Source organism: Juglans regia, chromosome 9 (assembly GCF_001411555.2).
Source record: "Juglans regia cultivar Chandler chromosome 9, Walnut 2.0, whole genome shotgun sequence".
NCBI lineage: Eukaryota > Viridiplantae > Streptophyta > Magnoliopsida > Fagales > Juglandaceae > Juglans > Juglans regia.
The window spans coordinates 19,573,604-19,717,102 of record NC_049909.1 but is presented as its reverse complement, the minus strand read 5'-3'; the positions used below and the strand labels follow the sequence as shown (position 1 = coordinate 19,717,102).

The following is a 143,499-nucleotide window of genomic DNA, read 5'->3' as shown; positions in this document are numbered from 1 at the left end:
ATTATTCATAAGCAGACATTGGAAATTGATTTCCAAAAGTATGAACTTTTCTGGGATGATCGTCTTTCTTTATTTAGAGAGTATTACTGTTTCTGTTTCATCATAGTCATGTTTGTTGTCTCCAATCTCTGAAACAAAAATATATTGTTTTTGTTGCAGAAAGTTGTGTTGAAGCTGGACTTGCACGATAACAGAGAAAAACAGAAGGCCCTGAAAGCAGTTTCCAGCCTTATAGGTATAGACTCTAACAGGTTTCCAGCTGCCTGTGTTTTGTTAATGGCAAAGACAATGAAACATATTGGTCGTGCCATCTGTGTGTCAAGATTTCTCTTAAGATTAATTGAATGCAACTTTTGTGATTCAGATAATTTTATTTCTGTTTTTCCTGCAAATATGTGCGACCAATTGGAGCTATCAATCCTATCTAATTAAACGTCTCGGATTTGATTGAAAAAAGAAAACTTAATCATTCTCTACATAACTTATCTAATTCTGCTCTGTTCAACAACATTTGCAGGCATTGATTCAATTGATATGAACATGGAGGAGAAAAAACTGACAGTCATTGGCATGGTAGACCCGGTGGATGTTGTGAGGAAGGTGAGCAAATTTTGGCACACAGAACTTCTGACCGTTGGGCCTGCAAAAGAGGAGGAGAAAGAAGAGAAGAAGGATGACGCTAATACAACACAACCTCCTCCCGTGCTCACATACTATTATTATCCGCCACATCATGGAGAAGAGTATCAAAATAACTGTGTCATATGCTGATTTTCGAGGCCTGAGGAAAATTGAGTTTGGATAGTGGAAGTGTTTGAGAGAAAAGATAGTGTTTGAGAATAGTAGTGAGAAGAGATTGAGAAAATATGCGGGTCTATTAAAAGTGTTCTGAATTGTTTGGATGTATGAATTATATTGGGTTGTTGACTTTTAAATAGAAATGTAAAAAAGGTGTGGGACCCATCAATTATAGAATTTATTAATAATAATGGTGAAATGATGATTTTATTTATATATTGTTGAAATAAATAGAATTATTATTTATCAAATGTAGTGCAACCATCTTTGAAAAATCTCTTTGCACACAATTTTTTTAAAAAATTTTTATTCGTATTGTAATTAAGCTAAAAATCATTTTTTCGCTATATTTTTTTTAAACGCACAGATACGTTCTTTGGAATTTTTTCGGCACTCCGAGAGTTATTTAATTAAATCCAATCGAAATTATATTAAAAATTAAAAAATAAAAACAACAGTTTGTATCATCCAAAATTATTCGAGAATATTGAAATTATTTAATTCCAAACTTGTTAAAAAAATCAAATTTCTTAATTTTTGTTAACACAAGATCCTCATGTGGCCGTAATATGATTAAATTTTTTATTGCTAGTGTGCTCATATAAGCAATAAAAGTCAATTTTCTTCTTCTACATCTATTTCTATCCAATTTCAACATCAGTTCAATAAAATATGAAACATGTTCGCGAATAAAAAATCTTTTCTTGTAACGGCATAAAGCTAATAATTTTTTACAAAATATCTGGCTTTCACCAATTAGAGTCATAAAATATCATCGACTTTAATACAAAAATCAACTCCCACTCCTATTCGCCCACATGCTAAGTGCGATTGAGTCATTTGTTGCTGTCATGGCCTGTGCAGATGCAGATGACATATCAGGAACACGCAACAGATGATTCAGATGATCTACAACAGTCTGCCCCTGATAGCGATCCAGATTCCTAAATTTATGCAAATATTTATCATTCAGTGTAGTGCTGCGAATAATATTATGCATAACACAACATCCAATGATAATATATCGTTGCCTGCAAAGCTTGAACTCATTCATGTACTGTAATATCTTAAAGCGTTTCTTTAGAACTCCGAATGTCCTCTCAATAACATTCCGTAGGGAAGAATGCCGATAATTGAAATGATCTTGATATCCTTGGAATGAACAATTTTCATGACGTTCAGACCTGTGATATCCGGATACGGCGGTATAAATCCCTGAATACATGGAAAGACAGAATCTACTAAGTAATATCCACCTAAAAAATATAAACATTCCATTAATAATATTTTGTTTAGAGATTACGGAATATCGTTTGTCCATAAATTAATTACGTATAAATACTTACCCTCAGGAGGCCATGGGAAACGTGTGTCTACATGACTCAACGCATCCATAAATAGTTGAGCATCGTGGGTAGTGTCCTCCCACCTAGAATATACGAACGTAAACATTATATTGAAATCACGCACTATGAGGATATTATGGCTAACTCAATGATGCTGAGTTATATACGCATTATATATTTGGACGGGTACCACTGCGTCGATAAAAGTCTCGTCGATTGCACCATAACATTTCTACACATATATAAGCCAATGTTATTTCTGCATGTATAGTCAATGAGTAAAAGCACACTGTGATAGTGTCAACCACATATCTAGAATAGTATTAATTTCGAAGAAGAATTTGTTATCTCGAACCATGGATAATGTTTGGGATTGCCGAGAATATAAGGCGACACCCCATTACCTTGTGTATTGATAATCACTTTAGGAGCTAGGAGACATAGTGCACACATGACTTTGTACATATGTCGATTAACAGTTTCAATCGAATGTTGAAACCCGTCGGCTGTGAACCGTTGAACTGAGCCATGTGCGACGGTGTATGCAAACAAGGCAACGACTTCCTCAACGGAAACCCCTCGGGTCGATTCGAGAATGACATCCGCGCGTAACGTATTGCATAACGTTTGGAATGCATATACTTCCATCCGAAACATGTCCAGACAATTCCCCAGGTGTCCATTGAGAATTGTGATGATATAATCTCGTCCGCATATGCCGATATCATGCTGAGGCATTCGTTCAGCCGCTGGCACAACGGATGCCTATTTTGTAGTGACAATAAAAACGATTAGGTTATCTATATTTGAGGGATTATGCCTTTGCCATTGTTGATATTCCTCCCATGTTGGATAATAGTTGCTACTTGATGCACCCTCATCGAAGGCGTTGTTTGCCTCCATTTGGGGCTCATCATCTGACCCCATTGTTTGCGTCCATCTGATATTCATACCCGTCTGACCCATTTCCTTCGTCCATTCTGTAGTTTGAAAAACAATTAGCCGAAGTACATTCCTCCATTTGCATGAGTAGGACATAAATTCATTTATTGGTTATAACAATTAATATTAACAAAATTGTATCAATTATAGACAACTTATATCGGTCAATTATATCAGTCATATACCAGGTTTCATCCCACATGAATAAAATCCATCCGTAAATTGATATAGTTTATAAGCAACGGATACAACAAATTGCATAATGTAGACTCAAGAGCGAACCTAGATTTTTTAGGAAAGACGTCGATCTTGGCGAACTTTAAAACCTCTTTTCAATGTCACAGTGAGAGAGAGAGATGGAGAGAGAGGTGCTCGCTTCGTTGCTCTTTTTCCTGCTCTCGGTGCGTTGTTGTGACAAGCTGTGTTCTGAGGGATTTTTTCTCTCGCTTTTTTCCTCAAGCAAAAAATTGATGTTTTGGAATTTGGGAACTTGTTATTGGTATGGACGCATCTTGTATTTACATAAGCATCAAATTTATAAAGGAATATATATGGGTGGCATATTTATATTTTTGTTTTGTTTTTCATTTGTCTTTTACCTGGCAATATTTTTCTCTGATTTTTCTTTTCTTTCTTAGCATATATAATGTTGAACATCGACATATCCTAATCTTTGTGTCAGAATGTTCTTGACAAGCTCCTATATGGAATCAACAATATTAAAAAAGAAAATGCAAACATTAATAGTACAGTTTTTCCTGAAAAGCTCCTATATGGAATCAACAATATTAGAAAAGGAATGCAAAAATTAATGGTACAGTTTTTCTTGACAAGCTCCTATATGGAATCAACAATATTGGAAAATGAAATTAAAAAATTAATGGTATATTCTTTCTTGACAAGCTCCTATATGGAATCATCAATAATAGAAAAAGAAATACCCCATTTGCAGGTTCATTGTTGGATCTCCAGAACACAAGCTGATTCACATTACTTGATGGCCATGTCCAGATCTTAAAATGACTGAGCATTCTGGGTCCCTCCGCAGTCCTGGCAAAGAATGGAAACATGTTCAGATAATATCCACCATTTTCCTTTCCAAGTACATAGGGAAAACTGGAAATAAGTGATATGACTATTTATTTTAATTGAATAATAGCAGGTAATATAGATCAACATGAAAAGAGAACAAATGATTATGTAACATATAATAATTAACTCCCCCGTCACCATTCTGAATATTCCTCACAACTGAAAATGTCAAGTCCTCTTTTGGCCTATAAGGAATTGGACCAAAAAAGCAATCCATGAAACACAGGTTCCAGACAAATGATGCATTAAATGCAATTGTCCAGAAAACATTAATCAACCGTCATAAATTAGACATAACCCTCAACAACATGTGCAAAAACATAGAAACAATCCTAGGGAAAATAACAACCAAACTAATAGTGTCCAAACAAGTCTGAAGCCAATCCTCATATGCGACGTCACGGCAACCCCCCAGATCCAATCATGTCTGCACTTCGGGGTGATGTATAAGAACATGTCCTGCATATTTTCTTGAAGAAAATACATTGATGCTTTGTTATATTGTTCTGTAGGCAGCTGCAGGGTCAAGTGCTCCAACAACTTCATACATTGAGGTATCTTGCTAAATGATGCGTTCGATCCACTTGAGCCTTCACTTTTGCTACGCTTTCTACTAGCACCCTCTTCAAACATCTTCAGCTCCAACTCAGTACTAGCGGACGTGCTGGCAGCCATGACTTCAAGAGCTCTACTCAATAATGGGGAAATGGTACCCTGAACAGGCTCCATTGCTTTGCAATGAGTTATCCTTGAAGAACTCCCCAGTCTCACACCTGACTCACTCATGTATGGGCAGTCTATATCAGTGGGTGCATCCGTAGCAATTCCCAGTACAGGATCCTGTGCCTTTGCCTCCTCCTCAAGGCGGCCCTCCTCATTCGACGAGAGGAGTTCTTGCGTGGATGCATAATGGAGGGCCCCTGTTGCAACAGACTGTCTAAAAATGGTGCGGAGGAGATCATAGTCTAGACAACCATCCCTCTTGAATGCCACGCACCTAACCGTAGGTGATTGTTATGTTAGTACAGTAATAATGCACAACAGTACAGAAGTATGGGAAATGTTATATTAATTAATAAATGATGACATTTTATTTAAGATGAAAGAAAAGGATTATCGATATTGCCCTAGCCCAATGCTCCTCCGTGGCAACAACAAGCTTTGTTTGCTGATTCCAACCCATTCTAGTCTGGCTCAGAAAATCAGTGAACAGCCGTAGCCTCTGTATCAGTCGAGTGATTTTCTCTCGAATTTGGTTCGCATCAATTGACTTCCTCCCAACTTGAGTTATCTTTTCTGTAAGTCTAACGTGGTCTCGGTTGGTGATTTTTGACCCCAACCAATTTCCCATCATGTGTCTCTTAGTAGAGAATATCTACCAACATCTACTCCATCCCATCGGTCCATAGTTTGCCGGTATTATGTTCTTCAGGATCCTCCATCAAGTGCTAGTCAATGCAAACATAAGAATCCAAAATCCAATTTTCCAAAGTAGTAATGGTTAGCGGTTAGTGCGGCCACAAGTGTCCTAGATTAGCCAAACGAATGTGTAATAATAACTCACATATTAGCTTTAACAAGTAAGAATGAATTGATTAGAAAGAAAGGCATAAGCAGTCACATAATAATATGATAATATAGTGAATATGATATAAACAAAACATAAGAAAATGGTCTCTTGAAGTAACAGTCATACCTCCCTCGGTGCACGCGTGGAAGATCTCAGCCAATAGCGCTGTAATAAAGATAAAAGAAAAAAATTACCAACTACCATGATTAGTAAAAAAGTTGGGGATAAGAAATGAATTCATGAAAGCTAGCTAGCGGATGCAAGTATTAACATCAAAGTACGTATTTATACAATCTGATAGGTGACATAGATCAAGAATTAAGCTAATTAAGACATCTCAGATTCATATATATATATATGTGTGTGTGTGTGTGCGCGCGCGCGCGCGCGCGACGCGTGTGTGAGTGCAATAATGACATTATTTTATAAGGATTACTAACATATTAATTGAGGTGGCAACTTCAATTGGCCATGTGTAAGCTATGCTACCTTTATATCGATCATATGCATTTATAAATATGATCTCTTTAAATGGAATGTCAAAGCGAACTCCACGTAGTTTGAAATGGTGGGGAAAGACAAAACAAAGGTGCAAGCAACATCGCAAGGATTTGTTCCTTGGCTAACTCGAAATTATAGTATTGCTTTTCACCCAATGCTCTACATTAAACACTATGCATCCAATACCACTCTTCTCAACCATTATGTTTTGAATGTCTCGGTCAACAATACATCATTCATGCCAAAACTATCTTTGTTTTCTGATTACATGCCTCCAAAGGTATTGAAAATGTTGCACTCCAAGTAAGAAAGACATTGTGATCACAAGTAATGGGGACACCATGATGATTACTATTTGTATGCATGATGAATGAAGAAAATAGAGTAATGGAGTGCGAAAGCGAACTTCAAGTAAAATGTTGCACTCCAAGTAATATTTGAATGCATGATGAATGAAGACAATGAAGAATAATCTAACACCTAAATGAACAAAATGATCGTTAAAGTAGGCCATAAATGCATGGTTGAGATAAAAGATGACTATGGATAAAAGCTATGCTTGGTTGAACAAAAAGTGGAGGCCTGGAAAAGAGAACTCTATCTCTTGCTTCCTTCCACAAGCCCCCAAAGTGAACGAGCAGAGAAAATGATGATCTAGATGTTGGAAACGTGAAGGGGATTGTTCGAGCATATTATGATGGAAACATGTTGACTCTAATTTAATAGTTCCTGCAAGCCACATTAATGAATATTCTATATATATATATATTCATCAAATATTTTTATTTATTGATTATTAATAGATATGTTTTAACATACAATTTTTGTGTTAGTTAATAAGCTTATGGATAATTCAGAATAATTGGTTAATAGCAATTTTAAATTAGTGCCAATCATAGTCTACACTTTTGATTAAAAAAAAATGTCTAGGATTTGTATAATCTTAGGGCTGAAGTACAACATCGTAACAAAAACAAAACAATAAGATAATGCTGGAGGGATTTGGGAACTTTTCATGTCATGGGGGTTGGGATAGTCCAACCAGGTAAAGAAACAAATAGTAGTGAAAAAACTAAATAAATCAATGACGGCAGTTTCTGCTAACAAGTAGAAATAAAAAAAAAAAAGAAGTATCATGCTAAATAGCACATGACAAACTAATATCAGTTTGATTTCTTCAAATCATTGTTGGTATTTCTGCTAATGTTCACAGTGCAAGGGATACATGGCCAACAAAAAAAAAAAAAAAATTTGTGGGCAGTCCAACATGTAATCTGCATCTGATAAAAAATATCTTGTTTTAAACAAAATAGGTCTCTCATGTTGGCCTCCTAACAAATATAAAAATAATGGTTGGTATTTCTAAAGTGTTGTTTAACTTAATACACTCAACAAATACATGCAATCACTTCCCACTCCTATTATGTAAATCCTCAGTAATAGGTACATTTCTACCATTATAACAGAACAGAAAGTAAAATGTGAGTTGTTGAATCCAGTGAGTACCTCGAAGGAGCGTGTTCTCGACCCTGTGATGAAGGATCTGCTGAACAATCTTAGGGATTATTGTGATTGATGGGAAATGCAAGACACGCAGCTGCGTATTGTGCTTTTGGCCATGGCTGCCTTATTCGAGAAATTTGGGAAAAACCTAGCTCATGGGTTCAGAGTAGGGCTATGCACATCCAGTAGTAAAGGAATCTTCCATAGCTGTCGAATTTTGTCCGAGATAGGATGCGGCCCTCAGGAGGGTATTTAAACTCATTTCAGTGCCGACATCGAGAGAATGGGAGAAACGGTTTCTTCATATCAATGCTTCAAGATAGAGAGAGGAGTTCAACAGAGAGAGGTATGATTAGGGCTTCAAGATATCTTTCAGTGTCAATGGACTCATCGATTACACACTAGACTTGATTGCTTCGACTGTGATGGGGAAAGGAAGAATTTCAAAAAAGGGGGGAAGGCACTGGTTTTGGGAAGCTTGTCGATAGAAAGGGAGATAGAGATCTGGGTACTTGGCACATGTACGATTGCTGAAGGGTTCAGCTTTCACTTTGGGGTGATTCGATCTTGCTTCTTTGTTGTAAGAACCGTGCTACAGCCCCCGCTCCCTCTCCCGCTCTCAGTCCCGCTCAGTGTAAAATATAGTGTTTTTTTATTTTACTTTTTTATACATGTATTTTTTTAACACTATAAAATATTTTTTAAAAAAATAAAAAAATTATAATATCATTAAAAAATACTTACTTAATCGTTAAGTAAAAAAAAAAATATATTAAAAAAATAAAAAAAAAGGTAGCGGGACCGGAAGCGGGACCGGAAGTGGTGAGAGTAGCATTATTCTTGTTGTAAAACTGAAATTTGTCTGTAAGACCCATTGCAGAAAACCATGAGCATGGGGCCCTCTTGTGTTTAATTCATATCGATTATGTATTATGCAGGTTAGCACTTGCAATTGAAATTCAATGTTGAGAGGACTAGAGGAAGTGGATTTTAGAGTATAGAAAAAATGAATAAAGTAAAGTGGTTTCTTGTTTATATTTGAGAATTGTTTATTTTCATCAACAGGTAATTGTTATTGGAGAATTATTACGTCTTATAAGAAGATTTTATAAAAATAAATTTGCATATTAAAGTGACTTAGTAAGATATGTTAAATTTATTTTACAATAAAAAATACTTTACAATCTAACATACTAGTCAGACCACATCAGTTTGTATTTTTTTTGTAAGATCTTTTTGTAAACCAAATATTTTTCAATTTGGAAATGGGTATGTCAAAGACTTTTTGTATAGGAAAAAAAAATCTCGACCATATGGTGTTTGAGCTGAGTAGTGATAGACATACAACTTTTTTTATAACTTTTTATACAACTATATTTTAAAATGAGGTTATTTATGTAAAGTTATATTACTTTTATAAGTTATTTTTAGGGTGCTACTTGCACTGTATGGGTAGCCCCTCCCCGGCCTCCGCTTTGCATGGGTCGGGGGTGGGGTTTTCACTCCCACCCATTTCAATAATGGACTACAGTCCACTAGGTTAAAAAGTTATTACTGAGTCTAAAAGTGATCAAAAATATATTTTTGAACCTAAATTGTAAATTTAAATTTGTAAATATGATTTAAATTTAAAAACTATATAGCTTTTAAATTTGCTTGTGCATATTTTATGTAAATTGTGCTGTAGTAGGATGACCTTTCTATAAATTCTCAAGGCAATACAAGAGTCTCACAATGCTTAAGTGTGAGACTCTTGTATTACCTTGACAATCTATAAAAGGGTTACCCCACTATACTACACTACAACTTATATAAAATATTAAGTAAAAGTTCTACTTAATACATATTACTATATTTATATATAGTAAAAATAATAAATATTTATAAATATATATAGTTATATAGTAGAAATATATATCTATATATTTATATAATAAAATATATAAGTGCGGGGCGGAGAATATGCGTGGCAGGGAGGGCCTATGTGGGGTGGGGCGAACGGGGGCAGGGTAGCTGGGTGCGAGTGCCCGCTGCCCACCCCTAGTTATCTTATATAAAAATGCACTTCATTTAAAACATAGTTGTATCAAATGTCGTAAAAAGGATTGTATGTCTATCATTTTCTACAAAAAGATGTTATAAAAAAAAACTTACAAATTGATGTGATCTGACTAATACATTAGATTCTAAAGTATTTTTAATTGTAAAATAAATCTGAAAATTTACTATTGTAAGATTTAGAAGCAGATGAAATGGACAAGCTATTTTTCTTTTGCGGTGCCAGTAATTATTGGTATTGGAGCAAAACCTGCCGTCAATCCCTTTGAAAGTGTGCACTTAAATACAACTGTTTGTGCAATACAGTTGAGCCTAATTTTAAATTACACTGGGTAGCGAAAATTAATGCAAATTTGACTTGAAATACTTTGTGCAATCAGAAATCTGATAATAAATTGAATTTCTGTACTCTATAATCAACTTCAGTATGTAAATTTATTTTATAAAGACGTAACAATAAACGGTTGATGAAAATAAACAATTCTCAAATACGGACAAGAAACCACTTTTAATTCCATAACTCACTTTATTCATTTTTTCTATACCCTATAATCCACTTCCAGATCTTGTCCTCTCAACATTGAATTTCAATTGCAAGTGCTAACCTGCATAATTCATAATCGATATGAATTCAACACAAGAGGGCCCCCCTGCTCATGGTTTTCTGCTATGGGTTTTACAGACAGATTTCAATTTTACAACAAAGCATTCAATTTTCCAGTTGTTTCCTCAGGCCTCACCAATCAGCATATGACACAGTTATTTTGATACTCTTCTCCATGATATGGCGGATAATAACAGTATGTGAGCACGGGAGGAGGTTGTGTTTTATTAGCGTCATCCTTCTTCTCATCCTTCTTCTCCTCTTTTGCAGGCCCAACGGTCAGAAGTTCTGTGCGCCAACATTTGCTCACCTTCCTCACAACATCCACCGGGTCTACCGTGCCAATGACTGTCAATTTTTGATCCTTCATGTTCATATCAATTGAATCAATGCCTGCAAATGTTGTTGAACAGAGCAGAATTAGATAAGTTATGAGTAGAGAGTGATTAAGTTTTCTTTTTTCAATCAAATCCGAGACGTTTAATTAGATAGGATTGATAGCTCCAATTGGTAACAGATATTTGCAGGAAAAAGAAGGGAAATAAAATTATCTGAATCACAAAAGTTGCATTCAATTAATCTTAAAAGAAATCTTGAAACAGAGATGGCACGACCAATACGTTTCATTGTCTTTGTCATTAACAAAACACAGGCAGCTGGAAACCTGTTAGAATCTATACCTATAAGGCTGGAAACTGCTTTCAGGGCCTTCTGTTTTTCTTTGTCATCGTGCAAGTTCAGCTTCAACACAATTTTCTGCAACAAAAACAAAATTTTTTTGTTTCAGAGATTGGAGACAACAAACATGACTATGATGATACAGAAACAGTAATACTCTCTAAATAAAGAAAGACGACCATCCCAGAAAAGTTCATACTTTTGAAAATCAATTTCCAAAGTCTGCTTATGAATAATTCAGAGGTCTTCAGAGAAAGGGATAGTTTCAAGAACAATGACAAGTGCAATGAAGAAAACGATAAAAGAAAACAACGAATTCTGGAATATCAATAGTAAAGTTCATCAAGAACTCTACAGTATAAGAATTGCATGCAGTGTACTTCATTAAAAATCGTGAAACAACCAGAAGTTGGACTAGCATGGAGGGAAACCTCACCTTCATTTTCCTGGGTCCAAAGTTCTCACACAGGCGGGAGGGAAAGGGGAAGCAAAAGAAATGTGTTTTAACACACAGCTTAGTTTAACCAATCACATATATATATATATATATATATATATATATATATAAGATGATCGGATGAGCAGAGATTATGTACGTGAAGAAGCTGAACAAGAAGAATGTGCGAAGAAAGAGAGAATCCCAAGACTTTTTCTCTTCGTTGAACAGATTTTGGAAGATGGTAGGACTTTAATAAATTAGTAACGCTAAGGACAATGTATAGTGTGTAACTGTTATACAATTATTTTAAATAAGAATAAAATTTATTATTAAAAAATTAATTTTCTTCTTATAAAGAATCTATATTTATTTATTTATAATATTTATACACTTGTAACTCCAACTATAGAATGCCAAAGTCTAGTCAAGAAAAAGGAAAACTAAATTGAAAAGTAGCAAGTGGACCAAGTCATGGTATTGGTGGTATTTGTATCTACTAATTCTTGAACAGTCTTGGGAGTATCGACACGTGGAATTCTTATCCTATCATAGCAAAACGAACCAAAAGAAGGGCTGAATATTGAACAAGGAAAAATTTTTGCATCTGCCTACACGGGCACACACTGAATGCATTGAGTGTAAAAAAAAAAAAAAAATGTGAAGTGTGTGCCGGGTGTAGGCAGATGCATAGCAAACCCCATTGAACAAATAAACCGATATCAAACACAATCCTCAAACACATTCTTTCTTTGTCTTCTAATTCCTCCCATTATTTTTTTGTTGTTGACTGTTATCTCAAACACATCATGAAAAAGAAGCCTCATTCCCTTCTGAAAGTTCAAGTAAACCGATATCTATCAATTATGTGTAGAAAATTAACACTGGATTAATTAGCCATCTGCCCATCCATAATCTCACTGTCATGGACCACATTTATTGATGCTGATGTGAATCGTTCTTAAGACCATACGTAGAATGAGTATTTTCATTCATAGGGCCCAAATTATAAATATTTAACCAATTTTTTTTTTATGTATCGTTATCGGATGGATGTGCATAATGATTTATTTTTATTTTTTTTAATAGATGAGATGAAATGAGAGTTGAAAGTTAAATAAATATTATTAGATTATTTTTTAATATAATTTTTATTTTAGGACTTGAAAGTTTTGAATTATTTTTTATATTTTATTTTAAAATTTAAAAAATTTGTAATGATTAGATGAAATTAAATAAGATGATTTATGAAAATAAGTGAGACATTATTTTTTTATTTTACGCGTAATTATTTTTCAACCAGAGAGTCTGTCGAGGGAAAAACAAAAACCATATGAAAACAAATCTCCATCAATAATGACCTCACCCAAGAATAGGACTAAAGAATTCTACAGGAAAGCCTCGAGGAAAAGGCGTAAAGACTCGAGTCTTCCAAGTCAACCCAGGCTGCAAAGTCCAGTTTGGCTGTTTGGGCATGATAGGATTTTGAGAAAAGTATTTTTAAATTCTCATTAATATTGAACAAATAAATACAAGATAATATATATAGAAAATACAAAAAAGAATCTTTTCCTCGATATTTTTACAAACAGTGTACGTGTACTACACAATACATTACATGATTACAGTAGAATTTGTTGGTTCTCTCTGCCAAAACGTTACAAGCGTGTCTAGAGGACAAGCACCAATCCAGCTACGTGATTCCTGAAGATTCTGAAACCTTGGCTGATGTGGTAGAGCCTTGTGATGTGGAGGCCAATGTGGATGGCTCAATATGCCCCCTTGAGTCTAACATGGTATCAACAACAATGAGGCTCATTCGGAGAAAGATGAAATCAAGATGATGCAAGGGGCTTTGTAAGGATATTATTTGTCTTTGCATGGAAGGAAGACAACTTGGAAAGGTTTTGGCAGCAACTCTATCACAAATAAAACGAAAATCAATTTCTATATATTTTGTGCGAGTGTGCAAAATTGGATTAACGAACAGATACGTCGCACCGAGATTATCATGCCATAGAATAGGTGTTTTAGGAAGGAAAATCCGCACTTCTTTTAAAAGATTTTGAATCCAAAGTAACTATGCAGTGGTATTGGCAAGGGTCTTATATTCGGCCTCCGTACTTGAGTGAGCAACAGTCCATTGCTTGCGAGAACACCAGGAGATCAAATTATTACCTAGAAAAATACGTAAGCCACTCGTAGAGCGACGATCGTTTGGGCAACCAGCCCAGTCGGCATAGGAAAAGGCTTGAAGTTAAAGGGAGGAAGACTTATGAAGAAAGAGACCAAAGTTTAGTGTCTGAGAAGAGGTATCTGAGAAGAGGTTTAACAGCCTAACAATGTGAGCGTTTCGGGTTCTGCATAAACTGACAGATTTTGTTAACTGTGAATACAATGTGTGGCCGAGTAAGGGATAGGTATTGGAGACTCCCAACAATGTTACGATAAAGAGTAGGGTCCGAAAATGTAGGAGTATCCGAAATGGAGAGACGACTGGAAGCTGCCATTGGAGAATTAACTTCATTGGCATAGAGCATGTTTGCTCGAGAAAGTAGATCATATATGTATTTCCTTTGAGACAATAAAATGCTAGTGTCCAGATAACAAATTTCAATACCAATGAAATATGACAACTTTCCTAAATCTTTGATGGGAAAGATAGACGCTAAAAAGGAAATAAGATGGTCAATTTGAGATGGATTAGAGCTTGTCACAACTATGTCATCGACATAAACTAACACATAGATAAGGATTGACCGACAATTGTAAATGAACAATGATGGATCTGCTTTTGAAGGAAGTACTCACATAGGTGAGAGCTAGGGGTGTAAAATTTAACCAGAAAATCGGACCGGACCAGCCCGAAACGGTGGAACCGGTCCGATTTTGGACCTGTCTAGAACTGGTTTTCGTAATTTTAAAACCGGCCGGTACTGGTCCGGTTCCGTTCTATACTTTTTAGGACCGAACCGGACTGGTTCACTATATTATATATTTTAAATTAATTTTTTAAATATTATATATTATATTTTTTATATTATATAAAATTTATATATATAATAATATAAATTATAATTATATCTAAGATAATGTTATTATAATTTACAATATAAAATTTTAATCTTAAACATGAAAGTTTATTTGATCATATGATTTAAACATAATATATATAAATTAATAACATTTTATGGTCTAATAAATTCTCAACATATTCATTTTAATAAATACATAATATGTAAGTAATACTAATATACATTAGTATATTAATTACATTTCACTTTAATTAATTAGTATACTAATATATATATATTAGTATATTAATTACATTTTATGTCATAATACTAATACTATTAAAATCGAAAAACTGGACCGAACTGGACAGGAACCAGTAAAATCGAAGGTACCAGTTTAGAAGGGTAACTGGTGCGTAATCGGTTTTTGAAAATATAAAATCGGTGCATACCGGTTTGATCCTTAATTTTGTCCAAAACCGGATCGGTTATAGCCATAGTGAGAGTTGAGTTGCACGAACTAAGCATGCAGTGCTTGTTTGAGGCCATAAATGGCCTTGTGCAGACAACACACATACTCAAGGTGTTCAGGATGAACAAAACCAATGGGCTGGGACACGTAAATAGTTTTGGTAAGCTCACCATGGAGAAACGCATTTTGGATATTAAGTTGCCGAAGAGGCCATCTGTGAGACACAGCGAGAGACAGGACCAAACGGATCGTGGTTGGTTTTACAACCGGGCTGAAGGTCTCGAAGTAGTCAACACCTTCTTGTTGGTGGAGTCCCTTAGCGACAAGCTTGACTTTACGTCGTTCAATCGAATTGTCGGTATGATACTTCATCCGGAACACCAACCTGCTAGCAACAACATTAGATGAAGGGGGAGAGGGAGCAAGTGACCAGGTTTTGCTTTGAAGGAGAGCCTGAAATTCGCGGCGCATGGCATCACGCCACTCAGAGAAGTGGGAGGCAATGGTGTATGATGATGGTTCTTCAAGAACTGGAAGGGTGAGAGTAAGGCAGTGACGGGAAGAGGGGTTAGGAATCTGACCATATGTGAAAATTTTTGGACGGGAATTGTTGGTTTTAAAGCGGGTAATGATCGGTGATCTAGGAGGTGGAGGGGGTGGGATGAGAGGAATTGCGAAGGTAGGGTTATGGGGATTCGGGTTGGAGGTAAGAGAAGAGGAAGAATCGATTGGAGAGGTAAGAGTTAAGGATGGGCCGAGTGTAGGTGGGCTGGAAACAGGGGCTGATGAAGTAGAGTTATCTGATGACGTTGGGCCTAAAAGAGATGGAGTTAAGATTGGTAGGGTCGTGTGTGTTGGTGGAGAAGAGTGGAGGCCCGAATTAGAAGAAGAGTTATAGGGGAATAAATTCTCATTAAACAAAACATCACAAGATATGTATAAGCGATTGGAGGGAATGTGGAAACATTTGTATCCTTTGTGGATTGGGCTATATCTGAGAAAGAGACATGAGAGTGAACAAAAATGAATTTTGTGGTTGTTGTAGGGCCTCAAGTTGGGCCAATATTCGGATCCAAAGACTTTGAGAAATGAGTAACCGGATCTTTGTTAAAGAGAAGAAAATGTGGTGATTTGTTGTGGAGAGATGGTGAGGGGAGAAAATTTATAAGATAAGTGTAGTGTGAAAAGCATTGGACCAAAATTTGAAAGGAGGAGATGCCGTTGCTAAAAGACCAAGGCTGGTTTCAACGATATGATGATGCTTTTTCTCCACCACACCATTTTGTTGGTGAGTGTGGGGGCAATAGAGTCGATGTGTGATGCCTTGAGTTTTGAGAATATTGTTTAGAAATAAGAATTCACCGCCCCAATCACTTTGAACAACTTTAATCTTTGTATTGAATAATCGTTCAACATTTTTTTGAAAAAGAACAAATGTAGATGTTGCATCACCCTTGGAAGTCAACGGATAGAACCAAGTATATCGACTATAGTCATCAACAAAAGAGATGTAGTAACAAAAATCATCATGTGAATATAAGGGGATGGACCCCAAACATCTACAAAGATTAAAGTAAAGGTCCTGGGGATCGATTAACATTAAGATGAAATGATAATTGCCTACATTTGGCAAGTGGACAGTTTGAACAGAAAAAAGAAGGTTGAGTGGGGATAAATGGCAGACACTTGGTGCGCAAGATGTGAGACACAAGCCGTAGTGAAGGGTGGCCGAGTCTATGATGCACTCGGCCACCGAGCAATGGTAGGTCTCTCACCAACAAGAGCAGCAGGAGATGGTTTGGAAATGACTGGAGGAGGGAATAGATAAAGCCCATTATGCGTTGTTCCTTGGAGTAGTAATGTCCCAGTTTGCTTGTCCTTCACAGAGAAATGAGAATCATGAAACTAAAAAAAAACACAATTATCTCAGCAGAATTGATTAACAGAGACTAAGTTATTTGCAATATGAGGAACATATAATAAATTATGAAGACCAAATTTAGAAGAGGAAGAAGAAATGTAAGAATCACCAATATGAGAAATGGGGAGATTAGTGCCATCACCAACAGTGATCTGCTCAAGGCCAGTTTACGATTCAGAGGAAATGTTTAAGTTGTTGAGATCAGATGTGATATGGTTTGTTGCTGCGGAATCAAGGTACCACTGTGAGTTGGAAGATGGTTGCGAAGTTGTGTAGTAGGTCGAAAGGGATCTAGAGGGTCATATTGATAAGCTTGGTCAAATCGATGGTAACACTGGAGAGTAATATGGCCAACTTTATTGCAAACCTTTTTTTTTAATAAAAGAGTCAGGACCATATGTCCAAAAGTGGCCCCTTCCCAACTTTTATTAATAAAACCCTCACTTGTGGCGGAGGAATACCGTGGTAAACAATCAATAATCCCTGAAGCCATAACCAAAAAACAAAACAAAAAACCTCTTAGTACAAGCACTATTGTCGTCTCAAATACGGCAAATTATTTTTATCAAGCCTTAAAAGACCTCTAGTCTCCCTAGGAAAGTCAAGCACCGAATGATACGTAGTATTACAACCCATTGCACCACGCTTCGCCAGGCTATCAACAACAACATTACATTCTCTGAAAATATGTCTACAGGTGGAGTTGAAAGTTGACAGGTGGGTTTGTTTGAGGATTAAGACAAAGTTGGAAAGGAGGGGGAGTTCGACCACCACAGGTTCGAGGGCCACCATGTCCTCCAGTTCAACCACCACGAAAATTATTGCATTCGCCACGAGAGAATGAAGGAGTGGTAATGTTAGATGTTGGAGTTGGAAGAAGGCCATGCTGGATTGAGTTTAGAGAAATGCGGCTTTCAAAGGTTAAGAGTAAGTTCAATAGTTCAGTTGAGGTGATTGGGGTGGCTCTTGTGGTGACTGAGGGAACAAACGATTCAAACTCGGAGTTGAGTCCATTGAGGAGATAAGAGACAACCTCATAATCACGAAGAGGTTCGCCAGCAGTTGTCATTGTATCAGATAGAAGACGAACCTTTTGGTAATAATCAATGACAGAGAGGGAGCCTTTTTTGGGGTTAGTGAGTTGATGTCGAATCTGGAAAATTTTGGCTTGAGACTGAGATGTAAACATAGTTTCAAGCAATGTTTTTAATTTCGTACCGTACCGGCCGGTACGGTCGAAATTTTTCGTTTCGGCCATCCGGCCGGTACAGGTACTAGATATATACCGTACCGGCCAAAATATCGGCCGTACCGGCCGTTTCGGCCTGTACCGGCCGATATTTCGGCCTGTGTTTTTTTTTTTTTTTTTTCGTTTTTTCAAACTACAAGTTTATTTTTTGACCCCCAATTTTGGATTAGACTTTTTATAATTTATATGTATGTATGTATTTATATATAATTTATTCATATATAAACTATTATTTTAGAATATAATTGTTATATATATTTATATATATAATTTATTCATATATCGACTATCCCGAAACGGTACACGAAACGGTACCGGTACCGAAATATTTCGTTCCAGTGTCTTGACCGGTACGCCATCCGGTACGGTATTCAAAACATTAGTTTCAAGTGTTACCCATAGCTCACGAGAAGTACGAGATGAGATTACTTGGGCAAGGATTTGTTCGGTAAGGGAGGAGAAGAGGGCACTGAGGAGAAGTTGATCTGTTTAATGCCATTGAAGGTAGGCAATACTAGTTTTAGGAATGGAAGATATGGATGGTGAATAAGAAGCGGATAGAGTAACGGGAGGAGGGGGAGGAGCCGAAGCATCGATGAAGTTGAAAAGCTCTTGTCCATGGAGGTAAGGGATGATTTGAGCTCGCCAAAGAAGATAGTTTGTTAGACTAAAAATAATTCTAGAATGCGGAATAATAATTTAGAAACAAGAATTGATAGGTTTTAATGCCAAGAAAAAATACTTCCAGCCATTGATGCTATTCACTATTTTGCTACGTTTCTCTCTGTGTTTGGCACTTCCAAACTCTTCTCCACTCTATTTAGATGGTGTAATACCGAAGGGAATTGAGTGAGTGAGTCTGGGGACCAAACACTGTATTTATAGTCGAAGCTTCCATCAAGCTTCGGTGTTACGTGTCCCACGTGATCCCATTTACATGGGATCTGTTATTAACGTCATGGAAGAGTGATGGACCACTTCAAGGACTCTTAAGCAATAGACTCGTTCTCACGAACGTCTCCGTGAGAAACGGTCAATATTCTCCTACTTGGTCCACACTCCTAATCTAAGATTTCATCTTAAACCCATTGATAATCTTCATTTAAGTAATAAATACATGAATCATGGCAATGATCCTCTAATGACGAGTATTACCTTCCATGTATTACTATGTATTTATTCTTTAATCATTATAATTTATGTCGAAACAATTTCTTAATAAATAAATCCTATATTTATTCTTGGTCCAACATAGATGAAATTTTCTCAAAATTTAAATTAAGGTGCACATCAATATGAGAAAAAAATCAAAATATTTAAGAATTTCATTAAAATAACATTGTCCATACAATGAAAAATTACATAATGGAACAAAGTCTTATGTTCACTACATAATCCTTGAATTTCAACGGTGGCATGCCCTTAGTCAAAGGATCAGCGATCATTAGTTCAGTGCTTACGTGCTCAATGACCACTTTATTTTTTTTAACATGTTCCCTTATGGCTAAATATTTAATGTCGATGTGTTTACTCCGACTCTCACTTTTGTTATTTTTAGCCATAAAAACAGCAGTTGAATTGTCGCAATACATTCTCAATGGCCTAGAGATCAAATCCATAATTCTAAACTCAGAAATGAAACTCTTAAGCCATACACCATGTGAAATAGCCTCAAAACAAGAGACGAACTCGGCTTCTATAGTGGAAGTGGCAGTCAAGGTCTGTTTGGCACTCCTCCATGATATAGCTCCACCGGCCATAAAAAATATGTATCCTGATGTTGATTTGCGTGAACCAATACAGCCAGCAAAGTCAGAATCTGAGTAGCCAATTACTTCCAGATTGTCCATTCGTCTATACATAAGCATATATTCTTTGGTTCCTTGAATGTACCTTATTACTTTTTTTGCAGCTCTCCAGTGGTCTAAACTTGGATCACTCTGATATCGTCCCAACATTCCTACAGCAAATGCAATGTCAGGTCTTGTACAGACCTGAGCATACATTAGGCTTCCGACAGCAGAAGCATATGGAATGTTCTTCATTTGTTCCATTTCAAGGTCGTAACTTGGGCATTGGTTCAAATTGAACCTATCACCCTTCACAATGGGAGCTACACTTGGTGAACAATCCTTCATCCAGAATCTCTCTAAAACTTATTAATATAGGTTTCCCGAAACAGACTCAAGATACCTCGAAATCTGTTTCTATGAATCTTAATGCCAATGACATAAGATGTCTCACCCATATCCTTCATATCAAAATTTTTAGATAGAAATTGTTTCACCTCATGCAGCCAACCCTTATCATTGGTTACTAGCAAAATGTCATCCACATATAAAACAAGAAAACAGATTTTACTCCCACTGACCTTCTGGTATATACATTGATCCATAACGTTTTCTACAAAACTGAATGAAGAAATTACATTATGGAATTTCAAATACCATTGGCGGGATGCTTGTTTTAAACCGTATATAGATTTCTTGAGCTTGTAAACCAATTGCTCACCATCACTATAGGGGAATCCTTCAGGCTGTTTTATGTAAACCTCCTCCTCTAGATCTCCATTGAGAAATCCTGTTTTCACATCCATTTGTTGCAACTCTAAGTCAAAATGGGCTACTAATGTCAAAATAACATGCAAGGAATATTTCTTAGATACGGGAGAGAAAGTCTCTGTGTGATCGATTCCTTCTTTCTGAATGAATTCCTTAGCAACGAGTCTTGTTTTGTATCTCTCAATGTTATCCAATGAGTCTATTTTAGTTTTAAAGACTCATTTACATCCAATGGCTTTTACACCATTAGGCAACTCAACAAGATCCCATATTTCGTTACTCTTCATAGAATTCATCTATTCCTTCATGGCGTTGTACCATAATTCTGATTCTTTGCAACTTATGGCTTGTGAAAAGAGTTCGAAATCATTTTCGGCTCCAATGTTATAGTTAGATTCTTGCAGATACACAACATAGTCACTAGGAATTATTGATCTCCTTACTCTAACAGATCTTCATAATGTTGCACCATCATCTTTTGAGAAGTATGTGGTTCAACTTGTTGTTCAAAAGTTATTGGTAACTCTTAAACTACCTGATCTACTGGAGTGTCGTCAGCAGCTTGTGGAACATTAATGATTGGTTGTTTAACACCAATTTGTACTTGAGGGGTGTTGTAAACAATAATCAATCTATCACTTGAGGTGGAAGGTTGAGATTTTGAATGATCATTCTTAGAAACTATGTTCCTGGTTTGATCACTCCCACTGATCAAGTCATTTTCAAGAAATTTTACATTTCTTGATTCCACAATCCTAGTACTGTGAGATGGACAATAAAATCTATAACCTTTAGACCTTTCAGCATATCTAATGAAATACCCACTAATGGCCATTAGGTCTAGTTTCTTCTCTTGTGGATTATAAATTCTCACCTCAAATGGGCATCCCCAAATGCGCATATGTCGCAAACTCGATTTTCAACATTTCCATAATTCAAATGGCGTTTTAGGAACAGCCTTGGTTGGAACTCGATTTAATATATACACTGCCGTTTTAAGTGTTTCAGCCCACAATAATTTAGGAAGATTGGAGCTGTTAAGCATACTCCGCACTATATCCAATAATGTTCGGTTTCTTCTTTCTGCTACACCATTCTGATCCGGTGAACTAGGCATGGTGTATTGGGCAACAATCTCATACTCTTGAAGAAACTTTGCACCAGGTGCTTGTCCATTCTCTGTGTATCTACCATAATATTCTCCACTTCTATTTGATCTCACGATCTTAATTTACTTATCGCATTGTTTCTCTAGTTTAGCCTTAAAGATTTTAAAAGCATCTAATGCTTCGTTCTTGTTATGAAGCATGTAGAGATACATATATCGTGAGTAATCATCTATAAAAGAGATGAAGTATTTCTGACCATGTGAGTCCATGTCTAGACTACATATATCAGTATGTATGATCGCTAATATGTCTGAACTCCTATTGGCACATTTCTTTGACTTGTTTGCCTGCTTTCCTTTTATGTAGTCCACACAAGTCTCAAAATCAGTAAAATTCAGAGTATTAAATACCCCTTCATTTACTAATATTTTAATTCTATCTATGGAGACATGACCTAATCTCCGGTGCCATAATTTAGAGGAATCCTCATTAATAACACATCTTTTAGTGCCAGTGTGAACATGCATTGAATCATAAGTGGTATTGTTTTGTAAATTAATGTAGTAAAGACCATTAGACAAAATACCATTCCCAACACAATCATATTTATAAAATAAACTGAATGATGAATTTGAAAAAGTAAAGGAATATTCAAAAGGTACTAGTCTTGAAACTGAAATCAAGTTTATAGAGAAACTTGGAATATAAAAGGTCTTTTCCAACTTTAAAATAAAACCACTAGATAAAATTAAATAGCAAGTTCCTACAGCTTCCACATGCGAGCCCATCTTGTTTCCTGATAAGATGTTTCGCTCACTTTCTACTGGCTTCCTTAGGTTTTGCAAACCCTGTAAGGAATTTGAAATGTGGATTGTTGATCCAGAATCAATCCACCATATGTTAATATTGACATTAACCATATTAGATTCATAACAAAGAAGTGAGGTTGGATTACATTTGTCTGCAAGCCATTTCTAGAATTTGGCGCATTCATTCTTCATGTGTCTCTTCTTTTTACAGAAGAAACACTTGAAATCTTTCTTAATACTACCTTGGAGAGGTATTTTGTCTTTTTCTTTCAGTTTGGCTTGAGATTTGCCCTTTCCATGCATTGCCAGCATTGCACTTTTACCCTGTTCCATCATCAGTCTCATTCCCTCTTGAACACACATAGTCATGAGTTCATTAATTGACCATTTATCCTTATGTGTGTTGTATGAGATTTTGAAGGGTCCATATTGATGCGGGAGGGTGTTCAAAATGTAGTGCACTAGGAAGGACTCCGACATTTCAATCTCGAGTTTCTTCAATTGAGTCACATTGTCCCTCATTTGCATGATGTGCTCACGCACACCTTTCACACTGGTGAGCCTTAGGGATGAGAACTTCATGATTAGGGTGCTTGCTAGTGCCTTGTCTGAAGTGACAAATTGTTCATCAATGGCCTTTAGCAAGTCTCGGACATTTTCATGTTGATTGACAGAACCACGAATACCAGTAGAAATTCTAGTTTTAATGAACATCATGCTGAGGCGATTAGATCGCTCTCATTGCTCATAAAGTGCGATGGTTGCTGCATTGCTGGTATCAGTGAGTGCTAGTAGTTTGTCTTTCTTAATAGCATAATCTATGTCCATCCATCTTAAATGAAGAAGAACTCTCTCATTCCAGACTTTATAATTATCTCCCTTAAGTTCAGAGATATCATAACGAATATCAAAGAAATTTGTAAGTTGTGTAACTGCATATAGATTACATGCTTACGTCAAAATTGAGGGCTAAATAAATATTCATATTTTACCAATGTAAATCATGCTTAAAAATTGAATCTAATGACATAAAATTGCCTGTGGGCTAAATTTTAATTCAAGTATATCCAATTAATCTATATGATAGAATTTTATCAAATTATTTACTTAATTCATAATTCTAAAGGGTATATTATGATTTGATGTATATTCTATCTTAAACTTTTATGATAAAACTATCAAATTATTTACTTAATTCACAATTCATGTAGATAATTTATGAATAACTTGATATTTTATCCTAATTAATAATAAAAATATAATAAAAATTCCTGTGAAATAAAATTTATTATATTTAAGTATAATTAATTACAATTAATGTCTAATATTCTTTATGTGATCCTAATCAATCATAATAATTTTACTTAATTAAAGATGTTGTGGCTATTCTCTAATTAACATAAAATTATATGGATCACTAGACATTTAAATTGCATAAGACTAGCTTAATATTATGAATTACATAATTTTAACTAATACTCACTTGTTATAATTATGCACAAAATATTCATAATATAAGCATAAATATTGCACAATCAAAACTATAATATTATGCATAACATTTAATTTCATGTTTTAAACTATACTCATCAAAAATTGCATGTATAAAGCTAAATTAATCAATTCATGTAAACTAAATATGAGCATAATAAACAGATTTACACTACAATTATCCAAATTACATATAATTAAATTAAATAAAAATTATAAGCACAAATGACATAAGCCCAAAAACTCACTTTTCAAGCCATCTAAAAAAAGTGGGAATTTTTTTTTTTTTATTATTAAAACTATACCATATAAACGACATGTCGTTTTCCTTATTGTTTAAAAAGAAAACAGCCATCTAAATGACATGTCATTTTCTACAAAATTGAAAACTACATGTCATTTATCTTCATACTGGATAAATGGCTTCCGAACAAAACGACATGTTGTTTTCATCAAATTGAAAACGACGTGTCGTTTATCATTATATTGGATAAATGGCTTCAAAATAAAACGACATGTCATTTTCATCAAATTGAAAATGATGTGTCGTTTATCATTATACATGATACAAACTCCTGAGGTAAACGACAATGTCATTTTCATCAAATTGAAAACGACATGTCGTTAATCATTATACGGGATATAAACTCCTGGGGTAAACGAAATGTCGTTTTCATCTGATTGAAAACAACTTGTCGTTTAGCATTACTGAATGAAACGATTCCCTGCTTAAACGACATGTCGTTTGGGTCGTCTTCAACCTCTAGACAGCACGTAGATTCGCGATTTTCTAACCATTTTCACTTCAAAAATCACGTTTTTAATCACAGAAGGTTTAGAAAAATTATTTCTTTATGATTTCTAAACTTCTTTCAAATAAAAAACGTCCAAAAATCAAAACTCAAATTTTTTTTCAAAGTTTCGGCCAAAAAAATATAGATGAACAGAGTATTGAATTTAAACACCAAGGCAGAGATAAACAGTGCTTTGATACCAACTGTTAGACTAAAAACAATTCTAGAATGCAGAATAATACTTTAGAAACAAGAATTGATAGGTTTTAATGCCAAGAAAAATACCTCCAGCCATTGATGTTATTCACTGTTTTGCTACATTTCTCTCTGTGTTTGGCACTTCCAAACTCTTCTCCACTCTATTTAGATGGTGTAATACCGAAGGGAATTGATAGATGGTGTAATACCGAAGGGAATTGAGTGAGTGAGTCTGGAGACCAAACATTGTATTTATAACCGAAGCCTTCATCAAGCTTCAGTGTTACGTGTCCCACGTGATCCTATTTACATGAGATATGTTATTAACGTGATGGATCACTTCAAGAACTCTTAAGCAATAGACTCGTTCTCACGAACGTCTCCGTGAGAAACGGTCAATATAGTTGTTAGAACTAAGCTTAACGGAGACAATATGAGAGAAATTGTTGGGAAGTTGAAAGTTGTGTGGGAGGGAAGCATCTTTTTCGGAGGAAGAAGAACCATCACCAGCCATGGCTTAAAAAAAAAAAAAAAAAAAAAGGAGGAGACGTGAGTCACTTTCTAGCTCTTGATACTATGATAGGATTTGGAGAAAAGTATTTCTGAATTCTCATTAATATTGAACAAATGATTACAATGTGATATATATAGAAAATACAAAAGGAATCTTTTCCTGGATATTTTTACAAACAGAGAACGTGCACTGCACAAAACATTACATTACAGCAGAATTTGTTGATTCTCTCTGCCAAAACTGTTAGAGCATTAGTAGTGGGCTAGCTAAAATCAAATTTTAGCCAAAGAATAACTAAAGTGTAAAATAAAGTGTAGTAATGGGCTAGCTAAATGTACAGTAATTTTAGCTTTAGATGAATGGGCTGGCTAAATTTATTGAGTCAAATAAGACTAGTCAAATATTACTTTTGACTAAAATATTCATTCCCGCTGCTTATCTCTCCCACGCAGTAGAAGAAAAAGAGAAAAGAATTTCAGACAACTCTCTTCCAAAAACGTAGTTTCAAGAAAACCCAAGATTGCAAAAAAAAAAAAAAAAAAAGGCTTGACGCAGAAGCAAGACGTCTTCAACCCAACCCAATCCTGAACCCAATCTTCAACCCAGGTAAGCAAGGAAAAAGTTGTTTTTGGAAAAATAATCTGTTGCCTTTAATCTTTAACCCAATCTTCAACGTTTCTAAACTTTATTTCAATTTTTTTATTTCAGTATTCATCGAAGATTTTTTTTTCCATAGCCAAGATGCAGTACCGCATTTTTTACTCACCCATAGCCAAGTGTAAAATATAGCCGTTGAAAAAATATAGCCGTTAAAAAATATAACCATTGAAAAAATTCAAATTACAATTAGAATTAAAATAAATGAAAAGTTCAAAATTAATATTTTAATAGAATAGTGAAAGATTTGTTGAGCCTGTTATTTGATGTTGTTGAAAAGTGACTAGTTAAATTTGTAAAAGTAGATTTCTTAGTCAAATTTTGGCTAAAGTTTGTTGAGCCCACTACTAGTGCTCTTACAAGCGTGTCCAGAGGACACGCACCAACTTAGCTACTCGATTCCTGAAGATTCTGGATCCTTGGCTGATGTGGTAGAGCCTTGTGATGCGGAGGCCAGCGTTGATGGTTCCATAGGGCATTATATATGAAGTGATAGCATGAGAAATATTTCAACCGAAAATGTAAGAAAGCCACCTTATTAATTATCCCATTAAATTATTTATTGAATGAAAACATTTTATGGTTATAAATGAATCTATATATCTATATATTATGTGATTTTCAAGCTTTCATCGAAAATCAGTCTCTAATGCAAAGTCAAAAAGAGAGAGAGAGAGAATTTAGGGAAGCTGTACATACAGGCGATTTCTTTAATTTTTTGTCTTCCAAGAGGAACTTAATTAACAAACTACAGTCCTAGTTCATGAACACGTTTATTATTGCCATGGAAATGCAGGAAGTCGATCTGCTGCAATTTTGCAGTGGCTTTATCTTTGAATGATTTGGTGCTGACCAGGAGTCGTTATGCAAGATCATCTGTCTTACCAATGCTCTAAATCATTGCACATGCAAGACCAAATAGCAGATACCATGCAGTACTGAAACCACCCGGAGAATGGTGAATGAGTGGATGAAGTGCTTAGTTTCATTTGGGTTCTTTCAAAGAATCTGTTCTCTGTTCTGTTTTTTTTTTTTTTTTTCCTGAATACTGTTGAATAATAATATGATCCAACTTGTCTCATAGAAAGTCCAAATCCGAGTGAAGTTAGATTTTGTGTAAATACTATTACACACTTTTGCAATCAAGAGTCTTTAATCTTGTTCGTTAAAATACAGAAATTAAATGGATGCTTACAGAGCAATTTCTTACAAAATAAATGGAACTTTTTTCACCATCATTTGGTATGTGAAACAAGAAAAAAAATGCACTCAAGAAGGAAGAAGAAGAGGGATGAATGAATCGAACTATCCCCATGAGATGAAGAGCAGCCACTAAATGGTTCCAGGACTAAGGTATCAACATCCCCTTTCAAGGAATAAGTTTTTTATTCCTTGAAAAATGGGTCAACCTAACTTCCTAAGGATAAATTATGATGTTAAAGATTGCGTCAACCTTTATCTTAACAAAAAAATGGTGGAAAGTCACAATCTCTATATCTAAGTCCTGGCTCGAACAAGGGGAGAGGGTATAGGGGAGTGAGGAGACAAAAGGCACTGTGCCATCAATATGTCATCCACTCTTCTAGATGAGAAGCTGAGTCTTAGGTTGTTGCTTCTTTCCCAACACTGTCTTTTGCTGGGAACTCTGACCTTATTAACAAAAGTACGGATTCTTGTTAAAGCCACATCCATTGTGTTGTCATCCATATTAGCAAAGCAAACTCTGAACCACCCTGGCTCTGAGCAATGGAAAGAAGAACCAGGAGAAACATTGAGCTTGACTTCATCTATTATAACTCGCCACAGTTTCATCTCTGCTTCAAATGTCTGCTCTTTGAGGAGCCGACGCAAATCCATCCAGACAAAGAGACCAGCATTGCTGTTCAAACAATCAATGCCTACTGAAGCAAGACCCCGAGTGAAGACCCCATGTCGTTTTTCCAATCTCCCAGCACTTTCTGCAATAAATCTATCAACAAACACATCATCTGAGAGCATCGATGCAATGAGATGTTGGGTTTGCGAGGAAACAAGTCCAAAACTGGACATTTTGCGACTGCAGTGAACTACTGCATCATTGTAGGAATAGACAATGCCAACTCTAAATCCAGGGAACCCCATGTCCTTTGAAAGACTATAAACAATGTGGATGAGATCGCGGTTGCAGGTGATTTCTTCCTCTATTATTTCGGATATGCTTATGAAATCAGGCTGACTGAAGACAGTGGCAGCATAGATTTCATCAGAGATCAAGTGGATGTTCTTTTCATTGATGAAGCTCACTACATTTCTTAGCGTCTCTTTGTCTAACACAGTGCCAAGTGGGTTTGAGGGATTGGTAATGAGCAAGCCCTTTACAGTGATGTTGTTCTCTCTAGCTCTCTCATAGGCACCTTCCAAAGCTTTTCTTGTCACCATGAAATTATTAGAGCTTTCACAGACTACTGGAAGAAGTTGTACTCCTGTTCTCCATCTCAAATCCCGATCAAAACTGCAATATGAATCCAATTTTTGTTAGAATAATCCTGCATATGTAGATGAACTCCTGTGATATAAATATATAGTATTTTTATTTTAAGTCTTATACACCACACTACTTACATGACATAATTTGTTTTGAAAGATAATTTTTAAAATTTGAATATTACAAATAAAATATTATTATTTAATTGATTTAGATAGTATGCTCTATACACCAACTTAGGAATAAAATAATTCAAATGTATATATATAGATTTCTATTGCACCATATTGTTTACGTAACATAATTTGATTTGAAAAATAACTTTTAAAATTTGAATCTTACAAATCAAATCTTATTAATTATATGATATGAATAGCATGCTCTATACACAAACTTGAAAATAGAATAATTTATATATATAAATATATATGATCTGTATATTGCTAGAGGTCTTTCACATATCTTTGTATACTAGCCAAATTACTGATGATCAAAGCTGTAAACCATGTAGCCTGCATCATTGCCTAATGGCTTAATTTCCTAATTACTGCTCTGACAGTTGCAGTAGTTATATGAAATCTAATATGGATATGAAAAATTCGTAACCTTCTGACCTCAAGGCAGAGTACTAGTACTGGAGAATCCTAGCTATTACTTGAAAACTTATTTTATTTTATTTTATTTTTAAAAAGAAAATTTGTTGCACTAGTGCCCCCGCCCCCCTCCGGGCGGGAATCATGCTAGTTGAAAGGAATGCATGTCGCCATAATAGTTAACACCAAAATCTCTATTCATGGGAGCTAGACAGCAAAAGGCACGTGAAAAAACAAAACAAATTTAAATCGAAGCTCAATAACACCAACTTGCATTATTGTGACATTTATAATTTCCTTGACTTTTTGATTAGATAGAAAAGATCTAAAGCCATTAATTAGAGAGGTAGAAAATGAAACGCAGAGATGTTTGTCCGTACCCTGGATAATAAGGAGTAGGTACAAGAAATGCCTCCCCAGGGTCTGCCAAACAAAAGGCGATCATCTCATGTGCCCCCGTTGCTCCCCCACTCATAACAATGCGGTCAGCCTCGAATCTCACTCTGTCTCCTCTTCCTTTTGCCATAAACTTGGCAACAGCCTGAGGATTTACATAAGAATCTTGATTATTATTTCTTCTGACAATTTTAGCACATATATTTTCCTTTTAATGTGCGTGTCTCAAGAATAGAATGAACAAAACTTGAAGAATATATACGAGAGAAAAGAGTGATACTAATTGATAAATGTTCAGAGATTAATTTATAGAAGAAAAATATAAACTGTAACACGTTGGATATAACATCCTGTGATGCTATATCACTTTTATACGAGGGAACATATTTTCCATACCTCTCTGAACTCTCGCAAACCATGATAATCCTGAAAGATGGCTATATCTCTGAAGTCATTTAGACCTTCGGGCGTGCAGATGGAGGCTTCTGGGTTATTCATTATCCACTTTTGAATCAAATCAAAACAAAGCTGCATGCACGCACAAGACATAACAACCATGACTGAGTTTGATCAGTAGTATATATATGCTTCAAACGAGTTACCAAGCTAAAATGAACCGATAACCAAAGCTTAATTATAAGCATTTTTTTACCTGATTTTCTGCAAGACCCATTTGGATAACTCCATGAGGGTTCTCGTTAAAATGAAATGGATTACTGTCAAACGCCTTCCAACCATCAAAGTAGGGAGAATCTTCTCCATGCCCATTGCCGGTTGCTATCTTAGATAACAAGTACTTCTGTTGGTTGGTGTTTTTCAACCCCATTTTTTTCGTGGGATCGATGGACAGAGAAATGTCTAGATGTGTTGTGCAGATCGAACGCAAGAAGGAATTAGTACTTTATAGGGAGAAACGAGTAGGTTTAGACGTTAATGGACAGTCGTACAGCTTTTTTTTCTCTCGCGTTAGAAAGTTGTGCAGCTGTAGACAAACACTAGCATTTGAGGTTAGGATATGCAACTTCAACTGGGTTTATAACTTTATTTATAGTCTGAGGTGACTATGCGTTTCCGGGTTTACCTTTGTTCTTTAAAAAGGGGGAATAACTCGTTCAAAATCAGATGAAGTTTCCATGAAGGACACTTGTTTGAAAACTTGGGGTGAGAATTAATAAGTGCATGTGCAACATTGAAATTCATTGTCCATCTAATTTCAAATGAACTAATATTATTCTTCATCCTAGATTTTATTATCTCCATATATATTGGTTGATGTGACACATTAAAATAGTTTTATAGTCAACCACTTAAATGGAAAGTCATTTAAAATGTGTTATGTCTTGCGTTATAACCGATAAGATTTTAGTTGCATTTAGATAATGAAGTATTCTGTAAATAATAATAAAAAAATATTAATAAAATGATAAAAAATAGATAAAAAATAATAATAAAATAATAAATAATAATAATGTATTTTCTTGATACCCAAACTAGTAATGAGGTATTCTCATATTTTAACTGGAACCAAAACTAATGTCCGATTATGGGTCGAGACCAAATGGATTTGCACCACTATCCCATATCTTCAATCATTGATTGTACATATAACGATAATGTTACAGTCCAATTGAATCCAATAAATTTTAGATGTTGTCATCCCTAATGATGAACCACTTAATATTATGCCACGTAATGGATATAGTCAAAGACAACAAAATTAATTCAAAACGGAGAAAATCATTTCTCAAAAGAGTGGTTTTAATTCATGATCTATTTTGAGCAAGTTGAGAGCTAGCTAGGACTGATCAGGGGGTACCCGATACAATGAGCTAGCAATCCGCTACATTAATTTGGTCCCATATAAATGAAACAGATCAGTCGAAAGCAGCGACAAGTACCCAAGCAAGTCATGCCCACGCTAGACGTATCCTACGAAGACAAAATGCACTATTCAAATTTTTAAATAATATATAAAAAATAATTTAAAATTTTTAAATCTCAAAATAAAAATTATATTTTATCAGTATTTTAATTTTTATAATATTTTTATTCAACTTTCTTTCTCTCCTTTTTTAAAATTCTATAAAACATCATAACTCAAATATTTTTACTATTATTTTTAAATTATTTCAATATTATTTACGATTTTTCATCTCATTTCATTCTTCAAACACCACTTAATCTTAGAAAATATTTCTAGTAATCTACAGCCATGCACATATAATGGGTTGGGTCAAGATATTGAAGGACTGGTGGTTAGTTTTAGGTTATTAATTATATGTCTAAGTTGTCCAAATTAATACCAAATTTCAATTAAAAAACAAAAAAAGTGTTGCAGCCATAATTAATACCAAATTATTGTATAATATTAGTATTTAGTCAAAGTTATCCCATATGTTCTCGCACGTGGTGCGTTGAAACTTCCCTACGTGCTCACTTAATTAGTTTATTCCCATTTCTATCCAAAAATTCTATTCGTTTTTTCTCCTCAATAAATGGTATATTTACTTTCAAGTGTATCACATACTTATTTAGGCTGCGATTATATGTTACGATGGGTTGAGTTGAATTATTTTATAAATTTCATTAAGATGAATTTAATTTTTTTAGATTGAAATATATTTATTTTTTAAATTAAAATGAATATAGAAAGTTGAGATAAATTTAAATTTTTTTATAAAAAATAAAAAAAATAACGAGTTTTATTAATAATTAATTTAAGATGAATTGAATTAGATTTAACGATTGATATAATCTCATTATAAATTTTTTAAATATTTTTAAAAAAATAAACAATTTAATTTTTAAAATTTAAAAATAAAAAATATATATTAAAAAAATAAATTTTAATAATATTTTATTTAACTTTTTATTTCAGTTACCATTATACAAAAACAAAATAACGCCAAGCTCTCGATTTTTTGAACAAATTTTTTTTAAATTGAATTAATTTTTTTAAATTTCTTTTTAATTTTTTATTTCAGTTACCATATTTTTTTAATTTTTTATTAAATATTTAATATATAGATAATAAATAATTAAATTGAATTAATTTAAAAATGATAAATTTAAAAATAAATTTTAAAAAATTTTAAAAATTTTAAAAAAATATAATACATAAAGATTAAAAGATTGTATAACATTGCTCTAACAAAACACAGGCTGACGTGGCTGTGCACCTCAATACATTGATTTATCAACAGTCAAGAAGTTATCATCAACTCATACATTGATTGGTCAACAGTCAAAAAGTTATCGTTAACTCCATGACGTAACAGTTTAGGGACCGCCACATCAGCCCATACGCAGCACATGCATAGGACCCAGCTTTACTACTATGGTTATAAGGCCATTGCACTATTCCACGAGTTAACTCCAACTTTTACAGCCTTACATTTATCTCGTCTTAACAATTTGGTCAGATGATTTGACAGCATCTTTATCATACTTTTATTATTATTATTATTATTATTATTAATTGAAAGATGGATAGGTTTCTCACCAGTAAAGATAATCAAACTTTCTCACCAGAAAATGCAGCCTCTTTTGCATACTTTTCCCTGTATCTTTAAGTACACATTTAAAACGCTGCAACAGCACCGGAAAGGGTTCAAGAATCATGTGCGATCATGTCTAGTCAAGCAATTTAAATGTTTCTCTATGCTATACGCCTCCTCAGTTTTGGGTAAACCCACAATATAATATGGGAAAGATGAAGTTTTACGAGGAAGCGTTCAACAAGTATGAGCAGTGCAAAGCCATCATGTCTGGTCAAAGAAATATATTCAGATTCAAGATACATGTTGAATGGAAAACTAGCCATGGTTTAATTCTTAAACACGAGTAGAACAATCCGTTTGAATTCAAAATTGGCAAATTCTAATCTAAACCTGGTTAAACTAAGAAAATGCGACTCTTTCGGAGTGATCTAAGTCAAAATGTTAACCATGGCCAATATGACACATGCAAAACATAGTTTCATATGGATTGTTTAGACCAAAATTCCCATCGATGCTTTGATAAAGTTTTCTTGACTAATAGATGATAAACATAGAAGATCTGACCAATTTTAGGGAAGAGCTCATGCAAATCTAGAAGACATGTCCGCCAAGTACCACAAAGACCAAACTTAAAAATAAACAGCCATCACCAGATGCTAATAACACCACAAATTTTCTATTCCAACCAATTATGTTAGTTTTGGCAAACAATCCATGGGATGTGTAAGCAGTATTCAACAATAATAATCAGGCACAATTCTTACATTTGAGACACTATCTTTTGGCCAATTTTTATCGCCTCATTAGAAGAACCACAGTATGAGCTGCAATACTCCTATTCTCTCCAAGGCTGTCAACATTCTCATGAGTTTTTGCTTTCAGATTTACAACAGAAGGGTCTGCTCCAAGCAGTGCAGACAAGTTTGCCTTGATTGCCTCCTTGTGCGGGCTCACTTTTGGTCTTTGAAGAATTAAAGTGGCATCTAAGTTTCCAAGCTCATAGCCAGTCTCTTGCATGAGTCTGACCTGAAATGAATCGTATCAAAGAGGATAAGCTTGATAAGAAATTTCAACAACTGCTAAGAAAGACATTTGTTGTATCCACCCATGTTCCCACAAAGATTCATTGACTATCCAAAAGATTATTACTGTGAAGAAAACGGAAATTGATGGATTATTACATTGTTATTTATGAACCATCCTCCAAGGAAACCTCCTGCTATATAAAATCAATGTTACGACAACTACTGCTACAACATTTATTCATTAGTGACTATGCTACAAGCTGCCAGATTACGGGTCAAAGTTAAGAAATGTTATCCAGTCATTTTGATCATGTTTTAAACGCACTAGTTTGCAAGAAAATTTATGCCTTTTTCCCCCTTTCTCACATGTTCATGGTAAACCACATCGCAAGTGGTTCTCTTCCCCATACTCAATACCCTCCTCTCCTCGGGTGAGCCCAAAGACCTCCCCTTTCACAGGGAGTGGCACCACTTGACTACAAAGGCCGGCAGACCCTTAGAGAATATAAGTCACCAGTACGTTAGCCCTATCATAAAAAAAATAGCAGTACCTCACCCATTTTGATGCCACTTATTTTCATGGTGACCAGAATCATGTCCTTTAATTCTCATGCTTGTACAGATGTTAGGAAAACAAGATTCTTATCCTTTCTTTATATCCATTTCCTTTTGCTAGGATATTCTGATATTCAAGGCCAACGGCATTCTGATTGGGTCTATAATTTTCAAATTTAGCAAACAAGGTCTGGCAGCACGATAGCATGTATCCAAATCTTCAGCACATTCTAAATGTAACATAACCCATTAGTGAGGTCGTGTTGTTTTTAGATAATGTAATAACACCATTCTGAGAAAGGAGAAAATATTGGATGGAAAATATATCTGAGCTTATGCAGGGTTGGAAAATAAGTAGTCAATGCTATGAAAAGCTAAACGCTATGAGGTACATTAAATTGTGGTCAAATGAAAACTCACAATACCACTTCATAGAAAGAAATAGGAACTCCAACCCTTAGGAATCATAAAGAAAACAGTTTCCATCATGTTGAACAAAGACTGACGGACCCAACAACTCTGATTAAATTAGTAGCCACCGCCACCCAATCGCCCCAAGTTGGCCAGTCTAGTTCACATGCTGCTTCACCAACAACACAAAATATTCTTGCTCTCTTGCTTTTTCCAAACCATTTCAAATTATCGGAAGATAAAACATTTCAACATTCAAAAGCATAGTAACAATTAAATATCCATAATGACTTTCTACAAATGCGCCATAGCTACTACATTCAGCAATAACTCACAGCTTCCTTGATGAAAACTGAGGATGGTGCCCCCTTCCACTTAGGATCGTTGTCTGGGAATATCTGCCCGATATCAGGAAGCCCCAAAGCACCCAAAATAGCATCAACCACACAATGCAGCAAGACATCCCCTGCAACAAAAACAACAACAATAACAGTTACAACTAAAAAACAACAGCAGCTAAAACAACAGCAATAGGAGCAATAGAAAAAAATCACAAAGAAAATGGCCGCCTTCGCCAGCAGACTTAAATTCAAAGAAAATGAAGGGAAAAATGGAAACTTAAAACTTCTTAATCTCAATTCATCCAAAAATAAATCACGACATAATCCAATAGAACTGGACGAAATTACTACCATCAGAATGAGCCTCACAGCCTCTGTCGTGGGGTATGTTAATCCCACCGATGATCAGTGGGTACCCGGGCTCCAACCGGTGGAGATCGAACCCGTGCCCGACCCGGAAGGGCAAGACTTTGGCGGACGTGGCGGAGAGTGGAGCCTGCCCGCCTTCCAACGCGCTGGTTGTGGCGGCCGACACAGAGTGCCTAGCAACTATTGTTTTCGTGCGTACGGGTTGGATAGACAGTTGTGAGAGAGAAAACGAGTGAGATTTAGTGGACGGAGGGAATACGTTTTGAGGGACTTGGGGGACACGAGGCGGAGGTGCTGCCATGGCCATTGAATTTTCAAGAAACAAAGGGACGCTGATGAGTGACAGAGTGGTTCCGGTTTGTGTGGTTTCTGACTCTGTCGGGACTCGAAAGTGTTAACACTCATCTATTTCAATCGAATATTCCGTTATTTTTTTTTTAACATTTTATCATCCATCAACAATAGAAAATCGATGTAAGAAAATATCTAATATTAATAGAATTAGTTTCCTCTATATTTTCTAATTAACTTTAGGAAAGTTAAAATTTTGTAATTCTAATGTCAATTCCATGTATTAATTCAGATTTTATCATATATTAGAAATTATTTCTAAATAAAATTATCAAAATTTTCAATCTCAAAATTATACCGAGCTAACAAAAGCTGCAGAAGGCATGATGCCAATGGCATGAGAGCACCTGACCTGATGACCACACGAGATTAGAAATTTACGTGAATGGAATAAAAAGGTAAATATCTCTAATCACTTCATTCCTTGTAAACTATAACAGGGATCACCCAACTGTACATATATATATATATATCTAAATAAAATTTGATTTCTACGCACAAAATTATTTACACTTCTCACTTCTAGCTAAGCAGCTTACAACAGTGAACATGGAAATGCCCTTCATTCCTTTGGAAAGAATAGCTCAGTAGGAAGATGCCCTCGGTTGCTTGCATCCATGCTCGGGTATAAGATGTTCAGTCGCAGCTCTCTTCAGTCTCAACTGCAAAAAAGAAAGGCCATGCAAATCAGAAGATTGACAGAAGCTAAAAAAACTGTCCCATGTTTGTTTGCAGACCCACATATCCACTTGGTGGCCACACTAATTGAGTATGTCGTGTGTGTACTTAAGTATGAGATGAAGAACTTGTTGCATCATGTCATGTGTGTGTACTTAAGTATGAGATGAAGAACTTGTTACATCCTTCTCTTCAGCACGCTGATAGATGTGTCTCAAAAGGATATTTTTGGCTTCAGTAGTTATCACTGCAGAATAAGTTTCAGACAAGTCAGTTCCTCATTATCAGATACCGATACTTTTGTTTATTTGATGTCATTAACAGAGAATACTTGACAGCACAACAGCCACAATTGTCATAATACATGTAAAATGAAGGGTGAAGGTCAAAAAAGCCCCATCAACAAATAAATAAGAGAAGCTCCAAGATGAAACAATGAGGAAAATCAGGAGGTACTAATTGTCTTCATTACCTTGATCAGGTGGCGGAAGGGTGCGGCTGTGAGTAGGATGATAAGTTTCAGGCGTCATTCTCTGCGTAAAGATAGAAACATTATTATATATGAAAAGAGAGATCCTATTTTTCTTCATAAACATAACAAAGAATACAAAGTGATAAACTTTTTCACTCTTAAAATCACAGGCAAAATAACATCACGCAAGTTAGTGCAATTTTCCAAAACCCATACACACACGCTTAAGAGCCTACCAGAAGATCTAAATATCACTAATTTTATAAAAGGGATAGATAGTCCAGCACAGGATGTATATAGCAGGAATGGATATTATTATACCATGAGGTTATATATCCAAATGTAGCTTGATTGGAAGAACTAGATCAAATAAAATAGTAGCCTACACTCTGCAGGCAACAAGTTAGCATCTTATGACAAAAAAATAGAGCCTGCAGTGATTTTGTTTATAAACATGGAGAAATTGCTGAATGCCATTTATTTCAACTGGGAACAATTTTACCATAACTTGAATAGCTACAAAACAAACCCTCCTCAAAGAAAGTTGACTAATACAATTGCGAACTTCATTATCCACAGCTGATCACATTTAATCCTGATTAGCAACTTTTTTCTATTGGATATGCTCAAGCGTCCAAAAAATAAATTCAAGCATCTTAAACAAAATCTCACTTGCTTCTTGTGAGAGAAAACATCTAGGTGTGAATGTAGAGGTGAAAGAATAATTGAGACAAAGAAGGATAAAATAGGGAAGTTCTTTCCGATAATTCTTTTTATCAATTTGGCCACCAAACCCAGCTAGAATTTTATTTTCAGATACTTTCATTGACATGAACAACTACGTCGCTCAAAAGGCCAAATTAAGTACGAGAAAGTGCAACTCACATATCTTCCATTTTATCACTCAAAAAAGTGAATTCATGATTCCACAATTATATCTTGGAAAAGCAAGATCTCCTTTTGAGCCCTCTCTAAAATCAATTTGTATATCCACCTTCTCTATGAGTTCTAATACCATGACAAGGCAAAATTTGAACATCATATGAAATTTATCCCGGGTAAACTTCATAGAAATTGAAGAGTCACTGACCACCCAACACATCAAGTTAAACACTTTAATCCTCAAATTTGAAAATATATCAGAATAAATGCCAGCATCTGTTACAATGAAATTTTATTTTTACAGGCACGATGCTGCAAATAAAGTCAGTACCACAACTGGAAGCGACTGATCAACGTCAGCCCAGTGTCTCAAACCTACAATGTCTCATTATGTAAAAACTAAGGCAAGCCAACCAAGCTAAAGTAACAATCAGTTCCCATGAATCGAAGTATTCGTGAAATCAAAACGAAATATTTCAGAAACTATAATTTAAATCTATTTGATTCTAAACTTTAATCTCACCAATAAACATATTTACAAATTTCCATGACCTTCAGTATCCCAAGAAACACAAGTGGGTACATCCAAAAAGCTACTCTGATCACACAAAGTCATTGCTTTTCATGGCTACGATACTCAATAAAGTAAACATTATCAAAATGGGTTAGGTTTAGAAAATAAAATACTTACTGAAGGAATGGAAGGATCGGCCGGTCGAAGTTGGCTGAAGTTGTGAGGGTCAAATGACGGCCAGTCGCCGAGCATAGACCCCATCAAATGCTGATTTCCGCAACCAAATCTTTACGAGGGGAAGAGAGAACACAAGCACAATGCCCGACTCAAGAACCAGCCTCTTATAGAGGGGAAAAAAAGAACTAACCCACTACCCGCGTACGATACTAGGACCAACCGACCAAGAGAGAAGATCCACCCACTCTCACGAATAGAGTCACGATGCTTGCGGTGGATTGATGATCTTACGTATATTATTTATTTATTTATTAATAAGTTATTTTATTTTCACGTCCATACATAGTATATGATATATACATGAGTTGATTTAAAAATTAAGACTCCGTTTAGAATTATTACAATTTTATTAAATTTTTATATAAAATATAATAAACAATTCAACTTTTTTAAATTTTAAAATAATAATAATATTAAAAAATAATATTATAATAATATCTAATTCAATTTTTATCTCTATTCATCTCATCTCAACTCACAATTCAAACGAGACTATTTTAAAATTTAAATTTTATAAATTAAGTCTTATAATTTAAATGATATAAATGACGTGCATTAAACACCAAATTGAATATAGAATAACCATTTATTTTGTTTTTTTCCTTCCACTTGTTAGTTCTTACCAATGCTAATCAATAATGCTTTCTAACAAATTAATTTTTAATTAAATTAATCAACTTATTTAGTTTTAAATAATGATTAAGATTCAAAAATTTTAAACATAAAATAAAAATAAACTTAATACAGAAGAATAATGATCTTATATGAATTGATAAAGCTCGATATACTCTTGGTTTTATAATTAATCTTAAAAGGCTTCATTGAGTAACCTTTTGAATTTTAACGTGAAATCGGAAAATATTGATTGTTTCTCTTTTAAACATTATCATTTTTAATCTTTTTATGTCAATCATTTCAATCAACAATTACTTAAAATTCATAATTTCAATAAATAAAATTAAGTCGATAAGACTGAAACTGAAAAATAATATTTTTCTCTACAATATAAATAGAAATGAATCTCAAATTTTTGTTGGAAGAAAAAGAGATATACTTACAAACACAAATAAATTCTATAAAAATAAATTTAAAAATTAATATGATTTCGTATGATCGATATATTAGATCTATTTTATATGAATAAAAACAATTTTATAATCTAACATATCATATCAAGTCACGTCAATTTGTGAATATATTTTAAAAACATCTTTTTGTGGCCAAGCATTTCCCTAAAACATAACATTCATAGCAACAAAGGTGTACATCAACGTGGGCATCAAAATTGGATGGAACTTGTCAAGGTATGCATTCAAATGTTGAAAGAGCTAAATCCATGTGGTGCATTAAATGCATTAGTGTTGTCTATTAAAATGATTGTGTCTCCCATTTTAATTTTTTATAAGCTCGGATTATAAAATGGTATCATTCTTGGCGGGCACGCTTGTTGGTTTTTACTCGTGCTTACAAAAGTGTATCACTTTAACAACTTTCGAGAATTATTCGAGATTGAGATATTAAAATTAGATTCTCATGAAGTTTTGAACACCGCTACTCTAAATCCTATAAATATATAAATATATATATATATATATATTGTCTCAATTATACTAGTTTATATGACATAATTTAAGCGAATTTATTGCACTGTGTTGATGTTGTAAAAATTACATAACAGGCTAGAGAGAAAGAAATATTCATTCTCGCCCAACAAGGTTGACTGGGCCTTGATTGGTGTTGTTTGAAATCCCAACATTGTTCTAGTATTGTTGTACGGTGGCGATGCGTACATCTGTAACGGTGAATGAAAAATAAGTACTGAAAAAGTAAAGAGACATGGACATCAAGATTTACGTGATTCGACACTAGGCCTACGTCCATGCAGGTTTGGAGAGAGGAGTTTCAATTATAATATATTTGTTTACAATCTCAAGTGGTTTCTCTTATCTCATTGTACAAGGATTGCTAGTGATCTGATGGATGAATAAATTCTTCTTGGAGCTTAATGTAAGTTGAAGAAGAAGTCAAAGATATGATCGAGAGAGCGAGTTGAAGTTTGTCTAGGTATTCCCTTTTATACGATCATCTTCCTACAACTGTTGATAGTTGCATGTCTGACCCTTCAATATGCATGCCAGTCTACCATAAGGTGGTTGGTCTCCTTTACGTGTGTCAACTTTCCTTCTTTTTTTACTTTCCTTTTGACCCATCTGGAACTTGTATGCTCTCATGTATCTCATTGTCTCTTTCTTGTTTGTCTTCTTGTCCTTAGTGGCGGGCAAGGTCTAACTATAGACTATGATATTTTGTCTCTCCACAATATGGTTTGAAACTTGAACTATTTCTTGTGATGTTAGGATCTGGATGTGCCTATGCTTCATCACAAGATCCCGTTTGGTTATATAAATAAGATGATATAAAAGTTGAATAAAATATTATTATAATATAATTTTTTATTTTGAGAATTTAGAAAAGTTTAATTATTGATTTTATTTTTTGTAAGAGTTTAAAAAAAATAATAATAATAAAATAAAATAAACTAAAATGATAACGAGACATTTTAATGTCGTCCAATCTATTCCTTATTACAAACACATGATGGACAGAGCTATGCTCCCGCACTCCATCTTATAATCATAACAATTTATTAGTCCCCACTCCCCCATGCAGTAATTCCTTGAACAATCTAGTACTACTTCTGTACCCATCGGAACTATTATTTGCAGGTCCTGCTGCTTCAATGGAACGACAGCTGGTTCAGATGTCAGCTTTAGATAATCTATATATATACTATAGCTCCTCGAACCCGAACCATTTCATATAGCAAGCTGAAACACGCAAAAAATGAAAAGTGGAGTACTTGGCAATGTTGGCATAGACAATGTTATATTAATATTCAAAAGAATGAGAGAAAGCAGGTACGTATTTTAGGCTAGCAGGTGCGTTAGAGGCCCATCCGTGCACGCAGCTGGATTCCATGAAAGTTGAGTACTGCTTGCGCATATACCTTTTGCAGTGGCAAAGAGAAAAGGGTACCTGCCCATATATACGGCCATATATACCGGTGCATGTCCATTGCCTTCATTGCAGTAGTAGTTTATACTTTAGGCTGTCCCCCTCCTTAAATCCGGTCCTACTGACAAGTATTGCGCCTGTTAACCAAACATCAGACTCCACGTACGTAACATTAGGCCTGTGCAAAAACCCGCCTGACCCAATCTGTCCGCTTGACCCGACCTGACCAGCACCGAGAAATCGGTTTTAATTACATCTCGGGTTCGACCCGTATAACCTGACTCTTAAACACGAAACCCTAGCCACCCACATCCCACTTCTCTCGCCTCCATTCCCCCCCTCCCCACTTCTCTTCGTCACGACGCTATCATCCACAATCCGAGAGTCTAAAATGATTTACTTGGAGTGATGGACGACGCGTGGCGAAAGCTACAAGTTTTACATCATTTTGGAGTGACGGACGACGCAGGAGAGAATCAATGGATCGTTTTGTTTGCTTCGTTCGGTTTGCATCGAATTATCTTCTCTTGTCCTCCTCTCGATGTTCAAGTTTTGGTATTTTCGTCTCTGCTTTTCCTTTTATTTTTTATCTCGTTTCCTTTCTCTGCTTTCATGGGCAATGGGCCTTGCTGGCTATGGCTCAGTGGCTTGTGATTACTAGTATCATCACCTTTGCCTTACGTTTCGAATAAGACGATGATACGTTAATGGGTCTTCCTGCTTTGTTACACATGCTTAATCTGAACATTTTGTCTTGATGTTGTTTAATAAGGATAAAGTTTGTTTCTTTTTTCCTTTTCAATAATTGTATGTTATGGGAATCTCTGATTGATACCGCATCTTGGTGTGAAATCCCGATATTTTCGAAGTACTCGATTCTGGGTATAAGCTTTTCTTCGACACTAGTGGAAAGCAAATACGAGTGCTTGTTTGCCTCGGAGATGCCGATTCTTAGAGGCGAGTCAGTACACCACCAAAGTTCAAACCCAAATTAAAAAAAAAAAAAAAACAAAACAAAACAAAAAACAAAACAAAACAAAACAAAATTGGGTCGAATCCGACTAGAAACCGTTAGTATGCAGGTCGGGTTGGGTCGGTCCAAAAACATGGACGAGTTGCTCAGGTTGCAGGCCTACATAACATATATATAAGTGGTCTTAATCTTATAATACATGCAAAGACATGATGCATCTCACAATATTAACGAAGGCTTTATTAATTAATTGTATTATTGGTTCCAACATACATATATACACGTTCAAAATCATCAGTACCGATTGTCTCATGTTTAAGTCAATAGAAAATTAGTGAATCCAATGATTTAATAAAATCCACGAAATGTAGATAAACACCCCTTTACATGATCATCCCGTCATTTGTAGGCTAGATAGATTTGTCATTCATTAACAAGTTAATATCTTTTTTCATGTAGTTTCAGCAGCTAAATAAGTCTTTTTTTTTTTTTTATATAGAATATGACAGTACCCTAATTTTATTGATAGTTTTCACTTATAGCAGAGGAATACCTTGATTACAACCAAATACCTAGGGGTTACAAATAATTATAAAATCCCAAACCAAGTATTAAAACCATTATTAAAATCAATTTAAACATTATACGAGCAAACTAAGACCAAACAACAACAAATAACAATAAAAATCCCATCCTTCTAAATCAAGTTCTAATATATGGAAGACCAAGTTTATCGGTCCTAATCAATCCCCTTAACAAAGAAGGGACAAAAGCCAAGGACTCCCACGTAGCAGCACAATCATCAGATGCCAGCTTTGCTAAGAAATCTGTTGGGCTATTGCCTTGCCTATAGACATGCCAGATGGTGAAATTGAAGTCCTAAAGCAACTCTATGAGCTCAATCCAATAATCTTCTAGGTACTAAATGGGACAATTAGAGGCAATTATCCAATTTATAACAACCATAGAATCCATCTCTATTTCCACATTAGTAAAACCCAATCTCTTCAAATGTCTAACACCATGTAACAGAGACATGAATTCAGCATAATTATTATAAGTATCGTACTCTAGAGGGACAGAAAAAGCAAGCACCAAATTACCTAATGAATCACGTATTAACCCACCTGCACCTGACTTCTTCAAGCTTTCCCAACTACTTCCATCTATATTTAGTTTCATCCAATGTTCCCTTGGTCAGTTCCAGCACACTATCTAAATTGGCCTGCACTTCTTCAACTTGTATGGAATATTTAAATCAGCCAACAAATTCTCATCACACCGAGGTATAGGCTTCAAAACCTTTAATTTCTCGCTCAGTTTAACAAGCCAAAATTTAATACTTCGCCAAATATCCTCCACCAACTCCCACTTTCCTTCCATATGAGCTCTACACTGGCGAATCCAAAGTCTCCATGTTACAATAGAGAAGGTAATCCTTTGTCGATGATTTGGAGGCTCTAGGAAACCATGCATAAATAATTTGCATCCACGTGCATTGTTGATGTCTACGGAACCCCAGTTGCATAGCACATCTCTTCCAAATAGCCCTTGCCACTTCACCCGTTGTCAACACATGATTTAAATCCTCATATTCTCCTTGTGCACAACAGTTACATTTTGAAACTAAGGGAATGCTAATACTACGAATTTTATCATCCACAATGAGAGCATTATGACTACTTTTTCACATGATAGTTGCCATATTTTCTGGAAGACACAGATGCCAAATCCAGTCAATCCATCTAACCCTTGAAGCTTGTACCCGAATAACCTCCCATACACTCTTGGTAGAAAAAGTATCATCCTCCGTAGCCGTCCATATTAGACGATCAACCCCATCCCTCTGCCTACAGAAATTATAAAAGATTTCTTGCACCTTTTGAACACCCTCTAAATGAACAAGCAAATCCATATCCCAACCCCCTTCCATGCGACAATCTTTCAATTTTAAGTTTGGTAAAATAGTAGGACATGTAGCCGCAAGAGGCTCATCACCTAACCATTTATCCAACCAAAATGAAATATTCTCTCTCTTGGGCGAATGATCAATGACATCCGGTATACTCCTCATCACCATTTTACAAAATCTAGATCCTTTGGTTGGGTTAACAATGGAAATATGATTCTGCTTGATATATTTGACCTTAAAAAATCTGGACCAAAGAGATTTTTCTGATAATAACCTCCAAGCAAATTTCATATGTATAGCTCTCTGTACCTCATCGAAATTTCAAATGCCAATACCACCCTCTTTAACAGGTTTGCACATCAAATCCCAGGATTTCCAATGTTTCTTTGGCTTTCCATCCTTATAACCCCAGAAAAAATTACTACAATTTTTGGAAATAGAGGAAAGGACAGATTTTTGTACTTGCAAAGTCCAAAGAAGATGAATCGGAAAATTGCCAAGCACATGCTTCAAAAGCAGGAGGAGAGCTCTACTAGACAAAAGCCGAGATTGCCATCCTCCAATTTTATCTCTTATCTTACCAAGGAACTCATCAAAATGAATTGCTTTTAACCTCCCGGACACAATAGGAACCCCCAAATATTTGAATGGCAGAGACCCTTCAATGAAGCTAGAAATATGTAAGATGTTTCTTTGCCTAGCGCATGGAATAAAGGTCAAAAAAATAATTGAGGACTTCTGTTTGTTTACTCGTTGCCCAGACCAACTCTCGTATACTGCAAGAACCTCATAAATGGCGCAATTCGACTTTTTATCACCACTAGCAAAAATCACAATATCATCAACATATAGCAGGTGAGATATAGTTGGTGTCCCTCTAGGATGCTGAAAAGGAGAGATATTCCTTTCTTGAAAACTATTTTTCAACAATCTGGAAAGAATTTCTTCCACTAAGATAAAAATGTAATCTCCTTATCGCAAACCTCTTCCTCCTAGAAAAAAAAACCCTTCGGAATACCATTCATGACAACTGAGAACCATGGCGAAGAGACACATTCACGCACCAAAATACAAGCTTCCATAGAAAACCCATAAGCAGCCAAAGAATGAATAAGAAAATCCCATTTAATACTGTCGTAGGCCTTGGCCATGTCTATCTTCAAAACCACATTACCTCTCCGAGCCGGTTTATTAATGTTCAGAATCATCTCCTGTGTCAAGCTCACATTCTCAAAAATGATTCTCCCAGGTATAAAGGATCATTGTTTCTTAGAGATTAATCAAGGTAATAAAGAAGATACCCGACCCACAAGAATTTTTGTACATGCCTTATAAAACATTGAGCAAAGGCTAATAGGACGAAACTTATCAAAACTCTTTGGGTTATCAACATTGGGAATCAAAACTAGAAAAGAGGCCGTGAATTCCCTTGGGATTTTACCACCTCTAAAAAAATCATGTACTTCATCCACCACATCTGAACCAACAATATCCCAACAGGCTTTATAAAAATACGACTCGAATCCATCAGGACTCATAGTACTATCCGTAAGAATCGAAAACATAGCTTGTTTTACTTCTTGGATTGAAGGAAGCTCTAGGAGAGACACATTGCCATCCTCCTAAATGACCCGATCAATAAGCGAAGATAAATCTGGTAATGGTGATTGGTGTTTAGAGGCCAAGAAATTTTGGAAATAAGCCACAGCCCCTGAGTGAACTTCCTCCAGAGTTTTCATCCATTCATTCTCACTAATTTTCATCTGCTCCACCACTTTATGATTTTTGGAAGCCATGAGCATGAAAAATTTCGAGTTTGCTTCTCCCGAATTTAGCCATGCTTGCTTTGCTTGTTGGGCCAGACGACTTTCTTCTCTACTATTCCAAGTAGCCAATTCAACTTTGGAAGTTAATAGATCCAGTTTTTCATCCTCTGAGACACCAACTTGCAATTGTTCCTACAATGCATGCACCTTTTCCTCCAATTGCTTAATGTGAATCCCAGTCCAACCGAAAACCTTCCAATTCCATACATGGAGAGCCCCATTCAAATTTTTTAATTTCCTCACCAAGCGAACCATCCCCTCACCACACTATTCCTCCTCCCATGCATTAGTAACAAAGTCTAAAAACTATTCATGAGTTGTCCACATTTGCTAAAACTTGAACAGAACATGTTTGTATCTCCTATCTTCTGGCATCAATCAACATGTAAAAGAGCATGATCAAAAGATATTTTTGGTAAATAAAAACCTCTCGCTGAAGGATACTCCAATACAAAAGCCGAATTGACAAGAGCTCGTTCCAATCTTGCCCAACTCCGAGACCTCACAATGTGACCATTACACTAAGTCATCTTATTCCCTTGGAAGCTCAATTCAAATAATCTAGCCATATCAATGAAAGAATTAAATTCCTTTATGGCAATACGTGGGTGAGATCGCCCCCCTAATTCGCTCCTCATCCGATCTGATTATATTAAAATCTCTAATAACCATCCATGGAACATTTTGAAGATGTAAACTACATAAATCATCCCACAACATCTGACAATCCCCATATTTACATTTTGCATAAACAAAAGAAATTCACAAACTTTTACTATTCAACTTTATCTTCATCGTAATACTTTGGGAAGAAGAACCCATCATAGAGGTTTTCACATCCTTAGACCATAGCACCCAAAGTTTACCCCTTCCTTTTGATTCGAAGCACTGCCTTCAAAATAAACATATTTCTACAAACGACAAAGTTGTTGCCCATCAACAAAAGGCTCAGCTACGGCAAAGATACACGACTTACTTGATCTCACCATCTTCAACAGTCTTTTTCTAGAAGTCCCAACTCCTCGAATATTCTAATACATAATCCTATTCATCATAAATTAAGACGCAAGGGCTTGCTTTTTGCCCTATTGGAGCTTCTCACCTTAGTTCTCATCATCCCATCAATGTTTCGGGATGACTTATCAGAGTTCAATATAACTTCTTTTTCCTGTTGAATATGAGAATCGTGCTACAAACCTTCCGAATCAGACAGGGTCTGAGGATGCATGCCAATCAGTGCTTCCTCTTGAACCTCTAGTTGAACATCATCAATGTCCATTAGTGGAGGCATGTCTGGATCAATTTCATCATCAACTTGAAGACCAGGGTCTTTTTCCTGAGCATTCTCCCGTTCATACTCCAAGCCAACAACCCCAGATTGACAATGGCCAACCTCCACATTTGCCACGACCAAAGCCGCATGTGGCTCCTGCACAAGGTCTTTGTTAAGTAAAACTTCACCCTCTTCCACCTCCTCAATAAGAACTATTTCTTCAGTCACCAATACTGGTCGTTTCATATGACCCTCCTGCACTACAACGTCTCCTTGAGAAACTGGCTCCAAGTGAATAATAATGTTCTTCTTATGGCTTTGTGGTTCCCCTTCCTTCCTCAGATTTTCTACTTCATTCTCAAGCACCTTATTGCTTTCATCAGTAATTACACCTGCCACATGCACTTCATTGAATTGAACCTTAGTAATGAGATTTGTCTATACCGGCACCGTTTCTCTTCTGATTTATCCTGAAGACCCTTACGCACCCATTTCTTTCTGCCCACTTTCTGAGTTGACATGTCTTCCTCACCTTCAGACTTACAAGTCATCTCATTATGCCCTTGTAATTTACACTTTGTGCATAATGCATGGAGAGTTTCAAAAACAACTTCTTGTAACTAGCTAGCAGGAGATCCAGGGGAACCTATCCAGAAAATTAAACTTAGGGGAGTCTTTGCTGCATCCATCTCCATGCAAACACGGGCGCCATCTGTTCCGGCTGCGCAACGAGTTGTATTGTCGCGACAGATAAATCTTCCAATAGGCGCAGTGAAAATCTTCAGAAATGAGGAATGATAAAAGTGTGGTAGGAGACCTGGTAGGGAGATCCAAATTGGGACCAAAGACGGTTCCTTATTCTCATTAAACTATGTCGACCAACGGAAAGCCCGATAATGCACTCCATCAACGTCAGTGCTTCCTAAGCCAAGACTTTGTTTAAATCATCCTTTGACTGAAATAGAATGAAAACGTTACATAGCTACTCATCGTCGAAACCACAGGGATGCCTGACAAACCCCAACGAGTACAAATGAAAGATCGGATTGCTTCCAGAGAAGGTCGTCGCTGGAGGAATTTCAGAACAAGGGAGAACCGGAAAGGTTCTGCAGATCGTTTAAGTTCATCCTTAGAAAACAAAAAGCAGAGCTCACCGTGAATGATTTTCAGAGCCCTAAATGGCACATCATATTCTGGAATTGACTAAGGGGCTGTTGAGACTAGGTCCGTGAACGTCCAAGGACGACCCTAAGTAGATGCTGGCCCATCGGCGATTGCCATGGAGAGGCACTGGCAAGCTCAGAATGGCAACCCAAAAAACGTTAAACCAATTCGCCAAAAATACCAAATCAATCGCCCGAAAATTATAGAGAATTTTGTTTTAAAAAATTTATTAGGTTGTTAGGCCTCAACAACTAAAGAAGTTGAAATCATATGAATATCATATAGTACCATTAATTAATTAATTAATTAATTACATCAAATTAAGGTGACGCCAAACCCAAATTAATATGAGGTATTGATGCAAACCTGATATAGGGTATCTAAAGTTTCTAGTCGTCAAAGTTTTGAATAATCCACACAACAATTAACGGCGACTTATAATGCACGATTTGACTCGGATTCAGTCCTAGCTCAGTCCTGACCAATCCGCGTGGTACGCACGTAGATGCAGTCCCCTTCATCCGAAGCCAAGACCTTAATTCCAGTCTTTCCAAACCTCCCCCAAGTTGGCCTCTACTCTATTCTCAATAGATTCTCTACGTAAAGCCAAGCTAAGCATAGAAGTTGTCAAATCTTCGGTGGTCACCAAAAGTCCATTCTCGAGCGAGCTTCCCCTGCATCTCACGGAATATAAAAACCATAATTAATTCTTTGAATCGTTATAATTTTCTCTACATATATGATCTCTGGACTATCTGTTAATCCTACTTCAGAACTTTGAGATCATGAATTTAGACTTTCGGAAACCAGGATGTCTATATTGTATGCATTAATTAGAGTTCATGTTATAAAAAGAAAATGATAATTCAGGAGGTACGTACTTAAACAATATATAATCTTTCCATTTTCCCTTTTTTTTGTATTGATAAAGATCAGTCCCAAGGTCCAGGCCATTAAGCTCGTGGCCAGTATTGTGTCGGTAGGGGGTCTATACGTATATCACACGGGCAAGTTGCAAGCAGTAACTTGACTTATGATTCTTTGACTGGGATGTTTCTTGTCTTTGAACGGCGGTTCATGATTTTGTGAACAAAATAATTATGCCATTATGGGCATGCGCTGTGTGTTAGTGTGTGTTTGAAGTAAATTTGACTTTGAGCATATATATCATATCAAAAGTGGCCGGGGGTGACAAAACTGATGGAGTCGATCAGAAAAAGACTGTCTTTTAGGGCTTTAAGGCAACCTTTTTTCATGCAAAGTGCAGAAGGGATGGAGAATCATCGATCAGGGACTAACCAAGATATAATTATATATTGATCTTGGCCTTCTATATTCGAATCAAGGGTGTGTAAGATACCGCGTGACGGCCTGGACACTAGCATAAAGCCCCATAACGGCTGAATGCGACACTGATTAAGCTGGTTTGTGACTATATATGCAGATCTATCACTTTAAAAGTTTAAGAACTTTATACACTGAAAGGAGAATTTTAATGCGTATAGATCATCCCTTTGTGTGTGTTTTTCTTCTTTGGGTTATCCTGAATCATTAATAGTTATCAACCTTAGTTCACGTATTTGTAGATTTGATCACTTTATCTCCAATATCCAATATCTGAAAATTTAATTTATAATAATAAATATAGAAAAATACTTTAACCGGATTATATAAAAATAATATCACAAATTAATACGGGTTAATATCATTCGTCATATTGTAAAGTAAATCTAAAAGATCAAGTGAAACTATATCAGTTCTTGTAATTATAGCTTTTGTATAATCCAGGTTGGCTTCTGATAAATATAATTCAATTCAAATGGTTTGCGAGTGAAAATCTTATGAGCAGGATCCATGTGGTCAACGAACGAAAGAATGAGTACTACTGTATATAAGCGTATCCAAAAATTCCAAATTATTGGTCCTGATCTCTTGTTGCATGATAGACGTACAGAAGTAACCGCGAGAGTTCCTAAAAGAGTAACTGCATGATACGCTCAATTTTCATCGGTACAAGTTAGAGGAACAAGAAGGTACTATCAATACTGTTGCGATTATTGTTTTTTGTTTATGATCGTAACCTTAATTTGACTTTACAAATAGTCAAACGAGTAGAAATTCACAACAAATTAAGGAAGTGATCTTCAAAATGACGGTTTTAGCATACCTCTCTGATCTCTCTCTCTCCCCAATTATATATAACCAAACCCTGACTTCAATATTTTCCTCACAAAGTTCTCTGCAGTTCTCTGACAGTCTATACATAGTCACGTCCTCCGCCGGAGTCCGCTGCTCTCAGCTCTCTGATCTCTCTCTCTCTCTCTCTCTCCAAATATTATAAGGTCTTTGATGAGTGAATTTGCATGCTGCATGGAGGACTGGGATTTGCAAGCTGTTGTAAGAGGGTGCATAAATATTGAAGCCCCTACGGGTATCCTTGGGGACCCAAAATCTTGTTTTCCTCCTATGAATGCTGTAGAAGATGGTGCTTTAAGCTTTCCTGAAAACAGTGAAACTACAACAGTTTCAGATAAACTGGAAATGCTTTACAAGCCCTTCTATCCTGTCTTGAACCCTGTTAATTCCTCACAAACCATCCTTGCAAGCTCCATATCTGCTCCTAAAGAACTCAAAGAACCAGACCAGATCAAGCAAAGTATAAAATCACCAAAATTAAGAAGGTCGGTTATTGGGGGGTAAAAAGTTTGCTCTAGTCTATAGATTTGAAAGTCCACTGATCTCCTAGAAATTTTTGATACAATTATTTTCCATATATATATTGCTGCAGGAAGAATCAGCAGAAAAGGGTGGTGCAATATGTGACAGCAGCCGAGGGATTTTGCTCAGATATGTGGGCATGGCGTAAATACGGTCAGAAACCCATCAAGGGATCGCCATATCCGAGGAGCTACTACAGGTGCAGCAGTTCAAAAGGGTGTCCAGCAAGAAAGCAGGTGGAACGGAGCCCTTTGGACCCGGGAGTTTTCATTGTAACGTACACTTCAGAACATAATCACAGCCGTCCAACTCGCCGAAACTCCCTCGCTGGCAGCACCCGAAGCAACTTAACAACACCCAGAAAGAAAACCAAATCTTCTCAATATTCTTCCAAAGTCCTTTCTCCAACAACCCCTTTGATGGCATCCATTGAGGACGAGTTTGTGCAAAATGCGAGCTTGAAGAAAGAGGAACAGCAAATATTGGTGCAAGAAACTGATAAAGGTAATGGAATTTTTAATATAGATGATATAGTATTGGAAAACGAACTATTTCCAAGCCTAGAGGATTTTGAGGAACTGGCCTCAGAATCGGCGCCCTTGAGTGGATGCTTTTTGGATTCATTATTGGAAAACATTCCTGTACCTTGGTTCGTTGATCGATCCACAGCCACAAATGATGGTCACTGACGCGGAGCACGCATATACAATATACAGGATATATGGGATACTAAAGCATAAAAGTCCTTGACGCAGAGGCAAACTGTAATTTCATTTTCCTTCATTTTCCCCTCATTCATGGTTCTTGTTCTGTAATATATTAACTGAATTAAATAGCCTTTTCAGGCATTGAACAAACGACCCAACCTATTCAATGGCTACTCATGGAGATCATCTATTAATTTTCCACAATCATTAAATAAGGATTTGTAATTAAAATATATATCTTCTTTAATTAACCATTTTAATCGATGTGTAGAGCATATATCATCTATATTATTTAAATGATAATATTTGATTTGTAAAATTTAAAATTTAAAATTTATCTTCTAAATCAAATTATGTTAGGTAAGCAATTTATTATATCATGCATGTGATCTACGAACCACATTAAGAATAGAATTTTTTATTAATGTTTTATTTTAACAGGATAATCAAGACTTCATTACGCAGGATCTTACTTTATTAATGTTCAGTCCTACCTACAAATAGTGAAATTATTTTTTAATCATCATAATTCTTGGCTGATTAGGAGTACTGCTGATCTAATTAATCCAGTATTTGGAACAGAAACAGTTCTACTTCGATTGCGTTCGACTATATATGGAAAAGAAAATCTCGAGGGATTGTTGTTTTAAAGTTTGGAAGCATTCCCCATCATGACATATAGTTTGTGACTCAGGATCGAAAATTGCTTATTTGCTACAAGTAATTTTTTTATAAAAAAAATAGTATATTTTCATTAAAATAATTATATTTATAATAAATAATTTGTCATAAATACTCAATTTCTTATAGTCATGGGACCTGTCTATATGGAGTATCCCACTTAGCTTGATACTTATAAAGTCAGTATAATATGATAAGGAAAACACTATAGACACAAAGGAATCTCACACACTGATATGACAGTGTGCCATGTCTCCTTCCCTATTTTTTTTTTCCTTTCTCCCCCTCCCCCCATGCCCTCTCCCCGCGCCGGCCGTGGTGATCAGGGAGCACCTCATGGTGGGCAGAAAATGCCAGCAGTCTAAGTGGCATCGCTGATGTGGAGTGCCAATAAGAAGGTTACCGAGAGAGAGAAGGGCTCTGATGGTTGCGGAGAAGCTTATGTCGACGATGGGCTGGGTGCGGTGGCGCAATTGGGCTGCGACAGCGACACTAGCAACAGTGAGAGAGAGAAACCATGTGAGAGGGGCTCAATTTCTGGAAGGAGGAGAGAGAGGGGGGCTGCACTATAGGGGCTGGTCCAGTCGAAGGTCACCGATAAGAGAGAACGGCCGCTGGTGGTGACCGGCGACGAGCTTTGGTGGCATTGATGTGGTTGAGAGAGAGAGAAGGACTAGAAAAAATAGACACATGGGACACTGTGCCACATCATTGTCTCTAGCATCGTCCGTATGATAATGTACTTCTTATACTAGCAACTAGGACGTAATTGGAACAGCGGTAGAAAAGTCAAAACAAGTTTGTCACATAGATTACATGCATAATCATCACAATAAGATACTAATTCCCACAACTTATACGGTAGCGCTCATGATCATTAATCTCATTTTCAAGGCAATCCTTTTATATGATCTGCACAGCTTATAATTAGTACTACTTCAGCGTACGTCAATATATATATTAGGTGAAAGCAACGTGCAATTCACGTTTACTTAATTTATATTTAATTATTTTTTTTTATTAAGAACTAATTTTTTTTTATTGATAAAGACGTAATGTTTTCAGTTAATTAAATAACGATGTAATATTTATGTAATTTATAAATAATTACACACTGTAATATTTTACTTTCTACGTCAAATCATAATCAATTTTTAGAAGGAATACTTTTGTAAATATTTTAATTTATTACTAATAAAATAATATTTATTACCATGAGTTGCAAATTTTAATTTATTAATTTAATTTATCTTTGTTTGTAAATTTTTTTTAAAAATATTATTTACAGAATCTTACTACTTCTCATTATGTTAATGAAGGAAATGATTGTTTCAACTGTTGGATACTGTTCTACACAAGCAAGATGAAATAAAGAAATAACAATTATTTCCTACGCTCAATTAAATAAATAATCAAATAATAAAATACTATAAAACTGGAATCTAACAAAAACATATTTCATTATCACATACAAAAACTGTTTTAGAAACTATTTGTCAAACTTAATTCCTCATTCCAAACAACTACCAACTATTTCTCTACTAATTATTTTAAAAAATTTCTCTACTAATTTTTATTTTTTATTTGGATGTTATGATTTTTTAGTTTTTTTTTTAATTGTTGATTTTTGGGGAAAGATCATGGTTTGTGAGTGGACCCAGATCACCTCGAAAGGAATAAGCAACTTGCCTGCCTGTCTACAGGCCTCGAAGTTTAATTAATATATATCCAGACTCTTCAATTCTTAAAAACTTCCATAAATCATGCTCACTTTAAATATATGATTAGATTTATTCATTCGATGTGTTTGAATGTTAAAATTATTGATTACATGTTTACTAATCTTTCTCTTAATTAAATTAAAATTTATGATAAATTATTTACGAAGAAAATAACTATTTATAACATAGAGAATAGATTCATTTTTATAGAAAATAGCTGACAATAAATAAACAGATTTCTTATAGTGAGTTTGTTTCTTAATTGATCAATACATGGTTCCACAAAATTCCTGATTTAATAATATGACTTATGTGAATCATATTTTTGTTGTTTAAATTTGTTTTTCGTTTCTAATTATGGAATTTTATTTTATTTTTCTATATATTATTTCACTCTATTAAACCCTATTTCAATTTTCCATCCTCACAAAGAGATCGATCAATGCATGTGATTTGTTTCATTTGGTTTTCAAAATCAATAGAAAAAATATATAATTGAAACCGGCCCATTAGCAAGCAATTTAATAATCAGCACAAAAATCAATCTACATTATTGGGTCAATTAAATTTAATGGAGAAACAGTAAAAATCATTAAAACAAGAACTCACAAAACTCATTGAGGCACTGAACGGTAGAAGGAGCAAACCATCCTTTACAAATTTGCATGGGTAAACTCGAGAAGCAGAATGGAAGATGAAAAATTACTATTAAAATGACAATAAAAAAAGGCGTGACTAATTTAAAAAAAAGGCGTTAAAGTTAACGGAAAACAATAAAATCTATAAAACAAAAATTTCTGTTAGATAGCCACTTTATATATATAGATAGATATATGTTATAGTCTTGCATCATTTGGCATCTTATATATTAATTGCTAGTTTGTACATGTACAAATTACAATATCAAAGTTTAGGCCTAAACTTTGATCAAGTTTCTTTGAGTAATTGCTGCCTGAAGGTATCAATTAATAGATCAAGAGATCAGGTTGACACGTGATCAAGTGGACCCCACAATATTTATTGTTAACCGTTTAAATATTTCGAGTAACATTAAATAAAAAATAAATTAATGTTGAGAGGATATTTTTTCACAAAGTCTAATATTAAAACTTAAATTGATGGGAAAATATATTGACAGATCATCGTAATTAATCATTTATATTTCATAATTCTTCTTTATGGCAGTCTGTGTGGATTAATCTTAAAATGATTGCCATTAAGATTTTCACACCAATCTAATTATTTGTTATGGATTCACTAGATAGAATTTACTTTTGAAAACTAACTTACAAAGAAATTGTGCCTAAGGTTTATAAACCATTAACCATTTACATATTTAGTCGACGTGGAATTGTAACATATATTCAGCTTGTTATAATTTGGCCTGATAATTTATTATCTAAGGAACCCAAATACGTACGTATAGATCAGCGGGTATAAATAAATTAATAATTAGCTTAATCCACGAGTTGTTTGTATATATATATATACTATATTGTTGGATAAACTAGTTTCGCAGCTATATATATATTTTTCAACGAGCTGGAGATCAGAGGTTTTAATTTGTTCGTATGTTAATATATTATCATGACAAATTAAGAAATTAAAAAAACTGGATTAATAATTAGAAACTTCGATATACATGATGAAAAACATGATTACTTGGAGCTAGCATATATAAGGGGCGCCATGAGATCATCATGATCATCAATGGCTATTCAAAAGTCAGCTTGCGTGCACGATCGCTAGCTTTACCTACATGCATGAGTACGTACGGCTATATATATATATATATATATTGATCTATATATTAAGAATTAATAATATTTACTTTACTTAATTTACGGTTGATAAAATATTAATTCAGCCGCTAAGAAATGTACGCACTTAGGTTGTAGTTGAACTGCTAAATTCACGGCTAGATCGAGCGCAGAATATATAAAAGATAACAACGAGGCCTATAATTTATAGTTATTTTTATATGCACGATGATCCTTAAGTTTTCATTAATTATCAGCTTAGACGTGCGTTCCTTTAATATGGTTTTAAGAGCGCGCGCATACAGTACTGGCATTGCTGGGTATAGATAACTTGTTATACAAGCTAGCACAATACTACTCATGAGGTTTTTCCTAATTAAAAACCATGAACGAAAAAAGTGGCATTAGAATAATATATATATATATATATAATTTTTAATATTATATATTTAAATATATATGATCTATATATATAATAATTGAAGTGGTGAGTTAATTATTTTGCAGCCGGGAGCTTATGATCATGCCCGCTTAGAGGGTTAAATATCAGAGTGGCCGGTCAGCCAATTGATGAACAAATTCTGAACTACCACAACAACATTTGTTCTTAACCCAAAGACGCTGGTCGATCTGATTAGCCGCTTTCAATACCTAAATCCTGTACTTAAAGCCATTTAGAAGCCAATTGTCTTGCACGCATGTGCATGTGTAGATGACAATTACAGACGGTGGAGAGAGAGATAGAGAGAGAGAGAAAACTTCTTGAGGAAACCCTAGCTAGCTTATGCGCATGATAAAGCCAACTATACTTCACCTACTTCTGTTCAACTGTCCTATTGCATAAAGACATGTCCAAATGGATGGAACTCTCTCTCTCTCTCTCTCTCTCTCTCTCTCTGTGAGCATGGAACTCTCTAAACATGAGAGAGTCTATCCTTCCATTACATTCAATGTCCAAATTAACATATATAACCCCTAGCTAGCTAGCTAGCCTCTACGTACTTAATTCCTTAGAAACTAATTCCTTGGGGAGCTGTTGTCATGGACGAACTCCCCCCTCCACTGACTCAAAACATTAACGTTCCGATCTCCTACTCACTTCCATCGCCTCCACATGATCTAATGCAAACTCAAATAGCTTCAGACATCGACTGGGTTAGCCTCCTCTCAGCTGGTCCCAACTTCAAGTTTGGCAACCAAAATCCCTCATCAACAAGCAAACCCCTAACGGCTACGAATGGAGCTGTAGGCCTTGAAAATGGCAGTACTAAACATAAAGGAAGAGTAGGCAGGACAAAGAAAACCATTCCACCGAGGATTGCCTTCCACACGAAAAGCCCAGATGATATTCTAGACGATGGATTCAGGTGGCGGAAGTACGGGCAGAAAGCTGTGAAGAATAGTATCCACCCCAGGTGCTATAATTTCCTGCCTCAGTAGTACTCACTTTGCTAGATCTTTTGTCCCTTAATTGCATTCAGTAATTTCTCTCGTATTCCATTTTCTAACATATTTGCTTCGGGATACCCTACAAATCAAATTAATGTTGTCCTTAAGTACTATGGTTACTAACATAAATTTTTTGGTTGTGCAGTTTTTGGAAAATTTATTTCCTTTGTGTGACTAATAAAAATAATTACGCTCTACTTGGTTCAAATTATCCCTCAATTATTCAAACTATCACTCCATTTATACATATGCAAGATCGATAAGCTACTAAAATTGCCACCACTTTAATCTTTGTACAGTACTATTCATTTTGCAAGTTGGCTCCTTTATAGGCCTGGGCGTACCCCTCGCCTGGGGCAGATGGGTAGGCACCGCCCATGCACAAAGGCGGGGAGCGAGTGCTAGGCTGAACCTTAATCCCACCCTAGTTTCACCCATCCACCCAATCCAAATATATATACATCCTCTCATCCTCTCCTCTATGTTCCTGTCCTCTCCCTTCTCCCATCTTTTCTTTTCTTCTCTTCTCTCCCTTCCTTTCATGTCTCAATAGCCACTCACCGTCCTCTCTTCTTTCTACTTTCCCTTCTCCTCCATCTTATATTCTTCTTCTCCTCCTCCTCTAAGACGGTTTCTCTCTCCACTGTTGTGAGTCACGACTCATGCCCAATGGCCAAGTTGCAATCTTATCGTCAAGCTACAGTACGATGATAAGACCATAGCTTGGTTGTGGGTCTCTATGACTCAAAACCACGGTCACCATCGTGGATCTATAAGTTAAAGAACCATGGCTACGACCGTGGATTTGTGAGTTTTATGACCCATGACCACGATCTTGGGCCATCCCATAGATCTTTACATCTGTGCACATATCTTTATGACCCATGGCCGCGGTCCGTGGCCATTGCCCATCAATCTGTGCACAGATATGAATATATGTGCAATTTGCAACTTTGGTAGAGACTTTTGATTGGATTTGTGCGATTTTTCTTATGTATATACAATTTTGTTGGATTTTTGTGAAAAATGTGTTGTCAAACGGGCTGGCCGAACAGTGGTGGTGTCCATCAACCCACCCGGCAGGCTGATGCAAACGGTCATCCCACCAAACCAAGACGGGGTGCAGAGATAGATCTAGTCACCCTACCCAAATAGGGACAGGGTACTATAGGATGGGTGGCTACCCGCCCGTAAGGGGCTAGCACCCTTGCTCCTTTAAATTCATTCATTGAGACTTATCACATCAATGATTTTTCTTTAATGATCAAAACATGTAAAAAAAAGTTGATTACATATTGTGGATTAAGGCTACTCACTCTTATAGTTTGCTAGTCATAAATTTTCACAAACAAATTGGTGATAATTTCACATAAACATTACTTAGTTTTTTTTTTAGTATTGATATGCATATACAATAGGATTTTTTGTAGGATGCTACCCACCCCCTATTGGGCGGGGCCACCCCTTCCCCTTCCCCGCACCCCGCCCCCGGGATGCAGGGGCGAGGTACCCCACCCCAATAGGTGGGGTGCGAAGCGGATACCCAATCCGCTCCACCTCCGTCCACTTAAAAAAATATGCTACATTTCACCAAGTTTAAAATTTATTCAAGTCCAAAAGTGATTAAAATTACATTTTTAGACCCAAATTGTACATTTAAAATTTGTAAATATGACTATAATTTAAAATTTATGTATTTTTTAAATTTTTAGTGCATATTTTGTATAAATTAGAGTGTATTAATTTTTAAATTTGTTAGTGCATACTTTGTAAAAAAGTCTAACAATTTGTAATATATATTTATATATACACAATTTGTAAAATATAAATATATATTTATGTTTATATATAATATATATAAAAATGTAAGAGGGGGCGGGGCGGGGTTCGACCCCCTGCCTTCGCTAGGGGCTGGGTTCGACCCTCCCGGCCCCCCGCCTCCGCGAGGGGCTCTAGATGCAGGGCGGGAGGCCCACCCCCCATAGGTGGAGCAGGGTTGCCCGCCCCGCCATTCTGGGGCTAGACAGCGGGGTGCGGGGCCCAGCTGTCCACCCCTAGTTTTTTGCATAAGAAGTGTTATAGACACAAAAAGATTTCATAAAAGTAAACTCATAAACTAGTGTAGTTTCATGCAATATGTGTTGGATTTACTTTACAATAAAAATAACTTTATAATCTAACGTACTACATGATCAAACTACGTTAATTTGTAAGTTTACTTTTGTGAAATCCTTTTGTGACTAAAATATTTCTTAGAAAAAGAACCCAAAAAAAAAAAAAAATATCCTGCTAGTTTTATATATGTTTGAGCACCTTCTATTTTAGTACTGAGTTTCCATACTTCTTTGATAATTGATCACTTCTGATAAAAAAAAAACTCTGTTCTTAATGTATTTAAAGATTTCTATATGATAAACATATCATCATGTGTATAGGAGCTACTATCGCTGCACGCATCATACATGCTACGTGAAGAAACAAATCCAGCGACATTCAAAAGATGCAAGCATCGTCGTGACAACATATGAGGGCATTCACAACCATCCTTGCGAACAATTGATGGAGAGCCTAAGCCCACTACTGAGGCAATTGCAATTCCTCTCAAGCTTCTAGACCCAATCTATCGTTTTATAACTTTTATGTTTTGAGACTATACGCAAGTGTACAGAGCATCTCATGAATAACTGCTTTATGGCAATATTGTTTGACAATCAAGAAGACAAAGGAGAAAAAAAGCAAATGATGATGATTTATGTAAACTAAAAACACAACTTTATGATCTTTACGAACTGCATGCCTTCTCTTTATCACCACAAAATCAGCAAATAAAAAGGATTCCAAAATTTCCTCCCAAGCTGACTAAAATTCATAACCCAAAATTTCAGATTGCTTGTTACCGCCATTGCAACCTTCTGAATAGCCTTTAAAATCGTTAAAAAGGAATTGCTTTATACAGAACAGAACCGGAAAAAAGGTTACAACCAGAAAAAACCCAGTGTAGTTCTAAATCCCCAGTGTAGTTCTACATCCAAATTGGTTCGGCAATCTACTGTTAAGAATTACATGGAAATCACCTTTCCCTCATCTTTTCTAGCTAGCTGAATAAAAACAAATATATGAATGCATACATCAAGACCTATATAGCTATCTGCTTTGAGCAAAAAGTGCGTGTTGCATTGTTCATTGAGCAAGTAAACACTTCATAAGACACCGAAATAGAATTGCACCCCCGGAAACTTGATGATGATGATGATGTGATGATGATCAGAAATTAACTAAGAGCACCATATCCTATGCTGGTAAAATCTGAAGGATTTATCAAATGAAAAAGACTTCCTATTTTTATTGGTAACAAAATTGCAACTGAAAATGCAAACTGGTTGAGATTCCCTACTTCAATATACGACAAAAAACTTCAAAGGGCTTGCCCTTGACAATCTGCATGTGAGGTGAGGATGCTTATAACTGGAAAGTGCCCAACTCATGGCCATGCCTTGAAAGAAGTAGTTTCCGTTCACCCCCCCAATCTAGCCGATAAGACAGGTCAAGATTATGAATCAATAGTTTCAGACTGTCCGCATGACTTGAAATGCTGGTATTCTCCTGTGAATTGACCTGTCTATCATTTCCCATTATGCTTGCCATTATGCTTGACCTAGAAGAGTTCGGTGAGAATCCCTCCCATGGAGGAACAAAGATAAGTTTAGTGCATTGCACGGGAACAAAGTTTCTGCTCAATTTTTCCCACCATATGGATCCCAATGACCACCATCTGATCATCAAACCATGCTCAGAAAAAGCAACCAACCCCTGGCATTTAACAGGAATATATTTAGACATTTGTTAAAACGCATACTTTGTGTTTACAGGGTATATCAATGACAAGTACCTCCCCATCTGGCGAAAAGCTCAAAGCAGAAATTGCAGTAGTTACCACCGTTTCTGATGCCGTTGCAAGCAACGTTGGAAGTCCAGGAGGTCCACTTGCATCTAAAACCTTGATCTTTATCACACTGCAGTGAAAAACAAAGACACGAAGCTAATTACGATGTAACCATAAGAAGAATTTCAAAAAAACATTTGTATCGAGATATGCAGAAGCTCATGTTTTCTTTAATTTGATATCATACGCACCAGTATAGAATCTAATTGATAATTGACTACCTAGTAGTATATGCTTGGGTTCTTGCTATAGAGAGTTAATCATGATACTCTCTTTTGGTGTGTGTGTGTATGTGTGCGCGCGCACATTTCTGGTGCATCTGTACATAATCATTTAAATTCATAGGCAATACTCTGTCTACTAGTACCTTTGCATGTCATACACCCGAATGTTAGCACTGTTCATCTCTCCAATCACGTCCCCAACGGCCAATCTGGTCCATGTGTCATTCAAGGTGACCATGGGGAATGCACGCACAACTTCCTTCAAGGCAGTCATTGAACTTTGAAAGCACATTTTACGCATGACAGAATTGCTAGGGTCCATAGTTTGCAAAATGAAGTTAACCACCTGTAAATCTGCCCAAATGTCAAATATAAATTTAAACAGAGACTTGACAAAAAAAAAATGGAGGAAAAAATTTATTTCAATTTAATTAAATATAAAAGATTATTCCGCAATATGAATATTTACTGTTAAACAAACAGGGACAGGCAAGATTGTTACTTTTTGGCGGGGTAGAGAAAAATCTTTTAGCTTGAGGTGAAGTCACCAGACATCAAGCAATAAAAATAATAAAGACCGGTACTCATATAGAGGCTTATCCTGCCATAAGTAGTTATAAGTTACACATCTCAAAACCATAGATAAAGTAAATCTATGTTGCACTGAATGGTGGATCTTCTAAAATTTCTCTTAATTTCATGTGTTTAAGATTTCAATTTTTTATTTTTACCCTCCACATTGAACATGGACCATACTTTTTTTTTATAAGTACATTGAACATGGACCATACGAACCTTATCAAGGTACTGAGCCAAGTTTCTTGGAGAACTGCGCACAACCCTGATGAGAGTCGTAAGAGATACAAGATGAACAGGTGAATCGGATGCAGTAGACCAGATTTGGCTTTCTATAACAGTTAAAAACCCTGGTATATCAGCCATTGCTAAGCTTGGAAGAAGAACACCAACCAAAGTCTCCTGAATGGCAACTGGTACAACTGGATTTTGTGCAGCTAAGTTGGCTGATGGACCACTTACACATTCTATTTGAAAAAATATGTCTCCAACCAAACGAGGTATTTCAGAACCAAGGCATGCTTTCCATGCACTGTCCATACCTTCTGCAAGGAGCTCTGCTGCAGTGGAACTGTATTTCTCATTCACCGCCATAACCAATTTTACTAGGGGATGAACAACCAGCATGGCAAGACCTGGCTTCACAAGGCTGGGATACCAAATAGCCAGTGCTGCTGCAACAATAATATGAGATGTCATGGCATCTTGGCTTGTTCCTCCCACGCAAGAAATCCAGTCTTGCATTTCAAAAGATTCTAGCCAATCATGTATCTTAGATTCCTCAACCTGGGAGATCCCTAGTGTTTCTAGGAGCTGATCAGAATGCAATCTGTTAGCAGATGTTTCTTCTATATTTACATTTTCATGTTCATTTTCTCTGGTGCCAATTAGAGAGCTCATATCTGCTTGGTCAGTTGCTTTTTGACTACGTAGAGGAAGTGGAATTGCCCGTGAAGCAGTGCAGTGGAATAAAGAGCGAGCAGCCATACGTACATGTTCACTTTCATCTTGCCAGAAACTCACCAAAAGCTGTAAAACAGAGAAGCAGAAATAAAAACATAAATTTAATGAAAATGTGACTAATTGGTAAATTCAACCATGCCAGTACGGCTTCCAACACAAGATGCAACCTGGAGTAGAGGTGGCTTTACATCTGGATATTTTTCGGCAAAATTCCGAGTATAGAATGCTGCTAAAGCACTGCAAACAATACCATCAGGTAAAAAGATCAGCAAAAATAATATAACTGATCTACATGACTTTTTTCTATAAGTAATTCAAATTTTATTATTGATAAAAAAACGTGTGTGACCTCAGTAAACAGAGAGCATACCAAAAAAACACGTAAGCAAATGAAGAAATAAGATCTAGAAAATCCTGAAAACTAGTGATAGAAAAATAATTCAATACAAACATTCAGAATGAAAGATTATTAAGAAAGAAAGCCTTGAAAGCCTCCACCTTCTTCTCACAATTTTCAAAACCGGTCTACATTACTGGAAAAGGGATTATACAGTTTATGCTCATTTGTCATGCAAGAATAACATTTAGGAGATAATCTTGGCACGGTAATTACCTAGTAGAGGAAATAAAAGCATACATGGAGAGCAGCAACATGACATTTAAGCTAGTGCAAGAGGAAACCACATATGCAGGAGATTGAAAAGTAACCTTACTATCAGACTAATTTTGTAGTAAAAATTTCTAGGCTTAAGGTAAACTGATTGAAATATCCCTAATCCTTAATTTGAAGTTTTCTTTAAGGAATAAAAATAACATAAAAAATAATGGAAACTCTTGTTTTAAGCATATAAAACAATGTCAGCCTCCATAGAAGATATTAAATTAATATAAAGACAAGAATATCCAGATGACCACCGCAGCAGCAATCATACAGTTTTTAAACCACAAAAAAGTTAATAAATAATATTCTCCACACATCTATTACATTATCACCCAAGACTTAAACAAGTTATTTTTTTTCTCTTCATTATTTCCAGCTCTTACAAGATTTCAATAATCTTACTTTTCCTACAATTTTAAAAAGAATTTTCATATTTTAGTTCTCTGCCGAACACATACTAGATTGGTGCCAATATAAAATTGATAACCTGATGTAGAATTTGAAGAATATTAAATCTGTTAGAGAAGATACAAGTTGGACTCTGAAGTTTTTTTTTGGAACCTTTGCAATACCTGCTGGCAGCCGAACTGGAGTAAGACAAGCTAATCATTCGTTGGGCCAGGGACACCATTGTCAGTGACCTCATTGCACAAAATTCTGATGAGGATTTCCAGAGCTGAAACATTATAACAATGCCTCAGGAAAAAGTGCAAGGAGCCAAACAAGAAAACATGACCCAACATTTAAAAAAATTCATCGAATTACCTCTAGAATAGTACTCAAACCAGGAAACGTCAATGTCAAAGACCCTTTGTCCCCCAGCAATCCAGAAGCTACAACAAGATTCTCTAGCCTCTTTAGCTTCATGTCAGCTATAAGCAAATTATCAAGCTCACAATCTACATTCCACAGGTGTAAATATGACAAGCTAAATCGAAGTAAACATTCTTCAAGTGATCTAATCCACTCAAGCTCTTCTATAGAAGTACTCATGCTCTCATTAACATCACCATCTTCTATATTCATGTGGTGGGGACTTAGTCTGTCATTAGCCTGTTCCTTCACATTGGTATCGTCTAACTTATTACTGTCATTGGCAGTGCGTCCGTGCTTCTGATGAGGAAACATCAATGATCCAAGGTCAAAATTCAGAGCAGCGATTCCAGGGAATGGGCAATAGCATTTGATGGAGGGCTTGCTGCTTTGAAGTATAGATAGAGCGGTTGGAAGTGATTTTGCCGAAATTCCCTTACTAATATGTGCTTGGGAAGTATTGGGCTCAACTATATTTGCAATACTTGGCACCACATTTGATGAAGTGACCAACTTATCTGTACTATTTAAGTTAGAATGAGAAAAGCTTCCATCCTCAATTATTGGAAGACTTAGTAATGAAACTGAGGTATTTCCATTCAGTATAGTGCCCGATATGGAATTCATACTGACACCTTTACAAAACTGATCAAACATTGAATGAGAAGCAGTCCCACGAAGAAACCGCTCCCGAGCACCAGTCTTTACATCCCAAATGTATAAAACATCACTCGCATCATATGTCCTCGAACGGTTTCGGCAAAGGCATGCAATATAACCTCTTACTCCATCCCACACAACTTTAGCAGGATAGCTGGGGTGTCCAGGAAGCATTCTCTCAACTCGCAAAGTCTCCAGAGAAGCAAGAGCAACACACGAGTCCTCACCAACAGAGAGGAAGCAGTCATTCCAAGGACGGTCAGTCCGGGACGGGGGAAGAATTATTTGGTGCACAGGAGCCACATGTTGGTGCATTACAGTAATGAGATTGCTCGTTTCAAGGTCCCATATGCGAACCGTGCAGTCCATGCTTCCAGAAATTAAAACCTGATTGAAACTCCATCCTTTGGCAGTTCCCACCATCCGATGTGCAGCCAAACATAGTACAGCACCTGTGTGCCCTAGAAAATATTGTCTGGATGCATGTGAACCCAGTTCATTGTGTGAACTATTACCATGAGAAGTTATTCCATGAAACAAATCAAATCTCACAACCTCGATTTCTCCATTAAAGAAACCATACACAATAGCATAAGGGGCAAAGAGATTTTCTGAAATAACCATGGAAGAAGATACGATCCGTGCCTTGTTGGACTGATAACATGCATGTATATTATTACCACTTATTGGACTTGGAACAGATGATTCCCAAGAACTTAACTCACTCTTCCCATCACTGGGATCCTCAATTTTATGAATTGAAGTAGGTTTTTCAATCCAGTCAACAGAAAAACTGCCTTCTCCAAGTATTCTGAACATACAGCACAACTTTCCATGGTCATCATGTTCTGTATGTGGTGAATAGATGGTGATGTGGGGTTTCCACAGTAAAGGTTCTTCAGCGTAAATACAATGAGAACAAATGCGAAGAAGATAGCGGTTCAATTGAATGAAACAAACAGATAATCTCGCATCATCAGGATGAGAAGTGGTAGGGATCTCACAAAGAGCCTCACACTTGAATATTTTATTTAAAAATGATACAGAATACACAATTGCATAACCATCATTATTCCATACAATAAAACTGGTTGTAGATAATTCATCAAAATCGTCAGTATTCAGCTTACTTGCAGATTCTTCACTTTCAAGAAACGTCCCCCCTATAACATGTGAGTGAGTAGACCTGCCATTTAGATAGACGATCTTGTCTGAGAAAGAAATCTCTCCAATTGTGGTACCAGTTTCCAATAGCCTAAATATGCAGTGCTTTTTAAAAACAAAAGCAATAACATTCTCACAGATTGCGATTGACACAACCTGTCCACCTTCACTCAACCCATCTGCCCAAACAGTCATCTCCGACTGAGAACTTTTATGCAAACCAGTTGCATCATCCCCAAGCTGGTGAGGATCCTTTAATATCGGAATCAATTGCAGCCTACCAAAAGAATCAGCCATGACTACTGAATGTTTCTCTTTGTGCTCAATGGACGAAACTACAGCCATAAACTTCAATGAACCGATAGATAAATTCCCATGAAAAACGGTTTGGACAATCGTAAGTGTATATGAATCAACAACTACTACAGCACATTTTGATGGTTTTCTGTGCTGAAATTCTCCATACACTGATCCCTCAGCTCCTTCTGAGGAATCAACAGAACCGCGTTCAGACAATTGGACATTATCTATGAAAGAACAGCCAATGCACACATATCTTGCGTTTGAAGGCAATGTTCGAATTATGGATGGACTGCCTACCCAAGGTGGCAATTTCCTCCTCCGTCTGCAATGCCCACTGCTTCTGCTCCACACACACAATACGCCATCAGTGCACGCACTGATTAACGCACCATAATAATCAGTACAGCTTGCCAGAACATTAATTGAAGCGTCTAGCTTTTCATTTCTTGACAAAACTACGGGATAACAAATTCCGAGATCGACTATGGGTGCGGCGTGGCCACATAACATAGCAATTGGTTTAATTTCCTGTCCAGATGAAACCTCATTAGTTTGGTTCATGATCAATTTATCGAGGGAGAAAAATATAATTGTTTTTTCTATTAATAATTAAAGAAGAAAATAACTCGCCCGTCCACTGAGAGCCTGATCGAACTAGAATTGCGTCGTAGGAGCAACTATTTAGTAAGTAAGAAGAAAAGTAGATGACACCCAAACCATTAAATTTCATTACAACATTTTCTCAGCAAGCAAACAGAGCCGCATGTCGAAACAAAGCAAATCCATTTGAATTATACCAGAGCCTAATTCTTGTATTCAGAGGACAGTTTTTGGCTCAGTGGCTCTTTGAAAAATAGATGGTGAGTGAGAACATTGAGTCATCTAAAGAAGGAAGAAGCGAAGAGGAGCGAGTTGCAGTTACCGGATTGGAACCGGAGGAGGAAAGATTCCACCAGATGATGGAGCCATCTGATCCGCCGGTATAGAGAGTTGGAGGTTGTTTCAGCACGGCGGTGGCGGTTACTCTGTGAGACGGATGCACGCCCGACCATATGCACGCTACGGATCGGCACTTCATTCACTCAGTGAGTCGACGCGATCCAGCTAGCGTTCGTAGCGTAGTTGGGTAAGACCGAGAAACTGTACGAACGTAATGAACTTTAACCGGAGAGAGGTGGGTGCTGATTAATGGATTGAGGGATTGTTTGGATGGAAAGGAATTCTCAACTCATTATAATTTTTTTAAATTTTTATTTAAAATATAATAAATAATTTATTTTTTTAAAATTTTAAAATAAAAATAATATTTTATTTAATTTTTAACTTTCCTTTTATCTTATCTTAACTCACTGTATTGAAAATATTGAAAAAAAAAAGTGATTAGTGTAATTAGAAAAAAGAAAAGCTTCTTCTTCCAAAAAAAAAAGGAACACTTTAAATTACGTGGTTTAATTCCGAATATATCAACATTAATAATTTCAATTCACATTTGCATGAGAAAATATATTCGGTGATTTTTTACTTGATAAAAGCTAAATATTTTAAGAAAAATTATATAGACAAGTAATGCATCTTACATGATATAACTAATATATAAGAAAGATTTAAAATTAGTTTTTTTTTTATAAATTAAATTATGGCATATAAGAAAAATTATTACTAGCCTTACTTAATTCTTAATTAATTATTTGTAAATTCTAAAGTAAAGGGACCTCAGCTTTGCAGTGAAAAATGTTACTATTTAAGATGAATTAATCATTCCTATGACAACATTTGATGTGCTACACTCTGCTTTCTTATATCATAAATTTGAATAAAATCTTGAGTATAATTGAGTAGGTCTAGTCTGGTCTGTAATTTGAAAAATCGAACTCATTCGAGTGGGTATATACCGAATTTTACCCTAGCGTATATCTAAATCTTATACCCGCTCGTATTCGGATGTGAGTACAATTATATAATGCTAATTACAGGTTAATATTTGGTATTCATAACCGAATTTATATTTTAAAAAATTACCTTATATATAAAATAACGTTGTTTTGTGTTTGTAGCCCTCCTATTTAAAATTGTTTTTTGACAAATTCGAATATTCAATTACAATCCGAGTATTTGGATATCCAAATTTTATAACCGGGTACCTACTCGGGTTAACTTATACAAATATCCAAACTACATTATAGACTCGAGCAGACTCAAATATAACTAGATATTCGGATTTGCATCTTTACACTCTATAATTGAGGAAGAAGCATTTCAATATAAATAAATAATATTTCTCCATCACAATATCTCATTTAATATAGAATAATTTTGATTAAATGATATTCTATAATAAAGTAAAAATATCACATGGACCACGGTCCATACTAGAGTAGACACCATTTGATGTGGGTTTTTGAATCAACAAAGACGACACGTCGTATCCATGAAACCTGCAAATCGTGAATTTTCCAAATTTGACTACATGTCGTAATATGCTTCTTGTTCCTTGCGTAATTGTCAAGCAATACGTAACAGTCTCCGTTATCCGAAAGTTGGAAGGAAGTTTCCAGAAGAGTACTAATAAATCCAATTTCAACTTCTGGGGTCCCCGCACAGTTTCCCTCCACTTTCTCTTCTCTGCGTCCCGGTCGGATCACTCCCAGAAACTCCTCTCCTCTCTCGGATGGGAACCCAATTAGCGGCGAAAGCGAAGGATGCCTTCTTGGACGACGACTTCCAATTGGCCATTGATCTATACGCTCAGGCCATTGCCTTCAACCCCGACGACGCCGATCTTTACGCCGACCGAGCACAGGCTCGTCTCAAACTCGCCAATTTCACCGGTACTTCATTTTTTTTATTGGTTATGAGTGGTTTTCTTCGTTGCTTTGATTTTGCTAGATTTCTCGGGGGAAGTTACTGATTTTATGTATTTATTTCTTTCTGTTCTTGTTTTTTTGGTATTTGTTCGAGCAGAAGCGGTTGCGGATGCAAACAAGGCAATAGAATTAGATGCTTCGATGGCTAAGGCTTATCTGCGTAAAGGGTGCGTAATGCTTCGCATATTAGTCATGATCGTTGGGTTCAACTATTCTCGTACAGGATGACTGTTCGGAATTTCAAGTTTAAAAGTGGTGGTCATTCAGTTAGACGTTCCCGAATTTATGTTTATGTTGATAATCCCTAATGTGCTCAAGTAGTTCAATAATGATAAATTTTTTTTTTTTTTTTGAAGTTCTCTATTCCTTTCTTTAGATGTTGATTTACAATTACAATGTATAACGGTTTTTTTTTTTTTTTTAAGTATAATACTGATTTCCGATAGGCGAGAGGTATAAGCACCGCGAGGTGTGAAGCGAATCAGTGATCTTGTACTAACTACGGATTGTCCTACTTTTTAAAAACTTCCTCTATTACTTATTTGCCTAGTTTACTTCCGTCCTCGACAGGATTGCGTGTATAAAGTGCGGTGAATATCGTAATGCTAAGGTATCTCTTGAGAAAGGCGCATCTTTGGCACAGAAAGATTCGAGATTCACCAAGTTGATTGAAGAATGCGATCAGCGCATAGCAGGTATATGATTGTTGGCGGTCTTTGAGATATGTGTCTTTAATTTGTTTGGGCTACTCTATAGAGTTTTTAGAAGCAAGCCCGAGTTTTGGTCTTTGGTAGTTATTGCTAAGCTGGTAGCTGAATTTTTATTGGGAGAGTTTTCTATATTTTTTTACGGATGTTTCTTCAAAGGAAGCTAATGATGCAGCGGAGAGCTTGACACCAGATGCGTCACCAACTACGACAACGGCTTCTACTGCATGTGAATTATCTGATGCAGCTATTGGAACTCTTGAAGAAGCTAAGAAAGCATTTGACATGTCCCGTCCGATGAGCACTTCAGTCAGACCAAAATACAGGTTCTTGCACTTTTTCTCGCCAAGTATTTTTGCACCTGTCTGCCCTCAATCTGTACCGCAAAAAGTTGTTGGTATAACTCTTTAACTTTCCAGAGCTTTTCATTATACTCGTTAGTTATCCTAGAAGTCCTTACACTTCCTTTCATCCCATCCATTATGCTCTGATTATGTGAAAGGTAATGTTTGTATGTAGATTATGGGCTAGCAAAAGAGGAGGGCTTCTTGGAGTGGGGTTTGAAGTAGCTATAACCTTTATTCATTCTTTTTTACCTCGCTTGAAGTTTACCTGTAGTGAGAAATGGTGGAAAGCACTTGCAGTTACATGACCCAATGGCCCTGTATAGACAAATTATGATGTGTAGGTGTATGTATGGGGTTAGTTGTTGTGTGCAGTTTCTTGTTTGATGTTTCATTCAGTACTTCTAAGGCAAGGCATAACTGTTGATACATGGAGCACTAATCTAAATCATCAAGCATAATAAGGTTGTTTGTGTCCCCTGTTGGACATTCCCAAGTTAGAACTCTTAAGACTACCACGATTCCCTCTACTATTCTCACCCACTTATGTCATTCAGGTTACACAATCTCATCTTAATTGTTATCTGATGATTGATGATTGATGGTTGAATGGTTGAACAGACATGAATACTACCAGAAGCCAGAGGAAGTCGTCGTTACAATATTTGCAAAGGGCATACCGGCCAACAATGTGGCTGTCGAGTTTGGAGAACAGATCGTACGTAGATCTTCTAGACATTTGTTTTTGACATGAGATAAATTTTGCTTTCGTTTACCCTCTGTAAACTGCTGCTGTTTGGTGATTATTCTTTTCAATATTCATGTAGCTTGAGATGGCCTTTGGTTGTATTTGTTTGCCTAGATGAGCTAATTTAATTTTTCTTGTCTTGCAGCTAAGTGTCACCATTGATGTCCCTGGTGAAGATGCTTATAATTTTCAACCTCGGTTATTTGGGAAGGTATTGCATGAACTTACTGTATGATGCCATTGTTTCTTGCATGGATCATATAGGAATTTCCACTTCATTATCTACCAGCTGAAACATTACAAGGGCATTTCAGAAACCATGTTGTTCAACAATCTCTTCTACTTGAGCTCTGAATGTTTGTTTAACAAGTAGAAAAAAAGTAATAGGACTCTTCATGTCTTTCTTTCAATTGTTTAGCTTGTAAGTGATGAGCAGAAATGGGGCAAAATATTTGTCTTCTGCTTTGTATTTATTTTTCTTCCCTTTTTTTTTTTTTTTTTTTTTTTCCTTGTGGAAAGTGAACTAAATGGAGAATTAGCAAGACTTTTGATGGCATTGCACCACTTTGAACCTCTATATGTCTTGAAACATGGCTATGAACTGGTATTTTCTTTTTTAAATATCAGCCTATCTATAAGTCAGCCAGGTGTTGAATGAACATAAATATTAAGTAATTTTCCCAAACCCAATCCTTACGTTTGACCCAATATAGATGCATAAGTTTTTGGCAGTCTGATTTTGGTTTTTGTATTTGTATGAAAAACAGATAGTACCTGAGAAATGTCGATACGATGTACTGTCAACTAAAGTTGAAATCCGTCTCGTGAAAGCTGAAGGTATCAACTGGTCATCACTTGAATATAGCAAGGAAATTGCAGTAACTCAAAAAGTAAATGTCTCGTCAGGTAAGAGACATGCCATTGTAATTCACACTTAGATACTGTTTGTAGAATTCTGATCTCTGTTATATGGTTAGGTGCTTCATTGTTATTTAATAGTAGGTGCATTATGCCAAAAGCATATGATCTCCATTGTTACAGTGAACCAAGAGATCCTTTTTTTTTTTTTAATTCTAGTGATTTTTTATTAACTTGCTTCCTTTTATTAATTTTCAGTTGGATCTCAAAGGCCTGCATATCCATCTTCAATGCCAAGGAAAAAAGATTGGGATAAGTTGGTGGCGCTGGTGAAGAAAGAGGTTTTTAAGCAACCTGTATTTTTATATTGTACTGGGGGATTTCTGTTTTAGAATACTCCCCCTCCCCGTCAAAAAAAAGAAAAAGAAAAAGAAAAGAAAGGGAAAAACCTAAAAAGGAATTACAAAATTACAATAATATGAAACTCTTGTCTGCCTTTACGTGCTTTAACTCATGTTATTGATATTAACCTTGCGATGATTTGAACTTCAGGAGAAAGAAGAGAAGCTAGATGGTGATGCGGCTGTAAACAAGCTGTTCCGAGAAATTTACCAAAATGCAGACGAGGACATGAGGAGAGCTATGAGCAAATCTTTTGTAAGATTCCCACATATTTGTTATCTTTTATTAACACCTTTGCCTTGACTCAAGTTCTAATATTCTACAATATCTGGCTCTAGCTGATAAATTTGCCAAGTCCATAGTCTCCTCTCAGAGTTTGCCTTTGTTCTGATCAATCAAACATTTGTTGTATTTTTCTTCAATTTTTTCTTCCGTTGAAGTCCTTCCATATAAGGAGCAATGCTCAATTTCTTTGGGGATTTTTCTTTACTTCAAAGATTCATGGAAATGTTGTAATTTGAATTCTGCTTCAATGTTACAGATAGAATCGAATGGGACAGCGCTGTCAACAGACTGGAAAGAAGTGGGTTCAAAAAAGGTTGAAGGCAGCCCACCTGAAGGAATGGAGATGAAGAAATGGGAGTATTAATGCAAGTGGTGCCAACTAAAATTCTAAGCCTACCCTACCCTGCTGAAGTGCTGTATGGAGTAAGAATCCGTAAGCGAGCGTGACTGCAAGATCTTTTTTTTTTTTTTTTTCTTTTTTGGGTTCATAAATCAACCTTTATTTTTTATTTTTGGCCTTCTATCAGCATCTATGAAATTTTTTCAATAGAATCCACTTAGAGCGAGGAACCTTGATTTACATAATTCAGCCATCCTAGCCTTGAGTTATGCATTCAAATTTCAAATTCACACCCATGCTTATATAGGAAGAGATTGTCCGGTCAAAAACCTTAAGAGATGTAAATCCTAATTACAATATAGGTGAGAAATGTGGCAGGTGCCTTTAACCAACTTATATTAGGTGTGTGGATAACCTAACCAACAAATTCACTCTAATTTAAATTTTAAATTGATGAGCAAATTTCATATATTTCGATATCGATTAGAAAAGAAGTGCTGTAGATTTTTTTTTGAAAAAGAGTAAAGCTTATTATTAAAAGATTATTTTTTTTATGTAAATTTTATATTTATATATATATATTTTTTTTTAAAAGGAGTGTGCAACGCATTTTGTGATTACAAATATCATTTTTCTAAAAAAAAAAATGGTTGTTTCTCTCTTACGTCCGAAGGAAAGGAAAAGCTTTTATGAGTGCAGTGGGCACTTGAACCGCACGGTAAAACTATCAAAAGATGATGCCATAACCACTCAGACAATTATCGAAATCAACTTCAGTTCCTGAATACATACAGACATCCAAACTAGCATATAACTCGTCCAAGTTAAAAACTTTACAAGGTGATGGTGGGATACAAAATTGGTTATGGCAAATTATATTTACCAGCTGGGTCTACCTGTGGATGTGAGGACTGCCGGCATTTCTGTGCTATTGGCGACAGATACCTGCTGTTGAGGTGTAACACTGTTTGCTGGAGGAGTCGGATTTGTCGGTGGTCTTGCAGTTTGTGCTGCTTGGGTGGTTGGCTGAATTATAAATTGGCTATAAGCAGAATATGCCGGACCTGACAGACTTCCACGCATTCGACCCCTGGGCCACTGATTCTTCTCCGATGTAGAGTCCACCAAACTAACAGCCCTTGGATGTGACATTGTTCCAGTGTTCTCTCTTTGCTCCCATATTCCCCCTCGGTTACCATTAGCAGTCACTGGCAAAGAGTTTCCAGTTCTTGACGTTTGACTTAGAACTGGCACAGATGGTGCCTCTCTACCCTGCTGAAAAGAAGCTTGATAAGTAAGCCATTGTCTTTGACTGCTGATACCTGCAGCATGACTGGTTCCCACTTGTGCACCCCCTTGCTGGATTAGGGTATGTGGGTGGTGTGAAGATGACCGGATAGCACTTGACGATTGACCCACAGACTGGAGCTTCCTTTGGTTTAAAGCTTGCTGTAAGTGTGAAGTTTGGAAATCAGTTAGAATGTGCTTTAAAGCACTTTGCCATCGACTTAAAGCTGAAACGAAGGAATGATCTTGATAATCACGGTTCTGAAGGTTTAATGAACACAACGCTATTTTTTTCCTTAAAAGAGAGGTAAAAAAATGGGACTACAACACTTATACCAAAGCAGAACAAAGAACACAATACAGAGTTCACGGTAAGTAAATCCCAACCTGCAATGATGAAGAAATATCTGGCACCTGAAGTGGACTCACATGACCCCAAAAGTGATGCTGACTTTCCATAGTACTATATATTGGACTGAAATGATCTGCAGCAGAAGTCGCAGAAAGGAAAACATGAGAAGAAATCGAGGAACCATTTGGAGTCAAAGAATTCAAACTACTTTGTCTTCGTTGCGGATTTGGAGCCTGAGGCTGCGCTGGCAGGGCCTGCACTGCTATTGGAGTCCTGTTCACATGTCTGGGTATTGCTGGCAACCTCACATGTTCATTGTTGGCAAGAGAATTCACATATTGTGACTGTTGCAACTGCAAATTATTGGGAGAGCATTGACTTTGCATTATAGAGGTGGTGAAATCAGATTCTTGATTAATGGCCGGAGAAAAAGCATCAGTCAACACAGGAGACTGCATAAGATTAGCAGTAATGGGCTCAAAGATACTACCAACTCTTTGGGCATTTGACCTAGCACTGGAGTTCATGGGCTTGGAACTCAAATAAATTTCAGGCCAGAAGTCGTTCTCTACTTCAGCGGCAACACTTTGATTAGCCTCATTTATTCTGTTCAATTCTGGAGGCAAATTTAAATGTGTTGCAACTGGAAGACTAGCCTGCAAAGGTTTCTGGTCTTCAGTTTCGCTAGAGTTCACTGCTCCCATCTCATTGTTGTCCTCTGTAAGTTCCAAGACATTAGGAAGAGAATTTGAGACACTGGCAGATTCTTGCCACCCAGTTCTTTCTTTCTGGGAATTGGGGGTCTTAACTACTGCCTCATCTACAGTGCCATCACTTTCCAGTACAGCCTTCCAGGATCCATCAGCAGAGATGATAACTTCATCAACATTCTCTCCCACCTCTCTCAGGACCTGCGTAGAAGCCCAATTTTTATTTAAGGAATAAAAGAAGGCAAGAAAGAAAATAGAAATAAACCAAACGGAAAGTGGAAACCCATAGCTACTTGCCTTGACCATATTTTGATCAATATGAATCTCCTCATAGCAGACATGCTGATTGCAATGTGGGCAGCGCCAAGATGGTCTTCTTGAATTTATATCAACAAAGTTATCAAAGTCGAAACACTACATCAAGCAGAAGTAAGATATAGTAAATCAAAGAACAAGAATTCTTATAGTTGTCATTATGACAGATGATGGTGAGAAAAACAACTGGAAAGAAATTACCCTGCACAAAACAGCAATACAATTTCAACTTCAATGAATTTTTAAGGCAATGGAAGCAGACACACATGCAGGCACAACTTTTAAAATCCAAGAGATCCAAGATCCTGATGTTCTGATCTATTCTCTCCTTTCCCCATGCTGAACTCTCAGCAGTTCTTTTTACCCTTCTTTACTGAAATTCTCACCAACCTTCTAGCAACACAGTCCTTTTAATCCCAAAGTTTGGAAGGCAATTATGCCTCAATTATAAGTATAACGAAAACTAGAGAAATTTTTATGATTGAGAGAATCACAAATTTTTATGATGGGTTATGAGATAGCAATTGGCCAATAGTTACGCGTGGCAAATGTAATTTAATATTTCATGAAGGAAAATTACACCTATTCCCCTCAACTAGCATTGACTCTGCAAGGATGCCTTCAAACCACAAGATCCTGTTCTTAGCACCCTAAATCGCTATTCTAATGTTAAAGCAGTCCTGACGTGGATGATTCTAATTGGCATGAAATGCAGTGGAAGCTGGCCTATTGGCCAAGACAATTCCCATTAAGTTTGGGTGCAAAGAATTCATCGCCATCAACTCAAGACTAGTGAAGCTGTGTCAGTCACAGTTAAATAGAGTTTGAGTTGCACCAGTTGTAGGCTCAGCCAAGAGAAAGCAAGAAAGTAATGTTGATGGTGAAGCAAATGACACTGGAAACCATGATCATGGTAGAGCCGGAAGCAAAACTACAACAGACTGGTTTTGTTGGACCAATTCACATTATTGTCAAACTATTAGCCTACCACTCCACCATGGCCAATTTGCTGGCAGGATCAGTGTGTTGTCAAGACAAAGTGATGTCCAAATTGTACTTGGGGAAGCCTATATGCAACATGATGGCGTGTAAAGGGGGGGGACTCAGTTGAATGGCAGACTTGTTGACACATTGGCGAGCTCAACCAGGTTCCTGCCTATTCATCTCAGGTCATATGCACTCGAGCAAGCATGTTCAACTCAAGCTCCAGAGAATTTGGCATCTTCGAGGATGGGTTTGGAGAGGATGGAGGATAGAGAGAATGAGTGGTACACGTGTTGCACAAACAAAGAGGAAGGATGGTTTTTGGCGGGAATGGCCTAACTGGAAGTTATTTTTGGTCCATTTTAATGCTGAAATCAAACAGAGGGGAAAACCTGACATTTGATATTATTTTAGCGTGCTAAATGGCAAAAGAGGTTTATACACACACACATTGACATATATACATATGTACACATATACACATAATATACACCACAAAAGCATCACTTCTTTGTATTGTGACTTGCAATTGCTCGGAGCACTCACCTGAAGATGTCTACATGAACGTCCTTTGACAGGAGTCTTGATACGTGTATAGCTGTTTGGGATGAAAAGCAAGAGGGTCAATAAGTAAAATATCAATAAATTTGTGTTCGTACCATTATGATGGAAACCTGATCGTGTTATAAATTTCCATAATGGTACCGGATCGTGTAAGTGTCTATCCGGTTTGTCAACAGAAAAAGAGAAGTATGTTGTTTGCTTATTTGTTTGTATCCGTTCATATGCAAAATTAAAGAAAAATAAGATAAAAGAGCTCCAAAAAGAAGTAAAACATCAAGTCCTAAGCAACGAATATGGCAAACCTTATTGGACAATGAAGTGATATTCGTGATGGTCCTTCAATTATGTCAGAATCTGGCATTTAAAAAGTAAATGCGATATTTATGCATCAAACATCAATATAATGGTAAGGGAAGCACTACATATTGCAAATCAATTACTATAGTGAAACTACTAGAAACACAAAATTAGCGAAATTTCTCTATCATCTGCTTAGGCATACCCGGGTCAACTACAGCCACAGCAGGTTGCACATAATCAGGTGGCACCAGGGTGTCAGGTGATGAAATCACACTCATGAAGGCAACAATTATGACATGATGACCTAAAATTGATGACAGTTTCTCTTAGAGCTGGATCAAGATCACACTGCATGCCAGGATGAATTAGACATGAAAGTTTGCATTCAAGCTTACCCTTAAACTGGCCTACAGCTTGAAGAAGATTTGTTCCATATTTAAGAATTGAAGTCACATTTGTTGGTAACTGTGGCCCAGTGTCCTGAAAAAGGAAATGAAGTACAAACAGAGACATCAGATCAATCCTATGCTACAGAGGCAGCACCAACTGCAGTCATACGCGAAAGGTTATCTACAACGTAAATGAATTGCACTAACCATTAGAACATTAGTCCTCCTGTCTACTCCCTTTCCATTCAGAAGAAAACTACAAATGTTAAAAGAAATGTTCTCAGAATAAATTAAATAATTATAGTATATTGTAAAGAAAAAAGAAAAAAGAAAAAGTCATACCTCACTAGGGGAGGACTTATAATACATATAGATGTATCTATATTATCTGTCTGTGCTACAAATAACCACTGCAAGCCAAATAGAAAGTAATGGTTACAATGTGAGATTTTAAAAATAATTTTCATACTTTTGCCGATTCCATGTGTTAAGATTAAAAAAAAACCCAATACACAAAGCGAAATTATGGTCAGAAAGAACTACCCAAATCCTAGATTGAGTCCAAATGAATGGACATTACCAAAGTTTAAGGTAGAACAGTACCCAGAAGGCAAGCTGTCTTACAAGTTGTGAACAGATATTAGACCACACATTGAAATAGATCCAGTTTGATGTCTTACAATTTTTTCTTGGAAAGACTGTGTTGTATTCTTTGAAATATGGAAATCAATCACGTATGCCCCATATCCGGGCTACAATAAAAACAGAAATAGGTTAAAATGTGCTTCAAAATAATAAAAGAGAATCAGCTTTAGAGAAGAGGGGGGGGGCGGAGCCACCTTGATGTCAAGGGAAGCAAGTATCTGCCCCATCCTCATCCGTGGGTAGAACCTTCAGAGAGAGAGCATTTTTTGTAAGTATGTAAAGAGAGATCATTTATCACTCAATTATAATAATCCAGACGAACATGATCATAATTAGTAATGACTCAATCTTGATTTACAACATTATTTTTTTATGATGTGGAATCTCACGAGTCACCAAGGCAGGCCCTTCAGACCCAGCCCTAGGGAGTAGCCCCAAAATACACGACCCACCTGCCAAAAGAATGTGTTAGGTAATCCAGGTGAACTCCTCGTGGGGAATTGAACCCTGGATGGAGTCTATAGTTCATCCCAAGCTCACATTTTGACAATTAGTCCGCACCCTGACAAGTTTCACGACATTCTTAACTACATCATTGGTCCAATTAGGACTCTCCTAACATCAATCCAGATAAAATAATAGTTATTAATATCAATATCAAACACAGAGTAACATGCATGCTACTATTGACAACTCTACAGTTATAGTAAAACCAAAGTTACAATAATATCCTTGCTGACAAAGTTATCGTTTGACTTCGCCTTAGCCCACATAACTGCACTCAGCCCAGTGAAAATAAACTGAAAAGAATATCCATACTAGCACCAGCATGGACACCATTAAGAAGTAAAAAGTTGGGCTGACAAAGTTATCGTTTGACTTCGCCTTAGCCCACATAACTGCACTCAGCCCAGTGAAAATAAACTGAAAAGAATATCCATACTAGCACCGGCATGGACACCATTAAGAAGTAAAAAATAGAATGGATCCAACGCACTACCAGGACCCAAAGTCATCAATTCAAAGGATAAGGTGCACGTACTCCTAGTAAACCCAAATTTCTAACTAGTAATGTTATATGCAGTCATGGAGCGTGCAAGTGTCGTACAATCGTTTTGAAAAAGAGTTATATCCACTATTAAAAAATTAGCTTCACATACTCCTAGTAAACCCAAATTTCTAACTAATAATGTTACATGCAGTCATGGAGCGTGCAAGTGTCATGCAATCGCTTTAAAAAATAGTGATCCGCTATTAAAAAATTAACTTTTTTTCATATAGATTTCATATTTATTTACTTTTTTAAAAGTGATTGCACGGCGCTTGCACAGTCATGACTGCAAGTATCATTTCTCATTTCTAACTCCCTATGGTTCACTTTGGGGCCTGAGCTACAAGCCTGGTACCATTATTTAAAACAAAAGGTTAAATAACTAGTAGCCAGAAACTTTGGTTGCACATTAATATACAGTAAGAAATTCTGCAGCACAAAGCATGTTCCCACCTCTCCATGATTTTTTTAATAGTGGAAGGAGAATCACTAGGTCCCGTGTTAATATCTCCTGGACTGCAGAAGCTGCTTCCTATCTGTTAATAAAAAAATATAACTATTGGCTATAGCCATATCATTCAAAGGCAAATTCTGAATATATACTCTCAAAAAAATATTTCATGACGAACCTCATTTGCAAGCGTGAAAAGTTCTACAGACTCCTTTTCTGAAAACCACCCAATCTTACAGGCATTCTGCCATGAAGAACCATAATTCATTAGAAGAATATAGTACAAAACGACTAATGAAATTATAAAGTATACTGTGTAATTTACAAGACAGATTTTTTCTTCGATAAGTAAGAATCTTGAATGAAATATATTATGATAGAATGCTAGAAATTCTGTATTAAACAGCAAAGGGAAGAAAATGATTTTTCAAAAAAAAAAAAAAAAAACAAAAACATTTAAGTACCGAAGAAGCAAACCACAAGGAAAAGAATAGCCCAGTAATATATGAATGTTTCATTCAATCCCCACAAATACAGTACTTTATTCACTGTTCTTAAAATCCCCATGCCACACAGCACGGAGCAAGACAACTATAGCACCCTTTAAAATAACTAAGCCGAAGCATTTAAAAATAATGTAAAAGGCGCCTCATAAAAAAGAATCCATTCCAGTCATTGAATCTGTTTCCAACAAGCAAATCGTAGCAACGGACTTGAGACATTGAAATCATTGGTCAAATCCCAAACCTACTAAAATAGCAGCAATTAACTCATACCTTCACAGACATCATAAGCACCATGATAGCTGCCAGTAAGGGGAGATCATTTTTATGCTGGCATACCTACACAACATTGCATTAAAAATGGCCTGTCTTGCAAAATAAATAATAATACAAATATGAAGAGAAATGGTATGTAACCAATCCTTAGAGACACGCAAATATTCAAAAAAGAATTATATCATTTGAAAATGGATGGCATCCAGAGAACAAGATTCAAAAGATAGGCCTGAGAAGATATAGCATCAGGGTTGCTCAACAGCTAACATTGATATGTGAGTCAGGAAGCATAACAACAGAGAATAAATCCGGAGAGCGAGATGGAGACAGAGACAAGAAGCATCAATGATTCAGCAATTTAGAATTTATGTACTCAATGATCATGTTGACTTGCAAACTTATATTTATACATGAAAATATGTGTACCACAAATTACCACTTAGGGCCTGTTTGTGGATACTTGGAATATCTCGGTATGTCTATGAATAGTAATGAAACAGTTTGAGTTAAGATGTTTTATTGGGTTCTTATAAATGAGAAAGAAAAAGTTGAATAAAAATATTATAAAGTTAAAAAATGGTTTGAATATAATTTATTAATATTATTTTATTTTGAAATTTGAAAAAGTAGTATTGTTTTTTGTGTTTTGTTTGAGAGTTTGAAAAAGTCGTAATGAATAGATAAAAAAGTTGAAGATTTGAAATTGAAAAGTATTTTATATTTAAGTGATGTTTGGGAAGGAAATATTTAAGAATACTTGAGAATAGTTATGTTGCCAAACGGGCCCTTACTCATCAGTAACTCATGAAATTGCAAACTGCGGAATATATTTTGAATGTCCATAATACAATATGCATCCATAGAAACAATCATTTAGAGATGATATGATTCACTTTCCATTTCCTCTAGGAAAAATTCAGGTATTATGTTTATTCAGGTAGAAACAAAAGCTGTGTGTCATGGTATATATCCTAAAGTACAAGGGAGACCCTATGAGCTAATCCATAAGGCAATTTGTTATATAATATCATTGACATATTTGAAAATGGTATCATTTTCTTCAGACAGGATATTGCAGCAGCTGTGCTTCTTAACAGAGTGATGGGGAGAGAATAAACTAAAAACTAAAACAGATTAACCATGATATCAAGAAAAACTCATTATATGTTAGTAATAAGTTAAATACATGAGAAAGTTAAAACACTAGCATGCTACGATTCTACAAACACCAATGCCTGCAATTTGCTTATACAGTCCTAGGCATAACAGGCATCTAAAGGACCAAAAAATAGGTATAAGACATGGAGAATCAAGAACTCAACATCTATATGGCGAGATAAAAATCACCTGTTTCAACAATGAAGGCAAATCTTGAACTTTGGGTGGAACCTCATTGTTTGCAACTGCATAATCAATACCTCTGTTTTTGTCAAAGAAAATCTAGTCAAGTACAACAATACTAACACTAACATGATAATATTAACAACAACAATGGTGATAATGATGTTTATGATTATACATCACACTTTTGTTTTTGATAAGTAATGATTATACATCAAACTTGATCTCTAATTGGATCAAATGATAAGGGAAGTGCACTTACACACACACACACTGCTAGTAGTGTAGCCCTCAAAGCTCATCGCTCCTATCAAGCACTTCTTGCCAACAAAGCTTCATATTCTTATTTCTTAAAACTCATTTTTTTTCTTTGATAAGTAAAACGAAAATTTGATTGATATGAATGATTTCTTAAACTTTTTTTTTTTTTATAGGGGTAAATATCTAATAATGGCATTTACACAATTACCAAGACAATGGAATTCAAAATAGCAGCATAAACCAACGAAATCACTACAGGAAACCTTATATTCAACCTCGTAGCCAGCAATGTAACTATGTTGAGACCGAAGGGGGGGCCATGGTCCCCCTGGCCTCCCAAAGAAAATGTAAAAAATATTATTTAAATTCAAATAAAAATTGGGAAAAAATAATTTTGATCTAATTTTGATCCCAACAAATTTGAAAGCTTCTAGAAATTTTTCAAAAATATGAAAATTCGTCTAACTCCATCTAAAGTTCCCGAGTCTTCATAAAAGTATGAAAAAGAAGAAGTTTCTCTTTTTTTTATAAAGTCCATAAATTTGGCCTCCAAAATATTAAAACGAATATATATGCTTAAAAAAATCTTTTTTTTTTATAAGTAAACGATTATACTGATATGAATAGGCATAGCCCAAGTACACAAGATGGTATACAAAAGGTCACACCTAGTTAGACAAAAGAAATAGAACTAAGAAAATCATGGAAATTGAGGCCACAACAATCTATAGTTGTGGCCCAAAGAAAAAGAGTGCTAACAAAAAATAAGCTAAGTTCTTCTAGTGAGCGCTCCTTGTCTTCAAATGTCCAGTCATTTCGCTCCTTCCATAGGCACCACATGATACAAATCGGGACCATTTTTCACACCGCTGAGATTTGTGGGAAACCTCATAGATTTATCCAGCCGGCCATGAGCTCCGTCACTGTGGCAGGCATAACCCAAGCTAACTCCATTCTATTAAACACTTCATTTCATAACATTCCAGCCACCTCACAATGCAACAATAAGTAATCCACATTTTCATCATTTTTCCTACACATATAACAACAATCTACTATGATCACCTTACGTCTCCGTAGATTATTTGTCATCAAGATCTTGCTGTTGTCCATACAAAAAATGACATTTTGTGAGGCACCTTGTTTCTCCATATCTTTCTCCAAGGGAATTGCGTATTTTACGGTTGTGTAAACGTCTTATAGAAAGAACAGACCGAGAATTTACCTTTACCTGTGGGTATCCACCACATCTTATCTGCTACTTGGGTTCTCTGCCTCATGGTGTATAGAAGAGCAAAAAATTCCTCGAAGCTGCCAAATTCCCAATCTTGGGGCGGCTCTAGTGAAATTCGCGTTCCATTGGACTAGTTTCCCAAATGACTCCATGCAATTATCCACCGAGGCATCTTTCTCACCTGCAATCCTAAAAAGTGATGGGAATAAATCCTTTAGGGCTTGATCTCCACACCATAGGTCAATCTAGAATTTTATTCTAGATCCATCGCCTAACACCTGTCTAGTGTGCCGATTAAAGATCACCCACCCTCTTTGAATGTGTTTCCAAATTCCCACTCCATATGCCCCATGGACCTCCCTAGTGCACCACATTCCCCACATGCTTCCATATTTGCAATCAATCACTAACTTCCATAGGGCTTCCGGTTCCATACTATATCTCCACAACCATTTTCCAAGCAATGCTTGATTGAAAATCCTCAAATTTCTAATAACCAACCCACCCGAAGAGACTGGAGAACATACCTTATCCCACTTGACTAAATGATATTTGAATTCTTCTCCTATCCCACTCCAAAGAAAGTCACAATTCAGTTTCTCAATACGGTTTGCCACACTTGCTGGAATAGGGAATACAGATAGAAAATACGTTGGTAGATTAGAAAGAGTACTTTTGATAAGGGTGATCCTACCACCTTTCGAGAGATATGATTTCTTCCAACCTGCCAATCTACGTTCAATCTTCTCCACCACTGTATCCCAAATCGATATAGACCTTGTACGTGCCCCCAAAGAAAGACTAAGGTAATTCATGGGAAGAAAGGAAACCTTACATCCAAGGATGCTAGCCCGTTATGATTTATCAAAGTTCACTTTTAACCTGAAAACCGCTTCAAAACAAATTAATAATGCTCTCAGTGTTTGAATTTGGTTTTGTTCTGCCTCACAAAATCAGTGTATCATCTGCAAACAATAAGTAAGATAGGTTAATGGTGCCCCTATTAGGATTACCCGCCGAGAATCCCTCGATAACGCCACTGTTCACCAAGGCTAGAACCATTTTACTAAGTGCCTCCATGACAAAAACAAATAGGAGTGAGGACAAGGGATCTCCTTTTCTTAGATCTTGAGAGCTATTAAAGAAACCATGTGGGCAGCCGTTCACCAATACGAAAAACATCACCGTTGAAATACACCATCTAATCCATGAGCATCATTTCTCCCCAAAACCGCACCTCCCAAGCACATAGAGTAAAAACTCTCAGTTCATATGATTATACGCCTTCTTCATATCTAACTTGCAAAGGATTCCCAACTGGCTAGATCTTAGCCTATTGTCTAGGCATTCATTAGCAATGAGAACCGAATCCAGAATTTACCTATCTTTAACAAAAGCATTTTGGAGTTTTGTAATGATCCTCCCTAAAACCTCTCCTAAACTATTAGCAAGCACTTTAGAAATAATCTTATAAATCTCATTCACAAGGCTAATGGGCCGATAATCCTTCACTTTTGAGGCCTCAATCTTCTTAGGAATGAGTGCAATAAATGTAGCATTGAGGCTTTTCTCAAATTTCCAAACTAAAAAGAATTCTTGGAACACTTTCATTAAATCTGCCCTCACCACATCCCAACAAGATTGAAAAAATCTCATGGAAAAGCCGTCGTGGCCAGGTGCTTTATCTTTAACCATTCTCCTTACCATACTGTGGACCTCTGGGTTCCTCAAAAGGCCGCTTCAGCCACGAAACCTGTTGTGGATCAATGGACTCAAAGGCTAGTCCATCGAGTTTTGGCCGCCATCCCACCTGTTTAAAAAGTAAGAGTTCAAAAATTCCCACAATATGCACCCTAATTACAGGAGGCTCCATACAGTCCACTCCGTCTATTTTCAACATCTCAATGGTGTTAGTTCTCTTTTGGGATTGCGGTGGAAAATATAACTTATAACTTTAGGACTTATAACTTAATTAATAAGTTCTACTATTAAAAAGTTATTTACTGTTTGGTAGCCATATGTTTAAAACACTTTCAAACATGTTACGTTTGTTTGGAAACAAATTTAAAAAGTGCTTTCTAATATATAAATTACGATCATTTAACTTTTTAAAGCTAATGACCATATTCTTAGAAGTTTAAAAATTGTAATTATCTTAAAGTTGTATAGGTATTTTCGTCTATTGACAGTCTTTGTAAAACTGGAACTACATTCTGGATTATCCGGAAAAGCAAGCTTGAGTAAAAGCATCAAAATTATACTTTTTCTCAAACATACTTTTTATCTTACTTGAGATTAAAAAATATTTTAATATGTAATACCCAAACAACCTAATTTTTCCATTAAAGAGCTTTTAAGGCTATTTAATCACTTTTTAACAATCTTAACGCAACCCCAAACAGGTCCTTAATCCACCAGTACGTTTTAAAGCATAAGTGAAAAACTAAAAACAAACAAAACATATTCCGAATCCACCAAATTCTATATTCCCTCTGCAACCAAAAACAGCCTAGACAAGAAAAAGGCACTTCACGTGTCCAATTTTCAACACCAGATTCCCCTAAAGACAAACCATGGATGGAAAGCTAAAATGAGATTCCAAAATAAAACCCAGGTTTAAATATGGACTTCATTATTTAATAAATTATTAAAACAAGTAATATACTATTTTACAATTACTTTACCATTCATTAACTATTCAATAAAATTGTGCTACTCCATTAAAAAATATTTGAATTTTATATAAATATCCCATTTAAAAGATTTTGTAGAATTACTGTAAAAGAGATCATTTTTTTTAAAAAAAATATGGAAACTCAGCTTGGGGCACGCCAATAAAAACCAAAAAAAAAAAAAAATTCAATCCGGGAATATTTCATATTTAAATATGTGTACTCAGATACGTCTACCAAAAGCGAAAATGTACGTATGGTACGTTACCTGGCAAGGGATAAGCAGAGTTCGAAGAACTCCATGGCGTTGCTAGGGTGTCCGAGTCGGACGTTCGAGGCCAATTTCTCTACCATGTCGGAGAAAATGAACGAATTTACAGCCGACTGAAACCTGTTCAACCCGCCGACCACCGGCGAGGGAAAAGTATTTCCCAGCATTCAATCTAGCCTCTCTCTATCTCTCTGGGTTTTTTTCTTTTTAATATTTTAACTAATATAAGGATTAATATAAGGATTAAAGGAAGCGTCTGAGAGAACTAAATAAAAACCCGGGATCTGGAAAAACAAATTGAAAATCTGTCTGCTTCGGGATTTTTGGGCTTCCTTTATATTCCATTTACGGGAATGCCTACGTGGGGACGCGTCATTTCCCCGTTATATATAGGTTGGAACATAGAAGCCAGTGCGTCCGTACTCGTGTCGATTTCCTATTGAGAAGAAAGTCGGCGCTGGTCAATTAAACACGACGAATTTGTTGGAGGGAAATCCGATGCTTACACACACCTTTCTTCTGTAAATTGTAATGGGAAAGATAGTTCAACCGATAAAATCCACCGACAGAAGGTACGACAGTGTATTTTGTATTTTGTATTTGTTTTTTGTCTTTTTATTTTTTTAAGCACATGTTGTGTAATTTTAAAAAATATATATATATTAAAATTGGATCATCTAGCGGGCTGCCAACGTTTATTGCTGACGTGTTTGTTATAAATTTTTTGTTTTTTGTTTTTTAAGTATTTTTTTAACAGTTTTAATCATTAAAAAATATAAAAATATAAAATTTTGCTAATAAATATTTTCTTAACCATTAAATAAAAAAATTAAAAAATTAAAATATATGAACGTTAAAATTAAGCGCTAAGTTTGAGAAATTTCACTAATATTTTTTATTAAAAAAATATAAATGATTGATTTAAAATTAAAAAAAAAAAAACAATAATTGGTATAATATTTCCATTTTGGGAAATCAATGGAAGACATTTGAAAAATCTCCAAATATAGTAGATCAATAAATATGACTAAAAACTTATGTTCTAATTTTTTTATAAAAAATTCGACTCATCATTTATATACTACACATCATATATGATTTTTTATTTTTTTATTTTATTTTTTTCCTTATCAGATATGTATTATATGGATGGTAAGTAGAATAATTCTTTTAGTTTAGTAAAAATAAAAATAAAAAAATCAAGTGTAGTGTATGAATGATGAATAGAATAATTTTTTTTATATCAGGTTGGACAGTATAAAAACTCAGCTCGGGGGCTTCTTCACCTTATGAGGTGGAGTTCATAGTCTCAACATGTTGTCAAATACAATATTTCATTTCTTCTCGGAATTTTTAGGAACTTGGAAGGATGTCATCCATGCTCATCATTGCACCAGCAATATCGAACTCACCACAGTAATTTGGAGCTGAATGTATGGTTACTTGTTGCAGCTTTGCAAAAAACTTATATCCATTTTCTACAACATGATCATAAAAAAATGGAAAACAGCAATACAAGCAGGAGAAAATAAATCCTAGGTCTTAAGTCCAAATATTTTTAGTCATAAAACAATTAGCAAATAATAGTATTTCATTTCAGACCTAGCTTAGGGTCCCTTAAAACCAGCCCTACCTTTCAGGTATCAATGTCAACAACCTAAACCTTAAATCCTAGGGTAACGATTTGAATCCATTTCAACCTTCAGTCTACCTAATAACATGTTTTATTTATTTATTTTTTCTGTTTTCAAGCATGTCCTTGTCCATATCAAGAGTCGTCTTTGTATGAGTTTGTAAAGGAATTTAGCAGCCTTGTCAGTCCCAAAATGTTTATGGCATACCCTAGACATTCCGTCTTTATCAAAATCAGCCCACAATAGGTCATAGAGAATGCCTTGTTCTGGCATATAGGCAAAACAAATAATATTTCTTATATGATCCATTATAAACCTTCAATCACTTGAATAATACTAGTATTTTTTAATAATGTTATTATACTCCTAATTTATATTACTCACTTTGACTCTGACGCCATGCGGTTTATTAAAAATATTTTGAAAAATATATATTCAAAACAAAATGATAGTATGCCACGTGGTTTTGCCACTTAATTTATCAGTATCAGCCCATAATAGGTCATAGAGAAGGCCTCATTCTAGTACATAGGCAGGGCAACTAATATTTCTAAGGAAAATGATAGTATGCCACATGGTTCTGCCCCCTAATTTATTAGGATCAGCCCACAATAGGCCACAGAGAAGGCCCCGTTCTAGCACATAAGTAGGGCAAGTAATATTTTATAAGGAAAATGATAGTATGTCATGTGGTTTTGCCCCCTAATTTATCAGGGTTAGCCCACAATAGGTCACAGAGAAAGTCCTGTTCTAGCACATAGGCAGGGCAAGTAATATTTTTTTAAGGAAAATGATAGTATGTTACGTGGTTTTGCCCCCGGATTTTGACCGCTCATATATTTTATTTTTCATTTGATTTATTTAATAGTTAAAAGAGTGACTATTAGTGCATTGGTGTCATTTTTTAAAAATATTTTAAAATGTTTAAAAAAATAAAAAGTACAATCTACATTAGGGGCATGTCCAGCAATAAACATTGGGCGTCTTATTTGTAATATGATCCTAAGAGCATTGGCAATAGTCTAGCTATTACCAAGTCCAAAATTTGACTAAAAGATGAGGTTTTGGCTAAAGCCAAAGTCATTGAAGATATTAATCCACCTTTGACTATCTATTTCAAATTCAAAATAATAATGTAATATTATGTATTTTAATATTAATTTTTTTATATTTTGCAACTACTCTTAATATATTAATTAATAATTTAATTTTTCCTTCAAATTATTGTTTCTCAACTATTTTTTATAACCTAATTAGCCAACATAATATAGCATTGTTTATAAAAAAAATAAAAATATTTCCTAGAAAATCTAGACATAATATAACCTTGTCTACTAATGAAAGTTTTAAAAATAATTTAATAAAGTCTTGTTGATTATTTGTGAATAACATATTGGTTTAATAGGTGGATAGTGACTCTCCAACTTTAAAAATTCTTTTAGAGTTATTGTATCTCAAAGTCTATATTAAAGGTTTTTAGTCCAATGGCAATCCTCTTATAAACCTCCAATTGCCTCAATAACACTAGTTTTTTTTAGTAATGCTACTATGTCTCTAATTTATATCACTTACTTTACCTTTTGACGTGACAGTACATGGGTTATTAAAAATATTTAAAAATATATATTCAAAACAAAATGGCATCTAAAAATATAAAAATAATAAGACTAAAACTCTAGATTATTTCTACTTTTTTATATTTATGCTTTTAATTTTCTTAATAAGCCATGTGACACCGTATTACAATACCACATCAACATAGCAAGATCAATCGAATAAATTAAAGATATAGTAGCATTATTTTTTTTTCTACGAATGACTTATGGTTAGCAAGTGCCCCTTTCTCAAGTCAAAGACGACTTATTTACAAAAGTAGGCTTCGCTCATATGTCTGAAAGTCACCTTTCCAGAAACCAAAGTTTTTAATCCAATATGATGGCTTCTGAGTGTCCACTCAGAACAAGATCAAATAAATTCGCTCTCATACATGTTTCAATTCAAGATGTGGCATACCTATACTTATCTTACAATATTCAAAGGATGTGACATTCCATCTTCATTTTAATCTGCAGTACTTTTTTTTCTTTTTTTTTTAACAAAATAATCCGATTTTGATTGAACTTATATGCATGAGTATCGTTAGTTTCACTAATGCGAGATGTCAATATTTTAGAACGAAACTATTTGGAGAGCATCTCTCTCTCTCGATTCTTTCATCTTTCTTCACTTTGATATCTTACCAAAAAATGCATTAGTGAACAGGGCTTACAAAATGGGTCATTGATAACAACTAAAAAATATATGTTTTATATAAAAATATCACAATTTTCATGATATGATCACCGGATAATTTTAGTAGTTTTCTAATCCTCAATTTGAAATATAAATTGAGATTTGCCTTATTGTCAAAATATAACTATTAAGATAAATAATAAAAGGTGATGTTGTAAAACTTCTTGAAAGAATAAAAAGATTCATAGGATCTTTTACCTTCAGACATTTGGATTTGAGAACTGAAAGTCTACAAAAGATAGTAGAAGTTAGAAGTTTTTTGTAGAGAAGGGACTACTAGTCTTTTGCCTTATAACTTTATGGGGTGAGTCTAATGGAAAACACGAACCCTTTTATATAGACAATATTAGGGACCCTTACTTTTTACTCCTACAACCTTTGGGTTACCCTCATTATTTAATCCATAAAAAAATAGAAAAGGTTAACCACTTTATTTATTAAGGGCAATTATCCATGTTTGATAGATGAAGTAAATCATGTTAGATAAAGTGAACCACCTTAGGGAAGACAAATAGTTTTATAGGGAAATAGGCTCATACAATCCACATGATTCTGAAGTTATTTTATCGGTAAATCTTTGGTCATTGGATCAGCTAACATCAAATTTGTACTGGTGTGCTCAATATACACCGCATTATTTTTTATGATCTCTTTCACACTTAAATACTTTATGTTGATATGCTTGCTTTTGCTTCTGCTCTTATTGTTCTTTGAGTAGAACATTGCAGCGGCGTTATCACCAAGAATCTTTACTGGTCTTTGAATGTAATCGACAACTTTAAGATCATAAATAAAATTCTTCAACTACATGGCTTGTGTTATTGCTTCATAGCACGCAATAAATTATGCCTCCATAGTAGACATAGCAATTATTGATTGCTTCGTACTCTTCTAATATATAGCTCATTCAGCAAGCAGAAAGATATATCCAGAAGTAGACTTTCTAGTGTCTACACAATCGGCAAAATCTGAATCTTAATAGCCAACCACTTGTAAATTTTCTGTATGCCTGTAGGTTAACATATAGGTCATTGGTTCCTTGCAAATATCGCATCACTTTCTTTGCAACTATCCAGTGTTGAAGACCTGAGTCACTTTGATAGCGACCCAATAATCCAACTACTAGACATATGTCTGGATGGGTGCAAACTTGAGGATACATCAAGCTACTCACTGCAAATGCATAAGGCACATTTTTTATCTGTTATTGTTCCAATATATTTTCAAGTGATTGACCTTTATGAAATTTATCACATTTGATTATGGCAGGGACAAAGGCATTACAATTTTTCATACCGAATCTTTGTAAAAATTTTTCAATGTAGGCCTTTTGAGACAGTCTTAATCATTGTTTCCTGTCTTTGTGAATCTCTATGCCAGTGACATAAGAGGCTTCATCCATATCCTTAATTTCAAAGTTTTGGGAGATAAATTGTTTAGTCTCATGTAATAAGTCCAAATCGATGCTTGCAAGAAGAATATCGTCTACATATAGGACTAGGGAAATGTATTTGCCCCCACTGACCTTAAGGTATATACATTAATCAACAAGATTCTCGATAAAAGCATATGAGATAACAATTTTGTGAAACTTTAAATATCATTCATGGGAAGCATGTTTTAGTCCATAAAGAGACTTCTTCAACTTGCATACTTTCTGAATGTCATCACTGAAACCATCAGGTTGTTTCATGTATACCACTTCATCAAGATCACCACTAAGAAAAGTCGTTTTCACATCCATTTGATGTAGTTCTAAATCAAAATGAGTTACTAAGGCCATGATTATTTTCAACGAATCATTCTTAAAAATCGGAGAGAAGTTTTCATGATAATCTATGCCTTCATTCAGAGTGAATCATTTAGCGATACGTCTAGCCTTATATCATTTGACATTACCAGAAGAATCTCAGCCAACTGTTGTCGCCCCTTATGGTAATTCGACGAGATCCCATACTTGGTTCTTGTAAATGGATTCTAACTCATTCCTCATGACATCCAACCAAAATGTAGACTCATCTCTACTCGTGGATTGTAAAAACGTAATTGGGTCTTCTGGACGTCCAACATCAAAATCAGACTCAGTTAGGTATACAATATAATCATCCAGAATAGCAAGCCTACGCATTCTTGAGGATATTTTTAAAGCCATTACTTCGTCATTTAGAGATGACTCAATTGGCTCAGATTGTAAATGCAGAATAACTTCAAGTTGAACCTCATTTACGAGAACATGCCGTTCTTGAATTTGTATCACCGCATGATTTTGCGATCTATTTTGCCTTAAGATAACCATTCTTCCTTAAGAAGAATACAAAGTAGCATGTTTAGGTATTTCCTTAAAAGTGACCTCGTAAGGATTCACACTCCCACTAGGTTCAACATCCTCAATAAAACCTTGCATTTTTAGATTCAGTAACTATAGGGCCATGACTGGGACAATAAAATCTATATCTTTTGGGGTTATTTGGATACCTAATAAAGAAATCGCTAATTGTCCTTGGGTCTAACTTCTTTATGTTAAAATTATAAATCATAACTTCAGTAGGACAACCACATATGTGTATATGATTTAAGCTAGGTTTCCACCCTTTCTACAACTCGAAAGGTGTTTTAGAGATAGACTTGGATGGAACCCTCTTCAATATATACATTGTAGTTTTAAGAACTTCACTCTACAAGGAAAGTTGCATGTTAGATTTACTAATCATGCTCCTTACCATATCCATTAGCGTAAGGTTCCTTCTTTCTACAACATTATTTTGTTGTGGTGTGCCAGGCATTGAATATTGGGCAACAATGTCTTCCTCCTGAAGGAAATTTACAAATGAACCCTTCATTTGTCTCTGTTCTGTATGCTTACCATAATATTTCCCTCCTCTACCAGATCTTACGATCTTGATTTTCTTTTCACTTTGATTCTCTACTTCTGCTTTATAGGCTTTGAAAGCATCTAATGCTTGAACCTTTTCATTCAGAAGATAGAGTTACATATACCTAAAATAGTCATCAATAAATGAGATAAAATATCTCTGACCATTCAGGCAAGGAGTAGGAAATGGTCGACATATATATGTGTGTATAATCTCAAGAACACTTGAGTTTCTTCTTAAACCTTTATAATTAGTGTTGGTCTGCTTGCCTTTTATGCAATCCATACAATTCTTGAAGTCAGAAAATCAAGATCCTGTAAGACCCATTCTTTTACTAATCGTTTCATCATTTTTATAGAGATGTGCTCCAATTTCTTATGCCATAGTAGAGAATATTTTTCATTCAAAATGTTTCTCTTAATGTCAACTGAATGCAGAGAGAGATAATTCTCCTCAAAATCGGGATGAATATATAATTTAAACAAGTTATCAACCAAAGTTCTAGAACCAATAAGAATTTTATTCTTAAAAACAGTCATAGTATCCTAAAAAAGGAAACTGTAACCTTTGATAATAAGTCTGGAAATATAAATTAAATTTCTACTTAATTTTGGAATATAAAAGGCATTATTTAAATCCAAAACATGTCTCGATTTGAGAATCACTCTAAAAACTTCAACTGCAACAACTTGTGAATGCTTTTTATTTCCGGTAAAAACTCAAAGTTCACTTGTTGTTAGTTTCCTACTGGTGAGAAAACCTTGCAAAGTATTCATAATATGGATTGAAGAACCGAAGTCAATCCACTATGAATTTTTAGGAGCATCAATGAAAAAAGATTCATGACACACAAGAGAGATATATCTACCTTTATTTTCAAGCCACTCTTTGTACTTGATGTAGCTCTTCTTTACATGACATTCTTTCTTGCAAAAGAAGCAGGTCACTTTTTTGCTATTAGATCTATTGGATTTTGATGGCACATTATGCTTGCTTTTCTTTTGAGATCCACCTTGGCCTTTCTCGGTCTTAACTTTATCATTCACGACCATATTTGCACTTTCAGGTTGATCATACTTCATCATTTCCTCTTCTTGCACACATATGGTCAGAAGATCCGTAATTGGCCAGTTTTCCTTATGTGTATTATAATAGATCTTGAAAAGCCTTTACTTAGATGTCGGTGAGTCAATAATGAAATGGACCAAGAACAACTCAGATATTATCTTTAAACCCTTGAGTTGAGAAACAATGTCTCTCATTTCCGTAATGTATGCACACATATTCTTAGAACTGTCAAAAGCTTTAGTAGTGAATTGCTTGATAAGAGTGCCAGCTAAGGTATTCCCAAAGCGAATAAATTGTTCCTCAATTGCCTGCATTAATTCCTTAATTGTAGCGCAGTCACCAATAGAACTTTTAATGCTCTTACTCATATGAGACTTTATGAGTATTAGACTTAGGCGATTAGATTGCTCCCACCATTAGCCATTTTTTATGACTTCCTATAGATTCGTATCTATGGCAGCAGGTGGTTGCTCCATACAGAGTGCATAGTCAAGGTTTATATACCCCAAGATAAAATGAGCCGAATCTTTTTAGTCAAAATAATTAGTGCCATCAAGCATTGGAATAAAATAAACACCATCTTTATTTATAAGACAAATTATTCAAAATATTAACAAATAAAACTATCCACACCTGTAAGCAGAAGATAAATTTAACCGTCAATACTGAAAATCATTTTCTTATACTAATTAAATCACAAAAATTAAAGATTTTCCTATAGGGATAAATTCTTAAAATTTACGATTTAGTTACAATGAGATTTTAAATTTATTTATGTATTCTTTTAAAAAATAAGGATGTTGTAACATTACCTTCATTTTTCAAAATAAATACAACTGGGCATCTACTAAAATAGGTAAAAACCTATTAACTGTAAATTAGTCCAAAGACCCATCAATATGTATAAAGCTTGAAATTAAACTCAAAGTCAAAACATGCATTTGAAATCCATTAATATAGTTATAAGCACATAACCATCCGGATATGAATTCAAAGATAAAAACTTAAAAGCCGAAGTCAAGTCCATCTCTGAAATCATTAAAGACTCATTATATGAACAAAATTGAAATGCTAATAATTTAAACACAAAGTTGAAAGGTTTAGCTCTGATACCAACTGTAAAGTTTATTGAAATAATAAAGAGATCCATAGGATCTTTTACCTCCAGTCATTTGGGTTTGAGAACTGAATAACCTACAAAAGAGAGTAGAGATTTTTTGTAGATAAGAGACTTATACTCTTTTGCCTTAGAACTTTATGAGGTGAGTCTCATGAAAAACACAAACCCCTTTATATAGGCAAGACTGAGGTTCCTTATTTATTACTCCTACAACCTTTGGGCTACCATCATTATTTCATCTATAAAAAAATAGCAAGAGTTAACCACTTTATTTATTAAGGGTAATTACCTATACTTGATAAATAAAGTGAATCATCTTAAATAAAATGAATCGCCTTAAATAAGACAAATGATTTTCTAAGAAAATCAAAAGTCTAATAGATGTGACATAGTATTGATAGTTGGATGTTAGATATTTTTTAAAACAATTTTACGAGAGCCCTTGAAAAAAAAATTCACATAAGTGGTTAACCCTTGATTTTACATACATAATCATATATATATATATATATATATATATATATTATAATAAAACAAATTTGAAAATTTCATATATATATATGTATATGATTTTACATACATAATCATATATATTGATATGTCATTGAAATGATAAAAATTTTAAAATTCAAAATTTGGAATTCAAATTAAAAAAGAAAAAATATTAAAAAATTAGGACAAATGCTCAGTAGATATAATATTATGTGCAAAATTGTCGGTACATGTAATACTAGGCATCACAAGTTACAACACTTGAAAGAGCGATCCAAACTGGCCAAGAGCATGATACCATATGACCAAATTCTCCAAATGAAATACTTGGTTTCGAAACCCTCATCCCCTTTTATAAAAAAAAAATGAAAATAATATTAGCACTCGTGGACGGCTGAACTGGTTCAGGATTTCCTAGCAATCCTATCTCCATCGTCAAACAAATGTCTCACCCCACTCGATCAGCCCACTCTATGCTGCTTATATAATGGATAATGCCACGTCAACCGGATCATAAAGGGACGCTAAACCCACCGGAATTTCCCGACCGACGGACCGTTCCGAAACAAACCTCGTCTTTTCCCGAAAACTATAAATACTCCTCTTACTTACCCCATTCCCAATTTCTGTGCCCTAGAAGCCTTCCTTTTCGCCTCCACTCGCCGCAACACCATGTTCCCCCTATCCAAACACCCATTTCCCCCTCACTTTCCCACACTTTCTCGCGTCCTCTCCGAAACTTCCCCCACGCTTTCTCACCGAAATTTCGACTCGGCCAAGCAGAGACGGTCCCTTGTTGCTCATTTATGATCCGTACCGAAATGTCTCGGATCGTAGGTGATGCTAGTCGGTTCTTGTAAATTGGGTGTCTGTTGTTGGATTGGGTTCCTGTTCGGTGATGGATGCGTTAGAATTACCGTTTCCTCTGGACGTGGCGGCGCCGAAGCTCATGGGGTCGGACGGGTTTGTTAGAGCTGGGGTTACCGTCAAGGAAGCTGAGGCTCGTGAGCAAGGTGGCGTTCCGGTTCTCGTAAGCCCTCCGATCGCCCGGTGCAGCTCTGTTCTCAGAAAGAAAGGTAAATTTTTTTTTTTTTTTTTCTTGTTTCAGCTCGGGCTTTCCTGGATGTTGGCTTTGGTTTAGCAAAATTCGACGCTATATTGGGTTATCGGTCAAAATAATGGTAAATGTACTCAAGAAGAGATTACTTTGGCTCTAATTTTTATGCATCATTCCTATTACTTCAGTTATTTCGCTTACTGATTTTGGGAAATACACGGGGATAAGGGTATTGGATCAGTAAATTTTTCTATGGAACTACATATTGGTGTCTCGACGAGAAATAATTTTTAAAAAGTAGAAGAAATTTAGTTTGAGGTTAGATAATGGAGGAGTGAACGCCCAGACGGTTTTTTTAGAAGTTAGGCTGGAGCTCCACGCGTCATCCACTAAATTAATCCCAGGAATCCTGAACGCTATTATAAAGCTTTTGAAGGGTTAAGCTACTATCAGTGTCCATGTCTATTTCTTGTATTATCTTGAGAACATGGCTCATAAACATCTTACAAGGCCATGACTACTCGCTGCAACTTGAGGGGACCTTGACGACATGGTTTGCAAAACAAGACTGCTTGATCGCAACCAGGAGATTCATTATTCTATTTATACCCCCAAAATTTCAAAACAAGATAGCAGCTGTGCATTTAAACGAAAGAAAGAAACAAAAAATGTTATGGGAATGAACTCTACTAATCTGAATGATGGATGTCATAGGTAAACAGAAAAAATATACATATTCCCTTTCCTACTCTTTCCTCTAGTAGCTTAATCCCTTTTCAAGCTAAAAAAGAAAACATGTTGTCTCCGTGCTTTAAATGTTGACATAATTACTGGTTATTCACATTTGTATTCATAATTCATTCCTTTTTGTCTCTATTTTATTACTTTATTGCTTAATATTATGCACCATATAACATGTGCTATTCGGACGTTACTTTTTGTCGTGGCTTTAGAGTCTGCCTGCTGTGATAAGGTTCCAGATACGGAAATGTGTACGCTTGCTAGTCAGCTGCCCACTTTTCAAGGTGAAGACGTGTCTGAGCACCTTTATGGTATGGGCAAAAATCGTCGTTTAGAGTATCCTAGGTCTGATAGTGTACAGTTACAACGGAAAGCAGCAAAGGCATCAAGAAGTGGTGGTGTTAGTTCAAAGAGGCCACGGCTGGCTCAAATGGAAGATTCTATGAGTCTGGCTGGTGTAGAGGACAAAATGGATATTACTGATAAGCTTGGGCCGTTTCCTACAAGGCGCATATCTCCAGGTAATACAGTTTTCTGCTATAATGTGTTGATTATTTGACATAAACGGTTATCTATCAGCTTCAAACTCTGTTTACTAGAAATTATTATTTTTTCTTAAAAAAGTTGCTTAGTTGTGCAACATGCCATCTTGGGTTCCATAGGAAGAAAATGTTTATATGCCCTTTAATATGTGCTTATTTCCACATTTTGCATAACCTATCAATAAAAAGGAAAAAAATATAGTGTCCAAATCATGCCAATTTCCTTATGTGATGCATGGATATTCCTACATGCACACGCACATGTTATGTGATCCAAGATGGTTATAAAATAGCCCTCTTAAAAATTTAAAAACAACTATAATTTCTAGGTCGAAAGTTAAATTTATACTAATTTAAGCATTTCCGCCACTTCATCCACAACTTCCACTTTTTACCAAATTCTTTGGAGAGAAAAAAAATCTTGGATAGCTAAAGGTAGAAACTCGAAATAATGCAGAGGAAGATCCACTTCAAAACTATATTATGATCTATTTTGACACGTCTTTAATGCCTGAATTAACAAAATTTTTAAAATTTCTTATGTCAGTAATTAAAGCAATTGAAATATGAAAAGTTTCTCGTTAAGATGTGGGCAAACATTCGGAACATTCATATCGGGCTACCTTTTTTTTTGGCAATATTGATTGGTGTGAGTGGTACTCCCACTGCCCAATCAAAAGAGTTTTGATCAAATTTTTTGTTATTTGATAAGCACGCCAGGTGTGTTATATCGATAATATTTACCATTCTTGCCACTGGCCTCAACCCCAGTGATATTCCAGCTTGGATGCTGACATTTTTATTTTATCTTTGTTTGCCTTTGAATTTAAAACTTGGTTTATAAATTACCTTTATCACTCTTCCGCTATGACAGAGTGATTAGTTGGTTCAGTGATTTCTTTTTCCGGGTGTGATCTAGAAAAATATTTTGATCTGATATTCATATAATAAATAGAAATGATATGATATTGATATGGCCTTTTCGCTTAATTAGATGTTTGGGTTCACATTGCAGCTTATGAGAGCTGGACTGATACGCAATTCCTCTTTTTGTTTTTTTCTAACATACATTGTAGAAAATACTCCATTGTTGACACAAAAGAACACCTTCAACAAGCGAAGCGATAAGAGAGGTTTAAAAGTTCCTGCAAAGATCAAATATGATTCTTTTTCTATGAAGGCGGGGTTGTTGAACTTCAGTTCAGCTTCTGGAGGAAACAACTTTTTTGGTATGACATTGTCAAACAAAATAGTTCTACATTATAATTCCCCCATCCCCCCCGCTTACTTGGCTTTGCTTATATTAATAAAAAGAGAAAATACTTTAGCCATAAAGTGATTACACAAAAGTAAATTCACAAACTGACGTGGCTCGACTCGGTACATCAGATTGTAAAGTAGATCTAGCGGATCACATGAAGACACGTCAATTCGTGGTTTACTTTTGTGTAATCCCTTTGTGTTTGTAACACTTCTCATAATAAAATTCTTATTTACTGATCAAACAAATTTTGAAGTTCACTTTTATAATTTGAAGTTTGTCTCTTTGAAGAGGGTTTATTTATTTAATCTTTCGGAATTTAATAAACAAAAGAACAAGCTGTAAGTGCTAACTGCGATACATATCTATATGTTTATTCATATCTGTAACTCTTACATGTCTATTGTAAAATCGGGAAATTTAGATAAGGAATGAAGTTAATTTTTCAGAAGGTTGGGGTGATATCAATTGAGGATGAAATGACAAGCAGTCGTTGGAGATGGGGGGTGTGGGTGTGTACAACAGATGCCTTATATAAACTTTTTTTTATCAGTAAAACAAGGACTTTATTGAGGTCTTATATAAACATAAAATGATTAAACATACAAAAAGAGAGCCAGAATGACTGAAGTTACTAGGGATGATGTGATTGTTACAGATATAATTGGGGACATGACAATTAAGTATAGCTGAGTGTATAGTAGCTTCATTAAATTGACCACAGTTAGTTGGGATTATGGCTTAGTTGAGTTGTCTATTACTATGTCAATGACTGTTCCATTACCATCCTATATCAACATTTTTTTTTCTGATTCTGTATTGATTGATGAGGAGGCTACAATATTACCTGCACAATGTTTCTTTTCTTTTCTTTTTTCCTTTGTCTTTTCTAAATATAAGTTACTATGAAACTTATAAAAAAAAAAAAAGCTCCTATGAATCTCATTCACGAATAATGAGAATTATTATCAGGGTTATATGGTCTGAAGTTAGATACTAATGACATCACGATGCTTGTGGATGAGCTGGCTTTGAACGATCTACTTGATGGCACTTACAAGTGTTCCAGTATGGTTAAAGACAAAGGGAAGAAAGCAGAAAACATGAGTGAAGATATTTTGCATTCAGTTAGAAAAGCTTTCTCGGTCCTGCAGCTCTCCAGGCCTGTCCAGTCCCAAGATATTGCGGATGTAGATAGCTTCTCCAACAAGAAAATATCTACATGCATAGTGAGCTCTGTTTCTGGCAATAAAGGAGAGTCCTGCACACCAGATCTATCTACATGTAACAAGGTTAGTTTTGCTGGAGAATTTAGGATGCTTGCCATTCTGCCTGGATAACATCTTCAGAAGTTTTTTTTTTTTTTTTCGACAGTCTCAATGGACAAACATCAGAACGTTGATTTTTCACTTGGAATTCATTGCAAGGAACCCCAAGGGGTTGGCCCAAGTGGTGAACGCCTTGGTCTTGGGGTATCACTCCCTTTAAGGTCCAAGGTTCAACACCTCATGGGTGCAAACAATCTTTGGGGCCACACCTCTTAGATAAAAGCCAGCGATTTAACTAGTTTCGTATAGGGAAACTTCCGAGGGTACGGTGCACGGTACTGGGGTTTACTCTACAAGGGTGGGTCCAAAGGTGGCCCTGCCTTGGAGAGGTTCTCCGAGAAAAAAAAAAAAAAAAAAAAATCATTGCAAAATCTTCTTATTGAATACCAACTCCTGAACCTTTGATATTAAGGAATCAGGCCAGCAAACAATGGAAATCTGGAAAAAATTATTGGAAAATTACCCGACATGACTATTCACTATAATTATCAGAATTCATAGAAATATATTTTTTCTAGAAAGAAAAGATACATTTTAAAGACCACTTAGACCAGATCTGCTGTTAAGAGAAAGGCGCGTCAGCTGGTTGAGAGTCTTGGACACAAATACATATGCTTTCTTTATTTTATATGTCACCCGCATCCATATTTATAACATCAATGCTGCATCGAAATAGTTCATTTGCAACAGGAATGCTGCAACCCCCATAGTACATGTGCCGCATGAATGCTGCTCCAACTCCATTGTCCATATAAATAAGGAAGATTAATAACTTTTTTTGGTTGCTAAATAAGGTTGGAGGGCTACAATAAATAATGTATTTATCTTATTCCTCCATACAGGACTCTTATAGCAAGCCTGATATGCTTGTTAATCCGCTTGATTTGCCATTGTATCAACCTAAAGATATTTTAAAAAACTTGGTGCTTGCTGAACCCAAGGATTTGGAGTCTCTACTCCTTGATGCGGCCAAGTCTTCTTTAAGGAATACTTCTGATATACGACCGGGCAAGCAAATGTCACGCAGGGTCAGCTTGCCACCTTTTCCATGGTCACATACTTTTAGCGGGCATTGTAGAAATAATTCTGATGCTATTAAATCGGCTACAACTAGGAGCGCGTGCCAAGGTAGATGGGTAATGATAGGGAATGTTTCCAGCTTTCCAAGGACTACCACCGATTTTCTTGCAAGCATAGAGTCACTAACTTATGACCAGAGCCTGGTTCCTCCAGGACTGAGTTCAGAAAATAAAATTTCCCCATTGACATCTGTTAGATTTCCTTGGAGTGATCGGGATTCATTATCTTCTGCAACATATTCAAAAGCTTCTCACATATTTCGAGGTAAGAATCTCACAAGTTTATTCGAGATTCTTCCTTTCATCTGTCTTTACGATTTATAATTGTTGTTGATTTCTGGTTTCATTTGGGATATTTACTTCTCATGAAAATGCAGATCCTGGAGGCCAAGTGAATTATCAAGGAAATGGTATGACTCCCATTATAGTACCTTTTTCGTTATTCTGTTGGTTAAAAATATGCAAGCTGCTTTGCATGTTCATATAACTCTGTTTTTTGGGTGGGTGTGTCATGTTTGTGTGTTTTGGAGCTGTCTCTTTTTTATTTCTTTTTCTTTTTCTTTTGTGGTGTCTTAGAGGAGTTGGAGTGAGGGGATGCATACCTGGTGTGAAGGAAACAGGTGAACGGAAATATGAGGAAAAGAAGGAGAATGATGGATATGATGTCATTTGACATATTTCCTCCCAACTACTTCTGTGATGGTCACTTTTGTTTGGCAAACACCTTCTCATTAGAGATCTAGCTGCCATATATCTGGCTTAAGCTGTTGGTTCCTCTTATTAAACTCGCCATAGTGATGTGTGCTGCATGAAATTTGTTACTAAGATTCAAAAACATATCTTTATGACTAGATGGGATATGGGTCATGTTTGGAGCTGGGTAGTTGGGCACACCTTTGTGCTGTAACATCACTGTCGTGTGCTCTTTTAAGAAATGCGTGATATTAATTGCATTTGATATCTAAGCTATGTCCTACCCATCAAGGTGCAGCCTAGTGGTCAAATGATGGGTTTGGGATGAGTTGAAGAATCAGATTTCCTGAGTTTGTTTCGCACTAGGAGTTCCCTGGATTACATGATACACAATTCTAACAGATGTAGTCATGTATTCAGGATTTACTCCCCTGGGCTCTATCTTGTTGAGATTCTAGGTCATTAAAAAAATTCAAGTCATGTTCTGTAGTCTCTGCTTTATAATTTGTTTTTTGCTTTGACAGCTGGGCAATGTCCAAGATTAATAGCTGCTGCACAAACTCTGTACGACATTGCTAATCACTCAGTCAAGCAAAATCCAGATGGAATGATAAGGTGGCCAAAGAAGCCTCCACAAAAGGCCATGAGAGCTCGCAAGCTGAAATCAAATGGTAAACACGAAGAAATATTTGCAACATCGATTCCTTTGTTCTCATCTAACAATCTGGTAAGAAACGTGGACCCTCTTGTGTCCTCAAAAAAGCCTAAGCTGTCGATGATTGAGAGCAGTAAGGATCTAGACCATTCGAATTGTCTTAGGAAAGGACCATTAAGTTGGTCAACTCCCAGGTCAAGCCGATCATCGCCAGGCAAATCAACTAAGGACACGATTGCAGAAATTAAGCATTCAACTGTCAGCATTTTAAAACAATCATGCACAATGCCCCCACCTACAAGGGTTTTGGACAAGGCTTGCAACAACAGTCTTCAGAAGGTAAGAAAATTGTTGCCCATGGATTGGAACAGAGGACGCGACGGCCTTGAATAATCGATGCTGCTTTCCTTGTCTGTGATTTGTCAGTTAATGCTTCTTCTTTGGCCAAACCATTGGTATGTATATATTATGATGCTAGGTGGAAAGGAATTGTTGTAGGGGTTCAAGCTCTAGCTGGAATGGAATTTGTGGTATGGGTGAATTGGGGTCGGGGGGAGTGTTCCAGTGTTGTAATAGTTCTAAATTTGTACACACGGCAGGGGAATTATTTGCCTTCTGTAGAGCATTTTCATGAGGCAATAGAAATTTACGTTCCTGATCTCTCAAAATGCTTTGATATCCCCTTCTCTATCGTTTCTTCCTGCCGAGACGGAACTACTAGAATGCTTGCAAAATTAGTTTTGTTTGCCCAAGAAAATAGTTTTTCGGATGGAAAAGACTTTCTAAGCTGAGTAACACGCATTTTATAAGCACTGTTTTCTATAAGATTTTAAGAGAAATATAAAAATATAAACGTTACTATGTCCCCTAATTTATACTATTCATTTTATAAGCACCGTTTTCTATAGATTTTAAATGGAATAAGTTAGGGGGCATTAAATAAAGAAGTAACGAAACCACAACGGATGATTAACATTATTGTATGCTGGTTGTCAAGCCAGACGGCTGTGACGTTATTTTTTATTTCCCTTTGTTCATTTTTTTAACTTAGATATAATACTATCATAAAAAAGAATGTCGGGGATGTAGCTCAGATGGTAGAGCGCTCGCTTAGCATGCGAGAGGTACGGGGATCGATACCCCGCATCTCCATTTTTTGCAATCTAATTTGGTCCGGCGGCCAATCGATTGTCATCGTATTATCATCACAACACTTTTGCTCAGCAATTGATATATATAAGCAATTGATTTTCTTTTTGTCCTTTCCAAAATCGGAAATTCCATTAGTTTGCCTAGGTTTAATTCGCATTTTCATTGTGCTTTCCGAAACGTTTGCTACCAGCAATAATATTGTCATGACCTCTTGAGAACTCAGTCATGACATGACATGACATAGCAATAATATTCATCTCATGATCTGGCTTTAACGATTTGATCGGCAACTGACTAAAACTTGTTTTTCTTTATGCAAAAAACATGTTTTTTGTCCAATATTACACGACCTAATGAAAAATTTAGGATCTAGGAAAACATTTGATCTAAAAGCAAAACCAAAGCCATAGCAAGTCCGCGATCAAAGCCAGGATGCACCACCAGAAGAAAAACCTCAAGCCCAAAAGACACCCCTCCTTTAATGGCTTCCTTCCTCTTGATCTCTGCCATAACCCTCCTTGACTGTTCCTCAAACACTTTGCATGATCTATGGGCGTACGAACCTTCAATCACGTAACTATATCTTCTATCTGAGGTCCCAAGAGATGCATATGCAAGCACGTTTCGATTGGCATGTAAAATGTTGACGTGCTTTCTCAGGGAGCAAACGGGCATCTTTAACGATTTAACTGTTCCACAATGGTCAGTACTAGTTGCCTCCCCCTCATACACAAGCCAGCTATCTACTAGCCTAAGCGCCTGCCATTAATCATAATCAAGATCAATAATATTCTTTCAATCTTTACAGAAAATGATATTGAATTTAATCGCCACTATACAATATTCTATCTTCGGCTATGTCTTACTCGTGGAACTAGATATATTGCGAGGAAGGAACATCAAATGAGAGATTAAAGATGATATTCACCTTCCGACGGCGCATCGTGAGGATGGGTTTTCCGGTGCCATCCATAAGAGTGACTTCCTGGGGACGACGTCCCCTGTAATTGTCAACCCGGTAGACCAAATTTCCATTAGAATCGATGACAGTAAAACCATTACAACTCATCAGAAGTGACTTTCTCCACACCGTTAGAGACATGCATGCCCCACCATCACCAATCTTATCCTCCTCATGCGCCTGATCATCATGATGCACTTCTTCATGAACTGTCCTTGACATTGATCTTAAGAAACGAAACATCCCTCTCTCTCTCTGCCCCAAGTTCTTTTAAGCTCTTGAGCTTTGAAGATCTAGGGCGTTGATCAGGAAAAGCAGTAGATATTTATAGATTAAGAATTTTTGACGGGGTTTTCTAATTTTGGATCTTGGAAGAGTGACATGCTTACGTCTTACGTGCGAGAGCTAGCTCTGTTGATGACACCAACATTTACTCCATTGACTGTAACGTACGTATGCATTATAAATTTATATTTGTACTTTTGCTTTTTTTTAAGCCATAATTATCATGTATTTAATTAATAATCAAGTATCTAGAAGTATCTCATAATTGATTTCTCTATGGCAATTATTTAATGAATTTTTTTAATTTTCTTGATAAATAAGACTAGGATTGTTTAGATATAAATGTGAGATGAAACTCACTTTACTACAACATCTTATCTTATCTAATTTTAATTAATAATAATATTATTATTTATAAATTATTTTAATTTATCTTATCTCACTAATTAAAACGTCTCATATCGCCCCATACTTAAAAAGAGAATAGGAGGGGTGACATTAGGTTTTGGTTGATTCTTATACAACACTTTATTGGGTCCATTCAACATGACTTGGGTTAAGCAATATTAGATGACACTTCACAAAATATAATTGGTCCTCGAAGAGAGAGATTTTTGTTGGATCCCTTCATTAATACGTAGCCTTATGTAATTGGCCATTTAAATAGCTAGCGTGCTACGTACATTGGACCTAGCTAGCTACTTGGTGAAACTTGTTTGGGCATTTTACGTGACATGTACAAAATCTTTCCTTGTTTTGCAATAAAGTCCGTGGCTCGTAGACTATGGGGACAAGACATTTCTCCATCTATAATCCTCATCAAAGGGACAACTTTACCTACATCACCATTGTGGGTTTTCAAGAGACATGCTAAGATGTGATTAAACTATTCATGAAGTCCATCTTATTGACCGTATATATAATTCAGACAATTTGCATCGGAAAATGTGACACGTGTTAGCTAGTTTTGGGTAGATGGCCTTTAAGATTCCAAATCTTCTCTTCTTTTGAGCACAAGTTAGGTTTGTAGTTGTTTATAGAGAAAGGGAGAAAGGATACAAAAAAGGGAACCCTAGCTAGTAAGTTAACAAACAGGGGAGAATTATGGTGAAATCTATGAAAATTATTGTTCTTCTTTCCGTCAAGATTTAGGATGAATTCATTATTTTTTCCTCTTTTATTTGTCCTAATAACTCAGAGAACTTAATTGGTTGCAAATTAATAATTAAGAAGAAGAACAAAGTTATAAGCCTGTCGAAGGCTTTATAATTTTAACATTACAATCCTAATACTTGCAGAAAGTAGGATAACTGAAATTTATAAGCAAATTAAATATGTATAACTTAGGCTTCGTTTGTTTTCACAACGGCCATTCTGATATCATTTTATTTAATCATTCTAATTTTTTCAAATTACAACACAAAATAAAATAAAGAATTCAACTTTTTCAAATTTTAAAATAAAAATAATATTAAAAAAATATATTCTAATAATATTTTATTCAATGTTCAACTTTTATCTCAACTCATCTCATCTATAAAAACAAACGAGGTTAAGTTATTCAATAGCTAGGGAATTGCAAAAAACAAAAAGAAATCACCAATATTCCATAGTTCATACATACATATATATATATATATATATATATATATATATATATATACGTACATGCATATTGCTTCTATTTAGTTAACAAGCTTATGATCAATATATATCCTAGCAGAACAATTAAATATCATTTTGAGAAAAAAAGTACTTTATTTTGCAAAAAAGGGCATTAGAGAATAATCATTTTTATCTAATGATATCAACGTGCATATATAAATATAATCGTGATCAAAGTGTATTTATCTGGAACAAGCACTACAAGAAAAATAAACATTTGTGATGAATTATTTATGACGAAAATGACTATTTATGACAAAAATAAACTCATTTTAACAAGAAATAATTATTTTCACAAGAAATAATTGACTACAAATAAAAAGTTTTCTTGTAATGAAGTACGTATATAGTACAACTTCGATTAAGCATATCGATCGTATATACATGATATTTTTAATCGCCAATCTTAATGATCATTGTCATACATGTACGTACTAGTGATTTTTTTTTTTTTTTTTGCGTTTATTAACATCTGTACGTAGTACTTTTCTCTTAGAAAATGGTTTAAGAAGGGTCGCGAGACATCATGACTTTACCTAATAATTAAAAGAGCTAGCAATATGACAGTAATGGAGACAGCAGCCAATAAATCAAAGAAGCGCGCGGCCTCAAGGATATTCGCATGCTCATGATGATCAGATGCATGCCATGTGTCACACAAAACAATCTACAAAGAGCATATCTATCTTAATTGATTTTCAAGGCTAGCTGTATATATATATAGGAAGATATTTCAAGCTTATGTAAGATGCTGATGATGATCCTTTCAAATATTTCTCAAAAACTTTAATATATATATGGACGAAGCAAACTAATTCTGAAAAACATTGCTAGCTCATCATCAATTCCTTTTAAGAAATCTTTCAGAGAATCAGACTTTCTGCGGCGTTGAACTTAATATTCGATTATCATCATATATATATATATATAGAGAGAGAGAGAGAGAGAGAGAGAGAGAGAGCAGGCGCATCGATCAGTAGTACTAGCTAGTCATTTTCGTGTCAAACACATCTTCCATGCATGCTAATCATGTTAGAGAGAAAATTAAGGATCAGATCCGAAATTGTCAATTAAACAAGTCGTAAGGAACCGACCATGGCCGCAATGACAGGAGACAAAGGTGTGATCATGAACGATTATGGGACGGTGTTATTACCATTAATTTTCAGATTATCAACATGAATATTCGTGTCGGATCATTAGCAAAGTATATAGTTGTAACTTAATTAATTAGTCGGTACGTACTCTAGCTATCAAAGTATTTGAAATATTACATATGATCATTAACGTTAAACCACAACTTCCCAAAAACTAACTGAAAAAGATAATCTACTAATTAATTAAAAAGAGTTCATATTTCTTGTCTTTCAAATATATAGCTATTATTCTCACACGTGTGAGAATAATTTACAGACCATTTTTCTTCCATTGAACAGGCCACTAGGACTAGCTGGAGATCAGTACTCCACAAATTAATTCGCTGTCTGATCTCGTCACTGACGGTGAAAGTAGTTTTGTCGGTCCGCTCGATCGAAAGAATTTTCGCATGATATTAATAGTGGGTAGAACAACCTAGCAAGCTAGCTGAGCTCCTTTGATAATTCATGATTGACCACAATATTCATGCAGACTAAGTCATGCCAAAAGAAAAGATAGAAGAACACGTATCCATCCGACCACCATATATATGCACGCACAAAAATTCTTCATTTTTCCTACTGATCTTTATAACTACTGTCATTAAATTCACATGACTTAAAAGATTATTGTATTTAATTATTCATTGATAAATAATTCTACACTTCCCTTATGGCGGCCAAAATTCATTGGTGAGTATTGACGAGCAACTCTCAACAGACGAGCAACTCTCAACAGATTCAACACCTGCTGTTGAAGTAGTTCCTACAACGTAGGAGTAGGATATGATGATCCTGTTTTTGAATTACAAATGTACGTTAGTATTGTAATCACGTAGTTTGAATTTTAAATACTCAACAATAACTACAACAGAAGCAATAGTCTAGGACTTCTGTTATACCAACAGCTTATATATATACGTAACCATGTATACGTTCAATATATGAAAAACAGAGTTTTTCTCAACCTTCTAGTCTTCGTGTTGTTCTATATGGTATCAGATTGAGCCATTTGACCAACGTCCTTTCATATCCTCTCCGTCCTCAACAATGCCAGATACCTCTTCTCCTCCTCTTCCATCCCTTATTACCCCACCCACCATCAATGTCATCAAGCTTTCCCGTGAAAATTATCCTGTGTGGAAAGCTCAACTTTTACCCTTCTTCCGTGGCCAGGGTCTCTTGGGCTACATTGACGGCACCACCACCATCCCCTCTACACAACTTCAAGTTGTCAATTCTGAAACTAATCTCATTTCTACCATTCCTAACCCTCTCTATGAACACTGGCTACGTCAAGATGCAATTATTCTTGCTATTCTTTTCTCCACTATTTCTGAAACCATCTTAACACAGGTAGTTTCCCACACGACTTCTGCAAGTGTATGGCATGCCTTACAAACCTCCTTCTCCTCTCAATCACGAGCCCGCATTATTCAGTTGCGTACTGATCTTGCTATTGCTCGCAAAGGTCCACTCTCTGCTACTGACTCTTTTATGCAGATAAAACGCTACACTGATGAACTGGCCAGTGCTGGTCAACCGCTTGCCTGTGATGAGATAATCACATACCTTCTTGCCGGTCTCGGCCATGACTATGATCCATTTGTAACTACTATTTCTGCTCGCAAGGATCCTGTTACTCTCGAAGAATTTTATTCTCTTCTTCTCACAACGGAGTCTCGATTGTCTCATACTAATCAGCCCTTACCACAGGCTTCTATCAATGTTGCTACTCGACAGGCTCAACAACATTCCTTCCGTGGTCGTGCTAATTATAAAAACAGGGGGCGCGGTTTCCGTGATTCCTCTCAACAGCCTAATTTTTCTGGACGAAGTCAGTCCACTCGCAATACTATTATCTGCCAAGTATGTGGCAAGCCTGGCCACACAGCAAAAAAATGCTTCCATCGGTTTGACATAACCTATGCTGCAAACTCTGATCAACGCAATCCAGTAGCAATGGTGGCTTCAAACTCTTCACTATCTGAAAATGACTGGCACCCTGACACTGGTGCAACTCATCACCTCACCAATGATATAGCCAACCTCAATTTGCGATGTGAAGATTATGATTGTGCTGATCAAATACATGTAGGCAATGGTGCAGGTTTGCAAATTTCTAAAATCGGTTCTACCTCTCTTTCTATTTCTGCCAAACCGTTCATCTTAAATCAAGTTTTGCTTGTTCCTGACATCCAAAAAAACTTAGTTTCCGTCCAACAATTCTGTCATGACAATAATGTTTTCTTTGAGTTTCACCATGATTTTTTTGTTGTTAAGGATTACTTGGGCAGACTCCTTCATCGAGGGGCGTTTAAAGACGGATTATATTCCTTCTCTCGCTCAGCTACCTCTCTTCATCCTCTTTGTTTCTCTGCAATTCGTGCTTCATACAAGTTATGGCATCAACGTCTCGGTCATGCTTCTCCTCCTATCGTTCAACAAGCTGTGTCAACTTTTACTCTTCCAGTTGCAAATAAAAGACAGCCAGTGTGCTTCGATTGCCAAAGTGCTAAGAGTTGTGCTCTCCCTTTTAAATCCCGTCATCAAAGATCCAAGTTTCCTCTTGATTTAGTTTATAGTGATGTATGGGGGCCAGCTCCTACTATCTCTAACTCTGGTTGTCGTTATTACGTTTCATTTTTAGATGACTGCACTAAGTTCTTATGGCTTTTTCCATTGAAATTAAAGTCTGATGTTGCAACTCTTTTTCTTCAATTTCAGTCTTACGTTGAGCGATTCTTTGACTGAAAAATCAAAATGTTCCAATCCGATTGGGGCGGTGAGTTTCGTGCGTTAACGACTCATTTTCAAAAGACTGGTATTCAACATAGAATTGCTTGCCCACACACCCATCAACAGATGGGTGCCATTGAACGGAGACATAAACAAATCGTAGAAGTCGGTCTATCCATGCTATCCCATTCGCGTCTACCCCAACAATTCTGGGAAGACGCTTTTCTTACAGCCGCCTACTTGATAAACCGACTTCCTACGCCTATCTTACAAAATAAGTCACCGTTTGAAATTGTTTTCAAGCAAAAACCAGACTATCATTTTTTAAAAGCCTTTGGGTGTGCCTGCTGGCCTTACTTACGTCCCTTCAATAAACATAAAATCGACTTCCGCTCCAAAACATGCATTTTCATAGGTTATAGTCTAAATCATCATGGCTATAAATGTTTGGACCTTGCAACAGGTAAAATTTATGTCTCCCGTCACGTTATCTTTGATGAAAATTCCTTTCCGTATGAAAAATCACCTACACCCGAATCCAAAGACATCTCTCATACAGTTTCGTTGTCCACTTCTATTACTGCTTCCTCCCCTGTTTCTTCTCCTATCTTACCAACTGCAGGTACATTGCAAGTTGCATCACCACCTATATCAATCTGTGCAGCACCATCAGTATCACTAACTCCCCAAGTTGAGGCTCTTTCATCCAGTCAACTCCATGTTCCACCAGATGCCAGTCAGCAAGTGACCAACGAGACCTTCAGCTCAATGCAACCAAGCTGCCAAAATACACATCCCATGACTACACGGTCCAAAAATAACATCAGGAAACCAAAACAAATTTCAGATGGCAGCATTGTCCATCCTCTTCCCCGAGCGTTGCTCACTGCAGTCAATCCTGCAACTCATGAACCATCCTGCTATACTGAAGCAGCAAAACATCCTCATTGGCGAGCAGCGATGAACCTGGAGTTTGATGCGCTACTTCAAAACCATACATGGGACCTAGTTCCTCCTGATCCTCATGCTAATATCGTCGGATGTAGGTGGATCTTTAAAATAAAGCGCCATGCAGATGGTAGTATCGAGCGCTACAAAGCGCGACTGGTGGCAAAGGGATACCATCAACAACATGGTGTTGACTATAATGACACTTACAGTCCCGTAATCAAACACGCCACTGTCCGTCTCGTGCTATCGATTGCCGTATCTAGAGGTTGGTGCCTTCGCCAAATCGATATACAAAATGCGTTTTTACACGGCTCACTGCATGAAGATGTTTTCATGGTTCAACCTCCCGGATTCCAACACCCGCAATATCCCAATCATCTGTGTAAACTTAAACGATCCTTATATGGTCTACGACAGGCCCCCAGACAGTGGTTTTCTCGGTTGGCAGATGCCCTCTTACAGCTTGGCTTTGTTGACAGTAAGGCAGATTCTTCTTTATTCATCTACCATTCTCAATCTCATGTTATATTTTGTCTCATCTACGTAGATGATATAATTCTTACTGGATTTGATACACAACTTGTCAACAAGCTGATTACTACATTACACAAAGAGTTTGCAGTTAAAGATCTTGGCATTTTATCTTATTTTTTGGGAGTTGAAGCTCTCCACTCTGTGGATGGACTTTATTTAACACAGCGCAAGTATATCGTCGATCTCCTGAAACGATCTAAAATGGATCGCTGCAAGCCATGTGTTACTCCTATCGCAACTACCTCGCATCTGTCAGTAAATGATGCAGGTGATTTTCCGAATCCATTTTTGTATAGGAGTATAGTTGGAGGATTACAATATTTATCTTTCACAAGGCCTGATATAGCTTACTCAGTTCATCGCGTAAGCAAATTCATGCATAACCCGAAAAAATCACATTGGCAGACAGTAAAAAGAATTCTCAGGTTCTTAAAACACACGGTTTCGCATGGTCTCTTCATTTCACGCCAAAATTCACTTCAATTTCAAGCCTTCTCGGATGCCGACTGGGCAGGTGATCGTGATGATCGAAGATCAGTGGGTGCTTATTGCATCCTTCTCGGACAAACTCCAGTTTCTTGGAGCTGCAAACAGCAAAACACAGTAGCAAGAAGCAGTACTGAAGCCGAGTACAAAGCTCTTGCAAACGCTGCTGCCGAACTTCAGTGGTTACAATCTCTCATGCTGGAACTTGGACTTCAGATGGTTAATCCGCCAGTGCTGTGGTGCGACAATATTGGGGCAACTTATTTGACTGCAAACCCTGTATTTCATGCACGGACAAAACATATTGAAATAGATTTTCATTTCGTCCGTGATCTTGTCGCCAATAAAAAAATTCTAGTCCGTTTCATTTCCAGCCAAGATCAACTAGCGGATCTTCTCACCAAACCACTAGCAGCTACTCGGTTCAGATTGTTATCTTCCAATCTCAGTGTCCAAGATATTCCCCTGAGATTGAGGGGGCGTATTGACGAGCAACTCTCAACAGACGAGCAACTCTCAACAGATTCAACACCTGCTGTTGAAGTAGTTCCTACAACGTAGGAGTAGGATATGATGATCCTGTTTTTGAATTACAAATGTACGTTAGTATTGTAATCACGTAGTTTGAATTTTAAATACTCAACAATAACTACAACAGAAGCAATAGTCTAGGACTTCTGTTATACCAACAGCTTATATATATACGTAACCATGTATACGTTCAATATATGAAAAACAGAGTTTTTCTCAACCTTCTAGTCTTCGTGTTGTTCTATAGTGAGTAGTCCAACATGATGCGAAATTTTTTAACTTAAATTATAGCTAGCTAGGGACTGCAGATCATGACTCCAGTAGTAAAAGTTCACATGACCTCGAACCACTAGTATTGCAAAAATTAGTATCTATATATATATATATATATTATATAGTAAGGATTTGAATTCATGATCATATTAATTAAACTATTGATGATTATCTTAAAAACTTAAAATGGTGCCCAAAAAAATATATAATATGCAATCATTGATCGTTAATATTTATAAAGAAATTATACATATAAATTAGCATAATTCCGACTTCAATTTAGAATAAATAGTACTGCTCTAGCTCTCAAGATAGGCTAGCATATATATGTTCACTAAACCAACAATTATAGCTTTATTCTCTCCTAAGAATTATATAAAATCCTACTCATTAGAAAAATGTTCTCATGTATAAATGAAATATATGATCATACAAAAATGAGATTTAAAAGAAATCACTAAAACTATTTGTGTTGAAAATATATATTTTTTTTGGTAAGTTAGAGCATTGGTATTGGTGTAGCCAAATGTAAATGTGAACACATATTTATCTAACAATTCCACTTTTTCTATTGCATTAGATCAACCCAATTTTTTTGCTTATTATGAACAGTATTTCTAAATATTTATAAATTTACTGTTCATCCTTTATTTTACTATTTTTTCTTTCTCTCTCCTCCCACTTGCTCTCTCTCTCACCCAACTACTTTATTTCTCTCTCTCCTCCTACTTTTCCCTTTCCTTTTTTTCTCTACTGTAGATCTTATGTATTGAGTTTTAATTGCAAAATATATAAAAAAATTAATAATAATAAAAAAAAAGATTTTATTATTATTTTGTTTAAAAAATACATAATCTAATGTGAGATTCTTTCTTAAATAGAAAAGTCAACTTTTTTTTTTCTTTTACTCTTTGAATTTGGATTAAAAATTTTAGAACATAAGCACCTTCTTGCATAATCTAGCAGAAAATAAATTAAATCAATCAACATAATCATATAGTTTAATTGAAATAAATTTAATTTTATAAAAACTGACATTTTTTTACTCTTTGAGTCATTTTTTATAAATTTAAATTTATTTTTAATTGAATTACATAATAATATTGATTTATTGAATTTATATTCTTCTAAATTGCACAAAAAGGTAGTTATATTCTGAAAGTTTTAATCCAAATTTAAATAGCAGAATGAACAAAAAATAAGTTGAGTAATAAAATAATAGAAAAAATGTATAAGAGTATTATTACTCTTTTTACATTTACATTTGATTACACTGTTACCAATCTCCACCAACAATAATTCGAAGGAAAAGTCTACTATGCCGGCCAAATGATACCGCTCGGTATTTTTTTTTTGTATTGAATGATAAAGAAAGTGATTTTAAATGTATTGATTATTTTTTTTATTTTTTTAAAATATTTAAATATATTAAAAAAATATGAATAAAAAAAAAAAACTAATTTTATAATTAGCGGTCAAACTGCGGTGCTACTCGGGCGGTAGAGTAGCACCGCTCTAATTCAAAAGAATATGATCCACGCAACAAAAAGTGTGTCGGCTGTCGATTCTTAAATCGTATATATAGTAAAAAAATTTACACAATTTTTTATTATTCACACGATATTTTGTACACAATACATTTTTTTTAATTTTTTTTATCAAATATTTAATATATAAATAATGAATATAAGAAGTGAATTAGTTTAAAAAAAATATTAAAAAATATTAAAAAATATAATATATAAAGATCGAGAAGATTGTGCAGTATTACTCATATAATTCATCAAAGTCACCTAAACGAGCGAGACAAGGACTTTCTTGGAATGAAGAGAAGCAAACAACGGTACGTAAGCCTGTTTTGTAGATGGTTTTTATCTTCAGAGAATCAGGAATGAAGACAAAGCATTGACACGTGGCAACTTTTGCAGCATGTTTGTAACCACTAGAATATGTTTGGATGTTGAAGTGAGTTAAGTTGAGATAATAAAATATTATTTTTTAATATTATTATTATTTTAAAATTTAAAAAAGTTAAATTATTTAATATATTTTGTATTGAGATTTGAAAAAGTTATAATGATGAATTGAGATGAGTTGAGATGAATTTAAGATTTAAACTCACTTTAAAACAAAATTGATGGCTCCCGCTGAGATATGTTTCACTATCGAATATAGGAAGAGTAATGTTATATATAATTGTAGAATATATAAATATTATATAGTCATTTTGAAAAAGAATTAAATTTATTATTAAAAATTAATTTATTTTTATGTAAATTTTATATTTATTTTTTTTAAAGTGATTGTATGATATTTATACACTTATAATTTTAAGGATCATTTCTCACGTAGAAAAAAGGGGAGAGTGGGGACACGTTGAATATGGAGTCAACCACGTGCAGCATGTTGAAGTCCAATTAAGGTCCCACTTACCAACCTCTAATTAGCCCAATGCTGTTTTGGTCCAAATTTAATTGGAATACTTAAAATCAATCCTATACTATTTTTGAAGACTTTTACAGTTAACAGAAATGATATTGTAATTTCGCGTCCTCTTTTTTTAAAAAAATAATAATAATAAATAAATTTAGAATTTATATAAAAAAATAATTTTTTTAATGATAAACCTTATTTTTTTTTAAGAAAAATATGCTAAGCTTGCATACTTAAGACCGTATTTAACATTACTGTCAGTGGCGGACCTGCATAGGGGCGCGCGCGGGGGGCATGGCCCCTCCCAAAGTTTGAAAAAAAAATTAATATATTTTAATTTTTTATGATTTAATAGGATTATATTATTTCATATTGTGTTGATCCCCTCTCTAAAAAATTATTTTGACCCCCTCTACAAAATTATTTTGATCTTATAAATTATTTTGACTGAAAAATAGAATAAAAAATATTTTATTATAGTTTTAACTTTGCTCGGCCTCCCCTATAACAAATTTCTGGTTCCGCTATTGATTACTGTTATATTTAATAATAAAATAGAGAAGGATTTAAAGGGTATGATATATAGGATTTTTGGAAAGTAAAATAGCTAAAAAAAAGAATAAACGAGAATATTTCTTGAGTTGAGAAAATTGTTGAGAGTGCAATGCACCTATATATGAAATTTTTTAAAATGAGTATTTAGTACATGATATGAGCATTTTGATATAAAAGAACCATAGGCAAATCTAAATTAAATAAAATGAAAGTTATTTAGATCTCAAATATTAATAATAACAAAATAAAAGAAAGTTAAAAACACGATGAGCATTTTGTTGCGATTTTTTCTTGTTTGCTTCTTATGCATTGTAAATTGTAATATGAAGTGGACGGGCTCTGGAACCAGAAGAGTGAAGACTATAAAGTAATATTGAGCCGAACCTTTAGGCTCTTTCGGGCAATCGTACGGCCCAATGGCCATTGAGAAAAGACCACAGAAATCGGCTTTTTTATGTGTATGGGCCCATTGATCTTAGGAATGATTTGGATTCAAAGATGAGTTGAGATGATTTGTAAATAGTAGAATAAAAGTTAAATTATTTATTATATTTTGTATGAAAATTTGGAAAAAAAATTTTGAAATTTGAAAAAGTTAAATTATTTATTATACTTTGTGTGAGAATTTAAGAAAGTTGTAATGATGAGATGAAATGAGTTGAGGTGAGTTGAGATGGGTTACGAATACAAATGAGGCCTTTATTGTTTTGTTAAAGAAAAACTCATCTGAGAAAAGTTAAAAATATATTTTAAAGGAATAAATATTGATGTAATAAAACCCGAACAAATTCATTTGAAAATAATGATTAAAATTTCAAAAATATATTATTAAGTATTAATATCACTATTAGTATAGTATATAGTATTAGTAATAATTTAGTATCAATGTATTATTATATAATATATAATATATATTTTATAATGAATAACATATAGTATTAGTACATTGACACACTTTAAGTTAGTAACAAATTAACAATTAACATTATAAATAATTTTCTTTTTATTGTAATTTTTTGTATAACATTTTGTTTTATAGCAGAATTTTTTTACATTGCAGATTTTTTTATAAAGCAGATTTTTTATAGCAGAATTTTTTTATAAATCAGATATTTATAGCATAATTTCTTTTACATTACAGATTTTTTTATAAAACAGATTTTTGTAAATAGTAATAGACTTCTAATAAAACAGATTTTTTTAAAGTAGTTTTTTTTTTTTTTTTGACAAATTTACAAATCATTTAAACCGGACCGGAAACTGATAAAACTGGAGGTACCGATTTAGGAGGGTAACCTATACATAATCAATTTTAAAAAATGTAAAACTAGTGCATACTGATTCGATCTTAAATTTTGTCCACTACCGAACCGGTTACTCCCCTATTCAGTATGCAAAATCCTGAATGAAGTTTGTTATAATCTCTTATCTCTCTTCTCACTCCTCTTCTTCCTCATTCATTGAGGTTCTCACCCTCTAAGTGAGTTAGCAATATTACATTCCTTAGCCAATTCCAGAAAAAATCTTACATCTACACTACCAGAGTATTACATGATCAAAATTAATATAACGTAGGTAAGTAGAACAAAAAAGCAAGAAGCTTGCTTAGTCAAGCTAAAGAATTTCGTACACGGTTACAGCTAAATCTACCAACCCTAAATACCAAAAAGATAATGCTGTATAACATGAGGCGCGAGACAAGGACTGGCCAATGAAATTTCTTTCCGAAGCTTCCTCTGAGATCTCCTCCCAAAATTAATTTTCTTATTCGTTTATTGAATGCTTTCTTAAATAATTATCTATTAATCCTCCTTGATGCAAACTTTCTCGATCTGTTGAAGTACTTTCAGCACTTGTAAATTCAAAAGAATATATAATTTGCAATCCCATGCATGCATTGTGTACGTGTATGAAGAAAGAAACAATTAAATGAATGATTTCTTGATTAAGGATGCTGCAGACTGATGATCTGCAGTTTTAGCAATTTATGTTTATATTTAGAATATTCAAATATTCTTAGAGCTAAGCCGTTCATAAGCTCGCCCATTCAAAAATATGTGACTTGGGCTACAAATTGTTTCAAGAGATCAAATGCGTTCCATAAATTATTTCATAAAATTAAACTTATAAACTGATGTGGTTAGATATGATACATTTTATTATAAATTATTTTTTATTGTAAAATAAATTTAACGTGTTACATGAGGTCATTTTCAATTGGTTGCTACAGACATATATGGTTTTCCTGTTCTTTATCCTTAGCTAGAATATTATTAATAGTTTTGTAAAAAGAATCTTTACAACCAAACGTAATATTAAGAGAATTAGATTCTTCACTAACAGAATGATAGTTCGAATCATTTGTATTGAATTTATCGATAACAGATGATTCGAAAGATTTTGATTCTAAAATACAAATAAGTTCTTTCTTAACATTGTTATCAATATTTAGCTAATTTATCATCTTTTTCATCCTGCCAGTGCCATATACATTTATATGTATGTCGTTACGTTGATCCGTGAGACCCTAAATTTGGGTTAGTAATGCCAAAGAATTTTATGACATAATTTAAGGCCTCGTTTGACCTTGATGAGACTGAAGCTAGGTAAAATGGAAAACCAATAGCTGTAATTAATGACTTTATTAAGCAACCCATCGTTTACGTGTGTTGAAAAGACTAGATCAAGATATAATTGATGAGGGTAAGGGAAAAAAGATTTTCTATAAGTCGTTTTTTTCTTCGATCTCTCTGTTTTTAGCTGAATATCTTAATTTAAAGTCATAAAGGTACTTTTTTCGTAATGATTTTAACCTTTTTTTTTTTTATTATTGGACCCGCCATGGAATTAAAGAAGGGGACCAAAGTAAATGGCCTAGACCAAAGTAAATGGCCTATGTATATTTTTCCTTTCCTTTTAGATGTGTTTAGACGTCTTTCGATCTCAAAAGAACTATTAGAAAAATTCTCTCGTAAGTTATTATTCATCATATCACACTTTATATTATGAAAAATATACTTACATTCTATGAAAGTTATCTTCATAACCTATAAAAAATCTATAAATATAAAATGTAAGAGTAAACAGCGACAATACATAGCATTCTTCTTTATACTTTTATTATTTGCATAATATTTTTTATATGTGCCTAATATTTATTTCTAGAAAAAATAACACTTGTATGCAATTCTAACCGTTGAGGTCTCTTTATGCAACAATATTTTTATTTATTTATTATTGAATGTGAAAACTCTATAATTTATCATCATATCGTTTTGTTGCTATCTTTTTTCTCAATTTTGCAATCTTCAATTAATTCATATTAGGATTTATATGTCGGGGTTAAATTATTTTATTTAAATTTATCTGTATTGTTTTCAAAGCCTTCTATAATTTATTTACTCGGCACATATCGTTTTTTTTATTTTTTGTTTGAGTTATTCTATTCTCAAAATAGTGTATAAAACATATCATTTACATAATTTAAATAGTAAGATTTGATTTGTAAGATGTAAATTTTAGAATTTATATTTAAAATTAAATTAAATTATATAAATACTTTATTATATGTGCTTTATATATATACCGAATTAAGAATAATTTTTTTTTTTATTTTGTAAAACCGAGCAGTATAAGTTTAGCTTTCAATATTTTTTAACATTTATTTAGAGATATGTGTTGTATATATGATATAATCATATTATATGTATAAAATAAATGTTTTTAACAGTAACTTTTATTTATATTTATTATATAGAAATTAGAGGACTGAGGCTGGCAGGAACATCGTTCTTGAGCATTTTTCTATTACAAATCATGGACATTGGGAAATGGAACAAAACGTATTAGCAAGCTTTATATACAGGGATTGATGAACAGAAGGTATTATAAAAGGACAATTAATTTGGATATTCGGACATGGGAGTTGGTGGGCAATTGACTTTAGAAGAGTTGTATGGTATTGGTGGACCCCATAACATCTCTCCAGGCCTTGTTGTACTTGACAACTTCTAGAACCCTAACTATTCTCATCCGGAAAATGCTATCCTTTCAGCTGATAGTTCCCGTAGGGGCTACCGTTTGTTTAAATATATATATATATATATATATATATATATATATATATATTACTTAATAATTAAATAAATATTTTTTAAAAAAATATTTAAAAATATATACAAATACATATAGAGAAATGATAAACTACCAACTAATTTACTACTTTTAAACTACTATTGAATAAAATAATATTTTTTTAAATTTGATTTTATTTTTTAGTTTTGATTTGATGTATCTAAAATTTTAAAAAATTATATTTTATAAAAAAGTAATAGACAAATTATAAATAGATTGTTAATATATCATTACTTATAAAAAAAAATATATATATAAAATGATCTAGGGGGAGCTCCGGCGGTAGCTGTATAGCCAACCATTCCCATCGGGCCAACCCCACTTCTCTTGCGATAACAAGGACATGCACTGCGGAAACACTTGGCCCAGAATTCTCTGTGTTTTCGACAATTTTGCGCTGACAAGAAATGAAAAGCTAGGGAGTAGTAGCTGCATGACTCCTTTACATTTTGTTCGTTTATGGCGCACTCAGCCTTTCATTTTCTGGCTTTCAAACTTGCAGTACGTTTCAATATAGTTTGGCTAATTAATTAGCAGTACTATGCGTTGGAGCTGCGAATTACGTATACCAATTACCAAGAACAAGAAACAAATTCGATCGTGTTGAACAATATTAGTCGTAATGACTTTTATTGACTTGCATTTACATGATCACTGGTATGTGATTCCTTTACATTTTGTTTGTTTCTATCCTATTTATTACGGCGGTCAACTAAGTCAAAAAGAAAAAAAAAATGGGAAAAAAATTCTTATACATCCCATCTTCGCAAAAGTCTAGAAAGGCTAGCTAGCTAATCCAATATCCCAGGCTAATCAGGACGAAAGGAAGATCATTATCCATGTGAAAACCTTTCTAACGTCCCTTGAGCCAAATGGGATTTAAGGATTTTTCTTCACTTGAGTTCCGAATAAATCACATGCAGGACATGAGATCTATCCTTTTTTTATTGCAACTCTCTCTCTAGTTTGGTAATGGATAATTTGGGCCATAGATTTATTAATGATCATACGTGCATTCAAATTTCAAATGGATGGGTAGAGTGGATATTTTAGAGTAATGTTACATGAAGTCGTGGAGTGTGTAAGTATCGTACAGTTATTTTAAAAAAGAATAAGGTTTATTATTAAAAAATTATTATTTTTTCATGTGGATCTCGTATATATATATATATTTTTTTAAAATGATTACACAGTACTTACACACTCATGACTGTAATTATTATTTCTAAATATATATATATATATATATATACTTTGATGATTAGAAGAGGAAGAAAAATTAATGAACAGTTGTGTGGTTCTTATATGAGAAATGATATATTCAAATCTCAAATGTACAAGTAGTCTCGTGCATTCTCTTTAAAAAAAAGTGTAAAAAAACTCAATTTTTTTAGTAGAACCATATTTTTACAAAAAAACTTGCACAAAATTTATGTATTGAGACTTAAACTTACCATTACTCTTCATATGATATGATGTACGTTCCCAACAACGGAGAATGCGATGTTGTAGTACCTATAAAAAACGAAGACAAAAAACAACTGCATGCAAGGGAACGCGGTCATGAACTTTGTTTTAGTTAAGAAAGAGCTTAATTGGTGGTTGATGTTTGCCAAGTGGCATTTCTTTTTCAATATCAGAATTGAATTAGTTGGTAGTTTAATCTTACGGTACAAGTCAGGCGGGAGAAGATCTCATTTCTGAATCGATCCGAAAGAAGAAAAATATTAGATAATCTCAAGGATGATCACTCCGAGATATTTAAAACATGATGAACATATATATATATATATACGTGACCATTTTTTACTTTATATTTTGAGCTAAATATCGGATTTTCATAGCACAAAGTACTCCGAGACTTAATTATAATTTAATAGACGTTCCATCTGATCATTATTGTTATGAATCATGAGCATGCAACATTAAATTTTTAATATTTGGAAGGGTGAAAGGAAGTGGACATTTTTCAACAAGGATCTGCCTGTGCTATTATTAGATCCCGATCATCGAGGTCAATAGGGCTCGTTTGTTTTCGAAAATGAGATGAGATTAAAATTAAAAAGTTAAATAAAATATTGTTAGAGTATATTTTTTAATATTATTTTTATTTTGAAATTTAAAAAAGTTGAATTGTTTATTTTATTTTGTATTGAAAGTTAAAAAAATTGTAATAATTAAATGAGATGAAATAAGATGAGATGAGATATTATCTCAAAACAAACTAGACCTAATTGTTGGTTGGCATGATAATTGGGTTTTGAATGATTTTCATTAATCCTTTTGTGGAGGCCGGTTTTTCATAATAGTCTCCCATTTGATGTAGGGGTGAAAACCGACGTCGTCGGCGCGGTTTTTGGGCAAAACCGACGCCGACCGACGTCTGGAAAAGTGGATGAGATGCCGACCGTAACCGGTCGATGGCGAGGAGGACACCGATCGAGGCAGTTCTCTGCCGGTTCTCAGTCGGCGTCGGTTCTTTGGCAGTTCTAGTGAGATAATTATGAGAGAGAATGAGAGAGGGAGAGATGCATAGGAGAGAGAGAGAGAGTTACAGAAGAGAGAGAGAGAGAGGGTTGCAGAGGAGAGACTTTCGGGAAGAAGAAGATCGGGGAAGAAGAAAGCTCTTAATGAAACGACGCTGTTTCACTTAAGTTTAAGTGGAACGGCGTCGTTTCAGACTTATTATTTTTTTCTTACGTCCTTAATAAAACGACGACGTTTGGTTTAATGCCAAACGGCGTCGTTTCCAGTATCAGTTGCAGTACTTATTAACTAAAACGGTGCCGTTCAACTTAAACTTAAGTGGAACGACGCCGTTTTGATAAGGGTATATTAAAAAAAAAAAGGATTTTATTATATCGGTCGATTCAGCGGTCCGGTCCAGCTTCAAACCGAGACCGAACCGCTGAACATCGGTTTCTAGCTATTTCCACCGCACGCCGACCGGTTCTTCACCGGTTTCGGCCGGTTCCTGACGCGGCCGGTCGGTTCGCGTCGGTGGCGGCCTGTGCTGTCGGTTTCTGTACAGCCCTAATTTGATGTCGGTACCGCAATCAAAATTCCACTTTTTTTTGGCTTCAAAATGACATTATTATTGTGCTAGCTAGTATTCAGGAGTATTTGGACCATGACGTGGCCAATACTTAAGCTTATCAAATTCCATTGGCACATCATGATCATCAGGTTTACGTGGAGATATTTTACAGATACAATTAATGCAGCATGCTAAGGGATATTGGGATGAGAATGAAGTTCGGGGCATGCATGCATGCATTGGTGAGATAATAATTGATCATATGGAAGAAGATCGATCAGTTTCTTTACCTAATTATTAGTGACAATTAAGGGGTTTATAACATTCAAGATTGGTTTGTTCAGACACTGATATATATAAATATATATATATATATATATAATATATATATATGACGTTTCCGCAACGGGCCGCGTTCAACATTTTAGCCTTGTTTGAATAGCAGATAATTTTATCTTATCTCATTTCAATTAATATTTAAATATTTTTTAATTTTTAATTTTTTAATTTAATCATTATCTAGTCATTATAATTTTTTTAAATTTTCAAACAAAAAATAAAAAATAATTCAACTTTTTCAAATTCTAAGATAAAAATAATATTATAATTTTATAATTTTGTTATTCTTTTTTTTTCTTTCTCAATTTTCAAAATCTCATAAACATCTTAATTTAAATTATTTTATTATTATTCATAAATCATCTCATTTCATTTCACTATTTAAACAAATTCTTAACATTCCTTAGTAATATTTAAGCAGCCAAAGGTTCACATTCTCATGAGATGGACCAAGTCCTTTAGAAAAACATGTGAAGCTCGATTTTGACGGAAGTACTTCTGCTGAACCTAAAGCCCTCTTCAGACACCGATGTCTTTGGAGATTCGTATAAAATATATATATATATATATATATATATATATCTATCTCATCAATTTATTATAATTTTTTAATTTTTTATATAAAATATAATAATTTTTTAATTTTTTAAAATTTTAAAATAATATTTTATTTAAATTTCAGTTTCTATTTAAAAATTAAATAAATATAGATAGAAGTTACTATTGGGAGCATTCATTTTGCACACATGATATGATATCATTTAAGTCACACATCTTTTTAAATAACTAGACGATGAATACAAAATATATTCTTTAATATATAATAACTTCAAATATATAATAACTTCTGTCTAAGATTATTCTTACAAATTATCCCATTTCAACGGAGGTACCACCAAACCCTCTCCCAGCAGCCCAGTCCAACCGCGTTTCTTTCACAAAATGTGAAAGCAGAAAAAACAGAGCCTGAGATCAGCTAGAGATATCTAACATTGACGTATTCTTGGGATTGAGACACAGTGGTCACAGACTCAAAAGAGAATAATTTGCACCAATCAGGACATATACATACATATACACCACATTATTTATACAAAAACATTTTCACGACTTCTTAATATTTTACATTCTATATTATTTTTAATTTTTATTATTTTTTTATCAAATATTTATTATATAAATAATGAATAAATAATTTGAAATAATTTTAAAAGAATAAACTCAAAAAAAATTTTAAAAAAAATATTAAAAAAATTAAAAATTTTAAAAAATATTGAATGTGTAGCAAAGCTCAAATTTCTTAATTATATAAATTAACCTGATTTCTCATTTTCCGTCTGACGCGTACGTGTCTTTTCCCAGAGATTCCCAAGTCCCAACGCGTATGACGACTCACCCTTCCTTAAAAAAAAAAAAAAAATACACTCCGTCGCGCCAAGTCATCGTCACCCTCTCTCTCTCTCTCTCTCTCTCTCTCTCTCTCTCTCTCTCTCTCTCTCTCTATCGAGTTAGCAACTACGACCATTAATAATCTGTTATTAAATCCTTCCACGCAAGTACACACACATATAAATATGTATGTAATATGCATTTTTCTTTTTGTTTTTGTTTTTTAAGTTTTATGGGACGATGAAGGCCAGCAATCCTAAGCACGAACGCCGTTGGGCCTCTGACACCGTTCCCCACGGAACGGCGTTGAGCACTGGATCCTCGCCGGCTGGAACTGAATACAGTTCCGCTGAAGAGTTCGTTGAAGTCACGCTCGATCTTCAGAATGATAATACAATTGTGCTTCGAAGTGTTGAGCCGGCCACGGTGATTAGTATTGATGACGGGACAGCCGCTGCTTCGGTGTCGGCGCCTGCATCGAGGTCGGCTTCGATCAAGAGGAGCTCGTCGAGAAACCTTCGGCTGTTATCTCAGGAGCTGCGGGCCGAGCTGGTGAGGCGGTTTTCGTGGAGCCACAGCCGCGCATCACGTACTCCGCTTCCGACTTCTGCTGCGTTGGTAAATGCTGTTCAGAACAGCGCCGGAGCCGAGAGCAGCGGTTTCGCCTCGGTTTTTGCCGCTCGAGCTCTGCGGAGGGAACGAGCTCAGCTCGACCGGAATAGGTCCGGCGCGCAGAAAGCGCTTCGTGGACTCCGATTCATCAGCAACAAAACCAACAGCGTCGATGCATGGAGCCAAGTGGAAAGAAATTTCCATAACCTCGCCAAAAACGGTTCTCTTTACCGCTCCGATTTCGCGCAATGCATAGGTTCAGACTCATGATTCTCATCCGACCTAAGCAGTCCGAAAAATACATATATTCTCTTTTTTTGGCAAGAAAAAATCACTTCCGGAATAACTCTTATCCATTTTTTCTTTACTTTTCGATAAATATTTATTCAGGAATGAGAGATTCGAAGGAGTTTGCTCAGGAGCTGTTCGATGCTCTGGGACGGAGACGAAGGCTCAAGGTTGACAAGATTAGCAGGGAAGAGCTTTACGAGTTCTGGTCCGAGATTACCGATCAAAGTTTCGACTCACGTCTCCAGATCTTCTTCGAAATGTGCGTACGCACGCATACTTAATTAGTTTCAATCATCAGTTTAAGCTTTTGTTTATTTAATTGTTCCACTTCCTCTTTTTTTCAAAAGTTTATATCAGAGTCCCGTGATCAATCAATTACGTGAATGGAAAGGACAAAACTATTTTTCACGCTTATTAAATTATTTTTAAAAAGTAAATTATGCAAACTACTTCACAGTAATTTACTAACTTGATATTATGTTAATTATATTACAGGGTGGACAAGAATGAAGATGGTAGAATTGGTGAAGAAGAAGTTAAAGAGGCAAGGTTTCTGTCCAAACAATTTCTCTGCACGTCTCCCTATTTTCTTTTCGATATTTCAATGGAAATTGCGGGAATATCATACCTGAATTATTTAATTATGTATGATTTTTCCCATGCCAACTAGCCTAGGAACTGAAATTATGGTCAGTTAAAAAAAAAACAGAATGTACGGATGAGTCAAAAGATTTTAGTAATTTCAAATTAATTAGTCTTGCATAATTAATTAGCTTCATGGCTACCACTTAGGGTGATGGCTCAGTAGTCTATAAGTTTGACAGTCCTGGAGTCGAATTTCGCAACGAGAAACACTCAGGATTATCGGTGATTTATTGACTCATAGACCATCGATGCTCTAGTGGGATTGAGATCAGACTATGGCTCAGATCCGACTTGTAGGGAGTGCTTGCGGTTCTCGCCGTCTAGGCCTTCCTATCTAGCTCTCCAGCAGATTGATTGCTATTATAGTCACGTCATGGTAGGAAAGTGATCTCTAATGGACGTGACTATAATTGCCCCCTTCAATCCTTTTTTGACTAGGAAAAAAAAAAAAATTAACTTCATGCCTTGGTGTATGAAACTGCGAAACTCATCAGAGGGTCTCATTAATTTGGGTTATAAATATATATTTTTTTCTTACAACAAAAATCAACGTTAGGCAGGATTCGGTAACCTTAAACCCATGAAATTCAAGAACTAACCACTCCAACGTTATAAATGAGGGATTAGGGTCTTCACATTTCGTACTCCATGACGTTTCCTAATATTGTTCTAAATTAGGCATCTTATTATCTAGTTAGATGGACTTTCCAAGAGTTAGTGAACTATAATGTCGGTTTTTAAGTGCTTGAGAACAAGGTGGACAGTGGCGTCTCGAATTCTCTGTTTTCAAGGGAGATTAGAATTCGTTGATGCAATAATGTCATTTTCAGTGGGGTTGGTAATGGCTTCGCGGTCAATCAGTTTCCTTTTCACGAGTGTCATTGACAATTTCAATCTGTGTTTAATGGTTTTGAATTTCGATTTCGTTTTTATTTGATGGTTTAGATTATTATGCTAAGTGCTTCTGCGAACAAGTTATCGAGACTGAAGGAACAAGCAGAGGAATATGCTGCTCTGATCATGGAGGAGTTGGACCCTGAAAGACTTGGCTATATTGAGGTAAGTTGTTTTTTATATCTCACATCCCCCCCATCTCTATATTACAGTGGTACTACTATCATGAGTTTTAGTAAAAAAAAAGGTACTATAATTATATAAAATTCGTTGTCTTTAATTCTCAAATTATGCCTAGGCATGCATTGGAGAACTAACTACAGTAAACCCGAATTAATTTTGTTTCTTTATTGAATGTTTTCTTGTAATTTCAGGTTAGTTTCGGATTTTATATCCATAATCAACTTCATTGACAATGATTTTTTTTTTGAGTTTCAATCTTGTACTTGACTGTCTTTTTGGTCGAAGACATAATTGAGTTATCATGTGGTCCCTATTTAATATCAGCGTTGATTTTTTTTTTCAAGCACATCACTATCCGATTGAAGTTAAAAAAAAAACTTTAGTACTACAGGCTACATTTTATATACCTAAGCATTATTATATTGGTATGGACAAGGTAATAATATTGTATACATTTAATTGATATTAGAAGATAAATGATATTTACTGTCTTGTTGTTGTTGTGGGGAAGTCTCCCATACTTTTTTTTTAAAAAAAATAGATAAATCTAAAATTTACAAAAAAAAAAAAATAATAATAATAACTTCATTCTTTTAAAAAATAATATACAAGACTCTACTTCCTAGAAACGCAACTAACATTACACATCCTTTTTAAAGCCTGGTGACCTACTACAGTTCCGATTCACCGTATGACATGTATAAAGTAGCGTTCCCATGTGCGAGTCACTTTGTCCAGTTTTGTAATTAATCATTATACCCATAGGCACGCGTGTTGTACTGTCGATCAAAGATGTTGCACTATTTAGCTGACATGTTCTAGATCATAGTGTCCCCCACATGGTTAAACTCGTGATGACTTTTCTGCTTAATTTATACATGTTGCTTGGTGTTGGTGATGATTCGCAGCTATGGCAATTGGAAACGCTTTTGTTACAAAAGGACACGTACCTAAACTACAGCCAAGCTTTGAGCTACACAAGCCAAGCCTTGAGCCAGAACCTACAAGGGCTGAGAAAGAAAGGCCCCATAAGAAGGTGGAGCACAAAATTGCTGTACTATTTGCAAGAGAATTGGAGGAGAATTTGGATCTTGATATTGTGGATAATGATCATGGTTGGACTGTTCACATGGAAGTTCTATCAGTACAAGAATAGAAGGGCCTTTGAAGTCATGGGTTATTGTCTTACTACGGCCAAAGGTGCGGCCGAGACCCTTAAGTTCAACATGGCCCTCATTCTCTTGCCCGTCTGTAGAAACACCATCACTTGGCTCAGGTCCACCAAACTGGCCTACTTTATACCTTTTGACGACAATATCAATTTTCACAAGGTACAATTCTCACCCAGCCGATCCTTCTTGGTCGTTTATTATTGCTTTGTTCATACGTTAAATTCATATCTAGGACCCTTCTAGAGAGACTTTCATATTTAAAGTCAGCATAAAGGTTGATCTCAGTCGTTATAGGACTGCACCCATTCACACGAAATTGAATTAAAATCCCAAAACATGATTGGCTGTTTTAAGACCTTTTCTTTTGTCCAAGAAATGGAAAAAGACGCGAATTGTGCCACCAACCGAAGAGATCAGTGATATTACAGGTTTGTTTAAGTGTCTAGTTCTCATGCACTTAGTTTTTTAGAAAAAAAATATGTTATCCATAATGAGAAAAATGGTATTATTTTTTTTTTTTTTGAGTTTTGTTATGTTAGATAATAGTTCGGAACTTACAAAATCTAAACATGTACAAATAATTTTCTTTTAAAAAATCTTCTAGTTATTTTTTTCCATAGACGTGGCTGCGCTATATTTTATTATTTTACACCAAAAGGTCCAAGGTTGTCGTTGAATAATTCAAAAGATCATATATCTGCCTAAAAACTGTGCATTTCTATATACACACTGATCAGTGGCATATCTAAATAATTAAATTTAATATAACGATGACATATATGGATCATATTGCATCTTAGTAACCTTTTTCGTCTTCAAGGGTTTGGTTTAGAGTCTTTGTTGGGATTAACGGGATATTAATAGCTAATTTGAAATATATAACGGAATTAAATAAAATATCACACAAAGAACACTAAAATTTACGTGGTTTGGCTTAGAACCAAAGTTTTGAATTTCGTACTGTATCGACCAGTAAGGCCGAAATATACCATTTTTGTGGTGTAGTTGATACATAAAAAAGGTATATATAGTTTCATATCGATCAGAATTTCGATCGTTTCGGTCTGTACCAGCAAATACTTCGGCCTTTACTCTTTTTTTTTTTAATTATTATTATTATTATTTCTTCAAATTGTAAGCTCATTTTTTTACCATCCAATTCAGATTAGACTATTTATAATTTATATATATATATAATTTATTCATATATAGACTATTCCGAAATGGTATCCAAAACGGTACCGGCACATAAATATCTCGTTTTAATACCTTGACCGAAATGGTCACCGGTACGGTATGCAAAACATTGCTTAGAACAAGCTCCACTGGCGGAGTCGATTTCAAGGAATTCGTTGTCACAAGATGGAGTACGAGAGATGTATCATAAATCGCTCATCAATCTCAAAAGTTCCAATACAGTCAATGAGCTCTCAAAATCTTACAAAATGAGTTTTCTCTCTGTTCTGTCTGCTCAAAGACACAATATAAAGAAAAATAACATGTATTTATACTGTACAGCGCAATGCGGAAGTCCTAAAATAGAACTTTTGCTCGAGTGGCGTGTTGAGCGGTGCTCGAGCGAACATTAGGGCTGGCATTTTGCTCAAGTTGAGTGTCGAGCAATTGATGAATGAACTCTCTGGTTGGTTCTGTGTCGAGTGAGTGACGAGCGAACTCACGGGTTGGCATCCAACTCGAGTTGACTATTGAGCAACTGTCGATCTAACAATCTGTAGGAAACTTCGTTCGAGCGAACAATCTATAAAAATGTTTTTTTTTAATAGAAACAAGCCACATCTCAATAGTCTTCATATCAAGTACGTACCATTACTTGCTGCAGTGGAGTACTGTTAACTGCAAGGAGGAAAAAGTTAGGTTGTAGAGGTCCTGAATTCAATATAGGGTAGTGCTACGACCACCGCTCCCAGCGGTAGCTGGGAGCTACCGTTAGATATAATTGTTCTTCTTATTTTTGTTATCTTTTTTTACATATATTTTTTTATACTTGAAAATATTTTTTAAAAAAATAAAAAAAATATAATATTATTAAATAATATTTTCTTAATCATTAAGTAAAAAGAAGAATTAAAAATAAAATAAAAAATTTCAATAGTAATATCAAGTTGTAAGAATCAGTTGTGAGAATATCATTTTTCTTATTCTTGCTATTTATTTTCATGTGTTTTTTTTACATGTATTGTTTGAACACTTTTAAATATATTTAAAAAAATAATTATAACATCATTAAAAAAATAATTTTTTAATTACGAAGTAAAAAAACAAAAAAACAAAATCAATGCTAGCGGTAGCTCCAGCGGGAGCCGGTAGCGGGACGCTTACATTTTCCTTCAATATATATGTTGGAAACCTCGGCCGACCAAACTCAAAAGCTATTAGAATACTTGATGTATGACTACCTGTCTACCTCTGAATACATTCGTTTTGATTTTTGTTTTTGTTAACTGCTCCTTGCAGACCATCGCTGCAGCCATTGTAATTGGTATCATTCTCCATGCCGGTGACCACCTTGCATGTGATTTTCCAAGACTGGTACACCTGTCTGAGGGAACCTATACGGACACTTTTCAGCTTCATCATGACTTTGGGGTGCACAAACCCGATTACATAGACCTGGTTAAAGGGGTAGAAGGTGTGACTGGAATTCTAATGGTGATCTTGATGGTGATTGCATTTACACTGGCAACAAGATGGTTCAGGCGGAATCATATCAAGCTACCCAAGCCCTTCAATAGGCTCACTGGTTTCAATGCCTTCTGGTATTCACACCACCTATTTGTCATTGTCTATGTGTTGCTCATCATCCATGGTTTATTCGTCTATCTTGTGCACAAGTGGTACCTTAAGACGGTATACTTTTGATATCTTTGACTAGTGATATTCATATATATCTTCAGATGTAGCCGAACGTTGCTTTTGCTTAGAAGAGTTGGATAACATATTGAGTTCCTGCGTGCAGACTTGGATGTATCTTGCTGTTCCGGTTTTACTATATGCTGGAGAAAGGACCCTTAGGTACTTCCGGTCTGGTTCCTGTAGTGTCCGTCTTCTGAAGGTGAGAAGATCAGTTTACTAACCGCCTCTGCCATTTACTTAACAACAAACTCAAGCTGCATATATCCGCTTGATTGAAGCATTACTGTGCAAACTGTTTGCTTTTGGAAGGCATCTGGAGCTCAACCAACTGGAGCCAATGCCTTCCACTTGGATTGCATAGATATTCTCGTGGTGTTTTTCTATTTATTTCAAGGCTGACAGAGCTAAAAATTCCCCCCTTGAATTGTCTAATTTTTAGGTTGCCATCTATCCTGGAAATGTTCTTACGTTGCAAATGTCTAAGTCACCCCAGTTCAAGTACAAGAGTGGACAGTACATGTTTGTCCAATGCCCTGCCGTTTCTCCTTTTGAGTGGTAAGTTATTGCAGCTTTTGCTGATCACTTATCGTATATTTTGGGGAAAATCTCATATATTTACCACTTCCGCTGTTAACTTATATTTAATGACATTCTTGTAGTCAGTTTAAGTGCTGTGTGTGAGAATATATGCTGGATGCTTTAACAGTTCTTTAAAATAAAAAACTTCTGGTGAGTATCTAAATCACCATGCTGCCTGCAGTGCTAAATTCCTGGCATCTTGGCAAGAAAGGAAAAGGAAAATTAGAAAGTTGAGACAAAGTTAGATTTCTTTTTAATGCCTCAGGCTTATTTTTAGACCATGATATTTGAACTCTGAAGAATTGAATTAGAAAAACTCAAGAAGACCTCCCTTCTTGGTGTTCGACTTCACTTGGCTCTTTATGTTAGAAGACCTCCCTCTGTATCTGACTTCTCTTGATTCTTGATGATGTTAATATGATATGGTTTGTGTATTGCAGGCATCCATTTTCCATTACCTCTGCTCCTGGAGACGACTACCTCAGTATTCACATTCGGCAGCTAGGTGATTGGACACAAGAGCTTAAGAGGCTATTTTCTGAATCCTGTGAGCCTCCTGGGGCTGGAAAGAGTGGACTTCTCCGGGCTGACGAAACAACCAAGAAAAGGTACATTTCGTATCTCTTTCTAATGTCTTCCCTTCTTTAGTTTGCACTTCATAATACATCATTTAATATGCAAAATTCCTCTCTGGAGATAACAGTCTACCGAAGCTCTTAATAGATGGACCTTATGGGGCTCCAGCACAAGACTATAGCAAATATGATGTCCTGCTACTTGTTGGTCTGGGGATTGGTGCAACACCTTTTATCAGCATTCTAAAAGATCTGCTCAACAACATTGTCAAAATGGAGGAGGAGGCAGTGAGTATCTGCTTTATTTTGCAACATCACTAGTGAAGGCATTCTCTTAATTTTAAACCTGCAAATATTGTACATACTAGTTAATCAGTCCTATATTATATTATATAGAATCATCACAATGCCTTGGAATAATGTTTTTATCTTAAAACTAACAGTTCAGTTTCTTTCTGTTCAGGATTCAATCTCAGATGTCAGTAGAATATCAGACCTGAATTCTGGAAGTACAGACCCTGAGATGGTCAATGCAGCAGGTCCAAAGAGGAAAAAAACTCTGAAGACCACTAACGCTTACTTCTACTGGGTAACTAGGGAGCAAGGCTCGTTTGATTGGTTTAAAGGAGTCATGAATGAAGTAGCCGAGCTTGATCAAAGGGTAAAGAAAACTCTGAACAACCCACCACCAATGCCTGTGCTTAAATTTGTCGTTGGTTGCATTTTTTTGTTGAATATCTAGTTTGGCGACTCTAACTTGGTCAAATATCGATTTTATTTAGGGTGTTATTGAGATGCACAACTATCTGACTAGTGTTTACGAGGAAGGAGACGCCCGATCGGCTCTCATTACCATGGTGCAAGCTCTCAACCATGCCAAGAATGGAGTCGACATTGTTTCCGGCACTAGGGTATACACTTCGATCAACGCTTACCATTTCACATAATCTTTATTATTCCAGACACCATCAATATTGCCATCTTTATACCAAGGAGTATGCTTCTATAATTTAATCACACAACCACTACAATATCGTTACATATGCAAACAATCCTGCATGTGTTTACTAAACATTTCTGGTCCCTAATATTAGGTGCGAACCCACTTCGCGAGGCCTAACTGGAAGAAAGTTTTCTCCAAATTATGTTCCAAGCACTGTTCTGCAAGAATTGGTGAGTGAAGCCACCATATATATACTACTAGCGAATTTATATAGCTTTCTTCTTATGGTGTAATTATGGTTTTGTTGGTATGGATTAGGGGTATTCTATTGCGGGGCACCGATTCTGGCCAAAGAACTTAACAAGCTCTGCTACGAATTCAATCAAAAAGGTCCTACCAAGTTTGATTTCCACAAGGAGCATTTCTAGAAGAACGCGTGGGTCACTCTATTATTTACACCCTCACTTCACGAATCCATCTCTAACACTCCCATCTATTACAGATTTTTTTTTTTTTTTTGTACCAATGTACACAGAAAGAAAAACAAGAAAAAAGGGAAAAAAAAAAAACAAATTGAAGCAATATACAAAAGAAATATGAGAAATGATATTTGTAGTTATAGAGTATGTAAGTAGCAGAAATAAGGGATCTATATGAAAAAATTAATTTTTTAATGATAGATTTCACTCTTTTTCAAAATGAGTATGCGGCGCTTGTATAACTTATAATTGTATCTAACATTACTCTATAAATATAGCATATAGAAATAGAATTTTCCATTTTAGACCCGCTCTGGATTTCTACACATGGCATAGCAGCCACAAAAGGAGTAATTGATATGGCCAAGCATGATTATTGATTGACTATCCAGACGATTGGAAATAGTCATAGAAGGTAGGTTTATGGAGTGGTGGGAACCGATTGGATCGGCCTTTTGTTTCCAAAACTTTTCAACATTTTCTTAGTTGGGGGGAGTCCTTTCTGATCGAGAGTGTCGATGCTGACAAAGATGTCCACATGTTTGGTTCTTAGAATAAGGAACATCATCTGTAAATCAACTTCGTATTGTTATACGCAATCATATTATCGTCAAATAGTTTAAATTATGTCCAATATGTAACATATAAGATGTATATCGGTTGCCTCATGTTCTGCTTTATAAGAAAATTGGGGCTAGGCGATTCGATTTCTAGGCAATAGGATGTACATTCTCTACTAGAGAAGAAAATATATATATATATATATATATATATTTTCAAAAGAGTATAAGCAAGAATATAAGAAAGCCAAATAACGACATACCTGGTACGAACCTTACCGGAGAGAAGGGAATTATAAGTATCATTAGACAATAACATAATTAACTTCATACTCTTTAATAAAATTGGCTTCCTATCTCAATACTCGATTGATTGACATTCGGTTTTATCAGTTAAGATATCTTTTAAAATAATGAATGACTCTTTTTTATTTTTTTATTTCAGTTTTAACCTATTATTAAATGAAATTTTATAAATATAATCAACTCATTTATTTTTCAAACGAATTTAAATTTATTCTCAAATGATTTAATTTTGAAAAAAATTTATTGCAGCCACGGGGCTGCCTGGAAATCCAATCGACTTCAATGTGCATGATTTTTTTCATCAAGAGCAGTCTTCGAAGGTATGGGGCTGAGGAAATCAGCAGATCAATGAATATATGGGCTGATCTACGGGCTTTGAAACGGGCCGAGCAGAAGGCCGAATCTTTAGTGAGCAAGAGAGAGAGAGAAAAGAGAAACGCGCTAATACAGAACTTGAGAAATATATGGGCTGCTTTGTGGGTTTTACAATTGGACTTTCTTGTAAATTAATTATAAAGAAATTGAGCTTTCTAAAATATTAGAAAGAGTAATCACTTAAAATTAAAATGATTTAAAATGATGTGGTATAATTATATTGATTTATTAAATTAAATTATAAAAAATTGTAAATATATCATTACCTTTTTAATAAATTAATCCGTAAGATGGTGGGGGGAAAAAAGAGAAAAAAATATTACCAAAGCCCAAATTGCGGTTGGTGATGGAAATGACATACACGAGCAATTTAAAATCACAAAAATCTTTTATTTTAAGGTTACTGAACATCATCAAGTCAACAGAACGAGGCAATAATAAAATAAAGACTAATTCTATACACCACTCCCTCATTCTATCTTATTTTGATTATATTAAATGGTATGTGATACATTCATCACCATTAGATGATAAAAAAATATGTAATAAATAATTATTTAATGATGATAAATGTATCACATTTCATTAGATGTGTCACGTCATATTTAGTGGAATGTGATACATTTAAATAGCTTAATTTATAGCACTATTAATCTTTCTAATTATGGGGTTGCTAAAATTATAAACTAACTTTATGCTGAAATTTAGATTTGTTTGTTTTTGGAAATGAAATGAAATGAGATTAAAGTTAAAAATAAAATAAAATATTATTAGAATATATATTTTTAATATTAATTTTATTTTAAATTAAAAAAATTAAATTATTTATTTTATTTTATATAAAAATTTAAAAAAATTATAATAATTAGATGAAACGAGAAGTAAAATTACTCTTCCAAAACTCAAAAGTGATCAGTTGTTATATTTTATTATTGGAACCAAAAGTAGGTCGTTGTTTAAAAAAGATACAGTTGTGGGCCAAATAAAGCTGATTCTTTCATCTTTAACCCATTCATTCAGTGCTTTTATTTTTTATATTTTGAGGAACATTCAGCTTTTATCAAGTCAATAAAGCTGACCCAAACTCCTTTTATCATGAATAATGCTTGTTCAAAGAAAACCTTGTGGTAGGTGGAAAATTATTGCAGTTGCTTAATAATTAGTTCAAGTTTGCTGTTGGAAAAAATAGTACTGTACCTGTTTTGACTTTTGAATCACAGTATCATGTAGTCATGGTCCTCAATGGTATGCGCATGGGCGTTTAGGCTACGTCGTACGTACCTGATACGATTAAGCTAGCCAAGAAAAAAAATAATTTGTAACATTCTTTTTCTAAATTGATAATTAGATAACGTCAAACTTCAGCTCAAACTCTTTTAGAGTTTGTCTAGATAGAAAAACATCTCATCTCATCTCATCTCATCTCATTATTATAATTTTTTTAAATTTTTATATAAAATATAATAAATAATTCAAAATTTTTAAATTCTAAAAAAAAAATTATTATAATAATATTTTATTCAACTTATCTAAAATTATCTCTTCTTATATTATTTGATTTCACTATCTAAACGAGCCCTTAATTTTTTGTATAGTAATTTACGCAAGTGCACACATGATACATATACTTATATATATATATATATATATAATAGTCTATTCCGGCCTGGAACTCAAATTTATATATATATATTACTTTAAGGATTTTGTTATACATCAGTTACTATTCACCTTCACACTTGATTTTTTTTTTTTTCATAAGGTGTGGGCTGTAAGGTAGTGAATAGTGACTGATAAGAAGAATTAACAATTATCCACTAGTTTTTTTGTTTTTTGCCTTTTTATATGTAACAATTATCCACTAGTTTTTTCTTTTTCGTTTTTGGTTTCGATTGAATGATCGGATCATCTACATGATAGATCTGCTTAATTGCCTTAGTTTTGGGTAATCGATTTCGTTTGGTTTCTGATCTTATTAGGCATGGAAGTCATGGAGAATGAACAATCGCAAAGATCATAAATAGACTATTTGGCATATTGATCATAAATATACAGTCGTAGTACATGATCTGTTTTTAGACAGCTTTTGGATTTTGATGTCAAAATATTGTAACAATCGGCATCATTAATTTTAAAACCTAACTAAAAGATGGACAAAAAGAAGTAATGCGTACTACTTATGATTCAAATTTGGAGTACTACTTGATGTGAATGGATGGCTAAATTTCAACTTATCATGTTCAAAGTAATTATTAGGTGTGCATGAAGTGACAAATTAATTATGAGGTAATTAAATTACTATTAAAACCCACTTAATTATATGCAACAAGGATTAATCAAGATTAAAGAAAAGCTAGGACGTACGTTGTATAATTTGACATTGTCCGGCAGACTTGACAATATTGTTTAATCCTTAATTAGTGGTCTAGTAATGCTTAATGCTCGCTTGCGGCATGGACAAGACTCGGGCTCAGTTTGGATATACATCTCATCTCATCTCATCATTATAATTTTTTCAAATTTTCATATAAAAATATAATAAATAATTCAACTTTTCCAAATCTCAAAATAAAAATAATACTAAAAAATATATTCTAATAATATTTTATTTAATTACTATTCAAAACATCTCATATCATTTGAACTGTCTATTCAAACCGAGAGGCAAACATGGTACGTGGTACTGTAGATACTTGATAGAAGCTTATGTTGGCAATATCATATCATTATACTAACAGTACTGGTCAAAGCGATCTCTCAAACACGTTTTACATTATAAAGTTTAAAAAAAAAATCTAAACCTGTCTTCACCTAGCCAATTTATTTCATATATCAGTCGACCTACTCTTATCTTATTACAACATTTCATATAATTTAAATTATTTATATAAATATTAATTTAATTAGTATGATATTCTAATAGAATAAATATACCACGTATGTGTACTTAGAAATTACTACTTAATCATTATCCATCGATCAAAAATATTTCAGAGCGAGTATATACTTTGGTCTCTAGGACCAACAACTCGTAGCAGTACTCCACCTGCTTGCTATTTGCAGTTTCTTAGTTGTCACGAACTGTTAATTAGAATAAAATATAAATAATTAAATATATTTTTTTTTATCAATTTAGATTTTTAAAATAAATTTTGATTTCATATGATATTAGAACAGGAGTTTTGAGTTCGAATACTAGCTAACTTTACATCCTACTCAATTTAGTTAAATACTTAACGTGTTAGACCCACTCATCAAGTGGGAGTTTAACCCATATATGAGGGTTGGAAATTTTTAAGAATATAATATAAATAATTTAATCTAATTTTTCTTATCAATTTAAACTTTTAAAATAAATGAGGATTTCACGTGAATCACCAGCTTTAAGAATTGGAAGACTTTCAAACCTTGTCATATTAGGCAGATTATTAATCATAGTGCCCACCACTTAACCTAGGAATTTAATTTCAACATATTGTTTTCATTCAAAAATTTCATGATGATCGATCTATCGGTATAGGTATATCATGACAAGACGTTGTTTGTTTTTTTAATACCCATCATAGTGTGTGTGTGTATATATATATATATATATATATATATTATTAATCATGCATATTTATGTTATATATTTCCAATGTAGGATTTCATTTAAAAAAGAAAAAAATAGTCTCACATATATACCAGCATTTTTAATTCCTATTTTTGGAGACAATAAGAACTCTTGAAATTAATGTTGTTGACTAGTGCCCAGCTTTCTTGTTAACAACGTTGAACATGACGATCGAGCTGGCCGGAAAGTATTCTTGAAAATTAAGGACTATTAATAAAATAATAACGAATATTCTTATGATCAGTGAACAAAGATATGTAAAATATATATTCGGGGATCCGATCGATCGATCGATCCTCTGTACTGGCCAAAAGGAAAAAAGCTTTTTTCAATAGTTATGCGAACTATATATTATATTATATATAAAAGCACGATGTTGAGATGACATGCATGAGCATGACCAGCCGCCTCATGAGTAACAAATTAAATGCATGATTCTCAATGGAAAGAGTCAGCCTACCACCTAGATATATAGCTTTTTGATCTTTGGTCATCAATCTGATTCATAGTTTGGTGGTCATATATGGAATCGTTGGCCTTTCAAAATTCACACCCAATATTCCCACTAAAGAAAATATTCAAACCCTAAACTCATGCTTGCAACTTGCAAAGTGTCGACATTCACCACTATGTTTTTGTCACGTACGCGGGACTATTGAAGCAGCGATTTTATAAGCCTGAATTCATCATATAAAATTATATTTACAAGCATGAAAGGGGTAGTACACATCCTCTACATATGATGATCAGTTGACAATTAATATAATATAATTTGATTTACAAAGTAAATCAACTATGATCATATATCAAAAGCGTGAACGGTAGTGTATCTTCCGCATGCATGCACTTACTTGCAATTAGCATTGCTCTTACTTAATTTGTACATTAAAAAAAAACCTTTCTTGATGTCTCATGAATTTTAAAATTTCTTTTCAAAAGGTGGAGATTTTCTTTTTATATATTCTAGTTTTCATTTTGTAAAATTTATTTTGGTAAAAAAAGTAATGATAATAAACTCATACAACTTATGATTATTCTAAATGAGAAATGATATTTGTAGTCGTGGAGTGCATAAGTGCTGCACAATTTCTTTAAAAAAAAGTTAGTAAATATAGAATTCGCATAAAAAAATTAATTTTTTAATAGTAGACTCTACTATTTTTCAAAATGATTCTGCGGCGTTTATGCACTTCACAACTGTATGTAATATTACTCAGAATAATATACCTTCCATCTCCTCCTCACGCGTGCTAAGTTTTCTATAGGGAGAAAAATATTAGAGGGCGCTGAGTGTAAACTGCAATATTATATATGCTCAGATGCAGATCGAGACTAATTAGCTCATGTCAACACGGTTTCATTAATGGTACTGTTTCAATATCACCGGTCGATCCATATAAATTATTATTAAGGAAATGAAACGACCTCTCCTAATTTCTTCGGATTCCATTCATGTGATGAATTCACATCTAAGCTGATAAGATTATAAATTAATGATACCATGCATATATCACATCAAATTAATGCTGATATTTTGACAGATGAATCCGATCAACGCAAAAGGAAACAATAGAGTAATTCAAAACCAATTAAGTTTGAATATAAAAACAAGGCGATTGACTTACTGCATGTGAATTCGGATTTTGAGTAAGGCTTCTCGAAAGTTAACCCTGACTTGCTTTTCATAACTTTGGCATGATATATGAAAAAGACTAGCCGTGTGATGAACCCCCAAAGTCAAGGCCCCCTCGCCTGCTGCCAAGTGCCAACCCCATCCATCCTGCTTCAGCTTGGACCATAGCGTACGCAATATTCCGGACTCGCGTGAGCCACTAATAAAAAAATACACGCTTTTGCAGGAATAAATTTCATTTGATGTCCAATTGGCCCTATTGTCAACTCTCTACGTCGACTTGTTTCTGATAGTTGGTACGTGTGAACCAATTGCCATGTGTTGAGTATTGTAGAATCTAATCCACACCGTTCAAGCGGAGTCTCTAGCCACTCGAGCGAAGATAAGTCAGAAAGTTCGTTCGAGTAAAGGTAAGTCAGAGAGTTCGTTTGACACCGCTCGACATACCGCTCGAGCAGAGGGATGTCAGAGAGTTCACTTGAAGAGCCTCTCGACACATGGCTCGAGCAATTCCAGCAAAATAGGTCCGCTCGATGTTGGCTCGACACGCCACTCGAGCGAACAT

The 143,499-nt window shown here is 35.1% G+C and overlaps 13 protein-coding genes and 1 non-coding gene across 22 annotated transcripts in view; 7 read left to right on the top strand and 7 right to left on the bottom strand.

The window, feature by feature from the left end:
• The window catches only part of LOC108997429 (heavy metal-associated isoprenylated plant protein 39-like), a 1,434-nt gene extending 422 nt beyond the window's left edge, over positions 1–1,012 (top strand). The window contains exons 2-3 of the mRNA XM_018973705.2: positions 160–235; positions 518–1,012. Coding sequence (XP_018829250.1) covers positions 160–235; positions 518–771 — 330 coding nt within the window. The 3' untranslated portion in view covers positions 772–1,012. The remainder of the gene's footprint in view (positions 1–159; positions 236–517) is intronic.
• A 9,304-nt stretch (positions 1,013–10,316) lies between these two features.
• On the bottom strand, positions 10,317–11,761 carry LOC108997428 (heavy metal-associated isoprenylated plant protein 39-like). The gene is made up of 3 exons (XM_018973704.2): positions 11,529–11,761; positions 11,095–11,170; positions 10,317–10,807 (listed from the first exon to the last, which is right to left on the bottom strand). The coding sequence occupies exons 1-3, from the start codon at positions 11,532–11,534 to the stop codon at positions 10,554–10,556; spliced, it is 336 nt and encodes a 111-aa protein (XP_018829249.1). The 5' UTR covers positions 11,535–11,761; the 3' UTR covers positions 10,317–10,553.
• A 16,043-nt stretch (positions 11,762–27,804) lies between these two features.
• LOC108997341 (1-aminocyclopropane-1-carboxylate synthase-like) lies at positions 27,805–30,741 on the bottom strand. Its single transcript, XM_018973556.2, has 4 exons — positions 30,423–30,741; positions 30,167–30,298; positions 29,755–29,915; positions 27,805–28,808 (listed from the first exon to the last, which is right to left on the bottom strand). The coding sequence occupies exons 1-4, from the start codon at positions 30,594–30,596 to the stop codon at positions 27,815–27,817; spliced, it is 1,461 nt and encodes a 486-aa protein (XP_018829101.1). The 5' UTR covers positions 30,597–30,741; the 3' UTR covers positions 27,805–27,814.
• A 3,182-nt stretch (positions 30,742–33,923) lies between these two features.
• On the bottom strand, positions 33,924–36,377 carry LOC108997481 (2-C-methyl-D-erythritol 2,4-cyclodiphosphate synthase, chloroplastic-like). Its single transcript, XM_018973799.2, has 3 exons — positions 35,954–36,377; positions 35,597–35,727; positions 33,924–34,296 (listed from the first exon to the last, which is right to left on the bottom strand). Exons 1-3 carry the CDS (start codon positions 36,276–36,278, stop codon positions 34,063–34,065), a joined length of 690 nt encoding a protein of 229 aa, XP_018829344.1. The 5' UTR covers positions 36,279–36,377; the 3' UTR covers positions 33,924–34,062.
• LOC108997333 (DET1- and DDB1-associated protein 1-like) lies at positions 35,630–39,301 on the bottom strand. Of its 3 annotated transcripts, none has more exons than XM_035694258.1 (5): positions 39,046–39,301; positions 37,473–37,533; positions 37,183–37,247; positions 36,862–36,984; positions 35,630–35,727 (listed from the first exon to the last, which is right to left on the bottom strand). In XM_035694258.1, the coding sequence occupies exons 1-4, from the start codon at positions 39,127–39,129 to the stop codon at positions 36,907–36,909; spliced, it is 288 nt and encodes a 95-aa protein (XP_035550151.1). In that variant the 5' UTR covers positions 39,130–39,301; the 3' UTR covers positions 35,630–35,727; positions 36,862–36,906. The 3 variants fall into 3 exon arrangements, 2 of the variants coding, with proteins under 2 accessions (XP_035550151.1, XP_035550152.1); XR_001997143.2 differs by lacking the exon at positions 35,630–35,727 and adding an exon at positions 36,620–36,674 and having other exon boundaries at positions 36,843–36,984; XM_035694259.1 differs by lacking the exon at positions 35,630–35,727 and adding an exon at positions 36,627–36,674.
• An 11,901-nt stretch (positions 39,302–51,202) lies between these two features.
• LOC108997338 (probable WRKY transcription factor 29) lies at positions 51,203–52,841 on the top strand. The gene is made up of 3 exons (XM_018973545.2): positions 51,203–51,301; positions 51,504–51,949; positions 52,057–52,841. Exons 2-3 carry the CDS (start codon positions 51,618–51,620, stop codon positions 52,673–52,675), a joined length of 951 nt encoding a protein of 316 aa, XP_018829090.1. The 5' UTR covers positions 51,203–51,301; positions 51,504–51,617; the 3' UTR covers positions 52,676–52,841.
• Positions 52,842–57,871: 5,030 nt separating this feature from the next.
• Positions 57,872–61,140, top strand: LOC108997417 (probable WRKY transcription factor 43). Its single transcript, XM_018973683.2, has 2 exons — positions 57,872–58,270; positions 60,740–61,140. The coding sequence occupies exons 1-2, from the start codon at positions 57,897–57,899 to the stop codon at positions 60,915–60,917; spliced, it is 552 nt and encodes a 183-aa protein (XP_018829228.1). The 5' UTR covers positions 57,872–57,896; the 3' UTR covers positions 60,918–61,140.
• An 81-nt stretch (positions 61,141–61,221) lies between these two features.
• LOC108997416 lies at positions 61,222–68,786 on the bottom strand. 2 transcript variants are annotated; one of them, XM_018973682.2, is made up of 8 exons: positions 68,534–68,782; positions 65,437–68,139; positions 65,244–65,347; positions 64,178–64,247; positions 63,267–64,076; positions 62,615–62,817; positions 62,194–62,317; positions 61,222–62,114 (listed from the first exon to the last, which is right to left on the bottom strand). In XM_018973682.2, exons 1-8 carry the CDS (start codon positions 68,687–68,689, stop codon positions 61,764–61,766), a joined length of 4,521 nt encoding a protein of 1,506 aa, XP_018829227.1. In that variant the 5' UTR covers positions 68,690–68,782; the 3' UTR covers positions 61,222–61,763. The 2 variants fall into 2 exon arrangements, with proteins under 2 accessions (XP_018829227.1, XP_035549825.1); XM_035693932.1 differs by lacking the exons at positions 61,222–62,114; positions 62,194–62,317 and having other exon boundaries at positions 62,637–62,825; positions 68,534–68,786.
• A 1,398-nt stretch (positions 68,787–70,184) lies between these two features.
• Positions 70,185–74,424, top strand: LOC108997486 (protein SGT1 homolog A-like). Of its 2 annotated transcripts, none has more exons than XM_018973808.2 (10): positions 70,185–70,439; positions 70,573–70,642; positions 71,046–71,170; positions 71,340–71,508; positions 72,148–72,244; positions 72,420–72,485; positions 73,042–73,180; positions 73,391–73,473; positions 73,685–73,789; positions 74,076–74,424. In XM_018973808.2, exons 1-10 carry the CDS (start codon positions 70,280–70,282, stop codon positions 74,181–74,183), a joined length of 1,122 nt encoding a protein of 373 aa, XP_018829353.1. In that variant the 5' UTR covers positions 70,185–70,279; the 3' UTR covers positions 74,184–74,424. The 2 variants fall into 2 exon arrangements, with proteins under 2 accessions (XP_018829353.1, XP_018829354.1); XM_018973809.2 differs by having other exon boundaries at positions 70,186–70,439; positions 71,358–71,508.
• Positions 74,425–74,878: 454 nt separating this feature from the next.
• On the bottom strand, positions 74,879–88,072 carry LOC108997469 (E4 SUMO-protein ligase PIAL2-like). Of its 5 annotated transcripts, none has more exons than XM_018973779.2 (17): positions 87,763–88,047; positions 83,334–83,406; positions 81,984–82,049; positions 81,386–81,451; positions 81,210–81,292; positions 79,900–79,951; positions 79,741–79,812; positions 79,403–79,470; positions 79,268–79,316; positions 79,067–79,151; positions 78,874–78,975; positions 78,674–78,725; positions 78,354–78,405; positions 76,806–76,922; positions 76,007–76,709; positions 75,834–75,931; positions 74,879–75,608 (listed from the first exon to the last, which is right to left on the bottom strand). In XM_018973779.2, exons 1-17 carry the CDS (start codon positions 87,930–87,932, stop codon positions 75,039–75,041), a joined length of 2,478 nt encoding a protein of 825 aa, XP_018829324.1. In that variant the 5' UTR covers positions 87,933–88,047; the 3' UTR covers positions 74,879–75,038. The 5 variants fall into 5 exon arrangements, with proteins under 5 accessions (XP_018829324.1, XP_018829325.1, XP_018829323.1 ...); XM_018973780.2 differs by adding an exon at positions 86,527–86,632 and having other exon boundaries at positions 75,834–76,709; positions 87,763–87,803; XM_018973778.2 differs by having other exon boundaries at positions 75,834–76,709; positions 87,763–88,072.
• Positions 88,073–97,675: 9,603 nt separating this feature from the next.
• On the top strand, positions 97,676–105,268 carry LOC108997415. The gene is made up of 7 exons (XM_018973677.2): positions 97,676–98,320; positions 99,255–99,563; positions 100,661–100,813; positions 101,818–102,137; positions 103,016–103,517; positions 103,630–103,662; positions 104,470–105,268. The coding sequence occupies exons 1-7, from the start codon at positions 98,143–98,145 to the stop codon at positions 104,991–104,993; spliced, it is 2,019 nt and encodes a 672-aa protein (XP_018829222.1). The 5' UTR covers positions 97,676–98,142; the 3' UTR covers positions 104,994–105,268.
• Positions 105,269–105,679: 411 nt separating this feature from the next.
• TRNAA-AGC lies at positions 105,680–105,752 on the top strand. The gene has a single exon. It is a non-coding gene; the product is annotated as a tRNA-Ala (tRNA).
• Positions 105,753–105,963: 211 nt separating this feature from the next.
• LOC108997480 (protein LURP-one-related 17) lies at positions 105,964–107,008 on the bottom strand. Its single transcript, XM_018973796.2, has 2 exons — positions 106,681–107,008; positions 105,964–106,511 (listed from the first exon to the last, which is right to left on the bottom strand). The coding sequence occupies exons 1-2, from the start codon at positions 106,954–106,956 to the stop codon at positions 106,122–106,124; spliced, it is 666 nt and encodes a 221-aa protein (XP_018829341.1). The 5' UTR covers positions 106,957–107,008; the 3' UTR covers positions 105,964–106,121.
• Positions 107,009–127,335: 20,327 nt separating this feature from the next.
• On the top strand, positions 127,336–136,530 carry LOC108997479 (respiratory burst oxidase homolog protein A-like). Its single transcript, XM_018973794.2, has 14 exons — positions 127,336–128,068; positions 128,203–128,362; positions 128,599–128,647; positions 129,694–129,807; positions 130,734–131,156; positions 133,473–133,865; positions 133,975–134,070; positions 134,311–134,426; positions 134,891–135,058; positions 135,154–135,313; positions 135,489–135,686; positions 135,808–135,936; positions 136,120–136,198; positions 136,287–136,530. Exons 1-14 carry the CDS (start codon positions 127,441–127,443, stop codon positions 136,394–136,396), a joined length of 2,823 nt encoding a protein of 940 aa, XP_018829339.1. The 5' UTR covers positions 127,336–127,440; the 3' UTR covers positions 136,397–136,530.
• The last annotated feature ends 6,969 nt before the right edge of the window (positions 136,531–143,499 follow it).

What these genes read in the sequence shown, in the direction of transcription:
- LOC108997428 (XM_018973704.2), bottom strand. An exon ending in AGCAGTTTCCAGCCTTATAG is followed by an intron (nt 10,808 to 11,094) that starts GTATAGATTCTA and finishes CAACATTTGCAG; the next exon opens with GCATTGATTCAATTGATATG.
- LOC108997341 (XM_018973556.2), bottom strand. Translation starts at nt 30,596, where the DNA reads ATGGGGTTGAAAAACACCAACCAACAGAAGTACTTGTTATCTAAGATA. An exon ending in GTTTGCGAGAGTTCAGAGAG is followed by an intron (nt 29,916 to 30,166) that starts GTATGGAAAATA and finishes GTAAATCCTCAG; the next exon opens with GCTGTTGCCAAGTTTATGGC. An exon ending in CCTACTCCTTATTATCCAGG is followed by an intron (nt 28,809 to 29,754) that starts GTACGGACAAAC and finishes TTCATATTGCAG; the next exon opens with TTTTGATCGGGATTTGAGAT.
- LOC108997481 (XM_018973799.2), bottom strand. Translation starts at nt 36,278, where the DNA reads ATGGCCATGGCAGCACCTCCGCCTCGTGTCCCCCAAGTCCCTCAAAAC. An exon ending in CTGTGAGGCTCATTCTGATG is followed by an intron (nt 35,728 to 35,953) that starts GTAGTAATTTCG and finishes TTTTTGTTGCAG; the next exon opens with GGGATGTCTTGCTGCATTGT. An exon ending in CAGTTTTCATCAAGGAAGCT is followed by an intron (nt 34,297 to 35,596) that starts GTGAGTTATTGC and finishes GATTCATTTCAG; the next exon opens with GTCAGACTCATGCAAGAGAC.
- LOC108997333 (XM_035694258.1), bottom strand. Translation starts at nt 39,129, where the DNA reads ATGGGGTCTATGCTCGGCGACTGGCCGTCATTTGACCCTCACAACTTC. An exon ending in CCTTCCGCCACCTGATCAAG is followed by an intron (nt 37,248 to 37,472) that starts GTAATGAAGACA and finishes CTTATTCTGCAG; the next exon opens with TGATAACTACTGAAGCCAAA. An exon ending in AGCGTGCTGAAGAGAAGGAT is followed by an intron (nt 36,985 to 37,182) that starts GTAACAAGTTCT and finishes TCTTTTTTGCAG; the next exon opens with TTGAGACTGAAGAGAGCTGC.
- LOC108997338 (XM_018973545.2), top strand. Translation starts at nt 51,618, where the DNA reads ATGAGTGAATTTGCATGCTGCATGGAGGACTGGGATTTGCAAGCTGTT. An exon ending in AAATCACCAAAATTAAGAAG is followed by an intron (nt 51,950 to 52,056) that starts GTCGGTTATTGG and finishes ATATTGCTGCAG; the next exon opens with GAAGAATCAGCAGAAAAGGG.
- LOC108997417 (XM_018973683.2), top strand. Translation starts at nt 57,897, where the DNA reads ATGGACGAACTCCCCCCTCCACTGACTCAAAACATTAACGTTCCGATC. An exon ending in AAGAATAGTATCCACCCCAG is followed by an intron (nt 58,271 to 60,739) that starts GTGCTATAATTT and finishes TCATGTGTATAG; the next exon opens with GAGCTACTATCGCTGCACGC.
- LOC108997416 (XM_018973682.2), bottom strand. Translation starts at nt 68,689, where the DNA reads ATGAAGTGCCGATCCGTAGCGTGCATATGGTCGGGCGTGCATCCGTCT. An exon ending in TAAAGCCACCTCTACTCCAG is followed by an intron (nt 64,077 to 64,177) that starts GTTGCATCTTGT and finishes TCTGTTTTACAG; the next exon opens with CTTTTGGTGAGTTTCTGGCA. An exon ending in TGGCTCAGTACCTTGATAAG is followed by an intron (nt 62,818 to 63,266) that starts GTTCGTATGGTC and finishes GCAGATTTACAG; the next exon opens with GTGGTTAACTTCATTTTGCA.
- LOC108997486 (XM_018973808.2), top strand. Translation starts at nt 70,280, where the DNA reads ATGGGAACCCAATTAGCGGCGAAAGCGAAGGATGCCTTCTTGGACGAC. An exon ending in CAAACTCGCCAATTTCACCG is followed by an intron (nt 70,440 to 70,572) that starts GTACTTCATTTT and finishes TTGTTCGAGCAG; the next exon opens with AAGCGGTTGCGGATGCAAAC. An exon ending in AAGGCTTATCTGCGTAAAGG is followed by an intron (nt 70,643 to 71,045) that starts GTGCGTAATGCT and finishes CGTCCTCGACAG; the next exon opens with GATTGCGTGTATAAAGTGCG.
- LOC108997469 (XM_018973778.2), bottom strand. Translation starts at nt 87,932, where the DNA reads ATGCTGGGAAATACTTTTCCCTCGCCGGTGGTCGGCGGGTTGAACAGG. An exon ending in TGCTTATGATGTCTGTGAAG is followed by an intron (nt 81,452 to 81,983) that starts GTATGAGTTAAT and finishes TCTTCATGGCAG; the next exon opens with AATGCCTGTAAGATTGGGTG. An exon ending in ATAAGTCCTCCCCTAGTGAG is followed by an intron (nt 79,317 to 79,402) that starts GTATGACTTTTT and finishes TAACATTTGTAG; the next exon opens with TTTTCTTCTGAATGGAAAGG.
- LOC108997415 (XM_018973677.2), top strand. Translation starts at nt 98,143, where the DNA reads ATGGATGCGTTAGAATTACCGTTTCCTCTGGACGTGGCGGCGCCGAAG. An exon ending in ATCTATCTACATGTAACAAG is followed by an intron (nt 102,138 to 103,015) that starts GTTAGTTTTGCT and finishes TCCTCCATACAG; the next exon opens with GACTCTTATAGCAAGCCTGA. An exon ending in AGTGAATTATCAAGGAAATG is followed by an intron (nt 103,663 to 104,469) that starts GTATGACTCCCA and finishes TTGCTTTGACAG; the next exon opens with CTGGGCAATGTCCAAGATTA.
- LOC108997480 (XM_018973796.2), bottom strand. Translation starts at nt 106,956, where the DNA reads ATGTTTCGTTTCTTAAGATCAATGTCAAGGACAGTTCATGAAGAAGTG. An exon ending in TCACGATGCGCCGTCGGAAG is followed by an intron (nt 106,512 to 106,680) that starts GTGAATATCATC and finishes GATTAATGGCAG; the next exon opens with GCGCTTAGGCTAGTAGATAG.
- LOC108997479 (XM_018973794.2), top strand. Translation starts at nt 127,441, where the DNA reads ATGAAGGCCAGCAATCCTAAGCACGAACGCCGTTGGGCCTCTGACACC. An exon ending in CGATTTCGCGCAATGCATAG is followed by an intron (nt 128,069 to 128,202) that starts GTTCAGACTCAT and finishes ATATTTATTCAG; the next exon opens with GAATGAGAGATTCGAAGGAG. An exon ending in GACGAAACAACCAAGAAAAG is followed by an intron (nt 135,059 to 135,153) that starts GTACATTTCGTA and finishes TGGAGATAACAG; the next exon opens with TCTACCGAAGCTCTTAATAG.